Source organism: Oncorhynchus clarkii, chromosome 14 (assembly GCF_045791955.1).
Source record: "Oncorhynchus clarkii lewisi isolate Uvic-CL-2024 chromosome 14, UVic_Ocla_1.0, whole genome shotgun sequence".
NCBI lineage: Eukaryota > Metazoa > Chordata > Actinopteri > Salmoniformes > Salmonidae > Oncorhynchus > Oncorhynchus clarkii.
This window is the reverse complement of record NC_092160.1, coordinates 25257205-25401383: the sequence shown is the minus strand read 5'-3', so window position 1 is coordinate 25401383 and position 144179 is coordinate 25257205. Positions and strand designations below refer to the sequence as shown.

Sequence of the window (144179 nt, the reverse complement as noted above, 5' to 3'; positions counted from 1 at the left end):
TTGTTTCTCTTTCTCTGCTAGTTGTTTCCCTTCCTGTGCTAATTGTTTCTCTTTCTCTGCTAGTTGTTTCCCTTCCTGTGCTAATTGTTTCTCTTTCTCTGCTAGTTGTTTCCCTTCCTGTGCTAGTTGTTTCCCTTCCTGTGCTAATTGTTTCTCTTTCTCTGCTAGTTGTTTCCCTTCCTGTGCTAATTGTTTCTCTTTCTCTGCTAGTTGTTTCCCTTCCTGTGCTAGTTGTTTCCCTTCCTGTGCTAGTTGTTTCCCTTCCTGTGCTAATAGTTTCTCTTTCTCTGCTAGTTGTTTCCCTTTCTCTGCTAGTTGTTTCCCTTCCTGTGCTAGTTGTTTCCCTTCCTGTGCTAATTGTTTCTCTTTCTCTGCTAGTTGTTTCCCTTCCTGTGCTAGTTGTTTCCCTTTCTCTGCTAGTTGTTTCCCTTCCTGTGCTAGTTGTTTCTCTTGCTAATAGTTTCTCTGCTAGTTGTTTCCCTTCCTGTGCTAGTTGTTTCCCTTCCTGTGCTAGTTGTGTCCCTTCCTGTGCTAATTGTTTCTCTTTCTCTGCTAGTTGTTTCCCTTCCTGTGCTAATAGTTTCTCTTTCTCTGCTAGTTGTTTCCCTTGCTCCATTTTGTGGAGTGATTGATATGGCTGCTTCGAGAGGGCAAAGTGTTGTTGGGAACAGAAGGTTGATGGTTCATGCACAGTTAGCAACAGGGACAGATACTAATATGCTATATGAATACTTATTTCCCATTATTTTTTACATTGATTTATCAAGCATATATTGGTGTGATATTGCCTATGATAGCAGCACTAATGTAGCCATATACTTATTGCATAATTACACAAAATGATTGCATGGCACTTGTGTGCTTAAGTGCATTGAGACAAAATGGTGGTATAGGGAACCTTGCTTGGTGTTGAATGTTGAATCTGAGTGTTTTTTATTTCCTTCACTACAAAGTGTGGGCGGATGTTATTGGGTACCATTAGGGAACCACATCCACTCTCAATGGCTCTGTTTGGGAGGAGTTGTTTGGGTAGAATCAGGTTTCTTGTTGCTGTAATGTTTTTATCTTAGTTTGTAGATATAATTGAAACATGGCTTCTGAACTCATTATGAGCTGTAATAACGTGTGATGACAATAACGCCGCTCTTTGATCTATTGGAAGCCTTTTAATGTGGAGCGGGAGTACAAGGGGTTGGCTGGCGTTTATTGAGTTTAGATAATAGATTAACTGAACTGGAGTCGGGGTCAGGGTGTGAGTTAGGGTTATGTCCTGGTCATAAGACATTACATCATGTACAGTACCAGTCAAAAGTCTGGATACACTTACTCATTCAAGGGTTTTTCTTTATTTTTACTATTTTCTACTTTGTAGACATCAAACTATGAAATAAGACATAGTAGTAACCAAAAAAGTGTTAAACAAATCAAAATATAATTTATATTTGAGATTCTTCAAAGTAGCCACCCTTTGCCTTGATGACAGCTTTGCACACGTTTGGCATTCTCTCAACCAGCTTCATGAGGTAGTCACCTGGAATGCATTTCAATTAACAGTAATACCCTAACAGGGGATATGTTAACAGTAATACAGTAACAGGAGCTCTGTTAACAGTAATACACTACAGTAACAGGGGATCTCTTAACAGTAATACAGTAACAGGGGATATGTTAACAGTAATTTAGCAACAAGGAATATGTTAACAGTAATACAGTAACAGGGATCTGTTAACAGGTGTGCCTTGTTAAAAGTTATTTTGTGGAACTTCTATCCTTCATAATGTGTTGTGACAAGGTAGTGGTGGTATACAGAAGATAACCCTATTTGGTAAAAGTCCATATTATGGCAAGAACAGCTCAATTAAGCAAAGGGAAACGATAGTCCATCGTTAATTTAAGGCCTAAAGGTAAGTCAATGTGGAACATTTAAATAATTTTAAAAGTTTCTTTAATAACTTCTTGATTCTACTTGAGACGCATATGTCTCAAGTAGGCACCTGGAAATGCAAATGCGCTACGCTAAATGCTAAATGTACTCGTTAAAACTCAAACCTTGATCAAAATTCACAAGCAGGGTATTGAATTAAAGCTACACTCGTTGTGAACCTAGCCAACAAGTCAGATTTTTAAAATGCTTTTCGGCGAAAGCATGAGAAGGTATTATCTGATAGCATGCACCACCTGAAAATGCCTGAATGCGACGTAAACAAAGACTCTGCAGCACAAAACGCAGAAATAAAATATAAAACATTCATTACCTTTGACGAGCTTCTTTCTTGGCACTCCTATATGCCCCATAAACATCACTATTGGGTCTTTTTTTCGTTTAAATCGGTCCATATATACCCAAAATAGCTTTCTATGGAAGCTGTGTCATTCAGAAAAAAACATTGTTTTTTAACGCTGCATCATTTTTTAAAATTAAAAAAGTCGACGATAAACTTTCACAAAACACTTCGAAATCCTTTTGTAATCCAACTTTAGGTATTAGTAAACGTTTATAATCTATCAAAATGATTACAGGGCGATGTATATTCAATAGCTCCTCGTCTGCAAATCAATGGCTGCCATTGTCCACATTTACAGCGTCCTGGTGGAGACTGGAAGAAACGGATTGGATTTTCCAACAAAAAATTCAATTGAAAATGACGACAATGGCGACATCGTGTGGAATTTGTATGAATTGCATGCAGGTCGATATTAAATTTTGTCCTCTTTTAACAACCCATGAAAGTGACTTATGGAAATTATTTTTAGCTTTCAGAGAGCAGTTTTTCTTGCGTTTTTCAATGAAACACACGATCTGTTATAGTCACAGCCGTGATTTAACCAGTTTTAGAAACTTCAGAGTGTTTTCTATCCACACATACTAATCATATGCATATACTATATTCCTGGCATGAGTAGCAGGACGCTGAAAAGTTGCACGATTTTTAACAGAATGTTCGAAAAAGGAGGGGGTAGAAGTAAGAGGTTGCAGTCGCAAAAACCATCAAGCACTATGATGAAACTGGCTCTCATGACAACGGCCACAGGAAAGGAAGATGCAGAGTTATCTGTGCTGCAGATTATATGTTTATTAGGGTTAACTACACCTCAGATTGAAGCCCAATAAAATTCTTCACAGAGACACATCTCAACTTCAACTGTTCAGAGGAGACAGGCCTTCATGTTTGAAATGTTGCAAAGAAACCATTACTAAAGGACACCAATAAGAAGAAGAGACTTGCTTGGGCCAATAAACACGAGCAATGGACATTAGACTGGTGGAAATCTGTCCTGGTGAGTCTGTTGATTCCAAATTTGAGATTTTTGGTTCCAACCGCTGTGAATTTCTGAGACGCAGAGTAGGTAAATGGGATAATCTCCACATGTGTGGTTCTCACCGTGAAGCATGGAGGAGGAGGTGTGATGGTGTGGGGGTGCTTTGCTGGTGACACTGTCATTGATTTTTTTTAGAATTCAAGGCACACTTAACCAGCATGGCTACCACAGCATTGATTTGCCATCCCATCTGCTTTGCATGTAGTGGGGCTATCATTTATTTTTCAACATGACTATGTGTCCCAAAACACACCTCCAGGCTGTGTAAGGGCTATTTGACCAAGAAGGAGAGTGATGGAGTGCTGAATTAGATGACCTGGCCTCCACAATCACCTGTCCTCAACCCATTTGAGATGGTTTGGGATGAGTTGGACCGCAGAGTGAAGAAAAAGCAGCCAACAAGTGCTCAGCATATGTGGGAATTCCTTCAGGACTGTTGGAAAATCATTCCTCATGAACCTGGTTGAAAGAATGCCAAGATTGTGCAAAGCTGTCATCAAGGCAAAGGGTGGTTATTTTGAAGAATCTCAAATGTAAAATATATTTTTATTTCTTTAACACTTTTTTGGTTACTACATGATTCCATATGTCTTATTTCATAGTTTTTATGTCTTCACTATTATTCTACAATGTAGAAAATAGTAAAAAATAAAGAAAAGTCCTTGAATGAGTAGGTGTGTCCAAACTTTTAAAACTGGTAATGTATTTGTCAGCAGTTTTAATTGCTGAACAACCGCAATGACATATTTGCGATTTTGTTAAACTGATTGAGGCCTTGTGTTGTCTAATGTTTTTTCCATGTTATCTTTTGATGTATGTTGAATTATTATCAGGTGATATCCATTTTAAACACCACAACGACTTGGCAAGGCCTTGCACATCACAACAGCACCAATTGGGGGAAAATAGCCTGACACCGTATGTCATGCCCTCTTAGATAAAAGAAGTCTGTAGCCCCAAAAGTGGAGGGCTTAGAAAGACTCAGAGTAACATCCCTCGCTGCCGTTACATCTTCTCCCTTCTAGCAATATCAGCTGGAGAGTCCTCATTGGGCGTGTAGCCATCAACCAACAGTCCAGTGTTATCGATTTCCGCAAAGCAAATTCCACCATGCTGAAAATCCTTCATGCACAATTGCGGGTCTGTGAGAGTGGCAGCTATGTCCTCATAGCCTGTGGCAATCGGCTGGAGAGGACAATGACACAGAACTGACCCGAATTCGCTCAAAGAAACAGCAGATGTCAAACTGAACTAGTGCTTGACCGATTGTCGCAACGGTTGTTTTTCAGTCCCTCAAACTTTGGCAGACGAAAGGTCTCGACTGGTCTTCTGAATGGCTGATATATATAAAGATTTCTCCCCACAATTGTTTCTGGGATCATGGCCAAGTTCAAGTAACGGTTCTCACAGTGTATCTATTGTAGACAAGGGTATTTTTGTTCTGAACAGGAGGTCTATTTAGAAATAGGGAGATATGATAAGTATGTCCATCATCGCTTAAGCATGAGAGCAGAGTCAGTACACTACAGTGCACGGTACAAGTCAGTTTTATTGCTGAGGCCTATCACCATACTTCCTCACCAGCACATAATTCAGCTTTTCAATGGAAGCCTTTCTTTTTTACGAACACAACAAATTGGCGTAATCTCACTCTACCACATTCATGCCGCAAAACTTGTTCCATTAACACAAAAGTTAACCACCACATCACAAGCCTAGACCACATTATTTCATGCCCCAACATGCTAATCTTGAACCCACTTTAAACAAACTACAACTAATAAAGGCTTTATAGCTTTATAGAGCATGGATAAACCCTCTATAAGGCATATGTAAATGTCATGCTATAATAACCATGGCAAAACGGTTTTGCCACATTTCGGAGCACACCAGTTGTAATTATTACCTTGTATGTACTATAATGCCTGCGTAGACATGATGTAGTGTTTATGAAAACTTTACGAATTGCCTTATGAAGCATTTTTTTGTGTGATATTAATCTCAATATGAGCTTTACACCACCACAAAAAGAAACCTCTACCTCTTCATCATCACTGTCTTCCTCTTCAGTGTGTTTACGTCCTTGTTCATCATGTTCCCTCTCTCTCAGGCCAAGCTCCTCTTCCCTCTAATGCAAAGGGAATGAAATATTAATGATGAAACTTAATTGCTTTCTTTTGTTGAGATGTCGCACTAACCTCAACGCCGGCCAGTAATTGACACCTGTGGGATCTGGGAGATCAGAAATACTCCTTGTTACGTCACTTATATTTTAAATTCTTTAACCCTCGGTACACAGTGTGTGTGCGTGTGTGTGTGTTAAGGTAAATTTGAACTCAAAAGCTGAGTCATGTAGACGTTGTTTACAATTCCCCATAAATATAAAACTTGAAACAGTCCAAATGAATGAAAATGCACACAATGTACACACAAACACATAATTGTATTGTTTTTCATGTGTTATACAGTGCCTTCTGAAAGTATTCATACCCTTGACTTCGTCCACATGTTGTTGTGTTACAGCCTGAATTCAAAATGGATTCTATTGATTTTTTTTATCTTCCCAATCTACACACAATACCCCATGCTGACAAAGTATAAACATGTTTTTAGAAATGTTTGCACATTTATTAAGAATGAAATACAGAAATATCTCATTTCCATAAGTATTTGCAGCCTTGAGTCAATACTTTGTAGAAACACATTTGGCAGTGATTACAGCTGAGACTTTGTGTAACTTTGTGTAACATTTGCCCATTATTCTTCTTGAAATTCTTCAAGCTCTGTCAAGTTGGTTGTTGATTATTACTAGACAACCGTTTTCAGGTCTTGCCATGGATTTTTAAGTAGATTTAAGTGAAAACTGTAATTCAGCCACTCAGGAACGTTCATTGTCTTCTTGGTAAGTAACTCCAGTGCAGACTTGGCCTTGTGTTTTAGGTTATTGTCCTTCTGAAAGGTGAATTAATCTCCCAGTGTCTGATGGAAAGCAGACTGAACCAGGTTTTCCTCTAAGATTTTGCCTGTGCTTAGTGCCATTCCTTTACTTTTTCTCTTGAAAACTCCTTAATGATTATAAGCATACCCATAACATAATGCAGCCACCACTATGCTTGAAAATATGGAGAGTGGTATTCAGTGATGTGTTGTTTTGGATTTGCCCCAAACATAACACTTTCTGTACAGGATAAAAAGCTATTTGTTTGGCCAATTTGTTTTGCAGTATTACTTTAGTGCCTTGCTGCAAACCGGATGTATTTTTGGGAATATTTTTTATTCTGTACAGACTTCTTTCTTCCCTCTGTCATTTAGGTTAGTATTGTGGAGTAACTACAATGTTGTTGATCCATCCACAGATCCATAGCTCAGTTTTCTCCTATCACAGCCATTAAACTCTGTAAATGTTTTATAGTCACGATAGGCCTCGTCGTGAAATCCCTTAGTGGTTTTCTTTCTCCCCGGCATCTGAGTTAGGAAAGACATCTGTATCTTTGTAGTGACTGGGTGTATTGATACACCATCCAAAGTGTAATTAATAACTGCACCATGCTCAAAGGGATATTAATCGTCTGCTTTTTTTTTTTTACCCATCTACCAATAAGTGCCCTTCTTTGCAAGGCATTAGAAAACGTCCCTGGTCTTTGTGGTTGAATCTGTGTTTGAAATTCAGTGCTCGACTGAGGGACCTTACAGGAAATTGTATGTGTGGGGTACAGAGATGAGGTAGTCATTCAGAAATCATGTTAAACACTATTATTGCACTAATAGTGAGTCCATACAACTTATTATGTGAATTGTTAAACATATGTTTACTCCTGAACATATTTAGGCTTGCCATAACAGTGGTTGAATAATTATTGACTCATGACATTTCAGCTTTACATTTTTTTATGAATTTGTTTTTTAAAATCCACTTTGACATTATTTGGTATTGTGTGTAGGCCAGTGACAAAAAAAATCTATCTCAATTTAATCCATTTGAATTCAGGCTGTAAAACAACAAAACTTGTAAAAAGTGAAGGGAAAAAATGAAGTGCACTGTATATTTTACTTAGGGACCCAAGACATGACATCATGATTTTCTGGCTGATCAACTAATAGTACTTGACCTTTTTGTCAGCATAAGTCTGATGACATCATTTTTAAGCGCCAATGCAAGAATGATTGACCTAAGTCTGACATGGAGGCAGAGAGTAGACTGTTAATCAAAGTTCTGTGCCTTTGGAAAGTTAAGATGTATGAGAGTGTGGCTCAAGGAGAAAACGGGTCTGGAAGGATACACTTAAAGTGAGGCAACCCAAGTAGCTATTAGTATGAAGCTGATACATGTTAGTGATTCTAGTGCCATACAGTCATACACAAGTGTCAATTCGAAGGAAACCCATCTTTGGATTCATCCAAAGTGATTGCAGTCTAACCAAGGTTATTTTATTATTTATTACTTTTTTCCATCTCACTCTGCTGTCAGACAGTTTCCTTCCATTACATTGTTCGTAGAGGCTCTGAATAATTTATTCTATCTGGGTTATTTCTGCATTTGCTTATTTATGAAGGTAGTGTATGTGTAGAGTAACAGCAAGATTGGATGCTTGCGAGGTAAATGACACCATCCAACGAGGACATGGCAGCGCAGGCGTTTTAGATTGTAATAGTGTAATGGAATTGGATTCTGTATGAGTCGTCATTTCCTTCGCTTACAAAGAGGCCGTGACCAATCAGTCTTGCATGGAAGGCCGGGCAAACAGGGGGATGATTGTTCCCCCTGTCCCCCTCGACTCTCACTCCGATTGTTCCTATCTCTCCACTTCACTCGTTCGCATAACTCCTAGAAGCCACGGACAGAGCCCGCAGGGGAAAGCTTTCCTCACCAACCCGGCTGATCTCATTTCAGATCATCTGGGCGCGCCTGGGCTCTGGATATCCATGGGATCTGTGTGTTCCTGGGATCTGTGTGTTTTTGGGATATATATGTTCAAGGGATCTATGTTGTCCTGTGATCTGTGTGTTCCTGGGATCAGTGTGTTCTTTGGATCAGTGTGTTCTTTGGATCCAGTTTGTTCTTTGGATCTGTGTGTTCCTGGGATCTGTGTGTTCATGCTCAAATCCCTCTAAATCCAAGAGTAGATACAGTCAGTATGGGCCAATATGAGGGGAGAAGAGGAGGAGTGGTGGGTTCGTCAGGCTTTCACACTTCTTATCGCAAGTCGGCCCAAGGCAGCCTAATCTCTTGTGTGAATGCTTCTGAAACAAGGAAGCAGCCCACGGCCGACCTAAATCTTTGATGCCCCCCGAGGCATTAAAAGCACAGCCAATAATGTGGAGATATAGGACTGCCACTGAAAAATATTTACCAAATAAGCATTTAGGCTACTCGTCCATATTTATGAACGTGTTCATATCACAGTTAAATGATTTATTTGTTTGTATTTTAGAATGGGAGAGATAATCCAGATGAAATACTGTAGCTGCTGGCGACTTGAATGGTCGTGTTGGTTTAAATTCCCCCAGAATAAAATTGGATGGTGTTTTGGTTTTATGCAGTCCTCATGAAACAAGGCTCTTTGACTCGACTGAGAGAAAGAGAGAGAGAGAGAGAGCGGTAGAGAGAAATAATGCTACCATTCTATGTCATCCCTGCATATACAGTATTCAATGTATCCAAAATATACTATAATGCTCTCAGAAGACTCTGGTCTATTGAAGAGAGAGGGGCTAAACAGCAGATACCACCACTAAGAGTTCATTGGCACTTGTGCAGTCACCTGCCATAGGAGGTCCCATTGACTTGACACATTGGCAGTCAGTCAAAGGGATTACTGTTGTGATCCTACCCAGACTGTCCCTGGGGGCTGGGGGAGGTAACACTGACCTGCCAAAAGGAGACACAGTCAGGTTAATAATTATTCGCACCCTTGACAAAGATGATCAATAAAGACTGTATAAAATAAATAATACTAATAATGATCTATATTGTGTACAAAAAGAGGAACATTTTTATTGTTTTATACTAATACAATTGCTAAGAGAAAGAGAGTAACAAGTAATCATAGTTTTTCTCAAAAAGATAGTGGTCAAAATGATTAGCACCCCTGTTTTCAATACATTTCAATCAAATCAAATTGTATTTGTCACATATGCCGAAAACAACAGGTGTAGACTACAGTGAAATGCTTACTTACAAGCCCTTAACCAACAATGCAGTTTTAAGATAAAAATAAGTGTGAGGAAGGTATGTATTAAATTAACTGAAGTAAACAATAAATAAATTAAATGGAAAAATTAAAAAAATAGAAAAATAACAATTAATTAAAGAGCAACAACAAAATAACAGTAACGAGGCTTTATACAGGGGGTACCGGTACAGAGTGAATGTGTGGGTCCACAGGTTAGTCGAGGTAACTGAGGGAATATGTACATGTAGGTAGAGGTAAAGTGATAGATAATAAACAGAGAGTTGCAGCAGCATAAAAATGGGGGGGGGGTCAGTGCAAATAGTCCGGTTAGCCATTTGGTTAGCTGTCCAGGAGTCTTATGGATTGGGGGATAGAAGCTGTGTAGAAGCCTTTTGGACATTTGGACCAATCCCTCGCCTTGCCAATCTCTCACCTCCCCTTCACCTGTTTTATGAGATTGGAGACCACATTGGGAGGGATCTTAGACAATTACTGAATGCAGAATCTTTCCAGATCCTTGAAATCCTTGAAATCCTTTGTCTGCGCATATGGACTGCCCTCTTCAATTCAAACCACAGGCTTTCACCGGGGTTCAAGTCCGGAGACTAAGATGGCCATTGCAAAATGTTGATTTTGTGGTCAGTTTCTATGTCCATTTCTATGTGGATTTTGATGTGTGCTTGTCTTGCTGGAAGATCCATAACATTTCTAAAAAAGAATGCTGTTGACCTTAACAAGGGCCCCAGGAAGCAAAATAGCTCCATGAAATCAAAGAGACAGCAACATATTTTACCATAGGTATGAAGTCATTTGACATAGCCCTTGTTAAACAGAATCTCTTTCTCTGATCAATTGTAATAGTATAAAGTAATATCATTTCCCAATTTTTTGAGCATACAACATAGATCAATATTTGTATGATTTATTTGATACAGTCCTTTTTGCTCATCTAATGGACCTGACTGTATGCTTACCCCCCCACCCAAATAGTTCCTCTATCTATATGTCCTATCTCTCTCTCCCACTCTCTCCCTTCCTTTTTCTCCCCCCTCTCTTTCTCCCTTCCTCTCGCTCTCCCTCTCCCCCTTCCTCTCTCTCCCCCTCTCTCCCCCTCTCACCATATCCACCATGCATTCAGGCTGACTCAACATTCCATCTGCCTGACTCACCACCGTAGGTTTGTCCACATGCTCAAACCCATGATCAATATCAATCATCCATCATAAGTGTGAAGCATGACTCATCAAGGCCACCATGTTCTGTGAATACGGATCTGAAAATAACATCTTCAACCCGTAGTTTAGACTTCTCAAGGTTTAATCGTCTTTTTTTCTGGATTGTATATTTCTGTTACTTTGGTGGGTGGGAGTTAAGTGCTGTATGTCCATGTAGTGGGTGGGTCTCACATCAAGTACATGCAGTTTTTTATACATGTTTGATTTCCCCTTTGTTTAACCAGGTAGGCCAGTTGATAACAAGTTCTCATTTACAACTGCGACCTGGCCAAGATAAAGCAAAGCAGTGCGACACAAACAACACATGGAAAAAACAAACTTACAGTCAATAACAAAATAGAAAAAGTCCATATACAGTGTATGCAAATGGAGTAAGGAGGTAAGGCAATAAATAGGCCAATAGTAATGAAGTAATTACAATTTAGCAAATTAACACTGGAGTGAGAGATGTGCAGATGATGATGTGCAAGTAGAAATACTGGTGTGCAAAAGAGCAAAAAGTAAATAAAACAATATGAGGATGAGGTCGGTAGTTGGATGGGCTATTTACAGACACACAGAGAGTGAGAGAGATAGTGATTTACTGTGAACAAATTGATGGCCAAACACAAGAACATCAACTATCCAATGCTCTAAATGATGTTGACTCTGAAACACCCCACCCCTTTTCCTCCAAAAGGTCACTGAAGGCTCACAATCAGTCAAGGCCTTTCAATCATCTTGCTACAATAGGACACAGTGAGTTTATGTTCCATCAGCGTTAGGGCCGGCCCAAGCCTTTTGGGGGCCCTGAGTGACATTTTGGTGGGAGGCCTCCCCATCTCGCGGGCAAAACACTTTAGTGGCCCCACTTTTGATGCAATTTTATCACAAATTTGTTGCAATTTTATCACAAATTTGTTGCAATGACTTATACCATGTTATTATGATATCTGAATGAGAATGACTAACATAATCAATGGGTGACCCCTGGAGGTCAGAAAACCTGGGCACGTCACCTTCTTGCTCAGTTGATAATTCAACCATGATTACTACAAGTTTAGATAGCTGGCTAGACTAACTTACCAATCTAAAACATTTTAACTGACCTGGGCTAATTGAGTGAGTTTTAGGGACGACATAGCAAGAGAAAAACTTGATGCGCCACCTTATTTTTTGGGCCCGTCACGTTTGTTGTATGGAGGAGACCAAGGGTGATATGAATACATCTTCTTTAATAAGACGAAGAATACTTAAACAAACTATACAAAATGACCGTGAAGCTATACTACAAATGTGCATACACAGGCAACCAGACATAGACAATAACCCACGAATTACCCAAAGAGGATGGCTGCCTAAATATGGTTCCCAATCAGAGACAACGATAAACAGCTGCCTCTAATTGAGAACCAATCTAGGCAACCATAGACATACATAAACACCTAAATAGTAAACGACCCCATAAACCTACAAAACCCCTAGACAGTACAAAAACACATACATCACCCATGTCACACCCTGACCTAACCAAAACAATAAAGAAAACAAAGAATACTAATACCTCTAATGGCCAGGGGCCCTAAGCGACCACTTATATCGCTTATGCCTAGAGCCATCCCTGATCAGAGTATATGTAAAGAAAAGGTATGCAGATTAAATCATGATCTGCATAATCATGACAATATACTTCAGTCTTGTGTTCATTGCAAAGACCTACAGGGAAGTTCTTTAGAAATACTGGTGGATGAAAATGGTAAAACAGTTGCATGGTATTTGCATATCTCAAGTGCAGTACAGTATATCCTGAACATATTTTGCAAAAAACAATGCGCTTGTTTTGAAAAAAACAAAGTTCCCATAGTTCGTTGGAGTACTCCATTTAGGCTCTGTTAACGTTGCTCATAAAGTGTCGACTTGAGTAGCTTTACCTCGCCCCCATACAATAGACACAGTATGTTTTGAGCACAACTGGAGGCCTTACATTAACCGGACGAAGATAGCTGACAAGTATGGTTCAATTATCTACTTGCTAAATGTGTGCTCAATACCTCCAGAGATTTATTTACGGAATTACCGAAGGGTAAAATAAGTACATTTTTATGGTGTATTTTTATTATAACTTAAAAAAAATAATTGAACAAAGACCCAGTGTAACGGTTTTCTTCCTGCGAAGGAGAGGAGGACCAAAATGTAGCATGGTTATTTATAAACACTTTAATGAAAGATGAAAACGTGAACACTATACAAAATAAGAAACCGTGGAAATAACCAAAACAGTCCTAACTGGTGCAAAACACAGAGACAGGAACAATCACCCACAAGATGCCTAAAGAATATGGCTGCCTAAATATGGTTCCCAATCAGAGACAACGATAAACACCTGCCTCTGATTGAGAACCACTCCAGGCAACCATAGACTTACCTAGAACACTCAACTGAACACAACCCCATATACAAAAACCCTAGATAAGACAAAACACATAAATCACCCATGTCACACCCTGGCCTAACTAAAATAATAAAGAAAACACAGAATACTAAGGCCAGGGCGTGACACCCAGAGGATACTTTAAGCAGACTTTTGGATAAAACAAAGATATTATGCCAAATGTCCGCCAAAAGTTTTTCATATAAAATGGTAAGAAAATAAAATGGTAAGAAAATAGACTCTTGGTGTATTCATTTTTCCTTGTGTCTTTTGCATCAGGAATAATACAAATCTATAAAGGAGTTTGATCCATGCATGTGAAGGCTTCTCTAATCAAAATCATTTCTTGTCAGGATTCAAATCTTTGAAATACAGTAAGTATTTTACAAGATACAGTATATTGGCTTAGTCTACAATTGGATCATGACAACAGATTTGTTTAAAACCTCTACAAACTCCCCATCCCGCATGCGGGAGCGTAATCATCGCCTGAAACTAATTAGCATAATGCAACGGACATAAATATCCCTAGAAAATATTCCTATTCATGAAAATAACAAATGAAATATATTGAGACACAGCTTAGCCTTTTGTTAATCACCCTGTCATCTCAGATTTTCAAAATATGCTTTACAGCCAAAGCTAGACAAGTATTTGTGTAAGTTTATCGATAGCCTAGCATAGCATTTTGTCCAGCTAGCAGCAGGTAACTTGGTCACGGAAATCAGAAAAGCAATCAAATTAAATTGTTTACCTTCGATGAGCTTCGGATGTTTTCACTCACGAGACTCCCAGGTAGATAGCCAAAGTTCATTTTTTCCCAAAAGATTATTTTTGTAGGCGAAATAGCTCCGTTTGTTCTTCACGTTTGGCTGAGAAATCGCCCGGAAATTGCAGTCACGAAAATGGCGAAAAATATTCCAAATTACGTCCATAATATCGACAGAAACATGGCAAACGTTGTTCATAATCAATCCTCAAGGTGTTTTTCTAATATCTATTCGATAATATATCCGTCGGGACAATTAGTTTTTCAGTAGGACCGATTGGAGTAATGGCTACCTCTGTATTTTACGCAAGAGTCACCCTGGGAGTCATCAGGTGACCACTTACGCAATGTAGCCGCCTACGGCTAACATTAATGCGTAAAACTACGTCACAATGCTGTGGGGAATACGTAGAAAGCGTAAGCTGGTTGATAGCACATCCACAGCTCAATAGGGACTCATTGGAACGCAGAGCTTTCAAAATATGGGGCACTTCCGGATTGGATTTTTCTCAGGCTTTCGCATGCAACATCTGTTCTGTTACACTCACAGACAATATCTTTACAGTTTTGGAAACGTTAGAGTGTTTTCTATTCAAAGCTGTCAATTATATGCATATTCTAGCATCTTATCCTGACAAAATATCCCGTTTAAAACGGGAACGTTTTTTTTTCAAAAATGAAAATACTGCCCCTAGAGTCGTAACAGGTTTTAAGGAAATGTTACTGCTGCACAAAAATACTTTGACACCTGGAAGTTATTAATCACCTTTCATATGTTAGTTATTAATCACCTTTCATATTCCAGTTATTAATCACCTTTCACATGTTAGCTATTAATAACCTTTCACATGTTAGTTATTAATCACCTTTCATACGTTAGTTATTAATCACCTTTCACATGTTAGTTACTAATCACCTTTCATATGTTAGTTATTAATCACCTTTCACATGTTAGTTATTAATCACCTTTCATATGTTAGTTATTAATCACCTTTCACATGTTAGTTATTAATCACCTTTCACACGTTAGCTATTAATCACCTTTCACATGTTAGTTATTAATCACATTTCACATGGCAGCTATTAATCACCTTTCACATGTCAGTTATTAATCACCTTTCACATGTTAGCTATTGATCACCTTTCACATGTTAGCTATTAATCACCTTTCACATGTTAGTTATTAATGACCTTTCACATGTTAGTTATTAATCACCTTTCACATGTTAATTATTAATCACATTTCACATGTTAGCTATTAATCACCTTTCACATGTTAATTATTCATCACATTTCACATGTTAGTTATTAATCACCTTTCACATGTTAGTTATTAATCACCTTTCATATGTTAGTTATTAATCACCTTTCATATGTTAGTTATTAATCACCTTTCATATGTTAGTTGTTAATCACACAAACTTTAAACTGTGCAAACTGTAGATGCATATCTCAACGTTGTGATAAGGCACAACCTTTGTGGCAAATTCATTGTACATCCATTGTTGAACGTGAGTGTAGACTAAGCCATTGTCTTCTTGACATATTGTTTAGATTGGCTGACAGATTATGACAGTTATTAAAGCTATGATGTTATACGTTTATGTATAAACACATCGTACCACAGTGTTTTGATGAGTGAATAAGTGTCAGAAACTACTCCTGACTAATCACACGTGTATGTCTGTATCTGTGTTTGCACAAATGTGTGTGCGCGTGTGTTTGTTTGTGACTTATCTATTGAGTGAAAGATTGATTGTGGGATGGTCACCTGTTAACTGACAGATAGTTACTGGCTAAGTCATACACACACACACACACACACACACACACACACACACACACACACACACACACACACACACACACACACACACACACACACACACACACACACACACACACACACACACACACACACACACACACACACACACACGCACACACACACACACACACACACACACAGACACACACACACACACACACACACAGACTTAGATCCCTTCAGGTCAGCAACAAATCCTTTCAACCCTGGGACCATAGTTGTGTGAGACAGGGACCCTGTTCAGCTCAATAGTAAGTAGCCTTGTACTAGCCTTGGCTTGTGCGACCTGGAACGGCTCATAGGGCAGGGAGCCTATCGACTGTTTCTATATCGTGAGGCAGCTTGATGTACAAGTACACCCCCTGGACCGGATGCTAGTCTATCACAGGGCCTTATCCCCAATCTATCTCCAGCTCAATAGAATCATCAACTATTGATTAGAGTGAGGCAGAGCCAAGGTGTTTCTGTCCTGACCACTTCAGTCCACCCTGGGTTCCAACAATGAACAGTTCATTTGACACACCAGACTTGAGATGTGGGTTTTTATGCAAGGATTGAATCCTTGCCTTTGTGAGTGATAAGTAGGGTAAGGCAGAATCGTTCTACACTGAATTTGTTTCGAAAATTACAACACAGGTTCGTTGATTGAATAGATTATTTTAAAACAACCGTTTTGAAAAGAAAACTTCCACTCAGGTTCTTTTGATAAAAGATAGGCAGAGAGAACAGCTGTCTGTAGAATATTAACAATTCCCCTCCATTTTGGCTTGCCTAGTTAAATAAAGGTTAAATAAAACGTTTAAAAATGCAATAATTATTTGAAAAAGGAGCATGTCTATTTCTAAGATATGGTATGAAAGTGCTTTAGCCTGCACTGCACTATCTGAATAGGAGCCTCTGCCAGATGAACAGATATGAAGATGATATGTTGATAGATTTTTTGAGAAGTGGATCTTTAGTTTCTCCTTGAATGGCTCCGGCTGGGAAGAAGCAGCTTTTCACTTCAACTTGATAAATGTTTTCCCCCAATGCAGAAATGTAACGATAAAGGAGAAAATGACCTCAATGATTTCTTTCATTGAAATTGAAAAAGGGAATTGGCTCCGTTTGTCGCAGAGTGAAATAAAGACGCCAAATGAATAGCTCCGCTGTTGCTGTGCACATTTGGAAAATGAGATGAATACAGACCCCAAAAATATCATTTGGAGCATGTATTCAAATAATCTCACATCCTTGGTCTGAAAGAACAGTATACAGCGGTGTGTTCAAGGATCACTTCAACATGAAAAACAGGCTTTTGTCATAAATGTCATTTTCAGAAACGGCACACTCTTTTCCTTTTAGTGGCATCTCTTTGAGTATTAGCAAACACACACATACACACAAATACACAAGCATGCACGCACATACACATGTGGATGGTTGGGAGTGCGACCCTTGTAAAGGACAAGTCTGGCATCAAGGACCTTTTGCCAAGGCTCTCGTGTCTCAGAGAGAGAAGAACACATCCTCAGAACAGTATGGACTCTTTCCATATCTCAGTGAGAGAAGAACACATCCTCAGAACAGTATGGACTCTTTCCATATCTCAGTGAGAGAAGAACACATCCTCAGAACAGTATGGACTCTTTCCATATCTCAGAGAGAGAAGAACACATCCTCAGAACAGTATGGACTCTTTCCATATCTCAGAGAGAAAAGAACACATCCTCAGAACAGTATAGACTCTTTCCATATCTCAGAGAGAGAAGAACACATCCTCAGAACAGTATGGACTCTTTCCATATCTCAGAGAGAGAAGAACACATCCTCAGAACAGTATGGACTCTTTCCATATCTCAGAGAGAGAAGAACACATCCTCAGAACAGTACGGACTCTTTCCATGTCTCAGTGAGAGAAGAACACATCCTCAGAACAGCATGGACTCTTTCCATGTCTCAGTGAGAGAAGAACACATCCTCAGAACAGTATGGACTCTTTCCATATCTCAGAGAGAGAAGAACACATCCTCAGAACAGTATGGACTCTTTCCATGTCTCAGTGAGAGGGAAAGAGTCTCGCTCCCAGGGTAAATACAGCTGTGCCGGAGAAAGGTCCAGGGCATGAATTACACACACACACACACACACACACACACACACACACACACACACACACACACACACACACACACACACACACACACACACACACACACACACACACACACACACACACACACACACACAGACAGAGACATAAACACTAACAAACATACTCACAAACACGCAAATGGGTAATACTACTTGAAGGGTAGAAATAATATCACGACTCCTACCGAAGGTGGCTCCTCTTCCTGTTCGGGCGGTGCTCGGCGGTCGTCGTCACCAGTCTACTAGCTGCCACCGATCCCTTTTCCCTTTTCTGTTGCTTTTGTCTTAATTTGTTACACCTGTTTCTTGTTTACGTTTAGTTGGGCTATTTAAGCTGGTCGGCCCGCCTGCTATTTGTGCGGGCTTATTTTTCCCACTGTGTTTGTGTGTGGTAGTGTATTGGTAGCGTATTTAGTTTGGAGGTTTTCCCTCTGAACTTGTTAGGTCCTGGTTTTGGGTATCGTGTTTGTTGCGCCCGTGAGTTTTGGAGCGCACGATTTTCAGCGTGCTTAAATACAGCACTACTCAGTACTTTCTGCCTCCTGCGCCTGACTCCACACCCACTACGCTTAAGAGCATCACACATAATGCATTCACTAGATCTTTTTGAAACATGTCATGACACAGTTTGGCAGACAACCATTCATGAGAGGTGTTCGAAATCAAATATGTTTGGTACTGCGAGAGTAGAAAAAAAAATATTACAAAAGTTTTCTTTACACAATGGTTGAATGATGATGTCGAATAAATATGTTTACTGAGGACATAATTAGAAATATAAGATGAAGTCAATGGAAATATCCACCAGTGACACCATTATTTAGAGCTCTTCATAAAGTAGCTGTGTCTGAAACCCAAATACACATTATATAGAGAAGCTCTTCATAAAGTAGCTGTGTCTAAACACAAACACAAACACACATTATATTCAAAGTAGGCCAAAACAACAGCAACATCAAATGTGTTAGGGAAAGCTATTTTTTTGTAAACGTTTGAAGAAGACCACATAGGCTTCCCCTCGGGGGGAATGGACCAATGGATGTCAGGGGGATTGTGTCCCACACAAAGATGACACCAAACAGAGAGGGGGGGGGGGGGGGGGGGGGGTACAGAGGATGGTGCACAAGTTCAGAGGGTGGATGTAGATTGTAGTCTAAATCAGTTTATCCCCAGGGCAGGAAGATGACCTTTCCATCCACCATGCAGCAAGATCAATACAGGCCTTTCAGGCCCCAGAGTGGCTGGCATCCATCAGGCTTGGATTGGGCTTGAAGTGGCTGGGGGCTAGAGGATGGGAGGGCACACACCAGGCTCCAGAGCCCCAGGGCCTGCATCTGCTAGGGGGTCACCCTCCCAGGGAGAGAGGCCCACCACAAAGCCTCCATGAAACCAGAGAGGGTGTGTGTGTGTGTGTGTGTGTGTGTGTGTGTGTGTGTGTGTGTGTGTGTGTGTGTGTGTGTGTGTGTGTGTGTGTGTGTGTGTGTGTGTGTGTGTGACTGGCAGGATGGACGATTGAAGGTGGCATAAATAGTTGCTAATTAGAGAGCCATATCTGTTAGGAGTTGTTCTTGAAAGGTAGTTCAAATTGTACGCTACTAGTTCACCCAGTTATTTACTTCACTAGAGGGTCAGGAGTCAGGACCCATGTACTGTTAGTTTGCAGGTGAACAATGTCTCGAAACATGTCCTTCTCTATGGTACGAATGTTTAAAAGGCTTTAGCCGGTCAAGCAGCATTTGAGTTTGTGAACCAGTGATGTAGATGATATGTTTTTAATGAGCACCACCACTGACAAGGGGAAGTCTCCTTCGGTGAACCCATTTCCCTCACCAACCTCGATGACGTAGCAGTAATGCTGAGGTGCTAACCCTGATATTACTGGCAGGTAGATTTTTCAGCTCCCCAATGCAATGCACTTCTCCTTCATATTATATTTGACAGAACTTAATGAGGCAGAAGCAAAAATTGAACATACTGGTGTAAAAGCTGTGAAAAGATGTGGTGTTTCATGTTCCTTTGAAAGAAATATAATTATTAGCATGATGGAGTAGCCGTTTAAACCTTTTCAAGATAATTCAGTAAGTCTTAGGCAGACCACAAACAGTAGCTTGTAATCGAAGTCGGTAACAGTTGAACCCCAGCCACAGAAATAATGCATTGTTTACTCTGTAAAAAAGGAAGAAAATGGTTGTTTCATCATCATATTATTTATTTGGGAGAACGGGCCATTAAATGTGTTCCTCTGAAGAAAAAAAGACCCCATCAGCATCTTTCCTGGGTAGAGAGTAAAAGAGTTTATTACCTGTAAGGAAAGTTATGGTCCTATTAAATGTAGATTCAAATTGGTCTCTTGTTGGCGAGGAGGCTGTATCTGCCAAGTTGATGAAAGGCGCAGGGTGGAAGATACTAAGAAAGGTCAAACATCTTGCCTCAAAAATTAAAGGGGATTTTTTTCTCATTCCTCCTCTTTAAGATGGCAGGGTCCTCACAATAATGTTCAGTATCCTCTGTGTGTGTGTGTGTGTGTGCGTGTGTGTGTGTGTGTGTGTGTGTGTGTGTGTGTGTGTGTGTGTGTGTGTGTGTGTGTGTGTGTGTGTGTGTGCGTGTGTGTGCGCGCGCGCGTGTGTGTGTGTGTTTGCGCATCTTTGTGTTGTACCCAAGGGTGATGTGTAAAGGTGTAGTGACGTTTTGTGGATTTACAGTGCCTTGCGAAAGTATTCGGCCCCCTTGAACTTTGCGACCTTTTGCCACATTTCAGGCTTCAAACATAAAGATATAAAACTGTATTTTTTTTTGAAGAATCAACAACAAGTGGGACACAATCATGAAGTGGAACGACACTTATTGGATATTTCAAACTTTTTTAACAAATCAAAAACTGAAAAATTACTTTCAGTGCAGCAAACTCTCTCCAGAAGTTCAGTGAGGATCTCTGAATGATCCAATGTTGACCTAAATGACAAATGATGATAAATACAATCCACCTGTGTGTAATCAAGTCTCCGTATAAATGCACCTGCACTGTGATAGTCTCAGAGGTCCGTTAAAAGCGCAGAGAGCATCATGAAGAACAAGGAACACACCAGGCAGGTCCGAGATACTGTTGTGAAGAAGTTTAAAGCCGGATTTGGATACAAAATGATTTCCCAAGCTTTAAACATCCCAAGGAGCACTGTGCAAGCGATAATATTGAAATGGAAGGAGTATCAGACCACTGCAAATCTACCAAGACCTGGCCGTCCCTCTAAACTTTCAGCTCATACAAGGAGAAGACTGATCAGAGATGCAGCCAAGAGGCCCATGATCACTCTGGATGAACTGCAGAGATCTACAGCTGAGGTGGGAGACTCTGTCCATAGGACAACAATCAGTTGTATATTGCACAAATCTGGCAAGAAGTGGCAAGAAGAAAGCCATTTCTTAAAGATATCCATAAAAAGTGTCATCTAAAGTTTGCCACAAGCCACCTGGGAGACACACCAAACATGTGGAACGAAGGTGCTCTGGTCAGATGAAACCAAAATTGAACTTTTTGGCAACAATGCAAAACGTTATGTTTGGCGTAAAAGCAACACAACTGAACACACCATCCCCACTGTCAAACATGGTGGTGGCAGCATCATGGTTTGGGCCTGCATTTCTTCAGCAGGGACAGGGAAGATGGTTAAAATTGATGGGAAGATGGATGGAGCCAAATACAGGACCATTCTGGAAGAAAACCTGATGGAGTCTGCAAAAGAGCTGAGACTGGGACGGAGATTTGTCTTCCAACAAGACAATGATCCAAAACATAAAGCAAAATCTACAATGGAATGGTTCAAAAATAAACATATCCAGGTGTTAGAATGGCCAAGTCAAAGTCCAGACCTGAATCCAATCGAGAATCTGTGGAAAGAACTGAAAACTGCTGTTCACAAATGCTCTCCATCCAACCTCACTGAGCTCGAGCTGTTTTGCAAGGAGGAATGGGAAAAAATGTCAGTCTCTCGATGTGCAAAACTGATAGAGACATACCCCAAGCGACTTACAGCTGTAATCGCAGCAAAAGGTGGCGCTACAAAGTATTAACTTAAGGGTGCTGAATAATTTTGCACGCCCAATTTTTCAGTTTTTGATTTGTTAAAAAATTTTGAAATATGCAATAAATGTCGTTCCACTTCATGATTGTGTCCCACTTGTTGTTGATTCTTCACAAAAAAATACAGTTTTATATCTTTATGTTTGAAGCCTGAAATGTGGCAATAGGTCGCAAAGTTCAAGGGGGCCGAATACTTTCGCAAGGCACTGTAGATATATCTATCTATTATTTGAAATGCTAGACAGTAAACAAAACAATGTAGTATATTGTATAGATCAGTAAAAACAAATAAAGCTTTTAAAACACCTTGTCATGCCCTGACCTTAGAGATCCTTTTTATGTCTCTATTTTGGTTTGGTCAGGGCGTGAGTTGGGTTGGCATTCTGTTTTGTTCTATGTTTTCTGTTTTTGTGTCTGCACCAGACAGAACTGTTTCGTTTTTTCATTTCGTTCTCTTTGTTGTTTTTGTCATTCAGTGTTCTGTTCTATTAAATAATCATGAACACGTACCACGCCGCACCTTGGTCCACACCTTCTTCCAACAACCGTTACAAAACTACCCACCACCAAAGGACCAAGCAGCGTGGTGTAATGGCCTCCTGGACATGGGAGAAGATCCTGGATGGGAAGGGACCCTGGAGGCAGGCTGGGGAGTATCGCCATCCAGAGGAGGAACTGGAGGCAGCTAAAGCTGAGCGGCAACACTACGAGGGAACATGGCTGGCAAGGAAGCCCAAGAGGCAGCCCCACAAAAAATGTTTTGGAGGCACACGGGGAGTGTGGCAGAGTCAGGATGGAGACCTGAGCCCACTCCCCGTGCTTACACTGGCAAGCATGTGACTGGTCAGGCCCCGTGCTATGGGGTGATGCGCACTGTGTCTCGGCCGAGCATTCATAGGCCGGTGTGCTCGGTGCCAGCGTCCCGCGTTTGCCGGCGCTCAAGACCGCCAGTGCGCCTCCACGGCCCAGTGTGTCCGGTGCCTCTGCCATGGAGGAGGCCGCCTGTATGTCTCCCCAGCCTGGTGAGTCCTGTGCCTGTCTCCTGTCCGGAGCTTCCAGAGTCACCCTCCTGTCCGGAGCTGCCAGAGTCGCCCTCCTGTCCGGAGCTGCCAGAGTCGCCCTCCTGTCCGGAGCTGCCAGAGTTGCCCTCCTGTCCGGAGCTGCCAGAGACGACCTCCTGTCCGGAGCTGCCAGTGTCGCCCTCCTATCCGGAGCTGCCAGAGTCACCCTCCTGTCCGGAGCTGCCAGTGTCGCCCTCCTGTCCGGAGCTGCCAGAGTCGCCTTCCTGTCCGGAGCTGCCAGAGTCGCCCACCTGTCCGGAGCTGCCAGAGTCGCCCTCCCATCCGGGGCCCACTGCGAGGGTCCCCGCTCCAGGGGTCCACGTCCCGCACCAGAGTCGCCACCGCGGATAGATGCCCACCCAGACCCTTCCCTATAGGTCTAGGTTTTGCGGCCGGAGTCCGCACCTTTGAGGGGGGGGGGGTTGTTTTTGTCATTCAGTGTTCTGTTCTATTAAATAATCATGAACACGTACCACTCTGCAACTTGGTCCACACCTTCTTCCAACAACCGTTACACACCTACATGTTTTACTAGCGTAACATCTGTCAGTAGCACTTTATTTGGATAGTCCATCTGTAGATGCTCTAAAGACTATCAGTAACATTTCTATCTACTAACCCTAGCCCAAGCCCTAGCCATAGCTCAAGACGTAATCCCTTTTCCTAACCCTAAACTTAACCCTTAGCCTTAACCCTTACACTTACCCTAACCCTTATTCTAAACCTTACCGTGAAGCTAACTCTAACCTTAGCAACCAGTTGCTTATCATCAGATAGTTTGTTGATAGTATGGCCAAGTAGAGCATCTACAGATGGACAATGCAGACTATCCAAATAAAGTGTGACCTGTGTGTCCTTCAGTTTTATATCATTGGTGTTACCACCTTGAAAATCACTGATCACAAAGATATACAAGGATCTTAAGAATTCTATTCAGTGGCAAACAATTTATTTAAATTGTTTAAATTATTGATGACCTTAGATTTGAGCATCTATTTAAAATATATCCTTAAAATTATCTAAAATGTCTAATTGGTGTTACCACTCCCTGGTGGCACAACGTTATAATAATGGTACAAATTATTGATTTAGAATAGGAAGATGTACCCACAGATATTTAAAGAAATACTAAATTATCTCTCTCACTCTCTCTTTCACTCTTTCTCAACCTCGATGTTTGTCAGTTCTGCTGCCAGTGTTAGCAGCAGGAGTTGTGAGGGAAGCTTGGCTAATTTCAGTCATTTTCTCGCTGCGGCATGAATCATTTGGATCACACTGAGCTCAGAAACCTACCATTCCTCCTTTTCTCTACATGTCAATTACAGTTGCTAGACTTGAAAGCCAAAGGCCCACACTCTTAACAAAAACCAACATGAATCGGAAAGACTGCCTGATTAAAATCATATTATATCATAATTGCAGGACGTCTGAAAACACATAAAAAGGGTTAAAAGATGGTTGTGACATAATGCACAGAATGGTGCTGGAATGTATGGCAGCCATTTTTCGGGCTCCTGACCAATACTACTATTTTGTGTGGTAGTCTGTGCTGATCTTAACTTTTTTTGTACATCATATTTCTGCCATTGTTTCCTATGACTGAAAATAATTTCTGGACATTAGAGCAGCCATCACTAACCTTGAGATGGGTGAACATTTCTACTTGTGGTTTGGAAAGAAGAATGTCCCTCTCCCCACAGGTGTTATTACAACATCTGAGGGTTTAGAGCTTGAGGTAGTCACCTCATACAAGTACTGGAAGTATGGCTAGACGGTACACTGTCCTTCTCCCAGCACATATCAAATCTGCAGGCTAAGGTTAAATCTAGACATGGTTTCCTCTATCGTAATCGCTCCTCTTTCACCCCAGCTGCCAAACTAACCCTGATTCAGATGAACATCCTACCCATGTGTAACCGATGTGAAATGGCTAGCTAGTTAGTGGTGGTGCGCGCTAATAGCGTTTCAATCGGTGATGTCACTCGCTCTGAGACCTTGAAAGTAGTTGTTCCCCTTGCTCTGCAAGGGCCGTGGCTTTTGTGGAGAGATGGGTAACGATGCTTCGTGGGTGTCAGTTGTTGATATGTGCATAGAGTCCATGGTTCGTGCAGAGGGTCCCTGGTTCGAGCCCAGGTAGGGGCTAGGAGAGGGACGGAAGCTATACTGTTACACATGCTAGATTAAGGAGACATAATTTATAGATTGGCAGGTAAGGGTGCTCTCGAGCGGCTAGATGTTCTTTACCATTCAGCCATCAGAAATGCCACCAATGCTCCGTATAGGACACATCACTGCACTCTATACTCCTCTGTAAACTGGTCACCTCTTTAAACCCGTCGCAAGACCCACTGGTTTATGCTCATTTATAAAACCCTCTTAGGCCTCTCTCCCCCTATCTGAGATATCTACTGCTGCTCTCATCCTCCACATACAACACCCATTCTGCCAGTCACATTCTGTTAAAGGTCCCCAAAGCACACACATTCCTGGGTCACTTGTCTTTTTAGTTTGCTGCAGCTAGTGACTGGAAAGAGCTGCGCAAACACTCAAACTAGACAGTTTTATCTCAACCTCTTCATTCAAAGACTCAATCATGGACACTCTTACTGACAGTTGTGACTGCTTTGCGTGATGCATTGTTGTCTCTACCTTCTTGTCCTTTGTCCAGTATAAAATCGAGCACAAAGCCATGCAATCTCCATAAAGAACATTGGCAATAGAATGGCTTTACTGAAGAGGTCAGTGACTTTCAATGTGGCAATGTCATAGGATGCCACCTTTCCAACAAATCTGTTCATGAAAATTCTAACATGCTAGAGCAGCCCCGGTCAACTGTAAACGCTGTTATTGTGAAGTGAATTTGTCTAGGAGCAACAACGGCTCAGCTGTGAAGTGGTAGGCCACACAAGCTCACAGAACAGGAATACCGAATAGCGTAAAAAACTAGCGTAAAAATCTGTCCTCGGTTGCAATACTCACTACCACATTCCAACTGCCTCTTGAAGCAATGTCAGCACAAGAACTGTTTGTCGGGAGTTTCATGAAATGGGTTTCCATGGCCAACTAGCCACACACAAGACTAAGATCGCCATGTGCAATGCCAAGCATTGGCTGGAGAGGTGTAAAGCTCAACGCCATTGGAAACACATTCTCTGGAGTGATGAATCACGCTTAACCATCTGTCAGTCCGATGGACGAATATGGGTTTGGCGGATGCCAGGAGAACGCTACCTGCACCTATGCATAGTGCCAACAGTAAAGTTTGGTGGAGGAGCAATAATGATCTAGGGCTGTTTTTCATGTTTTGGGCTATGCCCCTTAGTACCAGTGAAGGGAATTTTTTTTGTGATATCCAATTGCTAGTTACGATCTTGTGTCATCGCTGCACTCCCATCCTAGTCTCCATAGCAACATGATCTGGTACAGGATATGAGCACTACTCCAACACCAGCATTAAGTTTGCCTACGACATAACGGTGGTAGATCTGATCACCGATGAGGATGAGACAGCCTATAGGGAAGAGGTCAGAGAACTGGCAGTGTGGTGCCAGGACAACAACTTCGCCCTCAACGTCAACAAGACAAAGGAGCTGATCTTGGACTACAGGGAACAGAGGGCCGAGCACGCCCCCATTCACATCAACGGGGCTGTAGTGGAGAGGGACGAGAGATTCAAGTTCCTCTGTGTCCGTATCACTAAGGATTTATCATGGTCCAAACACACCAACACAGTCGTGAAAAGGGCACGGCAACGCCTCTGCAAACCTCCGAATGCTGAAAAGATTTGGCATGGGCCCTCAGATCCTCAAAAAGTTCTACAACTCCACCATTGAGAGCATCTTGGCTGGCTGTATCACCGCTTGGTATTGCAACTGCTTGGCATACGACCGCAAGGCGCTACAGAGGGTAATGCGTATGGACCAGTACATCACTGGGGACGAGCTCCCTGAAATCAAGGACATCTATACCAGGCGGTGTCAGAGGAAGGCCCTTAAAATTGTCAAAGACTCCAGCTCTCTCTGCTACCGCACGGCAAGTGGTAACAATGCACCAAGTCTGGAACCAATCACAACCCTGAACAGCTTCCACCCCCAAGCTATAAGACTGCTAAGGGCCTGTAAGTAAGCATTTCCACATCTGTTGTTTACGAAGCATGTGACAAGTACAATTAGATTTTTGTTTGGTTTGATTTGATATTGATAGTCTCGAGGAAGGAATATCACTTGCTCTGCTTGTGAAGTCAGTGTCAAGTTAATTCCCCAGGCTGTGAACAGACAAAATGTTATTGAAAAAGGAAACCCAGGGTACATGCTTAGTTGGCTGCATCTGCCTTGGACCACCTGGTAACCCCTGTAATGGTGCGTGATAAAGCATGTGGCGTCCAACCGAACATCTCCCTGTGGTTTTCATCTGGGGAAGTCTGGGATTAAGGCTGCCCTTTCGCTTGACATTTGAAAAGGATAGGATGTATGTGGAAGGATATGAGCATGGGTCCAGTCAAGTGCAAGCCCTCTGATGGAGGATGAGGGCAGGAATGGAGTGGCTCCCACTGATAATAATATAAGGACTACAAAAGAGAAGAGAAGATACATCGGGGAATATAAAATAGGAATTGCCGGCAGCAGCAGAACCAAGATTAAAAGATGAAAATCAGAGGAAAGTGATTCAACAATAAACAACAACAAAAGACTCTATGACTTGTAGTGACCGTGCACTCCACAGGGGGTAAAGAGCATCACTCCTTTGTGTGAATAAGTAATGTGAAATGTTTGACCACCAAATCACTGAAGTGTGCACCCCATGCTGTTCTGCTACACCTGAAAGTTGACCTTTAACTATCGATTACCTTTTATTGATTTTAAAGTGGGCAGCAACCACTCCAATATCCCAGCATCCACTCTGGTATCCCAATGCTATCTATTCATATTTCTTTTTCTGGGCTGTTTTCCACCTAGGTTCAGGTCACTCCCTATGTTTGCTACCTAGGTTCAGGTCACTCCCTATGTTTGCTACCTAGGTTCAGGTCACCCCCTCTGTGTTCTACCTAGGTTCAGGTCACCCCCTCTGTGTTCTACCTAGGTTCAGGTCACCCCCTCTGTGTTCTACCTAGGTTCAGGTCACCCCCTCTGTGTTCTACCTAGGTTCAGGTCACCCCCTCTGTGTTCTACCTAGGTTCAGGTCACCCCCTCTGTGTTCTACCTAGGTTCAGGTCACCCCCTCTGTGTTCTACCTAGGTTCAGGTCACCCCCTCTGTGTGTTACCTAGGTTCTGGTCACCCACTCTCACTGCAGGCAATGCAGTGCTTTAATTACACAGACTTAGGAACAGACCGGAGCCTAACTTGGCCCGTGTAACAGAAAAGACAGCTTGTGCTCGCTCAACCACAGGAGACAGCAAGCAGATGTTGGGACTATAAAGCAAAGGCATGCTTTCTCGTGGGCTGGGTCCTTAAGAGAAGTATGGATAGAGGAGGGCCAGCTGTAAGCACGCTGGGGGAGATAAGAGAGAAGGGGAGGGTGGAACGGGGAGGGTGGGGTAATATCTTCCAGGCCCAGACAGGGATGAGCTGGCAGGGGTGGTGGAGAGTATCCCTGTGGTGCATGGCCCAATGCATCAGCTTCCTGGGAATGAGGGGAAATGAGGAGAGAGGAATGGATTGAGAAAGGGAGACGGGAGGGAAGTAAGGAAGGAGAAGGGAGTTATCTGCACCAGCACAGAGGGTGGTCAGTATCGTGTCTGCATGGATCTAGAGGCAACCTGCGCTCTTACTTCGGATGTTTCTGTGTGTTTGTGTCTGTGTGTTTGTTTGTGGATTTGCTTGCAAGCTTCCTGTACACACGCATTGTATATCTTATCACACATGTGCGTGTTTTCAATACTGCATCGTGCATTGTAACATACCAGATTGTTGGAGTTCGTGAGGCGAAGGAGGCAAAAGTCAAGAAATTGAAAAGACTTGCAGATAGTTGAGAGGATCAGAGGAAGAAGGTCAATAAATGTATAAGCTACCATTACCAACAGGATAAGTTGCTTCTACAGACCCAGAGGGGCTTCAGATGAGAGTGACCTCAGGGTTGAGCAGCAGGGCTAAGTGTGGGTGGACTCCCGCCTCATTCGTTTACAGTGACCCTACCACAAAGCTGGAGTTCTCACTTCATTCTGACCCTTTCAAGCCCTTCATTCAAATTCCAGACCCAACCCATCACACTTACCTGGAGCAATTGCATTGAAATTATTTATCTTAATGTCTCCTGTTTTTACAATGCAATGCATTGATGCGTTGATTTCAGGTGTACATAAAGGCTATGTTTTTCATGTTAGGTTCAGGGCATTCGTGCTTTGTTCCTAAGGTTACCTGAGTGGCGCAGTGGTCTAAGGCACTGCATCTCAGTGCAAGGAGGTGTCACTACAGTCCTTGGTTTACATCCAGCTGTGATTGGGACTCTCATAGGGTGGTGCACAATTTGCCCAGTGTTATCTGGGGTAGGCTGTCATTGTAAATAAGATTTTGTTCTTAACTGACTTGCATAGTTAGATAACGGTTAAATTAAAAAAATCCCAAAATAATGTAGTGTTACCTAAAAACAAATAGAAGAGATGGACGGTTGTAATTCATCAAAGTAATTCAGAGCATGTAAGACCCTATCTGTTTGAAATGATTTTGTGCTGAAGCGGAAACTGTGACTTCGTTTTTCGCTGGGGGCAGGAAAATGGGTCTTGACAGACAGACGCCGAGGGAATGCGTGGAATGGGATGGGTGAGGGGGTGCAAATTAGAAAAACGACTCCCTCCAGCCTTTTTGTGCGCTTCACATGACTGAATCGATACATCAACAGGCATGCAAATAAGCACTTGCATCCGATTAATAATAGATCAGCTTGCATTTTAGCTACAGCAACCCCCCTGGGGGAAGGTTTTGGGCACTAAGTGTCAGTTGGTAGCAGGGGTTGGTACGCTGATGCCCAAGACTCTGCAGGGAGAATGGGTGGAGAATAAACTCAGGGAAAATAAAGATGTGAAATGTGGGGTTGGTAATGGCCTCATTCACAAGGTATATGTGGAGATGAGGCACAATGAGGACATCCTCTCATTAAGAAAATATAAACTTCATCCTCCTTACCTCACTTGCTCCGCAAAGTATACTCCAAACCACCTCCAAATACCATCACTGACCTTAACACGGTGCTCAACCGATCCACAACCCTGCCAGGCAGCCCACCTCCCAGAATTCCCTGCTTCCTCTTCTGCTTGCCACATTATTGAGAAGGTCACAGAATCACCTTTATTCGCCAAGCACATTTACATATACCCAGAATTAGATTTGGTGTAATTGTGATGTCACAGTAAACAGAATCAACAGACAGAATATATAGAATACTTTATACAGTATAGTTCAGGGATATTCAACTATTTCCCAACAAGGTCCAGAGCCTGCTGGTTTTCTGTTCCACCTGATTATCAATTGAACCCACCTGGTGACCCATGTCAAAATCAGTCCCTGATTAGAGGGCAACAATGGAAAAAATGCAGTGGAACTGTCTTCGTGATCCAGAGTTGAGTTTGAAGGGTTTAGATGATAAACACAGGGTTTTGTTTTCACAATGAGAAACGCTATTCATCGCCAAAGTCTCATAGAACTGTTGTGTACATTTGAATAAAAGTGTCTAATTGGGGCATTTCCATTCGCACTGCCTCTGGGCTTCATTATAGAAAACATGATGACCTATGCTGTGGGATCTGGACAAGGCAGCGTGGAGAACAACACCATCCTCAACCCTAAGATGAGCACTCACTTTCTTTCTGCCTTACTCTCTCTCTGATCACCACTCTCCTCCCCAATCATCATCACCTCGGAGAGGACAGTAGAAGAAACATTAGGACGATGTGTCACGTTGGGAGGCGCAGAGGTCCACGCCAAGCACTTGCCTGGACTGCGTAGGTTGGACAATCAGTTAGTTTTATGAGGCCCAGAGTTCATGTCGAGAACTTTATTTCTCATCAATGTGCGTTCAACAAATAGAGGGACGGATGAGGCATATTACGGGAGCTGATTTGTGGGTGGCTGCATAACCCTGTCTTAATGGGAGACAAGTGTAACAATGGCTAGTCATTAGCGAGCTACTTGCTAGTTCTCACCCCCTCAGCTCACTTCCCTGTCAAATACAAACCTTGTAGCTGAGCTAGAGAACTGTGGCACCTTTATTTAACTTTCCTTTGTTGCATTGCAGTGATTTCTGCATTCCACTCCATAGCCATTATATGTAACTTAATAACTCTATTTCACTATTGCGTCAACTTGTAAACAGAACGCTGCTTGCCACATTGGAAAGGGTGGTAAATACTTGTCAACAGAGAATGATTTACAAATTATTTTGTGGGCCATCTCCAGTAAAACTATGACAAACTAGAAAACATGCATTTGATATTATTGTATGCATTTTACAACCAGAGCAACTAAAGGGAACCAAACAGTTCAGTGTTGACATAATATTATACTGTCTTTCTCTCTGCTAGCACTTGTGTTTACCTCCCTCAAACAACTCTTTATTTAGAATGTGACATCATAGTGAGATAGGGCTGTTGATAAAGGGAACCGTGATAAGGAATGACTGTTCTTATCTAATTAATCAAAAGGAGGGTAGGTTATATTTTAGGTTAATAAAGAAATATGTGGCTCTAACCATACTCTTAAAAAACATCTAAGCAGACCTGTATCATTACCCTATTCCAAAAAAAATTATGTTATGAAAACTGAGATGGGGTGGCATTGGAAGCAGTCATGAATCTGTGTCAAAATAGGGACAGAGAAAGAGTTGGTCTGTTAGTCTAACCGCAGATCGTTTACTATTTCACACTGCGGACGGCTTTCTTCTTGTGATTTTGAGCAACATGTTTTTCTAGCTGTGAGACTACTTCTTTACATGTCAGTGGACAATTTACTGTCAAAGCTATCAGTGGATGTGGGATTATGTTTACTGTCAAAACTATCAGTGGATGTGGGATTATGTTTACTGTCAAAGCTATCAGTGGATGTGGGATTATGTTTACTGTCAAAGCTATCAGTGGATGTGGGATTATGTTTACTGTCAAAGTTATCAGTGGATGTGGGATTATGTTTACTGTCAAAGCTATCAGTGGATGTGGGATTATGTTTACTGTCAAAGCTATCAGTGGATGTGGGATTATGTTTACTGTCAAAGCTATCAGTGGATGTGGGATTATGTTTACTGTCAAAGTTATCAGTGGATGTGGGATTATGTTTACTGTCAAAGCTATCAGTGGATGTGGGATTATGTTTACTGTGAAAGCTATCAGTGGATGTGGGATTATGTTTACTGTCAAAGCTATCAGTGGATGTGGAATTATGTTTACTGTCAAAGTTATCAGTGGATGTGGGATTATGTTTACTGTCAAAGCTATCAGTAGATGTGGGATTATGTTTACTGTCAAAGCTATCAGTGGATGTGGGATTATGTTTACTGTCAAAGCTATCAGTGGATGTGGGATTATGTTTACTGTCAAAGCTATCAGTGGATGTGGGATTATGTTTACTGTCAAAGCTATCAGTGGATGTGGGATTATGTTTACTGTCAAAGCTGTCAGTGGATGTGGGATTATGTTTACTGTCAAAGCTATCAGTGGATGTGGGATTATGTTTACTGTCAAAGCTATCGGTGGATGTGGGATTGTGTTTACTGTCAAAGCTATCAGTGGATGTGGGATTATGTTTACTGTCAAAGTTATCAGTTGATGTGGGATTATGTTTACTGTCAAAGCTATCAGAGCCTGTGGGATTATGTTTACTGTCAAATCTATCAATTGCTGTAGGATTATGTTTACTGTCAAAACTATCAATTTCTGTGGGATTATGTTTACTGTCAAAACTATCAATTGCTGTGGGATTATGTTTACTGTCAAAGATATCAGTGGCTGTGCCATTATGTTTACTGTCAAAGATATCAGTTTCTGTGGGATTATGTTTACTGTCAAAAATATCAGTTTCTGTGGGATTATGTTTACTGTCAAAGATATCAGTGGCTGTGCCATTATGTTTACTGTCAAAGCTATCAGTGGCTGTGGGACTATGTTTACAACAAAACCTCCTGGTTTTTCTGTTTGCTATTTTGCACAGTGCATGTTTGCATGATTGTCATGCGTTTTGCTACTTGCTATTCTTTATAGCAGTAGGTGTGTAAGCAGTTCCACCACATAGTACCTACTTCAAGGGCTCATTTCATAAAAAATGCTAGGATTAGGGTTAGGGCTATGTACGAGAGGCATTTTTTGATGAGCCATAGTTTTTGGACCCTGTGTTTTGAGTGTTTCACAAAGAAATCGTTAAACTTGTGCCACAAATGTCCATTGCAATGCTCGAGTATGGGAATTATTTTGGAAAAACAGACACCCTGCAATCCCTTTTATTTAAATGCAAGATGCATATGATTCCATGAACCTTGAAGTTAGTTTTACAAAAAAAACGACATTCAGAGCCCATGCATGTACACGTCTGTGTGTGTACTAAACACCAGAGAGGGACAGATACTCCTTAGGGTGCCTACTGTTTCCTGTGTGTGTTTCAACTCTATTCAACTCTACAGTGGTCTGACCATCACAAACACGCACACCACCACCACCTCCAAAAATCAAACGTCTTTGTATTCCCCAGCTCGTCCACATGACAGTCTTTACTTAGAAAGGCACAGTGAAAATGAGCAATTATGAGCCTGAACGTGGGTAAGTAGAGCATTTTCTGCTTATTACAGGCATTTCTATTGGTGTGTAAAGGTAATTAAGCTTGCTGCTTCAGTGGTGGTGAGTTGACTCTCTCTGGGTCCCCCCCCCCCTGTGTTCACTTTGAAACGGTCGAGCAGTGTCGTTGTGGCCTTGAGGCAGGAGCAGTACACGTTCTCCTGCAGATGGGGAATCTCGAACTGTTCCCTTTTTGATGTGCAACATGAAAGTTGCAAGGATCTCCTTCATGTGTAGAAGCGTCTGCCCGAGTGAGAAGAAAATAGGATTAGGTTTCCAAAGGCAGAGGGGTTATTGCGCGCCACTTGCAAAGATTATCAAGATCAATATTTTAAAAGAGCGCCCTGGCTAAATAGATGAGGGTTATTCTCAAAGCTATTTCATCATTACAAGACCACAGTTAGTCTTGTCTCATTTAAAATGGTGAATCAGACTATTCAGTACCATTTCTTTACAAAGTCAGCTTGCTCAGTGTTGAGTCACCAGTGTGAGGATATTGTGTAATCAGTCCTTTCTCCTAAATGCTGTCTTTACACTCAGGGTAACCTGAGACATGAAGGTCAGATCAGGTGGAGTTTCAAACTCAATGCCCTATTTTCTACCAAAACTGAACTCTCTACATTGTAAGCTAAGAACATGCCCAGTCCATTTGATGATACAGAGAGGTGTATGGGCACAATGGTGCATAACATACAGAGTATGTTTTCAAAAGGGTCAAAGCTAGTTGTTGAGACTTCCTTGAGATTCATGGCAGAGGAACACAGACAAGGCATTAATATGGATGTCCACCAGGTGCTTTGCGCCCTATCCTCTCCACCTCTCTTTGTGTATCGGCTCAGGCTCAGTTTGCGGCGCATAACTTTAGCCACGTGGCAGCTACCTCTAAACATGCCAGGGTCATTAATAAACATCATCAGATGGCACATCATTCCTTTATACAGCAGGGAATTCAAAAGGAATTGCCACATGCTTTTAGTCATTGGGACAATATTGCAAAGCATCCCCATCCTCATCTGCTCGGCAGCCAGATCCTATCATATTGAGATCATGTGATAGAAGAGATACATATTTTAATGTTGTGAATATATAATCAATATTTCAAAATCATGGAACTGATTATAAACCACAATTTTGTCATACATAACACATTTTTACACTACTTTAATAACATTAGTACTGCTAACTCTACATTAATAACCTTAGTATTGGTAACATTACGTCAATAACCTTTGTATTGGCAACACTACGTTAATAACCTTGGTATTGGCAACACTACGTTAATAACTTTAGTATTGGTAACACTATGTTAATAGCCTTAGTATTGGTAACACTATATTAATAGCCTTAGTAGTGGATGAAATACGTTAATAACCATAGTATTGCTAGAACTACGTTATTAACCCTAGCATTCACAACACTATGTTAATAACCTTAGTATTGTCAACACTATGTTAATAACCTTAGTATTGGCAACACTACGTTATTATCCTTAATTTTGGTAACACTACATTATTATCCTTAATTTTGTCAACACTATGTTAATAACCTTAGTATTGGCAACACTACATTATTATCCTTAATTTTGGTAACACTACATTAATAACCTTAGTATTGACAACACTACGTAATTAACCTTGATTTTGGAAACACTACGGTAATAACCTTGGTATTGTAACACAACGTTAATAACCTTGGTATTGTAACACAACGTTAATAACCTTGGTATTGTAACACAACGTTAATAACCTTGGTATTGGTAACACTATGTTAATAACCTTGGTATTGGTAGCACTATGTTAATAACCTTGGTATTGTAACACAACGTTAATAACCATGGTATTGTAAAACTACGGTAATAACCTTGGTATTGTAACACTACGGTAATAACCTTAGTATTGGCAACACTACGTTAATAACCTTGGTATTGTAACACTACAGTAATAACCTTGGTATTGGTAACACTACGTTATTATCCTTAATTTTGGTAACACTACATTATTATCCTTAATTTTGGCAACACTACATTATTATCCTTAATTTTGGTAACACTACATTAATAACCTTAGTATTGGCAACACTACATAATTAACCTTGATTTTGGTAACACTACGGTAATAACCTTGGTATTGGTAACACTATGTTAATAACCTTGGTATTGGTAACACTATGTTAATAACCTTAGTATTGGCAACACTACGTTATTATCCTTAATTTTGGTAACACTACATTAATATCCTTAATTTTGGCAACACTACGTTAATAACCTTAGTATTGGTAACACTACGGTAATAACCTTGGTATTGGTAACACTACGTTAATAACCTTAGTATTGGCAACACTACGTTAATAACCTTGGTATTGGCAACACTACGTTAATAACTTTAGTATTGGTAACACTATGTTAATAGCCTTAGTATTGGTAACACTATATTAATAGCCTTAGTATTGGATGAAATACGTTAATAACCATAGTATTGCTAGCACTACGTTATTAACCCTAGCATTCGCAACACTATGTTAATAACCTTAGTATTGTCAACACTATGTTAATAACCTTAGTATTGGCAACACTACGTTATTATCCTTAATTTTGGTAACACTACATTATTATCCTTAATTTTGTCAACACTATGTTAATAACCTTAGTATTGGCAACACTACATTATTATCCTTAATTTTGGTAACACTACATTAATAACCTTAGTATTGACAACACTACGTAATTAACCTTGATTTTGGAAACACTACGGTAATAACCTTGGTATTGTAACACAACGTTAATAACCTTGGTATTGTAACACAACGTTAATAACCTTGGTATTGGTAACACTATGTTAATAACCTTGGTATTGGTAGCACTATGTTAATAACCTTGGTATTGTAACACAACGTTAATAACCATGGTATTGTAAAACTACGGTAATAACCTTGGTATTGTAACGGTAATAACCTTACTACGGTAATAACCTTAGTATTGGCAACACTACGGTAATAACCTTAGTATTGTAACACTACAGTAATAACCTTGGTATTGGTAACACTACGTTATTATCCTTAATTTTGGTAACACTACATTATTATCCTTAATTTTGGTAACACTACATTAATAACCTTAGTATTGGCAACACTACATAATTAACCTTGATTTTGGTAACACTACGGTAATAACCTTGGTATTGGTAACACTATGTTAATAACCTTGGTATTGGTAACACTATGTTAATAACCTTAGTATTGGCAACACTACGTTATTATCCTTAATTTTGGTAACACTACATTATTATCCTTAATTTTGGCAACACTACGTTAATAACCTTGGTATTGTAACACTACGTTAATAACCTTGGTATTGGTAACACTACGTTAATAACCTTGGTATTGTAACACTACGTTAATAACCTTGGTATTGGTAACACTGTGTTAATAACCTTACTATTGGTCTCCCTTCCCCTTGTACTTCCAAGTGTGCTCCCTTCATTCAAGCACTACATACTGTATACTGGATAGCACAATGATGAGACAACACACACAATGATGAGACGACAGACACAATGATGAGACGACAGACACAATGATGAGACGACAGACACAATGATGAGACAACAGACACAATGATGAGACGGCAGAAACAATGATGAGACAACAGACACAATGATGAGATGGCAGACACAATGATGAGACGACAGACACAATGATGAGACAATAGACACAATGATGAGACGACAGACACAATGATGAGATGGCAGACACAATGATGAGACGACAGACACAATGATGAGACGACAGACACAATGATGAGACGACAGACACAATGATGAGATGGCAGACACAATGATGAGACGGCAGACACAATGATGAGACGACAGACACAATGATGAGACAATAGACACAATGATGAGACGACAGACACAATGATGAGACGACAGACACAATGATGAGATGGCAGACACAATGATGAGACGGCAGACACAATGATGAGACGACAGACACAATGATGAGACAATAGACACAATGATGAGATGGCAGATGCAATCATGAGATGGCAGACACAATGATGAGACGGCAGAAACAATTAAGAGACGGCAGAAACAATGAAGAGACGGCATACACAATGATTGATCTCTCCCCTATGTCTTTGCCCCTGGCTTTTCTAATCACCAAACAATAAACAACTCACGGGTAAATGTCAAATCCACCGAAGGAGTGGGAAAATCTATCAGATTGATCTGGAGATGAGTGTTTGATGCACCTGTCAATCACTGTGATTGATGGACCTGTCCGGCCTGTCACATTAAAGGTTAACGTGGGAGGTGCTAGTCGAAGGGGACTCCAGTCCAGTATCCCTTTATTGTCACATCGAGCTGTGAAGATTGTGAGACTCTCCATTGATCCTCTTCCATTGTAATTGTTCGGAGAAAACAGGTTATGGCCTTAAAAGACAAGGGTAGAAATTAAACAAACAGTGACCCTACACTCCTGTGAACTCTGAGCATGATCGATAGGCACAGCTAGATTCAAAAAGCATATGGATCTCAGTTGAAGACCCCCTCGCACCTTTCAAAAGGTGTTGTGGCACAGCACAGCATGAAGGTGATGAGTTTGTGTGTTTGTGTGTGTGTGTGTGTGTGTGTGTGTGTGTGTGTGTGTGTGTGTGTGTGTGTGTGTGTGTGTGTGTGTGCATGTGTGTGTGTGTGTGTGTGTGTGTGTGCACAAGAGTCTGTGGGTGTATGCGAGGGATCTATACCCTTTTGTGCTGGAGGAAAAAGGAATACATAATAGATGTAACCTATGTGAATGAGAGGACTGAGAATCTCAGGGGCATGGAGGTGTACAGTGTATGGTGGTGTACAGGGTATAGAGGTGTACAGGGTATGGTGATGTACAGGGTATGGTGATGTACAGGGTATGGTGGTGTACAGGGTATGGTGGTGTACAGGGCATGGTGGTGTACTGGGTATGGAGGTATACAGGGTATGGAGGTGTACAGGGTATGGTGATGTACAGGGTATGGTGGTGTAAATGGTATGGTGGTGTAAGAGGTATGTGGTATACAAGGTGTGGTGGTGTACAGGGCATGGAGGTGTACAGGGTATGGTGGTGTAAGAGGTATGTGGTATACAAGGTGTGGTGGTGTACAGGGTATGGTGGTGTAAGAGGTATGTGGTAGACAAGGTGTGGTGGTGTACAGGGCATGGAGGTGTACAGGGTATGGTGGTGTATAGGGTATGGTGGTGTACAGGGTATGGTGGTGTACAGGTTATGGTGGTGTACAGGGCATGGTGGTGTACAGTGTATGGTGGTGTACAGGGCATGGAGGTGTACAGGGTACGGAGGTGTACAGGGTATGGTGGTGTACAGGGTATGAAGGTACACAGGGTATGGTGGGGTACAGGTTATGGTGGTGTACAGGGCATGGTGGTGTACAGTGTATGGTGGTGTACAGGGCATGGAGGTGTACAGGGTACGGAGGTGTACAGGGTATGGAGGTGTACAGGGTATGGAGGTGTACAGGGTATGGTGGTGTACAGGGTATGGGGGTGTGCAGGGTATGATGGTGTAAAGGGTATGGAGGTGTACAGGGTATGGAGGTGTACAGGGTATGGTGGTGTACAGGGTATGGAGGTGTATAGGGTATGAATGTGCACAGTGTATGGAAGTGTACAGTGTATAGAGGTGTACAGGGAATGTTGGTGTACAGTGTATGGTGGTTTACAGGGTATGGAGGTGTACAGGATATGAAGGTGCACACGGTATGGAGGTGTACAGGGTATGGAGGTGTACAGGGTATGTTGGTGTACAGGGTATAGAGGTGTACAGGGTATGTTGGTGTACAGTGTATGGTGGTGTACAGGGTATGGAGGTGTACAGGGTATGAAGGTGCACATGGTATGGAGGTGTACAGGTTATGGAGGTGTACAGGGTATGTTGGTGTACAGTGTATGGTGGTGTACAGGGTATGGAGGTGTACAGGGTATGGAGGTGTACAGGGTATGGTGATGTACAGGGTATGGTGGTGTACTGGGTATGGTGGTGTACAGGGCATGGTGGTGTACAGGGTATGGAGGTATACAGGGTATGGAGGTGTACAGGGTATGGTGATGTACAGGGTATGGTGGTGTAAATGGTATGGTGGTGTAAGAGGTATGTGGTATACAAGGTGTGGTGGTGTACAGGGCATGGAGGTGTACAGGGTATGGTGGTGTAAGAGGTATGTGGTATACAAGGTGTGGTGGTATACAGGGTATGGTGGTGTAAATGGTATGGTGGTGTAAGAGGTATGTGGTATACAAGGTGTGGTGGTGTACAGGGCATGGTGGTGTACAGGGCATGGAGGTGTACAGGGTATGGTGGTGTAAGAGGTATGTGGTAGACAAGGTATGGTGGTGTACAGGTTATGGTGGTGTACAGGGCATGGTGGTGTACAGTGTATGGTGGTGTACAGGGCATGGAGGTGTACAGGGTACGGACACCCCCGTAACAAAATTTCAGAATTACATAATGGGTACCTGATCTGTACTACTCAGAAATCTCATCCTTTATCTCATCCTTTATCACCTCAGATAGTCCGTGAAGGAAGGTATTGAAAAGGCACTCCAGATTCCAGGCACTCTCGGGCGGCCAACGTGCAAAAATCTACAGCTTAGTCTGCCACACTATGGGAATCTTGCTGTAATTCAAGAAGCTTATGGGCAGCCTCTCTCCCGGATACCGGAGAATCGAACACCTTCCTCACCTCTGCCATAAAATCCTGCAGATGATGACAAATGACTGATTGTTGCTCCCAAACAACCTTCACCCAGGAGAGCGCCCTTCCCGACATTAGCGTAATAATATATGATATCTTAGATCGGTCCGAAGGGAACGAAGATGGCTGTAGCTCAACAATAAGGGAGCATTGAGAAAGAAAACCCTGGCAGGTACCAGGATCCCCAGAGTATCGCTCCGGAGGAGGTAAGCGAGGTTCCTGAGGAGCCGGGGTAGGCTGTACCAACTCAACACTCATAGTTGAGGGTTGAGGGTAGTTGAAGGTTCTCACCGGTGGTAGGCTGCCTATGAGCTAACTCCCTGATTTGCTCCATAAATCACCTTAAACCCCTGGTTGTGGCGTTCTGTCAGGGAACAAAGCCCTTCCAGAAGGTCCTGTAGTAGCTCCTCATGCATCCCAATGGTGGCTCCCTGCAGGGAGACGGTGTGGTGGAGCTGGTCCAAGCCTGCTGCGTCTGTCATGGCCTGTTTGTACTATAAGGGCTCAGGACCAGACCCAGATGCAGACACGGGAGACAGATGCTTTGAGTGTTTGATAGTTATTATATCCAAAAGGGGTAGGTAAGAGAATAGTCATGGACAGGCAAGAGGTCAAAACAAGATCAGAGTCCAGGGGGTAAAGAGTGGCAGGCAGGCTCGAGGTCAGGGCAGGCAGACTGGTCAGGCAGGCGGGTACAGAGTCTAGAAAACAGGCAAGGGTCAAAATAGAGAATGGCAAAAGCAGGAGCACGGAAAAAACACGCTGGTTGACTTGAAACAGACAAGACGAACTGGCACAGAGAGACATGAAACACAGGGATAAATACACTGGGGAAAATAAGTGACACCTGGAGGAGGTGGAGACAATCACAAGGACAGGTGAAACAGATCAGGGCGTGACACCAGCAGCATTGCAGTTCTTGACACAAATTGGTGTGCCTGGCACCTACTACCATAACCCGTTCAAAGACACTTAAATCTTGTGTGTTGCCCATTCACACTCGGAATGGCACATATACACAATCCATGTCTCAGTTGTTTCAAGGTTAAATAATCCTTCTTTAACCTGTCTCCTTCCCTTCATCTCCACTGGTTGAAGTGGATTTTACAAGTGACATCAAATAAGGGATCATAGCTTTTACCTGGATTCACCTGGTCATTCTATGTCATGGTAAGCATTTCACTGTAAGGTGTTATATTCGGCGCACGTGACAAATACATTTTGATTTGATTTGTTCTTAATGTTTTGTGGACTCCGTGTTTGTTGGTCCTCAATAAATGCCCTAAAACAATATTTGCTGTAAGTCTTTCACTGTCTTGATGCAACCCTGGTAATGTTACATACAGTATCTTCTGCCTATAACCAACTACTCATAATACAACACAACAGAAGAAACACAACAGAAATCATAGACCCATTAGATATCATAACCTGGATGTTTCATAACACCGCCCAGGAGCGGTAAAACACATTTAGTGTGCACCATAAAGAAAACACACTCCCACTAATAGATATCTATTTGTTCATGGGCAAGGGGAGACAGCTTAATAACAGAGCCACTGGCAACAACTTTAAAGAGGGAGGGGGAGATGAGGGAGGAGAGGTGCCCAGGGGACCAAGAGGCTAAAGCGTCTCAAATGAAAACATTTAAAAGGTACAGAAAAGGGACCGAATCAATTTCATCTCCAGTGCTGCATGGCGACCATGTTGGTGTTGTATTGGACAGCAGGGGATGAGGCTTGACCAGATTTCAGATAAAAATGCACCATTGTAACCACTCAGGGGTTTTAGGAAAAGCAACAGTTGGCCACTGTTCACTCAATACTTAACAGATATCATAGTTATGGGCAGCATGTTGCCATCCTTTTCATTAGTTTGAAGATTATGCCAATGTGTTTATGTTTACTTTGGATGTTGCTTTTGTACCCCTATCCTTTCTTTCTTATACCGGCATTTTAACACATAGTTAAACTGAGTCTTGAACATAGCGTGGTAGGCCGTTTCCATGTTGCCACAGCAAGGATTTCTACAGCAGGGATCCCAGATGGTGGAAATAGCTTGTGATGAGGAATTGGGAGTGAAAGTGTTGGAACAACTGTTTTATATTTGAAGACCATCTTTGTTTTTGAGGTAACATACACATTAGTTGTACTGACAAAGCCAGTGCATAGATCCAATCATTACTTTGCATCATCTGTCCATTTGCCACTGTCCTACTGTATCCTGATTCACAAGCACTATAGATCAATGCATGTTGATATGCTAAGTAGGCCTGGCTGTAATAACAATGGGAATTAGCTTGTAAAAAGTGATTATTCACGGCTAATGAACAATGCTAATGGGAATGGCTAATTGCAGTTGCCCAGTCATGGTGATGAAGAGTGTCTTCAGAAGTAAAATTAACTTTATTCTTAAATTACAGGCCCTCTGTTGCAGATTCGCCTGTCCTATTATGTGCTAATTAGCTGACGCTGGGGACAGTTTAGTTAACGAGCCCTGGATGATTTTAACCTTCCACATGGTGGAAGATCGACTCACTTCTGCGCACATGCACACGCAAACACGCTGAGGCTACCTGCATGCACATGCTAAGACACTGCTGTGCTAATTGGCTTGAAGTCATTCTTTATATAGTGTCGGTATGGAGCCACGCTTTTACAAAATACCATGCCCTTTCACTCAGACTCACACAGCTGTCAACACGTATAGTCTCAAAGAGTTTGTAGTAAAAGTTTGTGAGGATCTTTTCATGCAACGTAAGTAAATTCAAGTTGTGATGTCCTTGTCAACCTAGATGGTTTCTAACATTAGATGACTCTGTGTTGTTGTTAGATGTAAATGCTAGCATAATGCATATATCATTACATCACCAAGTCAAGCCAAGCACAACCTAATAAGAGGTAGCAAACAATTCCGAAAAATTGCCCTGCCTTGCACTTATATCTTGCTAGCACATTCGTCTTTGATCAACTTACCCTTCAAAGTACAGTATTCTCCGGGACACTGGTATGTGTTGGGCCCTCTGAAACAAACTCCTGTAGCAACCTGATGCTCCAAAGTGCAGTATCCCCCAGGACACTGGTATGAGGCGGGCCCTCTGAAACAACCTCCTGTAGCAACCTGATGCTCCAAAGTGCAGTATCCCCCAGGACACTGGTATGAGGCGGGCCCTCTGAAACAACCTCCTGTAGCAACCTGATGCTCCAAAGTGCAGTATCCCCCAGGACAATGGTATGAGGCGGGCCCTCTGAAACAACCTCCTGTAGCAACCTGATGCTCCAAAGTGCAGTATCCCCCAGGACACTGGTATGAGGCGGGCCCTCTGAAACAACCTCCTGTAGCAAAGGCAGTCTCACTGTTTTAACGGGATAGACACGGATAGCAGGGGCGGCAGATGAGTGAGATAGACAGAGTAAGGACTCAACCCTGCTTAGCTTCAGATGAAAGCCAGCAGATTGAATGCAGCTTTGTAGCATTGCTGAAAGCTGTTTGTTGGGGTTATGAGTGTTTTTTTTTTATTTCACCTTTATTTAACCAGGTAGGCTAGTTGAGAACAAGTTCTCATTTGCAACTGCGACCTGGCCAAGATAAGGCATAGCAGTGTGAACAGACAACACAGAGTTACACATGGAGTAAACAATTAACAAGTCAATAACACAGTAGAAAAAAGGGGAGTCTATATATACATTGTGTGCAAAAGGCATGAGAAGGTAGGCAAATAATTACAATTATGCAGATTAACACTGGAGTGATAAATGATCAGATGGTTATGTACAGGTAGAGATATTGGTGTGCAAAAGAGCAGAAAAATAAATAAATAAAAACAGTATGGGGATGAGGTAGGTGAAAATGGGTGGGCTATTTACCAATAGACTATGTACAGCTGCAGCGATCGGTTAGCTGCTCAGATAGCAGATGTTTGAAGTTGGTGAGGGAGATAAAAGTCTCCAACTTCAGCGATTTTTGCAATTCGTTCCAGTCACAGGCAGCAGAGAACTGGAACGAAAGGCGGCCAAATGAGGTGTTGGCTTTAGGGATGATCAGTGAGATACACCTGCTGGAGCGCGTGCTACGGATGGGTGTTGCCATCGTAACCAGTGAACTGAGATAAGGCGGAGCTTTACCTAGCATGGACTTGTAGATGACCTGGAGCCAGTGGGTCTGGCGACGAATATGTAGCGAGGGCCAGCCGACTAGAGCATACAAGTCGCAGTGGTGGGTGGTATAAGGTGCTTTAGTGACAAAACGGATGGCACTGTGATAAACTGCATCCAGTTTGCTGAGTAGAGTGTTGGAAGCAATTTTGTAGATGACATCGCCGAAGTCGAGGATCGGTAGGATAGTCAGTTTTACTAGGGTAAGTTTGGCGGCGTGAGTGAAGGAGGCTTTGTTGCGGAATAGAGAGCCGACTCTTGATTTGATTTTCGATTGGAGATGTTTGATATGGGTCTGGAAGGAGAGTTTAGAGTCTAGCCAGACACCTAGGTACTTATAGATGTCCACATATTCAAGGTCGGAACCATCCAGGGTGGTGATGCTGGTCAGGCGTGCGGGTGCAGGCAGCGAACGGTTGAAAAGCATGCATTTGGTTTTACTAGCGTTTAAGAGCAGTTGGAGGCCACGGAAGGAGTGCTGTATGGCATTGAAGCTCGTTTGGAGGTTAGATAGCACAGTGTCCAAGGACGGGCCGGAAGTATATAGAATGGTAGAGGTGGATCAGGGAATGGTCTGCGTAGAGGTGGATCAGGGAATCGCCCGCAGCATGAGAAACATCATTGATATATACAGAGAAAAGAGTCGGCCCGAGAATTGAACCCTGTGGCACCCCCATAGAGACTGCCAGAGGACCGGACAGCATGCCCTCCGATTTGACACACTGAACTCTGTCTGCAAAGTAATTGGTGAACCAGGCAAGGCAGTCATCCGAAAAACCGAGGCTACTGAGTCTGCCGATAAGAATACGGTGATTGACAGAGTCGAAAGCCTTGGCAAGGTCTATGAAGACGGCTGCACAGTACTGTCTTTTATCGATGGCGGTTATGATATCGTTTAGTACCTTGAGCGTGGCTGAGGTACACCCGTGACCGGCTCGGAAACCAGATTGCACAGCGGAGAAGGTACGGTGGGATTCAAGATGGTCAGTGACCTGTTTGTTGACTTGGCTTTCGAAGACCTTAGATAGGCAGGGCAGGATGGATATAGGTCTGTAACAGTTTGGGTCCAGGGTGTCGCCCCCTTTGAAGAGGGGGATGACTGCGGCAGCTTTCCAATCCTTGGTGATCTCAGACGATATGAAAGAGAGGTTGAACAGGCTGGTAATAGGGGTTGCGACAATGGCGGCGGATAGTTTCAGGAATAGAGGGTCCAGATTGTCAAGCCCAGCTGATTTGTACGGGTCCAGGTTTTGAAGCTCTTTCAGAACATCTGCTATCTGGATTTGGGTAAAGGAGAACCTGGAGAGGCTTGGGCGAGTAGCTGCGGGGGGGGGGGGAGCTGTTGGCCGAGGTTGGAGTAGCCAGGCGGAAGGCATGGCCAGCCGTTGAGAAATGCTTGTTGAAGTTTTCGATAATCATGGATTTATCGGTGGTGACCGTGTTACCTAGCCTCAGTGCAGTGGGCAGCTGGGAGGAGGTGCTCTTGTTCTCCATGGACTTCACAGTGTCCCAGAACTTTTTGGAGTTGGAGCTACAGGATGCAAACTTCTGCCTGAAGAAGTTGGCTTTAGCTTTCCTGACTGACTGTGTGTATTGGTTCCTGACTTCCCTGAACAGTTGCATATCGCGGGGACTATTCGATGTTAGTGCAGTCCGCCACAGGATGTTTTTGTGCTGGTCGAGGGCAGTCAGGTCTGGAGTGAACCAGGGGCTATATCTGTTCTTAGTTCTGCATTTTTTGAACGGAGCATGCTTATCTAAAATGGTGAGGAAGTTACTTTTAAAGAAAGACCAGGCATCCTCAACTGACGGGATGAGGTCAATGTCCTTCCAGGATACCCGGGCCAGGTCGATTAGAAAGGCCTGCTCACAGAAGTGTTTTAGGGAGCGTTTGACAGTGATGAGGGGTGGTCGTTTGACTGCGGCTCCGTAGCGGATACAGGCAATGAGGCAGTGATCGCTGAGATCCTGGTTGAAGACAGCAGAGGTGTATTTGGAGGGCCAGTTGGTCAGGATGACGTCAATGAGGGTGCCCTTGTTTACAGAGTTAGGGTTGTACCTGGTGGGTTCCTTGATGATTTGAGTGAGATTGAGGGCATCTAGCTTAGATTGTAGGACTGCCGGGGTGTTAAGCATATCCCAGTTTAGGTCACCTAACAGAACAAACTCTGAAGCTAGATGGGGGGCGATCAATTCACAAATGGTGTCCAGGGCACAGCTGGGAGCTGAGGGGGGTCGGTAGCAGGCGGCAACAGTGAGAGACTTATTTCTGGAGAGAGTAATTTTCAAAATTAGTAGTTCGAACTGTTTGGGTATGGACCTGGAAAGTATGACATTACTTTGCAGGCTATCTCTGCAGTAGACTGCAACTCCTCCCCCTTTGGCAGTTCTATCTTGACGGAAGATGTTATAGTTGGGTATGGAAATCTCAGAATTTTTGGTGGCCTTCCTGAGCCAGGATTCAGACACGGCAAGGACATCAGGGTTAGCAGAATGTGCTAGAGCAGTGAGTAAGACAAACTTAGGGAGGAGGCTTCTGATGTTGACATGCATGAAACCAAGCCTTTTTCGATCACAGAAGTCAACAAATGAGGGTGCCTGGGGACATGCAGGGCCTGGGTTTACCTCCACATCACCCGCGGAACAGAGAAGGAGTAGTATGAGGGTGCGGCTGAAGGCTATCAAAACTGGTCGCCTAGGGCGTTGGGGACAGAGAATAAGAGGAGCAGGTTTCTGGGCATGGTAGAATATATTCAGGGCATAATGCGCAAACAGGGGTATGGTGGGGTGCGGGTACAGCGGAGGTAAGCCCAGGCACTGGGTGATGATGAGAGAGGTTGTATCTCTGGACATGCTGGTTGTAATGGGTGAGGTCACCGCATGTGTGGGGGGTGGGACAAAGGAGGTATCAGGGGTATAAAGAGTGGAACTAGGGGCTTCATTGTAAACTAAAACAATGATAACTAACCTGCACAACAGTATGCAAGGCATATTGACATTTGAGAGAGACATACAGCGAGGCATACAGTAATCACAGGTGTTGAATTGGGAGAGCTAGCTAAAACAGTAGGTGAGACAACAACAGCTAATCAGCTAGCACAACAACAGCAGGTAGAATGGCGATTGATTAGGCAGAGAGGGTCGGATTAACTACACACAGAGCCTAAGTGCGGCTGGGGCCGACAGATAAAACATAAACAAGCAGAATGGATTACCGTGATTAATGGACAGTCCAGCATGCATCAGCTATGTAGCCAAGTGATCAGTGTCCAAGGGGCAGCGGTGGATGGGGCAGGGAAGCTGGACTGGCGAGTGTTATCCAGGTTAGAAAACTAACAATGACTAAATAGCTTGTAGCCAGTTAGCTGGTTAGCTTCTGGAGGTTCTTGAGTGTGTTCTAAAAATGTAAAGATAATAGCGGTTCCGTATCACATTGGGTGAGGCAGGTTACCGGAAGGTATAAACAAATTAAAAATCGAAAAGGGATAGAAAGTAAATATGGGTTCAGTGAGTGTTTGGGACGCGGCGATTCAGATGGTTAGCAGGCCTGTGCTAACAAGCTAACAGTTAGTAGACGGTGCTAAACACGGTAGCAGTTAGCGGACCGGGCTAAACAAGCTAGCAGTTAGCAGGCCGAATTTGCAAGCAAGGAGATAGCAAGGGCTAGAGAGTTAGCCTTTGGGGACGTCGCGATGGGGGGAGTCTGTTTATTCCTCTTCATGCGGTGACATCGATGGACCGGTCGTGGGTCTGGATATTGTAGCCCAGGAGCTCAAAATGTTCTGTTTGCGATGGGAATCCGGGGATGAAAAATAAAAATAAAATAATAAATAGGTCCGTTATGCTCTGGTTAGAGTCGCGTTGTTCGAACTGGCGAGAGCTTTCCGAGCTAAAGGTTAGCTGATGACCGGTTAGCTGAAGACCGCTAGCAATGTTTTGCTGAAGCTGGTAGTTAGTTGGCTAGCTTCAGTTGAGGGGTTCCAGATCCGAAGTAAATATAAATACTTTAGGAAAAATAGCTACGTTGGGTGAGGCGGGTTGCAGGAGAGTATTTAGAAGAAGTTGAGGTTCAGCAAAAAGTTTTAAAGATATGTGAAGAAAAAAAACGAAAACAAACGATATATACAAGGGACACGACACGACAATACGTCCTACTGCTACGCCATCTTGGATCTTCGTGTAGAGGGAAGGTGTTTGTTGGGGTAATGAGTGTGTAGAGGGAAGCTGTTTGTTGGGGTAATGAGTGTGTAGAGGGAAGCTGTTTCTTGGGGTTATGAGTGTGTAGAGGGAAGCTGTTTGTTGTGGTTATGAGCGTGTAGAAGGAAGCTGTTTGTTAGGGTTATGAGGGTCGTACTCATATACCCAACAAACAGTTTCCTTCATAACCCCAACCAACAGCTTCCCCCTACACGCTCATAACCCCAACCTAAAATGACAATATATATAGAAACAATATCAAGCATGATTTCCCTCAGGATAGATCCGCTGTACATGTAGGCATGTACTGTATGAAGTAAATTGTACTGTGCTAAGTTTGTTCACCTCAATCAAAATTAACAATGAATCCAGACAGGCAATGCTCTACATGTGGGAGCAGTATCTGATCTATCTAACGAGTGAAACGCTTCATGTTCATCACAAACTACCACCTGTTAACACAAATGCCAAACGTGACAATGCCCCAGTGAGGCTTGAGTGTCATAGCCAACATGTGTTCAGAAACAAATTTAAATTCCAAAGAAAAAAGGTGTTGTTTACATATACCACTGAACCATCTGTTGGGTGTTAATTCTTCTACACCAGGGGTAGACAAATACATTCAGCCACGGGCCGAGGTTTGACGGAGCGGATGGTGGGATGGTTTATATCTTGATTATATTGAAACACAATCACGTCTCTTTCTAATATTGTGTGAAAAGATATCCTAAATTCTTGGTGATTTTACAGCATTTCCCCCCCTAAAACCTAAAAACATTAGGGGTCCAAACAAAATCACTTGTGGCCCAAAGCCACATGTTGCAATACCCTGAACAACACACTGATAACTCCAAAAAACAGCTTCCCTCTACACACTTATAACCCCAATAAAAAGCTTTCTCTACACACTCAAAACCCCAACAAACAGTTTCCCTCTACACACTCAGAACCCCAACAAACAGTTTCCCTCTACACACTCAGAACCCCAACAAACAGTTTCCCTCTACACACTCAGAACCCCAACAAACAGTTTCCCTCTACACACTCATAACCCCCCCAAAAAAAGCTTCCCTCTACACACTCATAACTCTAAGAAACATCTTCCTTCTACACGCTCATAACCGCAACAAAAAGCTTCCCTCTACACACTCATAACCCCAACAAACAGTTTCCTTCTACACTCTGAGTAGGAAGCTGTTGGTTGGGGTTATGATTGTGTAGTGGGAAGTAGGAAGCTGTTGGTTGGGGTTATGGGTGTGTAGTGGGAAATGGGAAGCTGTTATTTGTGGTTATGAATGTGTAGTGGGAAGTAGGAAGCTGTTGGTTGGGGTTATGAGTGTGTAGCGGGAAGTAGGAAGCTGTTGGTTGGGGTTATGAGTGTGTAGTGGGAAGTAGGAAGCTGTTGGTTGGGGTTATGAGTGTGTAGTGGGAAGTAGGAAGCTGTTGGTTGGGGTTATGAGTGTGTAGCGGGAAGTAGGAAGCTGTTGGTTGGGGTTATGAGTTTTTAGTGGGAAGTAGGAAGCTGTTGGTTGGGGTTATGAGTGTGTAGTGGGAAGTGGGAAGCTGTTTGTTGGGGTTATGAACGTGCAGTGGGAAGCTGTTTGTTGGGGTTAAGAGCGCATAGAGGGAAGATGTTTGTTGAGGTTATGAGCGTGTAGAGGGAAGGATTAACACCCAACAGGTCACAGATGGCTCAGTGGCTCAGTAAACAATACCTTATTTAGTGTTGAATACGGATTTGGCTCTGAACAGATGTTGGCAATGACACTCAAGTCTCTCTTGGGCATCGTCACATGTTTGGCGTTTGTGTTTACAGGTGGCAGTTTGCGATGAACATGAAGAGTTTCACTCGTTAGATACATCAGATACTGCACCCACATGTATAGCAATGTCTGTGTGGTTGTATGTTGCACATTTGTATGAATATTACAGATTGAAAATTTCAATTTGCATCACTCTTCAAATTACAATGATTCTTCTTGAGACCCGATATGACCCCTTGTATCCATAGATAGATATTCAAACAGAAAAAATACATTATCAAATATTCTTGACTGACTTGTATTATATCTATGAAGTACCTTAGTCCACCTTCGCTAAGGGCAAGCCTGTACGTCAATGCCACAAGGTAAAGGTAAATATGGACGGAAACAAATTGTCACAAAGTGGGATTGTGAAGCTTGTACATACTATACAGATGCAGGGTCCGTGACAACCTTAATTCCAACCAGACATTTTTGTATATGTTGATACATTTTTCGTAAGGGAAAATCAGGTCGGAAATTTAAAAGTGGAAATTACAAAGTTCAGAAGCCTTTTTAAACCTCAAGTACACTACAGGTTTTAAAGAACATTTATCCTGCAACAGGGTGATCAAATTAAGATCCTACATCGGTAAACAGACAAACCCCTGTGTGTCTCTGTGCAGTTTTCTTTCCTGAAAAGGTTAATAGCACCAAGTCTCTCAAAAGCTATTGTGGTACTACACCTTGGAAAGATATTGGCGATGTGGGAGGGCAATTGTCCATGGGAGATAAGCAACCATATTCTACTCAAGTAGTTATAGGGGTTTTGAGGGGTGAAGACATTTCCATGATGAATACTAGATAATATACTTACCACACAAGCATAATAATGGGGGTCAGAGGTTAAGGATGCCAACTGTAAAGAAATGTGTACTAACCCAATCACAAGGACAAAATAAATTAAGTAACGGCATCTTCCTCTACTCTCTCTCTCTCTCTCTCTCTCTCTCTCTCTCTCTCTCTCTCTCTCTCTCTCTCTCTCTCTCTCTCTCTCTCTCTCTCACTCTCTCTATATGCCTGGCAGTGATTAAGTTTTTCCTCTCCTTTTTTGTGTTTGATTCCTCAGAAACAATAGATTAAAGGGAATGGGCGACTTAATTCAAAATGAAAGCTCAACTCCATTTTCTTACTATTCTCTTTGAAGTTGTTTTTTACCCACCACTACTATACTTCCTCATGTATATTTTCATCACCATTTCGTTATTTCAAAATGTTCTGTGCTCTCATTACTTTGACAATTTATTTTAGTTGCTGTCAAAAAAATAAGGAATAATCACAATCCAAAAGGGGGAAATGTTATTGTTTGATCTGATTTCCTTCACACCCCACCCCAACACTCAGTTGTACATATCTTGCAGTGCTTTCAAAAGAGAAGTGGAAGAAGTGATTTCTCTTCCTGACTTTTTCAAAGGTCCTTTCATCTGAGAATTTTGACGTAATTTACTAGTCAGACTGACTAGTCGCATGGTGCAATGTCAGGAAAGGTACAGTACATTACAAGCAGAGAAAAGTTTATATCTCACATGTCGGTTCTGCTAGATTGTCCAATTGAATGATGTGAAGTGCCTTTGATATTAATGGATGTGTACATAATAACATATATGGCATGCCACCTAAAATACTGTAGACAAACATATGAAACATTTTCTTAAGATCTGACCCGATGGCTGCAACAAGATGATTTTAGTTATTTGACTTCAGATTCTGACGTTTATCTATGTTTCTTCAAAGGTCAAAAGTTAATGGTTAAGTTTTTTTGGGATAGGGTTCAAACATACATTTTAGGCATTGATTGCATATGGTTAAGTTTAGGGTTAGGGTTTGGGACAGGGTTAAAACATTAAGTTTAGCCATTCATTCTGAATGGTTAAGTTAATGATTAAGGTTTAGGATAGAGTTAAAACATTACGTTTAGGCATTCATTCCTCAACCCTAGACCCACTCCTATATGCATACTGCCCAAACAGATCCACAGATGATGCAATCTCTATTGCACTCCATACTGCCCTTTCCCACCTGGACAAAAGGAACACTGATGTGAGAATGCTATTCATTGACTCCTGCTCAGCGTTCAACACCATAGTACCCTCAAAGCTCATCACTAAACTAAGGATCCTGGGACTAAACACCTCCCTCTGCAACTGGATCCTGGACTTCCTGACGGGCCGCCCCCAGGTGGTGAGGGTGGGCAGCAACACATCTGCCACACTAATCCTCAATACTGGAGCTCCCCAGGGGTGCATACTCAGTCCCCTCCTGTACTCCCTGTTCACCCACGACTGCATGGCCAGGCATAACTGCAACCCCATCATTAAGTTTGCAGACAACACAACAGTGGTAGGCCTGATCACCGACAACAACGAGACAGCCTATAGGGAGGAGGTCAGAGACCTGGCCTGGTGGTGCCAGAATAACAACGTATCCCTCAACGTAACCAAGACTAAGGAAATGATTGTGGAGTACAGGAAAAGGAGGACCGAGCATGCCCTCATTTTCATCAATGGGGCTGTAGTGGAGCAGGTTGAGAGCTTCAAGTTCCTTGGTGTCCACATCAACAACAAACTAGAATGGTCCAAACACACCAAGACAGACGTGAAGAGGGCATGACAAAGCCTATTCCCCCTCAGGAAACTAAAAAGATTTGGCATGGGACCTGAGATCCTCAAAACGTTCTACAGCTGCAATATTGAGAGCATTGTTGGCTGGGGTCATTCTGAATGGTTAGGTTAACGGTTAAGATTTGGGATAGGGTTAAAACATTAAGTTTAGACATTCATTCTGAATGGTTAAGTTAATGGTTAAGGTTTGGTATAGGGTTGAAACAAAAACAAAAAAACAAATGTCTACCACTGGGATTGAACACCCAACCTTCTGATCCAGAGTCATGATGGCAATAGTGCTCACTGTTTCCCCTAGTGGCCGGTTATGAATGCATATTCCGACGTCCTCAGGACATGGATACGCGTCCAATTTCGAAGTCGATTGTGAGCGATCTGACAGATTCACACCAGTGTTTAATATGATGGATTTATTTTATGCACATATGGAAATGACTCAATGTCTCAGTGTGCCATGCATAGGCAGCCATGAAATTACTTTCACGTTGAATAATGTAGCAGATGATATGCAAGATCACCTATGGTTTGGTCCATATGCAGATGATGGTATATGCACTTTGAAGAACCCGGATGTGGAGGTCCTGGGCTAGCGTGGTTACCAGTGGAGGCTCCTCAGAGGAGGAAGGGGAGGACCATCCTCCTCAGTGAATTTCATGTTTTTTTTGTAAAAAGTTATTATTTTTATATAAAACTATACTAAATATATTCACATATCCAAATAATTTATTAAAAACAAAAACTGTTTTGCAATGGTCTACAGCAGCGTCAACAGCACTCTGTAGGGTGCATGGTGTAGCAGGAGGACAGCTATCTTCCGTCCTCCTCATAGGAGGCTCATAGTTTAGTCTACTCAAAACACCCTGCTCAAACAGAGGGATACTATGCTAGCTGGCTATGACTTTCCAACACAACATTGAAACTCTTCCAAGTCAGGGTAAGCTTTTGGTTCTTCAGATTTTCTGCCACCAGGGCCCGCGGTGTAACTGCTAAACTGCTAACTCACTATACACTAAAGTTACTGCATGATTGTAGAGGGTTTTCTAACGCGTTAGTTCTATTAACTATGTTGACTATGACGTTACTTTAGCTAATATGGTGAGAATGATGTAGGTTGTGTGTAGCGTTTAACGGTTATGATATGAAGCTTTGGCCTGGAAAGATTTTTTTGCCTGGTCACATACAGCTGGTGTGTTGTGCATTGAAGTCCACAAATTAAGGAAAAGGAGGATGCAAGAAGGAATACAATGTGGCTGCCATGAACCGTGTTTACTCGTGACCAGGGGTGTATTCATTCTGCCGATTCTTAAACAGAAGCAAGCAGAATGAAACGGGAATACATTTACCAGAATTTTTCCAATAGAAACTCTTGTTTGCAACTGTTGGACTAATGATTACACCCTACATAAGCTAGAAGCATGCAATAGTTTGCAAGGCGGTGTTGAATGATTTCCGCGTGCACAACTTGTGTGCACCAAAGTTGTAAATCTTTCATTCATAGGCTAGTTTGTATCAATCTCCTGATGGGTATAGGGAACATTTTTGTAACATGTAGTAGCCTAAACCTAAACCCGGTTGGCTTGGAAGGCGCCCATCCTACGTCAGGCCTCTGCCGGATCGTCAAGCTTTTACGCCCAGCCAGCTCGTCAGGCTGCTACGCCTCAGCCGGATCATTGGGCTCCCATGCCTCAGCGGGATCGGCAGGCTTTCACGCCTCAGCCGGATCGTTGGGCTCCTATGCCTCAGCCGACTCGCCAGGCTCCCATGCCTCTGCCGGTTCGTCTGGATTTTACGCCCAGGCGGCTTGTCCAGCGCTCGTGCCTCGGCCGGCCTGTCAGGCTCGCCCAGGTGGGAAGCTGGGTGGCGCCCCTAAGGGGGGGGAATACTGTCACGCTGCCCCCGCTCCCCCTCCCTGGCGTTCCAAGGCACCAGACGTCCCAGCATTATGCACTCCTGCCATCATCATTACACACACCTGCCTTGTCCCCGTCACGCGCATCAGTAATTATTGGACTCACCTGGACTCAATCACCTGTGTCATTACCTCCCCTATATATGTATTTTCCCAAACTCTGTTCCCCGCTTCAGGATTAATGTTCGTTTGCCAATCAGTCATATCTTTACTAGAATCTAAGGCAAAGTAATAAATGTGTATGTTAGACAAGAAGCCAATACTAGTTATAGTTCTGTGCAAAACACTAGACAGTCACAAAGCGTAAGCATTGGGGATAAAAGTGTGCACTTTTAATTGCAGAAGCTGTAGTATGACTGTCTCACTGATGGAATATCAGCCTCCCAGCCTTGTAATGAAATTATAATTTCTCTTCAGTTGGATTTTTCTGTTTGGAGGTGGACATGGGTGAGAGAGTGGGGACCGAGGAAGAGAAGAGAGAGAGGGGAGGCGGGACGTGGTATCCAGTTGCAATAATTAGAGATGTTATGAAGGTGACAGAATGTGCGGTGGACCCGTGTCTCGGTATATTTACACACTGCACTAACGGCACCGGTATGTCTCGGTATATTTACACACTGCACTAACGGCACCGCTAATTACCGTCATGGCTGGAAGATCAATGGCCATCATCTCGCTTTCCCGGAGGAAGTTTCTCCGGGACTCTTAGTAATGAACATGTCGACGTGTTCTTCCACTCCTCCTTCTTCCTGATGATCAATGGTGTTCCGGATGGGTTCTAATGACCTTCCAGCTCTGGCAACCTTCCTATTTGATCAACAGAGAAGCTGCTTCCCCACTCTGGAAAACAACAAATGAAGACAAAGGGGGTTTTGGAGGATCTTTTTGACTTTGTTGGTGGGTTCCTTTTACCCTTTTTTTGGTAAACTTAGCACAGTACAACTTACTTCATACAGTCCAAGTACAGTACATGTACAGCAGATCTGCCCTGTGGCAAATCATGCTTGATATTGTTTCCATATATTTTCATTGATCATTGAGTCGGTGTATTAATTGAGCTACAGTGTGCAACCAGTATGTGCATTCAGTCCAGGAGGCAAAATGATGTCTTACTGTTTATTACCCTATTATTCATAGACCCAACCATCAATCTCTACAGGCATTGATCACTGGTGTGTTTAGTGGGGAGTCACTGACAATACAGGAGATAAACCTTTGGCCATCAGCTTAACTGTGAGGCATTTGGGAACCCAAGTGTGCTCCCCCTGATACCACAGCGATAGATAACACCCCTCATCCCCTCAAACGCTCCATCCCAGGAAACACATTGCAGAGCAGATGGTAAACTCTGCCACTCTCCTTCATGCCAAGCCACCAGTATTAACTCATCACTCTGTTCACCATTTATCTTACCAGGAGCCTTAAGGGGCCACATTGGAACAGCAGCGGCTTAGGCTAGTGGCCCTTTCTCTGCTACCCAGTCCACTCCCTCCTTACCTTGGTTGTAAGATGTCCATCATTTCACTATTATATCCTGTTAGCTGGATGTGTTGTATGACTGTACTTGCTGATGTGAGATGAGAGCTCCACTGTGAACCAGTTATGTTCTGCGTGTGTGTCTGTTTGTGTGTGTGCATGTGTGTGTGCATGTGCAGGTGCATGTGCGTGTGTGTGTGTGAGTGAGTGAGTGAGTGAGTGAGTGAGTGAGTGAGTGAGTGAGTGTATGATCTTACTTTTCCACTCAGAGAGGAAGTATAGGATCATATTTGCTGGCCTTGAACTATGAGGACTGTATTTACTGTAATTTTAGAAAAGAGATGAAAAGAAAACAGGCAACACAGGTAGAAAAGTATCTTCATCACATTTTCAGTTAAACTGCCAATCTCATTCACAGTGCTCAATTCATTCATTTGGAATCTTACTGTACAAAGCTTCTATTTGAATCTCATTATCTTTTTGGCAGCCGCCTTTCAAGAATAAAAACCAATTAAGGTCAGGGTTGCCTTTCAACAGAGCCTATATTTGTCACAAGGACAGATTTAATAGTTGTTTTATAAACCACGCAGATGGAATGAGAATGGTCCAGATACCTTCACAAAGTCAGTGTGTGGGGTTTGTAGCCCATAACACATTTAACATCTCACCTTTTTTGAACTAGGCAAGTCAGTTAAGAACAAATTCTTATTTACAATGATGGCCTACCAGGGAACAGTGGGTTAACTGCCTTGTTTAGGGGCAGAACAATAGATTTATACCTTGTCAGCTCAGGGATTTGATCCAGCAACTTTTCAGTTACTAGTCCAATGCGCTAACCGCTAGGCTACCTGCCACCCCAGGTAACCTAGTGCAACACATGCATTCTTTAAAGGGCAACCATCCCTGCTAGCTGGAACACTTCAAATGTTCTTCCAAACACTTCACACCAAATGACCAAATCAACCATTGGTAGCACAGGATGACTTGTAAATGCACTGTCTCCATATGGTCAAATTAACTTTGGAAAAAACTAAATCATAATCAAAACATAAAGTAAAGTACTACAACTAACATTTCTCAATCCTTTTTGTATTTGAATGTTTATTAGACACAGACGAAAGATAGGAAAGTAAGGAGGAGAGAGTGTGTTAGAATGCTGTGGGACACAGGAGGTTGGTGGCACCTTAATTGGGGAGGATGGGCTTGTGGTAATGGCTGGAGCGGAGTAGGTGGAATGGTATCAAATATATCAAACACATGGTTTCAAACACATTGTTTTGATGCCATTCAACTCACTCCGTTCCAGCCATGATTATGAGCTGTCCTCCCCTCAGCATTGGTTTGAAACCCACATCAGCATACTGTACATGTTCTCTGAAGGCAGTAGCAGTAACCGCATGTCCACCCCAGGGCACATATTAAACACTTTTATTCAAAGTGATGTACAGTTCCCATATGCATTCACATAGTGTAAATGTGACCCATGGAGCATTGCTAACCCAGTTTTCGATAGAAGCAAAGAGAACTAATGCTGGCCTGAGATGATGCTGTATATTAAGCACGTACTCCGTTGACTGGAGTGATTTCTCATGACAGGCTTTTACTGGGAGGCAGAGCAATGGTGACACGGCTGAGGAGTGGAGGAAAATACTGAGAACCCCACAGCCATTTCATGTGAGGGAATCTAGACAGCCCAGTGCTAAGACTGAGGGGGAGGGATAAACGCAAACATGGACTCGGGAGGTTTCTGGCCAATTCCAGTGGCAGCCCTGGCAAACATTAAGAGATGTAAAGTGGATGTTAATTATGTAGCGCCACAGGGGGGCAAATGTTCATTATTTCCAAAGTAATTACAGCAATTTTTTGATATTTGTGACCCTAATGGACACCTTACTATGGGGTTTGAAATGGCTTGTGATGTAATTGATTTGAAATGTTGAGGAGAATGTTGATGGTGCATTCAAGGGCAAAATTAAATCTTGAATAGGCTTCCTATTTCGCAACAAAGCATCCTTCACTCACGCTACCAAACATGCTCTCGTAAAACTGACGATCCTACCGATCCTCGGCTTCGGCGATGTCATTTACAAAATAGCCTCCAACACTCAACTAAACAAATGTGATGCAGTCTATCACAGTGTCATCCATTTTGTCACCAAAGCCCCATATACTACGCACCACTGCGACCTGTACGCTCTCGTTGGCTGGCATTCACTTCATACTCGCCGCCAAACCCACTAGCTCCAGGTCATCTACAAGTCTCTGATAGGTAAAGCCCCGCCTTATCTCAGCTCACTGGTCACCATAGCAGCACCCACCCGTAGCAGGCGCTCCAGCAGGTATATCTCACTGGTATATATCACCCCCAAAGCCAATTCTTCCTTGGCCGCCTTCCAGTTCTCTGCTGCCAATGACTGGAAAAAACTGCAAAAATCACTGAAGCTGGAGACTCATATCTCCCTCACTAGCTTTAAGCACCAGCTGTCAGAGCAGCTCACAGATCACTGCACCTGTACATAGCCCATCTGTAAATAGCCAATCCAACTACCTCATCTCCATACTGTATTTATTTATTTATCTTGCTCCTTTGCACCCCATCTTTGCACCCCACTCATCTTCTGCACATCTACCATTCCAGTGTTTAATTGCTATATTGTAATTATTTCGCCACCATAGCTTATCTATTGCCTTACCTCCCTTATCCTACCTCATTTGCCACACTGTATATATACTTTTTCTATGGTATTATTGACTGTATGTTTGTTTATTCCATGTGTAACTCTGTGTTGTTGCATTTGTCGAACTGCTTTGCTTTATCTTGGTCAGGTCGCAGTTGTAAATGAGAACTTGTTCTCAACTAGTCTACCTGGTTAAATAAAGGTGAAATAATTCATTTTTTTTAATTATTATTTTTTAAATTAAAATAAATATGTTAGAGTTTAAGGATACTGTGGGGGTCATCCACGTACATGCACAGTTATGCACAAACCTACTACCCCAGACATCTCTCTCTAGTCTTACACATACACACTTGCATGCACACACCCACAACGTTGTCCCTCAACCCCAAATGTTGACTCTACCCCTCTCTTAACCTGCTGGTACTCAAACAACTTTACATCACCTGAGCTAACCCCGGCGTTTGATCTGATGGGTATTCAAAGGGAAAACTTCTCCTTAAGTGCTTTGGAGAATAATCCTTTTAGTCAAGGCCTCTGATGCTTTTTTTCATCCGAAGTGGATTTTTTCAGCCAGAGCGACTGATCAAATAGGCTCTAGAAATATTCCGCTGTGAGACTCTGACACAAGGGAGATGGGTGTGCCCCCCCCCATTCAAACTCCCATGAATCACTCACAATGACCTTTCCTCCAGGATCCACAAACGGTCGCCATTGTCTTTGCAACTCAAAAAGCCTTTTGAATGATAGATGTGACACCCAGTGGTAATTCTGTGGCCCTTTATCTACTGTGATGTTTTGGATGGCACAATATGGGACTGTGTGGGTATGAGAACAGCGGAGGCTCCTACTCTGAAAAGGAGATAGCCCGGTCGCAGACGAAGGAAGCGAGTTGTGGGCGTATTCTGCCCAGGGGAGCTGTTCTGACCAAGACGCAGGGTTGCGAAAAGAAAGACTGCGTAAGATGCGACCAATAGTCTGATTGGCCCGTTCTGCTTGACCGTTAGACTGGGGGTGAAAGCCGGAAGAGAGACTGACGGAAGCCCCAATCAAACGGCAAAACTCCCTCCAAAATTGAGACGTGAATTGCGGACCTCTGTCCGAAACGACGTCTGACGGAAGGCCATGAATTCTGAAAACATTCTCGATGATGATTTGTGCCGTCTCTTTAGCAGAAGGAAGCTTAGCAAGGGGAATAAAATGAGCCGCCTTAGAGAACCTGTCGACAACCGTAAGAATAACAGTCTTCCCCGCTGACGAAGGCAGTCCGGTGACAAAATCTAAGGCGATGTGAGACCACGGTCGAGAGGGAATGGGAAGCGGCCTGAGACGGCCGGCAGGAGGGGAGTTACCGGACTTAGTCTGCGCGCAGACCGAACAAGCAGCCACGAAGCGACGCGTGTCATGCTCCCGGGTGGGCCACCAAAAACGCTGGCGAATGGAAGCAAGCGTACCCCGAACGCCAGGGTGGCCGGCTAACTTGGCAGAGTGAGCCCACTGAAGAACGGCCAGACGAGTAGGAACGGGAACGAAAAGAAGGTTCCTGGGACAAGCGCGCGGCGACGGAGTTTGAGTGAGTGCTTGCTTTACCTGCCTCTCAATTCCCCAGACAGTCAACCCGACAACACGCCCCTCAGGGAGAATCCCCTCGGGGTCAGTGGAGGCTACTGAAGAACTGAAGAGACGAGATAAAGCATCAGGCTTGGTGTTCTTAGAGCCCGGACGATAAGAAATCACGAACTCGAAACGAGCGAAAAACAGCGCCCAGCGCGCCTGACGCGCATTAAGTCCTTTCTGAATTACCACAGTGATCAGCCCTCCGCCCCACAAACACTGAGTGGGCATGCGAAACTCAATAGAGTAGTCTGTTATGGATCGATTACCTTGACATAGGGAAGACAGGGCCCTGGAAGCCTCCTCCCCAAAAACAGATCGATCAAAAACCCGTATCATCTCCTCCTTAAAGTCCTGATACTGGTTAGTACTTTTAGATCACAAAGCAGACAATACATGTAGATCTTTTAGATCACAAAGCAGGTAGAAGTATTTAACTTTCCCCTTGAGGATGTAAACAGACCGACTTTCTCCACAGCTGGGCGAACTGATAACGTGTTTATGAAAAAGGGATTTGCATCTGAGGACAATTTAACAAAAAGGTCTCCGTTCCGCGAATATCTTAAAGAGACGGAATGTAATGTGCAATGAGCCCGCCGTTTTTCTGGTGAAAGCAACAGCAATGCATCTAAAATGACGACTGACTTTCTCAATTATGTACAGCTAATTCCTACTAGGTTATATACAAAGGTGAAAAAGGCCTTTATAGCATGTTCATTTTTGATACATTTTGCATACTGCTAAACTTTACATTATTGCGAACACAAAACACCAACTAAATAGGACGTAGTGTGACAAATTGGTAATCTAAGGCTAACCTTACATACAGAACACACAGAACCATCCCACTGCAGACAAAAGGGAAATTCAGCCCCCTGGTTCTCCAGGATTGATGGAGAGCCAGGACAGGTTGAGAGTGCTGGAGAAAAGAGGCCTGGAGCATACAGGAACACAGAGATGAGATGAGCTCACAAGAGATGAAAGGCTGGCAGGACGGTAGCTAGCTCTGAGAAACACGCTGTTAGGTAAGATTAAACATCAGCGCACTAGATCGAAGGGTCTGAGATGGAAGGCCTGAGGATTTATTCCTCGTTCCCTGGTTTGGAGTGATCAGAGTAGTGAGATGACTGGTGTCAAAGAGAGAGAGAGAGAGAGAGAGAGAGAGAGAGTGAGTGACTGAGTGAGAAAGAGAGAGAGAGAGATGGATGACATACACCAGCTGTTAGGTGTCACTCTGGCTTGCCCAAGGTGGCTGTTTGATGAGGTGCCAGAGGTGGACACAAGGCTGATTAGACAGCTTTTTCTCTAATCCTGCCAGTCCACCTCGGTTTGACTGACCAGCTGTGTGTGTGTGTGTGTGTGTGTGTGTGTGTGTGTGTGTGTGTGTGTGTGTGTGTGTGTGTGTGTGTGTGTGTGTGTGTGTGTGTGTGTGTGTGTGTGTGTGTGTGTGTGTGTGCGTGTGGGCATGTGTGTGTGTGTGTTGCATAAGTGTCTGTGGACGTATGCGAGCCATCTATACCCGTTTGTACTGGAAGAAAATAGAATACATAATAGATGTAACCTTTGTGAATGAGAAGGACTGAGAGTCTCAGGGGCACGGAGGTGTACAGGGTATAGTGGTGTACAGGGTATGGAGGTGTACAGGGTATAGTGGTGTACAGGGTATGGTGGTGTACAGGGTATGGTGGTGTACAGAGAATGGTGGTGTACAGGGTATGCTGGTGTACATGGTATGGAGGTGTACAGGGTATGGTGGTGTACAAGGCATGGTGGTGAACATTGTATGGTGGTGTACAGGGTATGGAGGTGTACAGGGTATGGTGGTGTACAGGGTATGGAAGTGTACAGGGTATAGTGGTGTACAGGGTATGTTGGTGTACAGGGTATGGTGGTGTACAGAGAATGGTGGTGTACAGGGTATGCTGGTGTATAGGGTATGGAGGTGTACAGGGTATGGTATTGTACAGGGCATGGTGGTGTACAGGGTATGTTGGTGTACAGGGTATGGTGGTGTACAGGGTATGGAGGTGTACAGGGTATGATGGTGTACAGGGTATGGTGGTGTACAGGGTATGGTGGTGTACAGGGTATGGTGGTGTACAGGGTATGGTGGTGTACAGGGTAGTATGGTGTACAGGATATGGTGGTGTACAGGGTGTTGAGGTGTACAGGGTATGATGGTGTACAGGGCATGGTGGTGTACAGGGTATGGTGGTGTACAGGGTATGGTGGTGTACAGGATATGGTGGTTTACAGGGTATGATGGTGTACAGTGTATGGTGGTGTACAGGGTATGGTGGTGTACAGGGTATGTGGTGTACAGGGTATGGTGGTGTACAGGGTATGGAGGTGTACAGGGTATGTTTATGTACAGGGTATGTTGGTTTACAGGGAATGGTGGTGTACAGGGAATGGTGGTGTACAGGGTTTGGTGGTGTACAGGGCACTGTGGTGTACAGGGTATGGTGGTGTACAGGGAACGGTGATGTACAGGGCACAGTGGTGTACAGGGTATGGTGGTGTACAGGGTATGATGGTGTACAGGGCATGGTGGTGTACAGGGTATGGTGGTGTACAGGGTATGGAGGTGTGCAGGGTATGGTGGTGTACAGGGCATGTTGGTGTACAGGTTATGGTGGTGTACAGGGTATGGAGGTGTACAGGGTATGTTGATGTACATGGTATGATGGTTTACAGGCAATGGTGGTGTACATGGAATGGTGGTGTACAGTGTATGGTGGTGTACAGGGTTTGGTGGTGTAGGGGGTATGGTGGTGTACAGGGCATGGTGGTGTACAGGGCATGGTGGTGTACAGGGTTTGGTGGTGTACGGGGTTTGGTGGTGTACGGGGCATGGTGGTGTATAGGGAATGGTGGTGTACAGGGTATGGTGATGTACAGGCACTGTGGTGTACAGGGTATGGTGGTGTACAGGGAACGGTGATGTACAGGGCACAGTGGTGTACAGGGTATGGTGGTGTACAGGGTATGGTGGTGTACAGGGAACGGTGATGTACAGGGCACATTGGTGTACAGGGTTTGGTGGTGTACAGGGTATGATGGTGTACAGGGCACGTTGGTGTACAGTGTATGGTGGTGTACAGGGTATGGTGGTGTACAGGGCACGGTGGTGTACAGGGCATGTTGGTGTACAGGGCACGGTGGTGTACAGGGCATGTTGGTGTACAGGGTACGGTGGGGTACAGGTTATGATGGTGTACAGGCATGGACCTCCAGTACGCTTTGGTTGAATCTCAATATTAAATTCAATATGACACCAATGTCCATTAAATTGTATCTTGATTGGAGGTACGAAACACACTCCCTTGGAGGTACACAACACACTCCCTTGGAGTTACAGCACACACTCTAGACGTCGGATTATAAAAAGGCTACAGCGTAAGCCTCATAAGGTGACTATTAGACTGATCCATTTGGACTGAATTTTTAATTTTACGTTTTTGTTTCCCCTTTTTTAACCAGGTAGGCCAGTTGAGAACAAGTTCTCATTTACAACTGCGACCTGGCCAACATAAAGCAAAGCAGCGCGACAAAAACAACACAGAGTTACAAATGGGATAAACAAATGTACAGTCAATAACACAATATTAACATCTGTATACAGTGTGTGCAAATGAAGTAAGGAGGTAAGGCAATAAATAGGCCATAGTGGCGAAGTAATTACAATGAATCAATTTACACTGCAGTGATATATGTGCAGATGAGGATGTGCAAGTAGAAATACTGGTGCAAAAGAGCAGAAAAACAAAAACAAATATAGGGATGAGGTAGGTTGGATGGGCTATTTACAGATGGGCTGTGTACACGTGCAGCGATCGGTAAGCTGCTATGACAGTTGAAGCATAAAGTTAATGAGGGAGAAATAAGTCTCCAACTTCAGTGATTTTTTGCAATTCGTTCCAGTCATTGGCAGCAGAGAACTGGAAGGAAAAGCGGCCAAAGGGGGTGTTGGTTTTTGGGATGATCAGTGAGATATAACTGCTGGAGAGCGTGCTACGGGTGGGTGTTGCTATGGTGACCAGTGAGCTGAGATAAGGTGGAGCTTTACCTAGCAAAGACTTATAGATGACATGGAGCCAGTGAGTTTGGCGACGAATATGTAGCGGGGACCAGCCAACGAGAGCATACAGGTCGCAATGGTGGGTAGTATATGGGGCTTTGATGACAAAATGGATGGCACTGTGATAGACTGCGTCCAATTTGCTGAGTAGAGTGTTGGAGGCTATTTTGTAAATGACATCACCAAAGTCAAGGATCAGTAGGATAGTCACGAGCATGAATGAAGGAGGCTTTGTTGTGCTGTGATTTTTTATTTTTTTTATTTTTTAAAACAAGTCATTTATTTCATTTCACTTCACCAATTTGGACTATTTTGTGTATGTCCGTTACATGAAATCATGGCAAAAAAATGTAAGTTATTGGTTGTAATGCAACAAAATAGGAAAAACACCAAGGGGGATGAATACTTTTGCAAGGAACTGTAAATGACAGAGTGAATAAAAGGAACCTTGTACAGAATAAAAAATATTCCAAAACATACACCCTGTTTGCAATAAGGCGCTAAAGTAATACTGCAAAAAGTGGTGTAAAGTACTTAAGTAAAATACTTGAAAGTACTACTTAAGTACTTTACTTTAGTATTTATATTTTTGACAACTTTTACTCCACTACATTCCTTAAGAAAATAATGTACTTTTTATTCCTTACATTTTCCCTGACACCCACAAGTACTCGTTTCATTTTGAATGCTTAGCAGGCCAGGAAAATTGTGTAATTCACACATTTATCAAGAGAACATCCCTGGTCATCTCTATTGCCTCTGATCTGACAGACTCAATAAACACAAATGCTTTGTTTGTAAATTATGTTGAAATGTGCCCCTGGCTATCCATAAATATAAAGAAAACTAGAAAATGATGTTGTCTGGTTTGCTTAATTACAAATGATTTATATTTAAGTATATTTAAAACCAAATACTTTTAGACTTTTACTCAAGTAGTATTTTACTGGTTGACTTTCACTTTTTACTTGAGTCATTTTCTTTTAAGGTATCTTTACTTTTACTCAATTATGAAAATGTGGTACTTTTTCCACCAATGAAAATGTTTTGTCAAAGAAATTAACTTTTTGCCATGAATACAAAGCGTTATGTTTGGGGCAAATCCAACAAAACACATCACTGAACACCACTCTTCGTATTTTCATGCATGGTGGTGGCTGCATCGTGTTAGGGGTACGCTTGTCATTGGCAAGGAGTAGGGAGTTCTCTAATAAAGTAGGGAGTTCTCTAACAAATAAAATAAATAGAGCTAAGCACAAGCAAAGTCCTAGAGGAAAATCTGGTTCAGTCTGCTATCCAACAGACACTGGAAGACAAATCCACCATTCAGCAGGACAATAACCTAAAATGCAATGCCAAATAATCACTAGAGTTACCTATGAAGATGACATTTAATGTTCCATGGAGTTGCTTAGTTACAGTTTTGACTTAAACCTCTTTGGGCTGAGATCCAACTAACGGGATCGATATGACAACAGCCAGTGAAAGTGCAGGGCGCCAAATTCAAAACAACAGAAATCCCACAATTAAAATTCCTCAAACATAGAAGTATTTTACACCATTTTAAAGATACACTTCTTGTTAATCCCACCACAGTGTCCGATTTCAAAAGGGCTTTACAGCGAAAGCAAACCAAACGATTATGTTAGGTCAGAGCCAAGTCACAGCCATTTTTCCAGCCAAAGAGAGGAGTCAAAAAAAGCAGAAATATGGATAAAATAAATCACTAACCTTTGATAATCTTCATCTGATGACACTCATAGGACATCATGTTACACAATACATGTATGTTTTGTTCGATAAAGTGCATATCTATATCAAGAAATCGCAGTTTACATTGACGTGTTACTTTCAGATGTTCCAAAACATCCAGTGATTTTGCAGAGAGCAACATCAATTTACAGAAATACTCATAATAAACATTGATAAAAGATACAACTATTATGCATGGAATTATAGAAACACTTCTCCTTAATGCAACCCCTGTGAAAGATTTTTAAAAAAAACAGATATCCGCCATGTTGCAGTCAATAGAAGTCAGAAATAGCTAAACTCCACTCGCTGTGTTTGAAGGAAGAAGAAGGATGAGTTCAACCCCAAGAACACCATCACAACCGTGAAGCATGAAGGTGGAAACATCATTCTTTGGGGATGCTTTTCTGCAAAGGAGACAGGATGACTGCATCGTATTGAGGGGAGGATGGATGGGGCCATGTATCGCAAGATCTTGGCCAACAACCTCCTTCCCTCAGTAAGAGCATTGAAGATGGGTCGTGGCTGGGCCTTCCAGCATGACAACGACCCGAAAAACACAGCCAGGGAAACTAAGGAGTGGCTCCGTAAGAAGCATCTAAAGGTCCTGGAGTGGCCAAGCCAGTCTCCAGACCTGAACCCAATAGAAAATCTTTGGAGGGAGCTGAATTGCCCAGCGACAGCCCCGAAACCTGAAGGATCTGGAGGATCTGTATGGAGGAGTGGGCCAAAATCCCTGCTGCAGTGTGTGCAAACCTGGTCAAGAACTACAGGAAACGTGTGATCTCTGTAATTGCAAACAAAGGTTTCTGTACCAAATATTAAGTTTTGCTGTTCTGATGTATCAAAACTTATGTCAAATACTTACTTATGCAAATGAATTACTTAATATTCATGCAATGTGATTTTCTGGATTTGTTTTTTGATTCCGTCTCTCTCAGTTGAAGTGTACTTATGATACAAATTACAGACCTCAACATTCTTTGTAAGTAGGAAAACCTGCAAAATCGGGAGTGTATCAAAAACTTGTTCTCCCCACTGTATATCATTTTACATTAATTAAAAAGAAGTTTGCATTTTTCTTACACTTTGAAATTAGAGAGTATTTTGTGTAGTTTGTTGACAAGAAATTACAATTAAAACCATTTTAATATCACAAAATATGGAAAAAGTCAAAGACACTGTACATGGACCAAGTGTTTAGACACACTCATATACGTTTCAAGTGTTACTGTTAAATAGTATCAACAACAGTGAAAAGGAGAAAGCACAAATGAAAGTGTTTAAGACACAAGTTCCATTTAGTTTGAATGTGCAGCATGCAGTTGCTGGGAAATGTGTTTTGCCGGTCGACCTCTTGCAGCTCAGGGCAGAATGTGTCATCTTTGCTTAGCCTGAGGAAGTGAGGAGGTTTGAAGGGGGGGGGGGGGGGGGGGGGGGCGGTTGTAAATCTGCACTGAGGAGTAAGGCCTTGCCTCATACTCAATCCCCATCCTTGATTTCCATCCCCCAGGCAAGTATGTCGGATCTGGTAAAGAAGCCTTTTCTTTAATAGAAGGCTTGAAGGAGAAAATATCTGCATGACTGGGGTTATCTGTTGGTACTGCATCCAAACCCTTGGCTTATGGCAGATCAGATCTGGACAAGCTAGACTATTTCTAAGGGCTTGTTGGAAAGATATCGCTTTAAGCAGCATTGATTGGGCCCCAGTAAGCATCCAGTTACAGGGACACTCTCTCTCTCCCAAATAAAGAGCTGAAAATAATGCAATTGATCAAATTAGTGTCACAATGCTGATTGGCATTTCCTGGCTATGGCCAAGGTCCCATTTTCTCCTATTTTTCCCAGACTGCACTTGACTTTACGTTACATTTATAGGATTATATTCCTTGCTACAATAGATGGGCTAGTGGTTTGGACTACCACCCCAACACAATTTCAATGTGATTACATCTTCCTGAACGGTGAACAATGAGGTCCTATTAAATAGGCCTGTATTTTCATTGTCATAAACATATTGTTTGAAATGTTTTAGTGAATGACAGGACCCCTGGGGTTGATTAGGGAGCTGTTAGATGTTATTGGCTTTCTTTGAGAGAGGAAAAATATGTTTGGCTGCTACTGTATTTATCACTGGGAATGAATCTACTAAGAATTGCAATAAAAAAATGTGTAGTTTGTGCTTTTTTTTATGTACATCATGTTTCAGAGGATGTTTTTCTAACTATGATGTGTAGTAAACACTTCCTAACATACACATGAATGAATATAAGATGTTGATATAACTGATAATACTGTCTTATTGTAAGCATTAACATACAGTACAGTACACATACACATACGAATTCATAATTACTACCTAACCTTTTCTTGTGTATAAGAGATAACAAAATTAATTTGCGCAATATCATAGGGTACTAACGAATGGTAAAGGATAGGATAATGACCATAAGTGGTCATGGTAAACAAACACCACTCACAGTCTGACTTCAGTGTATTGTGAAAATGGAAACTTATTTTGAGACACCCACATTTTGAGACACCCACATAAATACTTACAGACCTTCAAATGAGCCAAGAGGAAATCTTTGTCCTCAGGCCTGGAGGAAGCCAAAGTCATTCCGCTACACAAGAGTGGTAAAACAGCTTTTACTGGATCTAACAGCAGACCTATCTGCCAGCTCTTAGCAAACTGTTGGAAAAAATAGTGTTTGACCGAATCCAATGCTATTTCTCTGTAAATAGGATAAACCTTTTTGGGATAGGGGGCAGCATTTTCACTTTTGGATGAATAGCGTGCCCAGAGTGAACTGCCTCCTACTCTGTCTCTGTTGCACTTCCTACGGCAACCACAAGATGTCAACCGTTTTTAGAAACTTGAATGAGGATTCTACTATAAAGGAGGGGCTCATGAAACCTCTTTGAGTCAGTGGTCTGGCAGAGTGCCTTGGTCTCATGACGCACGCTCCCGACAGAGTTACCTCTCGTTCCAGTGCATTTCTTCAGACAAAGGAATTCTCCGGTTGGAACATTATTGATGTTTTATGTTAAAAACATCCTAAAGATTGATTCCATACATCGTTTGACATGTTTCTAAAGGACTGTAATGGAACTTTTTTAGTTTTTGTCTGGACAAAGGGCCTGCACCTCATGAAGATGGATAACTGGGCTGAACACGCTAACAACAAGTGGCTATTTGGACATAAATGATGGACTTTATGGAACTTTATGGAACAAATCAGTCATTTATTGTCAAACTGGGATTCCTGTGAGTGCCTTCTGATGAAGATCATCAAAGTTAAGGGAATATTTATGGTGTTATTTCTAACTTTGTTGACTTCAAAATGGCGGATATTCCTCTGGCTGTTTTGGGATCTGAGCGCCGTTCTCAGATTATAATTTTCAGTAAAGTTTTTTGGAAATCTGACACAGTGGTGCATTAACTTCTTGACACTACCCATCCCTTAAGTGGGATAATTGTCATCAGCAACCGCTGAATAGCATAGAGCCACAGTCAAAAAATGTTACTAAAAAATATTAATATTCATGAAATCACAAGTGCAAAATTGCAAAACACAGATTAGCCTTTTTATAATCCAGCTGTCTTCTCAGATTTTGAAATGATGCTTTACAGCGAAAGCAATCCAAGCGTTTGTGTAAGTTTATCGATAGCACAGCAACACATTATGTACTCTAAGCATTAAGTAGCTAGGTCACGAAAATCAGAAAAGCAATCAAATTAATTATTTACCTTTGATGACCTTCGGATGTTTTCACTCACGAGACTCCCAGTTACACAACAAATGTTCCTTTTGTTCCAAAAATATTATTTTTATATCCAAATACCTCAGTTTGTTTGTCGCGTTATGTTCAGAAATCCACAGGAAAGAGACAATGCAGACGAAAATTCCAAATAATATCCCATAATGTCCACAGAAACATGTCAAACGTTTTTTATAATCAATCCTCAGGTTGTTTTTCAAATATATTATCGATAATGTATCAACCGCAAATGTCTTTCACAGTAGGAGAGGGAAAAACAATAGCTGTCCAAATTCTGTTGCGCGAGCAAAACTCATGTGACCACTTGACGCGATGTTATCGTTCTGGCTCATTTTTCAAAATAAAAGCCTGAAACTATGTCTGAAGACTGTTGACACCTCAATGAAGCGATAGGAAAAGGAATCTGGTTGATATCCCTTTAAATGGAGCAATGGGAGGCTATGGAACATGGAGTTTTCAAAATAGAAGCCACTTCCTGGTTTAATTTTTCTCAGGGTTTCGCCTGCAATATCAGTTCTGTTATACTCACAGACAATATTTTGACAGTTTTGGAAACTTTAGAGTGTTTTCTATCCTAATCTGTCAATTATATGCATATTCTAGCATCTGGTCCTGAGAAATAGGCCGTTTACTTTGGGAACGTTTTCCATACATAAAAATAGACTTCTCCTTAAAACTCATTTTTCCACCACTCCACAAATTTCTTGTTAACAAACTATAGTCTTCGCAAGTTGGTTAGGACATCTACTTTGTTCATGACACTAGTAATTTTTCCAACAATTGTTTACAGACAGATTAGCGGAACCCCTGCCCTAGAAAGGTTAACAACAAACTTTCAGCATGCTTATAGAGAACGGCACTCAACATGTACTGTACAGACAAAAATGACTGATGATTGGTTGAAAGAAATTGAGAATAAGAAGATTGTGGGATATTATTGACCATACCCTGATGTTGAGAAAACGTATGTGTTGTGGCTTTTCAACCTCTGTCATATCATGGATTCAGAGCTATCTAGCCAATAGAACTCAGAAGGTTTTCATTAAAGGAAGCTTCTCTAATGTCAAACATGTAAAGTGTGGTGTACCTCAGGGCAGCTCTCTCGGCCCTCTACTATTTTATATATTTACAAAGGAACTGCCACTGGCATTAAACAAAGCATGTGCGTCCATGTATGCTGATGATTCAAACATATACCCATTAGCAACCACAGCTCATGAAGACTGAAACCATTAACAAAGATTTGCAGTCTGTTTTGGAATGGGTGGTCAGTAATAAACTGGAACATCTCTAAAAATAAGAGAATTGTGTTTGGTACAAATCATTCACTAAGTTCTAGATCTCAGATGAATGTGGTAATAAATGGTGTGGCTGAGGAGAGGTTTGTCTGTAATAAAGAGATGACCACACTCCACAAAGCAAGTCCTATAGGCTCTAGTTTTACCTTATCTTGTTTATTGGGCTGTAAAGAAAGACCTAATTAAGCTGCAGCTGGCCCAGAACAGAGTGACACATCTTGCTCTTCATTGTAATCAGAGGGCTAATATTAATACTATGTATGTCAGTCTTTCTTGGCTGAGAGTTAAGGAAAGACTGACTCCGTGACTTCTTGTTTTTACAGTGCCTTTGTAAAGTATTAACTTTTTCCACATATTGTTACGTTACAGCCTTATTCTAAAATAGATTCAATATTTATTTTTTCTCAACAATCTACACATACCCCATAATGACAAAGCAAAAAAGCTTTTTAGACATTTGTGCAAATATATAAAGAATTCAAAACAGAAATACCTTATTTACACAAGTATTCAGACCCTTTGCTATGAGACTTTAAACTGAGCTGATGTGCATCATGTTCCCATGGATAATCTTTGAGATGTTTTGACATCTTCATTGGAGTCCACCTGTAGTAAATTATATTGATTGGGCATGATTTGGAAAGGCACACGCCTAATTATAAGTCTATATAATACATCTATATAAAGTCCCATAGTTGACAGTGCATGTCAGAGAAATATCAAGCCGTGAGGTCATAGGAATTGTCCATAGAGCTCCGAGACAAGTTTGTCTGGGGATCTGGGGAAGGGTACCAAAACATTTCTGTAGCATTGAAGGTCCCCAAGAACAGAGTGGCTTCCATCATTCTTAAATGGAAGAAGTTTGGAACAACCAAGACTCTTCCCAGAGCTGGCCACCCAGCCATACTGAGAAATCGAGGGAGAAGGGCCTTGGTCAGGGAGGTGACCAAGAACCCGATGGTCACTCTGACCATGCCACTTTATATAATGTTATCATACCCTACATTACTCATCTCATACCGCTCTGTAGCACTCACTTCCATCATCATGAGGTGCTTTGTGAGACTAATATGTTTTCATACCCTACATTACTCATCTCATATGTATATACTGTACTCTATACCATCTACTGCATCTTGCCTATACCGTTCAGCCATCACTCATTTATATATTTTTCTATACATATTCGTATTCATTCCTTTACACTTGTGTGTATAAGGTAGATGTTGGGAAAATGTTAGGTTATATTATTTGTTAGATATTACTGCATGGTCAGAACTAGAAGCACAAGCATTTCGCTTCACTTGAATTAACACCTACTAACCATGTGTATGTGACAAATATATTTGATTTGATTTGAGCTCTAGAGTTCCTTTGTGGAGGTGGGAGAACCTGAATGCCCTTGAGTGACCCAGCCAGAGCCGATCTTGAACCCGATTGAACATCTCTGGAGAGACCTGAAAATAGGTGTGCAGCGAAGCTCCCCATACAACCTGACAGAGCTTGAGACGAACAGCAGAGAAGAATGGGAGAAACTCCCCAAATACTGGTGTTCCAAGCTTGTAGCGTATTCATTATCAATGCTGTAATTGCTGCAAAAGGTGCTTCAACAAAGTACTGAGTAAAGGGTCTGAATACTTATGTAAAAGTGATATTTCAGTTGTAATGTTTTATATATTAGCAAACATTTAAAAAAAAAAACTGTTTCTGCTTTGTCATTATGGGGTATAGTGTGCAGATCGTTAAGGGGAAAAAAATGATTGAGTCAATATTAGAATAAGGCTGTAATGTAACAAAATGTGGAAAAAGTCAAGGGGTCTGAATACTTTCCGAAGGTACGTTATAAGAACGATTAATGAGTTGGAAATTCCAAACTGTTTGCATAGTCAACTTACACACAGCACTGACACACAAACTTACCCCACCAGACATGGCACCAGGGGTCTTTTCACAGCCCCCAGATCCAAAAAAAAATCAAGGAAACGTACAGTATTATACAGAGCAACAAGTGCATGGAACTCCCTTCCATCTTATATAGCTCAAGTGAACAGCAAACCCGGTTTCAAACAACAAATAAAGCATCACCTCCCGTCACAAGTCATCTCCCCCATATGATCTAATTGTGTGTATGTATTGACATGTATGTGTAACTAAGAGACGCACACACACACAAACTTCATGTTAATGTTTTTAAATGTATGTAATTGTAAAGTATTTTCTTGGTCTGTAGTGTCCCTTTCATTATGTGTCGGATCCCAGTAAGACTAGCTGTCACCATTGGTGTCGGCTAATGGGGATCCTAAGAAATCAAATCAAATGATCCCAGTAAGACTAGCTGTCACCATTGGTGTCGGCTAATGGGGATCCTAAGAAATCAAATCAAATGATCCCAGTAAGACTAGCTGTCACCATTGGTGTCGGCTAATGGGGATCCTAAGAAATCAAATCAAATGATCCCAGTAAGACTAGCTGTCACCATTGATGTCGGCTAATGGGGATCCTAAGAAATCAAATCAAATGATCCCAGTAAGACTAGCTGTCACCATTGATGTCGGCTAATGGGGATCCTAAGAAATCAAATCAAATGATCCCAGTAAGACTAGCTGTCACCATTGGTGTCGGCTAATGGGGATCCTAAGAAATAAAATTAAATGCGTGTGTAAAACATCAGAAGTATGAACATCAAAAACAACTTTATATCCAGTTCCATTGGCATGCATTGAAACGTAGCTTTCTCGTGGCTTTCTTCTACAGAATAACTATGCATTAACTGACTTATTTTCAAATAAATGTCAACATAAAACATCAGAGTAATGAAGATGAGGACTCACTGTAGACATATTCTGTCTGTTCATATTCTGTCTGAACACCTGAAAACAGAAGGAGTTGGCCACTACTATCCGAGAGATTGTTTGTGAGGAAATTACCTCTGCCCTTGACTTGCAATTAAAACCAATAAATGAGTCTCTTGCACTGCTCACTAAAGTGGATACCTACTCAATTAAAGTGGAAAGTTTAGAGACAACAGACAGAGGGTCGACTGACTCCATGTACTGGAAATGGCGTGAACTAATCTAGAAGTGAAAATCCATCTACTAAAAATAAAAAATAAAATCATTTGAAAAAACTATATTTTTAAGGGGTAGATCAACTTAAATTTGCAGATTGATTGTGGTTTCCATCAATGTAATTGTCTGAACCATTTCCAATCACCCATATTTTTTGTTTCTCTCTCTCTCTCTCTCTCTCTCTCTCTCTCTATATATATATATATATATATATATATATATATATATATATATATATATATATATATATATATATATATATATATATATATATACAGTTGGCGTCAGAAGTGGGAAAATCAAAAGAAATCAGCCAAGAACTCAGAAAAAAATGTTGACCTCCACAAGTCTGATTTATCCTTGGGAGCAATTTCCAAATGCTTGAAAGTAACACGTTCATCTGTACAAACAATAATGCGCAAGTATAAACACCATGGGACCACGCATACGTCATCCCGCTCAGGAAGGAGACTCGTTCTATCTCCTAGAGATGAACATACTTTGTAGCGAAAAGTGCAAATCAATCCCAGAACTACAAAAAATGATATTGTGAAGATGCAGGTACAAAAGTATCTATATTCACAGTAAAAAATAAACCTATATCGACATAACCTGCTCCAAAACAGACAAAAAAAAGTCAGACTACGGTTTGCAACTGCACATGGGGACAAAAATCGTACTTTAGGAGAAATGTCCTCTGGTCTGATGCAACAAAAATATAACTGTTTGGCCATAATGACCATCGTTATGTTTGGAGGAAAAGGGGGAGGCTTGCAAGCCGAAGGACACCATCCCAACTGTGAGGCATAGGGGTGGCAGCATCATGTTGTGGGGAGCTTTGCTGCAGGTGGGACTGGTGCACTTCACAAAATAGATGGCATCATGACATGTGAAATTATGTGGATATATTGAAGCAACATCTCAAGACCTCAGTCAGGAAGTTAAAGCTTGGTTGCAAATGGATCTTCCAAATGGACAATGACCCCAAGCATACTTCCAAAGTTGTGCAAAATGGCTTCAGGACAACAAAGTCAAGGTATTGGAGTGGCCATCACAAAGCCCTGACCTCAACCCTATAGAAAATTTGTGGGCAGAACTGAAAAAACGTGTGCGAGCAAGGAGGCCTACAAACCTGACTCAGTTACACCAGCTCTGTCAGGAGGAATGGGCCAAAATTCACCCAACCTATTGTGGGAAGCTTGTGGAAGGCTACCCGAAACGTTTGACCCAAGTTAAACAATTTAAAGGCAATGCTAACAAATACTAATTGAGTGTATGTCAACTTCTGACTCACTGGGAATGTGATGAAAGAAATAATAGCTGAAATAAATCATTCTCTCTACCATTATTCTGACCTTTCACATTCTTAAAATAAAGTGGTGATCCTAACTGACCTAAGACGAGGGAATGTTTACTAGGTTAAAATGTCAGGAATTGTGAAAAACTGAGTTTAAATGTTTTTGGCTAAGGTGTATGTAAACTTCCGACTTCAACTGTATATATATTAATTTTTAAATTAATTTAAAACATTCCTTTATTACTTTCCCCAAACCTTACCACCCCTCCCCTAATTGGAGTAAACTAATGGACAACAACACTTAGGCTTCTACTTCCAGCGTGTACTTTGCATTTTTCCTATTTTGTTGCATTACAACCTCTAATTTAAGTGGATTTTTATTTGGATTTCATGTAATAGACATACACAAAATAGTCCAAATTGGTGAAGTGAACATAAAAAAATCACTTGTTTAAAAAAATTCTAACAAATAGAAAACTGTGGTGCGTGCATGTATTCAACCCATTTGTTATGAAGCCTCTAAATAAGATCTGGTGCAACCAATTACCTTCAGAAGTCACATAATTAGTTAAATAAAGTCCACCTGTGTGCAAAAGTGTCATATGATCTGTCACATGATCTGTCACATGATCTCAGTATATATACACCTGTTTTGAAAGGCCCCAGTCTGCAAGGGGCACCACCAAGCATGCGGCACCATGAAGACCAAGGACCTCTCCAAACAGGTCAAGGACAAAGTTGCAGAGAAGTACAGGTCAGGGTTGGGTTATAAAAAATATTTGAAACTTGAACATCCCACGGAGCACCATTAAATCCATTATTAAAAATGGAAAGAATATGGCAAGGAGGACATTAACCTGTCTCGGACAGATTTCCCACTTCCTGTTTGGATTTTTCTCAAGTTTTTGCCTGCCATATGAGTTTGTTATACTCACAGACATCATTCTAACAGTTTTAGAAACTTCAGAGTGTTTCCTATCCAATAATAATAATAATATGCATATATTAGCATCTGGGACTGAGTAGTAGGCAGTTTACTCTGGGCACGCTATTCATCCAAAAGTGAAAATGCTCCCCCCTATCCCAAAGAAGTTCATCAGAGAGGCCACATAGAGACGAAAGATAACCCTGAAGGAGCTGCAAAGATCCTCAGCGAGATTGGAGTTTCTGTCCTTAGGACCACTTTAAGCCGTACAATCCACAGAGCTGGGCTTTACGGTAGAGTGGCCAGAAAATAATCCATTGCTTAAAGAATGAAATAAGCAAACACAGTTGGTGTTCGCCAAAAGGCATATGGGAGACTCCCCAAACATATGGAAGAAGGTACTCTGGTCAGATGAGACTAAAATTGAGCTTTTTGGCCATCAAGGAAAACACCATGTCTGGCGCAAACCAGACTCTCATCACCCCTAGAACACAATCCCCACAGTGAAGCGTGGTGGTGGCAGCATCATGCTGTGGGGTTGTTTTTCATCGACAGGAAACTGGTTAGAATTGAAGGAATGATGGATTGCGCTAAGTACAGGGAAATTCTTGAGTCAAACCTGTTTCAGTCTTCTAGAGATTTGAGACTTGGACGGCGGTTCACCTTCCAGCAGGACAATGACCCTAGCCTGACAGCTAAAGCAACACTCGAGTGGATTAAGGGGAAACATTTAAATGCCTTGGAATGGCCTAGTCAAAGTCCAGACCTAAATCCAATTGAGAATCTGTGGTATGACTTAAAGATTGCTGTACACCAGCGGACGCCATCCAACTTGAAGGAGCTGAAGCAGTTTTGCCTTGACGAATGGCAAAAATGCCTGTGGCTAAATGTGCCAAGTTTATAGAGACATACCCCAAGAGACTTGATGCTGTAGTTGATGCAAAAGGTGGCACTACAAAGTATTGACTCTTGTCGGGGGTGAATTGTTACGCACGCTCAAGTTTTCTGTTTTTTTGTTTTATTTCTTGTTTGCTTCACAATTAAACAATATTTTGCATCTTCAAAGTGGTAGGCATCAAATGAAACAAACACCCCAAAAAATACATTTTAATTCCAGGTTGTAAGGCAACAAAATAGGAAAATTGCCCAAGGGGGTGAATAATTTCGCAAGCCACTGTACATAATTCCTCAATTTTATGGACACAGTATATTTTACACTAGTTATTTTTTGTTTGTTTTTAGTCACATTCTTCAACTCCACTCAGCCCCTCCCATCTATCTCTAAATACTATCCAGATTAGATTTCTATTTGCAATATATCTTTCAACTGTGCTTGATGTTTCACAAAAGTTCTGAACCTTTCCATTCTCATAGATTCTACATATTAGAAGTTAAAGATAGCTTTTTTTGCTTAGAGTATAATTATATTATTGATTTAGTACTTTTTAAATCACCCAGCAGTGCTATTTGCAGAGTTAGCTCCAGGTAAATGTTGCAATTGTTCTGCCATTCCTGAACCTGTGACCAAAAACAAGCTACGTATGGATTGTACCAAAACAAATGATCTAATGATTATGTCTCTTCGCAGTAAAATCTACAGAGATGGAGTGGTTGTATCCCCCATATATATACATTGGGGCAAAAAAGTATTTAGTCAGCCACCAATTGTGCAAGTTCTCCCACTTAAAAAGATGAGAGAGGCCTGTAATTTTCATTATAGGTACACTTCAACTATGACAGACAAAATGAGAAAAAAAAATCCAGAAAATCACATATTTTTAAGTGGGAGAACTTGCACAATTGGTGGCTGACTAAATACTTTTTTGCCCCACTGTATAACATTCTATTGGTTGCGAGAATTGTGTATAATAATTTACATTTAAAAACTCGTTTTGAATCCAGCATTGTTTTTTAGATTGAAAATCTCTTCCCAATTATTTTGCAATCTGTATGGCACAGCTGTCAATTGTTTGAATCTTAAATGAAACGGGTATACTTTTTTAAATTTATCATAGTTTTCTTTAGCCAATTTTGGTCTTTAATGCAGGTCCGACAGACAAGTTTACTTTACTTTTCCCCTTTCCACTTGCCTCTTGCATTTTTGCTGTAATGCTGCAATTTGTTGGTTTTAATTTTGAGTAGAGCAGACATTTCCTTATATTTTTGTTAACTGCATGTGTGACATAGCCCCACCAGTCTTATTTATGATATCATTTACAAAGATGTAGTATGTCGTTTTTGTCAGCGATTGGGTGCAGAGATGTAGCGGAGTCAGGCGCAGGACACAGGTTTTGAGCAAAACAACGGAGTTTACTCAAAAAGTCAAGCAAAAATTCCAAATAGGAACATACATACACACACACTAGCACATACAACAACCACTAAAGACACCAACAATCACAGACAGAACAGAACTGTATGCCAGAAGGTTAAATAAGGAACATGATATGGGAATTGAAACCAGGTGTGTGTAATACAGACAAAACAAAACGAAACTGAAACATGGATCGGTGGTGACTAGAAAGCCGGTGACGTCGACCGCCGAACACCACCCTAATTTCATCAATTAGTATATTTGAGTTTCACCACAATATTTGTTCTAAGATTTATTTTGTATTTTCTGGTGGATTAAACGAAATTGCCCTCAGAACAGCGTACATTTGTCATTGTATGAACTGCAAAGTGTCTAAGCTATGCTGGCCTGTGTCGTCCCCTGGGAAACCCAACTACCGAACCATCCAATGATGGGATTTATAAATAAATGATCTGGTCTCCCGAAGGTACTGATCTCTTTTGGAAAGCTCATATTCTGATTTTGCCATTAAAAAAGTATGGTCCACAGATCTAATTGAATCTGAAGAACCCTTTAACTGGAACAGAATATGGAAAAATAGGACCTTGGAATCCTGTAATCCAAACTATCAACATATACATTTGAAGATTGTTTACAGACAATTTAACACCAAGAAAATGTTATTTAGTTGTTGTGGGGGGAGGGCGGCGTGGATTGGGGGGGAATGTAAGGTGAGACTCATGGGTGGGAAGGGGACTGATAGCAACCTCGGTTGTTGGGTGGGATGGGAAGGGGACTGATAAGCAACCTCGGTTGTTGGGTGGGATGGGAAGGGGACTGATAAGCAACCTCAGTTGTTGGGTGGGATGGGAAGGGGACTGATAAGCAACCTTGGTTGTTGGGTGGGATGGGAAGGGGACTGATAAGCAACCTCGGTTGTTGTGAGGGATGGGGAAGGGGACTGATAAGCAACCTCGGTTGCTGGGTGAGATGGGGACTGATAAGCATCTTCGGTTGCTGGGTGGGGTGGGAAGGGGTTGGTGTCTTTTTTTAGATGGGGGGGCTAGGCTGGATGGGAAACAGCTATTGTTTGTGTACCTGAAAAAATGACAAAACAAAATAAAAAGAAGCATAGTATGGACATCATATATTACATAAGTCTGCAAATTGACATTTCTTAAGCTTCTACTAATTTCTCTGAAGAGCACCATTAATAACTGTGATACCCAGAAGGACTTCAGTCTATTTCTCCCTTGGAAACAATTAGGGCTGGCATCACATCTGAATGAAATTGTCCACTCCCATCGATTTATTTATTAATGTCTTCATGCTAATCATTTCAAAATGAGCACGGCAATGAAAGGTAACTAGGCAACAAACCATTATAAATCCAATCTACCAGAGGGAAATTAGATATTTTCATTTATTTTAATTGGAGTGACAATTTGTTTGTTCCATCCATCTGATATTGCATCCATTCATCCCCTGTCCATTCATTCATCCATCATCCATCCACCCTTGGTTCTCTCAGGTCGGCACGATGACACTGCAAGATCCTGCCATCACCTTTCTTCATATCACCTGTAAATATGTAATGGTGGTGAGTACATTTGACATCATGCTCAGTGTTTCCAGATCTGTAAACACATGCTCTATTCAGGAACAATTTCCAAGGTTGACAAGTGGGCCCAAGGTCCCCCTCTATAATGTTATTCACCCATCCACAATTCATTCATTTACCCAGGTCCTTCAAATGGCTTCAAATGTGGCCCTCACTTTTTTGTCTCTGCGCCGAGGTCCATACTGTAGGTCTTGACTAGAATCCCTTTTCATTGTCCACCTTTAATCTTTTCACGTTTGAATGATCGACTCCAACAGGATTTTAAAGGCCTAATTTAATCCCCCCCTAATTTCAAAGTGACTGTCACATCACCAGAGAAGAGGATGAGAGAAACCGCCGGCTTTGGCTTTCTGGCCAGAGAATTGGATGGGGGCAAGAGCTAAGCTTGTCAGAACAGAGGGAGGTCAATGATAGACTGACTTGGAGCCCTGCCTGGTTACATATTCAAATGCACAGGCTGTGTATTGCTCACACTATGTGACTAATCAATCCTCTATGATGATAATTTTTTTTCTGGTGCTAGACGTGAGCGAATCATAATGGTGTGCTCAATTCTAACAAAATGGCCCATCAGGCTTTGCAAACCTGCTTTCTTTATATTCATTGATTTTCAAAGCCATTTACCGTACATACTGCTTTCTCCTCAACTCTGGTGGTAAATGTTCCAAGCAATCTGCTGAAAATATGTTCTCTCTTTTTTTCTCGAGTGATAGTCCAGGCCTCCACGAAAAGTGATAGTCCAGGCCTCAGAATCTGCAAAGATATTGTCACGTGGGTGTTAGCAGCATTGTGACGTATTTGTAGGCATATCATTGGAAGATTGACCATAAGAGACTACATTTTCCAAGTGTCCGCCTGGTGTCCCTGCGTCGAAAGTTTGAAGGCATTAAACAAACGCTAATGCTAACGCTAACGCTAAGCTACTGTTACACAAAAGAGTCATGAATAAAAACCAAACAGACCAATGGAATGTGTCATTTCAACCAACCTATGCAAGTAATAAAAAAGCAAATTGCATGGAAATCATCCAAAATAAAATTGAGGTTTTTATGTTCTCCTCCCCTTAAAATCCCATGTGACTACAGAATATCTTGTTTTGCATTATTGCCAGCTGTTGACAGTACAGGCCAAACCAGTAGTCTGCACTGAGCTACTAGCAATATGTAAAATGTCAATCTGTATTTGTGTGTCTCTCTCTCTCTCTCTCTCTCACACACACACACACACACACACACACACACACACACACACACACACACACACACACACACACACACACACACACACACACGCCACAGAGGAGGAATGCAGATAGAATGAGGGAGAGAGTGAAGGAGTAAGAAAAAAAGACAGGTGTTCTTATAACACAATGCCAGTTTGACCATGACCAGGTTGTTTTTGTATACAATCTCTGATTTGGCAAGGCTAAGTGAAAAAGAAGCCTGAGATGCAAATATGTGTTATTGATTCAAATGACAGCTTTTGTGGATGTAAGTGCCAGCCGAGGAAAGAATTGGCTGAGTGCTGTCCATTCGCATTCGAGTGAAACACAATTTTCTGTAATAAAACAAAAGCATACAGGTAACTGCCAAAATAAAGGAAACATTTGAATAAATGAGGAATACAAAGTATATTGAAAGCAGGTGCTTCCACATAGGTGCAATTCCTGAGGATTTCCTAAGCAATTAACGTCCCATCATGCTTAGGGTCATATATAACAATGCTGAGCAAGCCCAGTTGCCTATTATTTTGGCTACCATGGCTATGCTCCTATAGGATGACAATGTCCCCATCCACAGGGCATGAGTGGTCACTGAATGGTTTGATGAGCATGAAAAGTATGTAAACCATATGCCATGGTCATCACAGTCACCAGATCTCAACCCAGTTAAACACTTGTGGGAGATTCTGGAGTGGCGACTGAGACCGTGTTTTGAAATTCCATCATTCCACCAAATTATGGAATTTCTCGTGGAAGAATGGTGTCACATTCCTCCAATAAAGTTCCAGACACTTGTAGATTCTATGCCAAGGAACATTGAAGTCTTTTCATATATTAAACATTGTCATTGTGTACCACCTAAAAAGAACAACAACAAAAATGACCTAATGATATTTCTAATCTTCACACTTTTATTTTCATATTAACTGTGTTATTTATATAGTTATTGTGGTCAATCATTTCTCAGATACATCCTTGAGAGTGTCACAAACGCCTGGAGTGGTGGGTGCAGAGTCAAATGCAGAGAACAGAGGATACGGGGGAAACCGACTTTATGAAGATTCCCAAAACCAACGCCCAAAACAACGGGCAAAAAATCAACAGAAAATAGTCCAACCCAACACAGGGCACAAACGGACAGGAACACAGCACGCACAACCTGACTAACAGAAAAACAATCCCATACAAAAAATAGGCGGCCTAACAGGCATAAATAGACATGAATCAAGAAACGAAATAAGAGACAGGTGCAACCAATAAGACCAAACAAACAGAAAAGGAAAAGGGGATCGGTGGCGGCTAGTAGACCGGCGACGACGAGCGCCGAGTGCTGCCCGAACAGGAAGAGGAGCCACCTTCGGTGGGAGTCGTGACAGAGAGAGTATTTAACGCTTACAAACATCTTAATCATTTTTAGTAGGACAAAGTGGTCTACTCAATATGCAGGGCTCAATGACCACATTCACCTTACTTTCCCATAGCCAGACTATACATGTTATCTTGGCCTAAAGGCTGCCTCATTATGAATCTCCTTACACACTTACTCAATGTCCTTTCATTGAGCTACACTATCAATTGTAGATACTTGAGGATGATTTGGATGTAAGCTGCAAAAAATGCTAATATTGGAAATATTGACTTGCATTAGATTTGAAGGACAGCCTTTGAAAACAGTGGTCAGGTAAACAAAACCAAAGCATCGATTACTGTCATGCCTTGTCCATATATAACTTGGATGTTAGGGGTGACAACCAATGAAAATCACCTTGAGAAATATATGAAACCTTGGCGAATAGCTGAACAAGTGGCCATCTAGACTGGTCGGGACCAACCGTTGAAGTGAGGCTGACCTACAGTATACTGTAGGTATACACTACATGTCCATGTGGAAAGCCAGAACTAAAATGGCAGCAGAATGTTGAATGGAATTTGTCAGGAGAAATTAATTCAACACATATGGGATTAACTGATAAATAACATCAGGTTTGTCACAAAATGTTGAATAGAACTTGTCAGGAGAAATGAATTCAACACATATGGGATTAACTGATGGTAACACAAGGTTTGTCATCGGAAGAGCAAATTGGGTTTTTGTCTCCCCTGGTATCTGTTTTTGTTATTGTGGACATCCTTCTGTTTTTAATTGCTAGGGACATATTGTTGGAACTGAATAACACTTACACGTAGGCTTCATTTATCACCCCTGCCGTGTCATTTTCCAGTTTAAATACTGTCTGTTTTTTGTTGTTTGAATGTATTAAATGTGGATTTGTTTTTTTCACCCCCTGGTTCTTAACTTGCTGTTGTTTCTCTGACAGGGGTTTACAGAGAGAAGTGCATTAATGCTTTCTCACTTAATCCCATGGTCCAGATTAAAAAAAGAAAATGGCCGGTCTCCAGCCTAGACGGCTGTAACTCGCAATGGTATCTAATGGGGGTGGATTTGACCTGGATTATCTGTACGTCTGCAGTGGGCATGATTAATCCCTATTGCTCATCCAGGGTCAGGTCTATGGAGAGTGGTGGGTGATGACAGTCAAAACCAAAGCACATGTTTGGTAGACAGTACACGTTTTTAAATTAGTACAACATGATTTTAAAGTGTACTTTCAATATGTTAATTATGGAAGTGCTGAGTAACTATAACTGAAGTGTACATTAAATAAATCTAGAAAAAAGGTACTAGACGTGACAAGTCATATTGATGCTAAATATTGATTATGTATATCAGAAACACTTAAAGGTGGAATCCTTAATGGTGAAACTCAAAATCAAATCAAATCAAATTTTATTTGTCACATACACATGGTTAGCAGATGTTAATGCGAGTGTAGCGAAATGCTTGTGCTTCTAGTTCCGACAATGCAGTAATAACCAACAAGTAATCTAACTAACAATTCCAAAACTACTGTCTTGTACACAGTGTGAGGGGATAAAGAATATGTACATAAGGATATATGAATGAGTGATGGTACAGAGCAGCATAGGCAGATACAGTAGATTGTATCGAGTACAGTATATACATATGAGATGAGTATGTAAACAAAGTGGAATAGTTAAAGTGGCTAGTGATACATGTATTACATAAGGATACAGTCGATGATATAGAGTACAGTATATACGTATGCCTATGAGATTAATAATGTAGGGTAAGTAACATTATATAAGGTAGCATTGTTTAAAGTGGCTAGTGATATATTTACATCATTTCCCATCAATTCCCATTATTAAAGTGGCTGGAGTTGAGTCAGTGTCAGTGTGTTGGCAGCAGCCACTCAATGTTAGTGGTGGCTGTTTAACAGTCTGATAGCCTTGAGATAGAAGCTGTTTTTCAGTCTCTCGGTCCCAGCTTTGATGCACCTGTACTGACCTCGCCTTCTGGATGATAGCGGGGTGAACAGGCAGTGGCTCGGGTGGTTGATGTCCTTGATGATCTTTATGGCCTTCCTGTGACATCGGGTGGTGTAGGTGTCCTGGAGGGCAGGTAGTTTGCCCCCGGTGATGCGTTGTGCAGACCTCACTACCCTCTGGAGAGCCTTACGGTTGAGGGCGGAGCAGTTGCCGTACCAGGCGGTGATACAGCCCGCCAGGATGCTCTCGATTGTGCATCTGTAGAAGTTTGTGAGTGCTTTTGGTGACAAGCCGAATTTCTTCAGCCTCCTGAGGTTGAAGAGGCGCTGCTGCGCCTTCTTCACAATGCTGTCTGTGTGAGTGGACCAATTCAGTTTGTCTGTGATGTGTATGCCGAGGAACTTAAAACTTGCTACCCTCTCCACTACTGTTCCATCGATGTGGATAGGGGGGTGTTCCCTCTGCTGTTTCCTGAAGTCCACAATCATCTCCTTAGTTTTGTTGACGTTGAGTGTGAGGTTATTTTCCTGACACCACACTCCGAGGGCCCTCACCTCCTCCCTGTAGGCCGTCTCGTCGTTGTTGGTAATCAAGCCTACCACTGTTGTGTCGTCCGCAAACTTGATGATTGAGTTGGAGGCGTGCGTGGCCACGCAGTCGTGGGTGAACAGGGAGTACAGGAGAGGGCTCAGAACGCACCCTTGTGGGGCCCCAGTGTTGAGGATCAGCGGGGAGGAGATGTTGTTGCCTACCCTCACCACCTGGGGGCGGCCCGTCAGGAAGTCCAGTACCCAGTTGCACAGGGCGGGGTCGAGACCCAGGGTCTCGAGCTTGATGACGAGCTTGGAGGGTACTATGGTGTTGAATGCCGAGCTGTAGTCAATGAACAGCATTCTCACATAGGTATTCCTCTTGTCCAGATGGGTTAGGGCAGTGTGCAGTGTGGTTGAGATTGCATCGTCTGTGGACCTATTTGGGCGGTAAGCAAATTGGAGTGGGTCTAGGGTGTCAGGTAGGGTGGAGGTGATATGGTCCTTGACTAGTCTCTCAAAGCACTTCATGATGACGGAAGTGAGTGCTACGGGGCGGTAGTCGTTTAGCTCAGTTACCTTAGCTTTCTTGGGAACAGGAACAATGGTGGCCCTCTTGAAGCATGTGGGAACAGCAGACTGGTATAGGGATTGATTGAATATGTCCGTAAACACACCGGCCAGCTGGTCTGCGCATGCTCTGAGGGCGCGGCTGGGGATGCCGTCTGGGCCTGCAGCCTTGCGAGGGTTAACACGTTTAAATGTCTTACTCACCTCGGCTGCAGTGAAGGAGAGACCGCAAGTTTTCGTTGCAGGCCGTGTCAGTGGCACTGTATTGTCCTCAAAGCGGGCAAAAAAGTTATTTAGTCTGCCTGGGAGCAGGACATCCTGGTCCGTGACTGGGCTGGATTTCTTCCTGTAGTCCGTGATTGACTGTAGACCCTGCCACATGCCTCTTGTGTCTGAGCCGTTGAATTGAGATTCTACTTTGTCTCTGTACTGACGCTTAGCTTGTTTGATAGCCTTGCGGAGGGAATAGCTGCACTGTTTGTATTCGGTCATGTTACCAGACACCTTGCCCTGATTAAAAGCAGTGGTTCGCGCTTTCAGTTTCACACGAATGCTGCCATCAATCCACGGTTTCTGGTTAGGGAATGTTTTAATCGTTGCTATGGGAACAACATCTTCAACGCACGTTCTAATGAACTCGCACACCGAATCAGCGTATTCGTCAATGTTGTTGTCTGACGCAATACGAAACATGTCCCAGTCCACGTGATGGAAGCAGTCTTGGAGTGTGGAGTCAGCTTGGTCGGACCAGCGTTGGACAGACCTCAGCGTGGGAGCCTCTTGTTTTAGTTTCTGTCTGTAGGCAGGGATCAACAAAATGGAGTCGTGGTCAGCTTTTCCGAAAGGGGGCGGGGCAGGGCCTTATATGCGTCGCGGAAGTTAGAGTAACAATGATCCAAGGTCTTTCCACCCCTGGTTGCGCAATCGATATGCTGATAAAATTTGGGGAGTCTTGTTTTCAGATTAGCCTTGTTAAAATCCCCAGCTACAATGAATGCAGCCTCCGGATAAATGGTTTCCAGTTTGCAAAGAGTCAAATAAAGTTCATTCAGAGCCAACGATGTGTCTGCTTGGGGGGGGATATATACGGCTGTGATTATAATCGAAGAGAATTCTCTTGGTAGATAATGCGGTCTACATTTGATTGTGAGGAATTCTAAATCAGGTGAACAGAAGGATTTGAGTTCCTGTATGTTTCTTTCATCACACCATGTCACGTTAGTCATAAGGCATACGCCCCCGCCCCTCTTTTTACCAGAAAGATGTTTTTTCCTGTCTGCGCGATGCGTGGAGAAACCTGTTGGCTGCACCGCTTCGGATAGCGTCTCTCCAGTAAGCCACGTTTCCGTGAAGCAAAGAACGTTACAGTCTCTGATGTCCCTCTGGAATGCTACCCTTGCTCGGATTTCATCAACCTTGTTGTCAAGAGACTGGACATTGGCAAGAAGAATGCTAGGGAATGGTGCACGATGTGCCCGTCTCCGGAGTCTGACCAGAAGACCGCCTCGTTTCCCTCTTTTTCGGAGTCGTTTTTTTGGGTCGCTGCATGGGATCCACTCCGTTGTCCTGTTTGTAAGGCAGAGCACAGGATCCGCGTCGCGAAAAGCGTATTCTTGGTCGTACTGATGGTGAGTTGACGCTGATCTTATATTCAGTAGTTCTTCTCGACTGTATGTGATGAAACCTAAGATGACCTGGGGTACTAATGTAAGAAATAACACGTAAAAAAACAAAAAACTGCATAGTTTCCTAGGAACGCGAAGCGAGGCGGCCATCTCTGTCGGCGCCGGAAGTCTGTCCCTATTACAAACAAAGAAGTCACTGAAAACAACAACACTGTTTTTTCCCTTCAGACATCATTGCATGTGCGATAAAACAGCAGAATATGTACTGTACTTCTCACCTCTGTTTCATCCACAAAACAATAACAAAAGCGCTGGGGCGGAGAGTGGCACTGTTTCCCCTAATACGGATTCCATCAACCATACTTGTTTTTCAGATGCAGTCATCACTGTTACATTTGATAATAGTCATAGGAGAGTGGACAGACACAAAATGTTTGTAAACATCGGTAGTTACAGAGCCTTCAGAAAGGATTCATACCCCTTGACTTATTTCACATGTTGTTGTCTTACAGCCTGAATGAAAAATACATTCTCACCCATCTACACACAATACCCCATAATGACAAAGTGAAAACATGTTTTTAGACATGTTTGCAAATTTATTAAGAATGAAATACAGAAGTATCTAATTTACATAAGTATTCACACCCCTGAGTAAATACATGTTAGAATAACCTTTGGTAGCGATTACCACTGTGAGTCTGGATTGAACAATATTTGCATATTATTATTTAAAAAATATTCAAGCTCTGTAAAGGTGGTTGTTGATCATTGCTAGACAGAAATGTTCAAGTCTTGCCATGCATTTTGAAGCCGATTTAAGTCAAAACTGCAACTAGGCCACTCAGGAACATTCCATGTTGTCTTGGTAAGCAACTATAGTGTCTCCCAGTCTATTTTGGAAATCAGACTGTCATTTAGGTTAGTGTTCTGGAATAACTACAATTTTGTTGATCCATCCTATCACAGCCATTCAAATCTTTAACTGTTTTAAAGTCGACATCGGCCTCTTGGTGAAGTTCCTGAGTTGTTTCCTTCCTCTCTGGCAACTGAGTTAGGAAGGATGCCTGTATCTTTGAACTGGGTGTATTGATTCACCATCCAAAGTGTAATTATTAACTTCACCATGCTCAAAAGGATATTCAGTGTTAGCTTTTTTATTGTGACCCATCTACCATCAGGTGCCCCTTTTTGCGACACATTGGTAAACCTCCCTGGTCTATGTGGTTAAATCTGTGTTTGAAATTCACTGCTCGACTGAGGGACCTTAGAGATAATTGTATGTGTGGGGTACAGAGATGAGGTGATCATTCAAAAGTCATGTTAAATGCTATTATTACACAGAGTCAGTCCGTGCAAGTTATTATGGGACTTGTTAAGCACATTTTTACTGCTGAACGTATTAAATTCAGGCTGCAACAAAAAAATTTGGGGAAAAGTCAAGGGGTGTGAATAATTTCTGAAGGAACTGTACAGTATACTGGGAACGGGGATACCTAGTCAGTTGCACTACTGAATGCCTTCCACATAAATGTGTCTTCCGCATTTAACCCAGCCCCTCTGAATAAGAGAGGTGCAGGGACATTACTCAATGGCAGAACAGCAGATTTCACCTTGCTGTCTCAGGGATTCAAACCAGAGACCTTAACAACTAGACTACCTGCCGCCTCGTGTGCAAAAGGGTTTTGGATCATCATAACAGAGACAATATCCATCCTCTACTCTTTTAAACTTACACCTATGAGAATATAAAATAATAATGGATTTGTGGTTGACTACCTTACTGTGTCAACATACTACAGTTATTCACATCAAATTTCAATTTGTTTGGCTCCTGAGGTTTTTGAAATCGGCCATTTCCAAATGTTTCTCCTCATTGCTTTTACAGCTGTTCTCTGGGCCTCTGAATGCTTACTGTTGTGAAGTGAAGAAAATTGTCCATCCAAAAATGGCCTTTTATGACTGTGAGGAAATTAACTCTGTGAGGGGTATATTTATTTTCTCCGAGGTCACTTTTATATTTCACTTGGCAAAATGTTTGAACTTCACCAGGTTTTTATGCCAGCAAAGTTTATGTCAGATAAAAGTTCATGACAGGCCTGAAACGATAAACTTTACAAATGTCTACTAATCAAAATACGCTAGACAAGGTGGAATATTTTTGTGTCAGTGAAATTAATTATTTGAGAAATGTGGGTGGAACAGCTTTTATGTGCAAATATTGACATAAAAACCATCATATCGAAGTAAACTTGGAGTCACGCAATGACATGTTTTGTGGTCCTTGCACTACGACTCGTTGGGAAAGCATGAAGTATACTATTGGCTCCAGATTAAATAAATGAACTTCACAGGGTGGCGAAAGTGAACAACGATGAGCTTGATGCTTCCTTCCAATAAATATTCAGGATCTTATTCTGGTGGCATAATGATTTATCCTTGGCTGTCGTTTGACAAAATAATTGTGTACTTTGTCCATAATAATCTCATCACGTAAACTATCACGTAAGCTATACATGTGCTCTAGCAAACAGTGTGCAGGTGTGTGATACCACTGTAAGCGCACTCCTTATTTAATGCAACAAAAATGTGGGAAAACCATCAATGGATTTGAAAATGCAATGTAAATCTATTTAACCTCATAAGGTATTTCCATATGCACTACATCATCACATACAGCTTTTTATCTGTTTCCACACTCATCTCAGGGGGGAGAGGCGCATATTGTTTTTATGCTGGTTTTTATATATTTGCATGAAAATATCTCATATATGTGCATATACAGTCTTTTTGTAAGCAGATTTTTACCTGTGTTTTTTCATATTTTGTACGTTATCACATTTTATGTTTCTGTATTATCTACCAAGACGTTCAAAATAAGCCTCAACCTATCCGGTGTGTCGTTTAGTCAAGCCACTCAGTCAGTGTTGACTGTTACCAGACTAAGACATGAGACATGACCTATATTACAATATGATGGCCTGGAGTCTTTAGAGAAAGACAATCTGTCTTAACTGTCCCTCCCTCCCGCTCTCCCTCCCTGCCTTTTTCCTTCCATCTATTTCTCTCTCCATCGAATCATCCAAATCAGATTAGTGATGACATATGCTGTAGCCATTAGGTTCACACACACAGAGCCAGGGGGGCTAATGCCACCAGTGGACGCGCCTGACAGAAACCAGCAGGAAGATGGAAAGTCCATCTCAGACAGGCCCCCAGACACACACACACACCACACACAGAGACACACACTCACATACATACGCACTCACACACACACGCGCACACACACACATACACATACACTCAGCGTTAGTATTGGTCCATCAGATGGACATTAGCATGCTTCATTCCTCCCTATGTGTAGTGGGAGTGTGGTAGATGAAAATAGTATGTTCTTCACACGTCTGTGTAGCTGTCCTGTGGATTTGGTATAACATGTGGCTATATGGCTGGATATGACTGCCGTGGTTAAAGAGATCTCGCTTGGTTTCATTTATGTTATTAAGGCACTTGTCTCACTGCTGCATGGAGGCTGATCTGCTATGTGGCTCTGAAAAGTGGGGCCTTGTATGGGCAGTGAGAATGTAAAAGTGGCCATATTAGCTCCATAAAACATTCAATTTTCATCATTTAGCAGACACTCTTATCCAGAGCAACTTGTAGTAAGTACATATATTCTTCAAATTGGTCCCTAAGTGGGAATTGAACCCACAACCCGCAAGCTCAATGCACTACCAACTGAGCAACATGGTTAACTTATTTTATGTCCAGTACAAGACGGAATGGGTCAATGGCCTTTTAAAACATAATGTTATAGGCCTATAGTTGAAATACATTTTGCAGGCTAGGCTGTGTTGCTCTGTTGATCAAAGCCAGTAATCAGATTTGTAAATCTCTATACATGACAATAGTACATATTGAAGTAGCCGATTTAACCCGGTGGAGGCTTTTGATAACACTACCCACAATGTGGTTCCCATGCTTCATTTTCCAATCATAAGGGAACGGAGTGTCAATAACATCAAAGGTTAATCCAACATGGTCCGTAGTCTGTGGCATGGCCAGCAATGGTTGGCCACTAATCCCTGGAGCCCAGAACTAAAATTTAGTGTAATTGCGTCATATAATCAATTAAGTTCTGTGGAGAGATGTATGAGAAAAGATGCTAGAACGAGGGGTGGAGGCAGGGCAGTAGCACCACCCCCCACGCTCTGCAAATTCTGGTCAAGTCTATGGTCGACATGTCCCATCCCCGTTCCGAATTTATAAACACGCCGCATCTGCTAAACCGTGATTTGTTCAAATTACCAGTGATGGAAAATATCTGTACACCGGAACAACTGTTGCTCGTTAGTCGTCACATCCCACGGTCTTTTGACAAACATTACGGTACCTCATATGTTACTTCATCTGTCCACAAGAGATTAGTTGGTCACAGACATGGTTGCAAGAAAATGGTAGGAGTTATTTCCTGGGTCATCAGTCTAATATAATGTGATAGTCAATTTACATTTTCTGACATTCATTGTCTGATGTATACATTTTAAAAAAGAAACCTCTTCTGCCCTAATCTTTGAGGTATTCCCTAGTAATGTGGAGTAAAGAAGTAAAACAAATGAGTTTTAGTATCTGAAACAGTCAGTTGAGAAGGAGGTCAGACAGGTGGATTGCACAAGGAGTGCATTTGTACTGAAGAAAGGAGCAGTGCTGATTATTATGGAATGAAAAAGTTGAATGGAATTTGGGTTGCTCAATGTTCAGAACAGGAAAATAATAGTAGAAATGACACCTAACATTGAACCCTAAATAGAGTAAGTGTCATTTTTGTAATCTCCTTGGATTTGTAATTTTTGTCTATGTCTGTGTTGCTCGTCTTTCACAGAAAAACGAGGGAACATATCAAAGGAGAAAAGGACAAGCTACACAGCATGGGAGTGAAGGTGTTTCCCTTTCTTCGGATGGATAATGTCACAGGAAAGCAAATGGATTGTGTTTCTTTTCCCCTTCTCTCTCCTCTCCTAATGCATTATTCCCCTCTTTCCTCTACGGGTTGCTCTTCTACCTATTACCTCAGGTGTATCGCAATGAAATGTTCCCGCCATAATGCGTGTGACAACACATAATGAGATCAAAGTGAATCCTGTGATGTAAACAGAGAAAATGTACATCAAAGTGCTGCTATCTATGCCTCTTTTACACACACACACACACACACACACACACACACACACACACACACACACACACACACACACACACACACACACACACACACACACACACACACACACACACACACACACACACACACACACACACACACACACTTTTCTGGTGTTGGTGCAGTTCAAAGTAAAACAAGTTGTGCTGTGGGTGCACACATAGTAAAACAGTGTTGTTAAGACTTTGATCCAAAATGGCCAACGTGGCTGAGCAGTTTCATTCTCCTCCTGTTAGATCCAAGGAGAGGAAGTGTCAGTCAGTGGCTCATCTCGATGGCAGAGAGGTATAATTACAGAACATCTCATAAACACACCCTCTTCTGTCACAAGGCTAATGGCGAGAAATGATAGGGAAGCTAGGAATTATGGTCATTAGTGTTTGTTTATGCATGCCGGTGACAAGCCAATCACGTCCATCATCAGGCCGGAACATTGGACACACGGTCTGGGAGCTGTCAGAGCAAATTATGCCCAGCGCTGGACAGAGCGTGACGGGCGCATGAACCTGGTGACAACACACACACACTCAGGCACGCCAGACACACACACACGCACACTGGCTATCTCACACATTCACAAGTGGACTCTTTCCCAGTCTCCAACTCATTCAAAACACACATCACACTCAAATACAACAATGTTATTGTTTATCATGTCAATCATCTCCATTGTTCGAACAAGAGATTAATTTATTCAATACTAAATTTAAAAAATGTATTAGTAGATTAGCCATAGCCCATAATATAGTTTTCTGTATTAGTAGTATAGCCATAATGTCACGACTTCCGCCGAAATTGGTCCCTCTCCTTGTTCGGGCGGTGTTCGGCGGTCGACGTCACCGACCTTCTAGCCATCGCTGATCCATTTTTCATTTTTCCATTGGTTTTGTCTTGTCTTCCATCACACCTGGTTTCAATCCCATCAATTACATGTTGTGTATTTAACCCTCTGTTTCCCCTCATGTCTTTGTCGGTGATTGTTTGTTTTATGTTTTGTCCACGTCATGTTCTGGTGTGAGACGGGTTTTGTAACCTTTGTATTTATTTTGTATATATTGACTTTCTGATTTTTTGGGGCATTTATTAAACTGCTCTGTTTATACCAAGTTCACTCTCCTGCACCTGACTTCCCTGCCACCAACACGCACCCATTACACATAGTGTCACGCCATGGCCTTAGTTATCTTTAGTTTCTTTATTAATTTGGTTAAGTCAGGGTGTGACATGGGGGATTTATGTGTTTTGTCTGGTCTATGGGTTTTGTATGTTTATGGGGTGTTTATGGGGTGTTTTCTAGTCTAGGTGTTTTTGAAAGTCTATGGTTAGAGGCAGGTGTTTATCGTTGTCTCTGATTGGGAACCATATTTAGGCAGCCATGTTCTTTGGGTATTTTGTGGGTGATTGTCTTCTGTCTTTGTGTCTATGCACCAGATAGGACTGTTTCGGTTTTCACATTTGTTGTTTTGTATTTTGTAGTGTTCTCGTTTATCGTCTATATTAAAGATGTTGAACACTAACCACGCTGCATTTTGGTCCTCCTCTCCTTCAGCGGAAGAAAACCGTTACACATAGCCCATAATGTAGTTTTCTGTATCAATAGTATAGCCATAGCCCATAATATAGTTTTCTGTATTAGTAGTATAGCCATAGCCCATAATACAGTTTTCTGTATTAGTAGTAAAGCCATAGCCCATAATACAGTTTTCTGTATTAGTAGTATAGCCATAGCCCATAATATAGTTTTCTGTATTAGTAGTATAGCCATATCACATAATATAGTTTTCTGTATTAGTAGTATAGCCATAGCACATAATATAGTTTTCTGTATTAGTAATATAGCCATAGCCCATAATATATGCTGTATAGCCTACAATTATTTCCATGTACTGTATATCCACACTTGAATGACAAATTCCTGGAATTTCAAAATGATCATTTACATAGCTAATATTATTTTAACGTTCTGTTACCAAACTAGATCCGCTGCAAGCTGTTGAGCATAAAGCTTTGGTAGACTGTAACAAAGGTTCTGGTTTGTGAAATGGCCTCCTTTTCTGGATGTGGAATTCTCTCTCTCTTAATTAACTGATAAATGGTGTCCCAGAAGTATGTTGTGTTTTTGCTTACAATGGTATGAAACCAAGACGACACGGCCAGGATCCAGTTTGGGATGAAATTCTGGCTTTCGAAGGTGTATGGCTCTGATTGTTTTGGAAGCGTTCGTTCTGAGGGCGTTTTGGAAGCGAAGTGATGCTCTGATTTAGTGAAACCTTTGGTGTTGATTGAAGTGTTTGTCCGTTGAGTGCTTGGGAGCTGACCAGAGCAAGTGGAGTTTGTGTTTGTTATGCTTCCTTTATCGGGATCATGTTTAATATTCAAAGTGTAAATAGGACGAGATGTGTGATCCATGTTCAACTTGAGGCAAATGAGCTAGGCTCCCTTGAGGCCTGAGCTGCATTGAATCCTTTCCAGCTACTACACAAACCACTTGAAACACCAAAATACACACTTAACCACACAGACACAAACACACACTGTATGAGATGAGACAATGCATGGTATTTAAAATATATATATATATTCACAGATCCATCAACGTAGGATGGATGTTCACCAACACTAATAATGAACAGCACATTAACACATTTGCACACACTATGTAACAAATATCCACACTCATTCAAATCATTATAAACACATAATAGTCATGCAAACGTACTGCCTAACACACTCAACAGAGCCTTTTGAGTGGCAGAAATCTTCTTATGACAGACAGAGATCATGTTAAAGCTGCTTTGACAGTGACATGATAAAAACACACACACACACACACACACACACACACACACACACACACACACACACACACACACACACACACACACACACACACACACACACACACACACTAACACACACACGCACACACACGCACACACACACACACACACACACACACACACTAACACACACACGCACACACACACACACACACACACACACACACACACACACACACACACACACACACACACACACACACACACACACACACACACACACACACACACACTAATACTGCAGTATTTTAGGGATTCCAGGTTCAACTCCATCCCTTTCTCCAGAAGTGCCGTATATATCCCTCTTCCTACCAACAATATCCCAAGGATAAGGATAAAAGGAAATGAAGTATAAACCCATCTTAGTTTTGAAGAATGTATCGTCATCACGAGCTTCAACATAATACTGTGGCTGTCAGACATCTGCTGAGGAGGGGGTTGAGAATGGATGTATCGTGCTGTTGTTAGAGAGAGGTCCTCTGGTGAGCAAAATAGTGGTCGTCCATCTGGAAAGAGCTTGGATGGATCAGGCTGTTGTTAGAGGGAATGTGCTTGGATGGATAAGGCTGTTGTTAGAGGGAATGGACTTGGATGGATCAGGCTGTTGTTAGAGGGAATGGACTTGGATGGATCAGGCTGTTGTTAGAGGGAATGGACTTGGATGGATCAGGCTGTTGTTAGAGGGAATGGACTTGGATGGATCAGGCTGTTGTTAGAGGGAATGTGCTTGTATGGATCGGGCTGTTGTTAGAGGGAATGGACTTGGATGGATCAGGCTGTTGTTAGAGGGAATAGACTTGGATGGATCAGGCTGTTGTTAGAGGGAATGGACTTGGATGGATCAGGCTGTTGTTAGAGGGAATAGACTTGGATGGATCAGGCTGTTGTTAGAGGGAATGGACTTGGATGGATCAGGCTGTTGTTAGAGGGAATAGACTTGGATGGATCAGGCTATTGTTAGAGGGAATGGACTTGAATGGATCAGGCTGTTGTTAGAGGGAATGGACTTGGATGGATCAGGCTGTTGTTAGAGGGAATGGACTTGGATAGATCAGGCTGTTGGTAGAGGGATTGGACTTGGATGGATCAGGCTGTTGTTAGAGGGAATGGACTTGGATGGACCAGGCTGTTGTTAGAGGGAATGGACTTGGATGGATCAGGCTGTTGTTAGAGGGAATGGACTTGGATAGATCAGGCTGTTGTTAAAGGGATTGGACTTGGATGGATCAGGCTGTTGTTAGAGGGAATGGACTTGGATGGATCAGGCTGTTGTTAGAGGGAATGGACTTGGATAGATTAGGCTGTTGTTAGAGGGTTGGTGCTTGGAGGCATCAGGCTGTTAGATGGGATGAGCTTGGATGGATCAGGCTGTTGTTAGAGGGAATCAGCTTGTGTTGTGTGTTTGTTTTGGTGTGCCTAATGTGTTGGTGCTTGTCCATAACTGCATGTGTAATTGTGTGTTTGCCTAACATCATGGGACTGTGTCTACATGTTTGTTTCATGTTATTGGCTCTGTGCGTATTGTGTGTGTGTGTGTGTGTGTGTGTGTGCGTGCGTGCGTGCGTGTGTGTGTGTGTGTGTGTGTGTGTGCGTGCGTGTGTGTGTGTGTGCGTGCGTGCGTCTAAAGGAGCCTGTACAGAGGAATGAGCAGGCCATGTCAGCAGTAACGATGGATATTGTTCAGTGCCATCTGTCACCTAATTAGAGTGACAAGGCCACAAGGGACATTGACAAGGCCACAGGGGACAGCAACAAGGTGGAACAAGCAAACACAACCACAACAACAATACCCCCACTACAAACACCATACAAACTATTAAAGATGTTCATTGTGAATTAAACCAGTTCTTGTTCTACAAAACCAGACGCTAACATGCTTTGTTGTAAGTATGGCCCCACCAAAATCAAACATTTACGTTGTTGACAATTCTACACAGGTATCATTAATAATCAGTTGATAAGTTTACCAATCCTAAACGACCCAAACAATGAAAGCATCTTACACTGCATGAGAAGCTACCCACGTCTTGCTGACAACTCGTTCTGGAAATCTCGTAGCTGAAATCACAGTGTCCCTCCGCCAATCTTTAGTAAATGATTTCAGATATCACCATTGATGTCTACTATTCTTACAGTTCTTTCGAGCCAATATAGTGTTACAAAAAGTTTAATTGAAAACAACACTTTGACCTAATCCAGAGATAAACTCACATCTACTGTGGTCCCCAGGATGTAGTGTATGTTGAATGTCTTGAGTAGCTTCCTGTATCGATCTGCTGGCATGGTTCCACACATTGTGAAAAGGAACTAAATTGAGTAGCTTCCTGTATCAATCTGTTGGTATATTACCTACATTGTGAAAAGGAAATAAATGCCTTCTGAGGAATAGATATTGAATGGAATAATGGAATAGTTATTGAATCTAATGATACAACAGTAACTTTTCCACCAGCATAGTCCTTGTCTTGTTGGTAAACCCATATGACTTACATGCAACGTATGTGCAGGAAGTGTTGGATAGCTTTAACACATTTTACATTTCAGCATTGGTAAAATAATCATTGGAGGCAGAGAGGCTGTTTATCATCATGATAGTAGGTTGTTTTATGCTTTCGTTGATGTATGAATATTGATTGACAAATTGATGTTGGACAAATTGAAAACCTCAACTGACGAGTGTGAAGAACTGCCAAAGTATTGTAACCAAGGGAATAATACAACATTAGAATGGAAGCAATGTTTTCTCAATTGTAGCCTGTAAGTGCAGTGTCCCATCTTATTCATTATACTATGGTAACCTTAACCCAATGCCTACCAACCTCATCAAGAGAGTTCGGATCTTCTGGCGTAACAGCTAAGGTGTTGGATTGAGAGTCTGTAGACTTTATGATCTGAGCTACCCCCAAAATATACTGCAATACATATCCACACAACAAAGAAGAGAGCGATAACACTATACAATAATAAAGTTTGCTTACTGTATGTATCATATGTATAAAAACAAACTAAACAGTAGCTTAGAACAGCAAATAAAGATTACTACATTTTCTCCATATGAAGACAGAATAAAAATGTAAATCGAAACCATCGTATTCTCAAGACTTTATTGATTCCGGTCACAGATGCATTTCATATGAACTTGGATCGCCGCCCCCCCTGGGAGATTCTACATCATCATCATTCGCTGATTAGAGAATCAATCAGTCAATATGATCAAGCGGAGTGCTGCACATAGCCCAGGCGCTCTATGTAAACGCTCCGTATAATGGCTTTTCTCCAGGAACACTGCAGATTTATTTAGTGCTAAAGCATGAGTGACAGTGCCATGGCGAGTGATGAAGTGAGGGGCTCTCTGGGTTGTAAACATAGGCATAGTAAATGGTTCTGCCTGATGGAGTGAAGGGCTCTCTGGGTTGTAAACATAGACATAGTAAATGGTTCTGCCTGATGGAGTTTTCCCTGCGGGATGGGGCCCCGGGTAAGATACATGCATTTAATCTCTAATGGTGTCCTCTCAGCCATCTTCTACAGGAGCTATGATGCTCTACTGATTCAGGGGAACGTCCATCATCATCTGACCCCAGCCAGTGCAGGGCAAGGGTGAACACACACTGGTGAATACTCACGCAACATAGGCATACATGAAAATGCACACTGATTCACACGTTTTCACATTTGGGAATCCAAATGCTTGAGCACTCAACAGATGGGTTGAAATAGTATTTGTTAAGCAATGGAGCCAACAGAATAGTCAAAAAAGTGCAAAACCTGCCCATCTGACACTCCGTGCAGGCTCAATCCAATGCTCAAAGTATTTGAAAGAAAATAAATACTCTTTGAACCCACTCACCAAGAACAGCATATATAGTAGAATCTGTTGGGGAAGAGAGTGCCCCTTTGTCTCCTCTCCCTCTCTTTCTCCCCCTTCTTCAGCATCGGGAGAAGGGAGAGAAAGCAGTTTCTCAGATGTCTCCAAGTCTGCTCAAGTGGCAATCAACTTGAATTACTAATAGGGGACTGACTGGCACAATGATATTCCCTCCCTCTCCCCCTCCATTTTCTCTCCCCCTCTCGCTCAGAAAAAAAACAGCCTTGTTACAGTAGGCCTCCTCGATCAGCTCACGTCGGAATGCACCAAACCTTGTCTTGCATGCCATGTTTCCCACTCGCTTTCTTCGATACATTTAAGTGGTCTGAAATCCAAATAATAATAATAAAATAGAGGCTGGCAGAGTGTCATAATAGGAGCCTCTTTTTTGAAATGGAAAAGATGTGACGTTAATTTAGAATTCCTTTGGCTGACCTGACAGGGCATTCCTCAAGAAGACAAATGGATAATGGCTTCTGCCTGCCACTTGAAAGATATTACACAAGCCAGGGAAAGCCTATTCACATCAATCTCTCGCCCCCGCACAGAGGCACTTCCAAAGGAGACTTTTCTTTGCATTCTGGGATTTTTATGGCCAAAGTTCTATTCATTGCCCACTGTTAGAATGTTTGTAACTATGGCACTCGATGTGTGTGTGGGAATGAGAGACAGAGAAGGGGTTGGGGGTGAGTGTGTGTGCTCATATGTGTAGGATAGATGGTTGTTTCAAATGTTTCATTAACTTCATTGGGATAGGGGGCAGTATTTTCACTTCCGGATGAAAAGCATGCCCAAAGTAAACTGCCGGTTTCTCAGGCCCAGAAGCTAGGATATGCATATAATTACAAGATTTGGATAGCAAACACTCTAAAGTTTCTAAAAACGGTTAAAAATTATGCCTTTGAGTATAACAGAACTTATTTGGCAGGCAAACCCCAAAGGACAAACCATCCAGGAAAAATATTTTTGGAGTTCACTGTGTTTTCAATTGGATTTCTATGGGAAACTATATTGTTGAGGAACCTGGTTGCAGTACATTTGATCGATTATTTACGTTTTAGGATATCTAAGGTTGGATTAGGAAAGTTGTTTGAAATGTTTGGACCAAGTTTACAGGTAACTTATTAGATACTTTGTAGTCATGTTGGGCGAGTTGGAACCGGTGTATTTCTAAATCAAATGCGCCAAATAAATGGACATTTTGGGGATATAAAGAAGGAATTTATCAAACAACAGGACCATTTGTGATGTTTCTGGGACATTTTGGAGTGCCAACAGAAGAAGATCTTCAAAGGTAAGGCATGAAATATATTGTTATTTATGACTTTTGTGTCGCACCTGCCTGGTTGAAATATGTTTTTCATGTGTTGGTATGCGGGGCGCTGTCCTTAGATAATCACATGGTTTGATTTCGCCGTAAAACCTTTTGAAATCTGACACGGCGGCTGTATTAACAACAAGTTAACTTCTCTAGGATAGGGGGCAGCATTCGGAATTTTGGATAAAAACATGCCCAACTTCAACTGCCTGCTACTCATCCCCAGAAGATAAGATATGCATAATATTAGTAGATTTGGATAGTTTCTAAAACTGTTTGAATCATGTCGGGGTAAAATTTAAAATAAATAAATAAATAAAAAAAATAATGCTTGCTATCTAGCCTTAGACAGTAGGCTAGAAAGAAAGGAAATTGTTACTGACTTTGCTGACAAAATTACAGACTCTCCATTATCTCCAATCCCTTGAAAATTATGTTTTTACATTTCCATCACCATTCCGATCTAAAGGACTCAGCTCAGAACTTCCCCACAAGTCACTGCCTGTTGATAACTTCAGGACTTATTCATATGGATATGTTCCTGTCAGACTCTTTTATCAACTGCTCTATGTGTATGTATTACCTTCATTTCTAGGTCTTATCCCACTCTGCATGTAATACTCCAGCTCTGTGTTTGTATTTATGGTAAGTGTCTGTCCACTCAGCTCAGAACCCATGGTGGTAATTGAGTTCTGCTGACTTGAAATGCAGTGCAGTGTTGGAATGACACTGTCAACAAGTTTAGACCCAAAATTGTAATTGGTATATTCATGTGGTGTCATTTTCCTTTTTACCCTATTGAGTGGCTCTGAAAGCGTATTCGTCATAAGCATTCCACTTGCACATTCTTCAAAGCTCACTGATGCTTTCTCTCTCTCTAATGATCTCTCTCATATTCCCTCCATTTATCTGCCTGTCTGTCATCTGTCGGTCGGTCTGTCGTTCTGTTCTTCTCCTTCTATTTCAACTATCTCTATTTGTGTCTGTCTGAGTGACTCTCTCTCTCTCTATTCACTCACTCCTCTTCCTGACCCTTGTGTATTTACCCTAATGACTCTCCCGGTGTTGTTTTAGTGCGTTCCATGACAGGTCAGCCGTGTGGTTGGTGGGGACTCTATGAATAATGAACTGTAATCCGGGGGTGGTCATTGTGTGTGGCAGGACAGAGTTATGACAGTGACCGAGCTCACAATTCCATCCCTAAAGACTCAACGACCACTGTCTGCCGGCCATACAGATCTCATAAGGCAAAGTCCACAAGGCCCTCTCCTGATACGATCCCGGATCTGTTATCTTCCTGACAAAAGTGTAAATGAAGAATTTAAGAAAAAGGTGGAAGAAGGAAACAAAAGTAAACATGAGAAAAAAAAGTCTGTGTTGGTGGAATTTGGTAAATTAGCTTGTACTGTCGGATGGAACCTACTTTATATTTCAGCTGTGGGGCTTGATTCCCCCGGTCCCTTTTTCTCTGGCGGAAGCACATTGGAAATCTCCTTGCAACCAATTACAGCAAGCTGGCCTTGGCTGAAAATAGCGTCACCAGGCGCAAAATGGTAGAGCTAAGCTTATTTCAGTAAACGACCCCCCTCTATATCTCTTGAGGCGGGACCACAATATTTATCAGTATGGACAGGGGTGTTACTCAGCATGATAAAAATGACCAAAGCCCTCCTATAGCCTTGGCCCTCCTATAGCCTTGGCCCTCCTATAGCCTTGGCCCTCCTATAGCCTTGCCCCTCCTATAGCCTTAGCCCTCCTATAGCCTTGGCCCTCCTATAGCTTTAGCCCCCCTGATTTTTTGGGTTGAAATTCATGTTATTGGATGCTCGAGTGGTTAGCAGGGGTTATTAGGGAAGATTATGTTGGAGTTCAGATCAGCTCATGACACAAGGAGTGGGGGTGGGGAACAAAGCAAGGTAGTAGTGTGTGTGTGTGTGTGTGTGTGTGTGTGTGTGTGTGTGTGTGTGTGTGTGTGTGTGTGTGTGTGTGTGTGTGTGTGCGTGCGTGCGTGCGTGCGTGCGTGCGTGCGTGCGTGCGTGCGTGTGTGTGTGTGTGTGTATGAAAGAGAGAGAGAGAGAGAGAGAGAGAGAGAGAGAGAGAGAGAGAGAGAGAAGAGAGATGACTGAGACATCAAGTGTTCATCTATTGCCCTGTTCTTACCGTTTAACACTGACCCCTTGATGGAACCTGGAGAATACACACTGTCTGCCAGGACAATTAAGGGAGAATAGATCAGAGAGGAAGACATGAAAGAATAGAATAAATAAAATACATTAAAAAGGGAAAGGAAGGAAAAGAACAAGAAAGACAAGAAATATAGGAAGGTTAGAGAGGAAGAAGAAAGAAGACTAAAGGACAAAACAACTTGATAAAGGAGACAAAAGAAAGAAAGAAAGAAAGAAAGAAAGAAAGAAAAGAAAAGAAAGAAAGAAATTAAGAATGGAAAGAAAAGAAAGACAGAATAGAAAGAAAGAACCTGTCAAATCACTTTGTCAACAGCTGGAAAAACAAACTGTGCCCACATAAATGTTTCCATTCAACACCATTCCAAGCATTTGCAATACACAACATTCACAACTGTCCAATTATATCACTCGGCTATGACAGTTCTATCAAAATGGAGCCTCTCACAGTTTAACGCTGCGCCAAAGTGTTTTGTTTATTTGTTTGTGAGTTAGTTGGTTTGTTTTTCTCTTATGAGAGGTAGGGAGTGTGGAGCTTGTGTCTCTGACTCTAGCAGCTGTGACATATCGCTACAGATAAATCACTCGCCTGTTTTCCACTCGCTGAGATGTTGCGTTGCGCCACATCTACATCACACGGCATAGCAGATAGCCCCTGTGCGTTATTCAGGATATAGTCTGTCAGCTGCACAGAGACAGATGTCGAGCTAGAGAGGCAAAGCAAACAGCACATCAGAAAACATAAGGTGCTGACTTCTCATTCAGGGCAAACAGTGAAGTCGGCAACTGTTGTTGGGCTTGAATTATGCAGAAACACCTCCCTCCTCTACTCTACTCAGGTTTCCCCTGTACAGCACAATCTGGTCTTCCCACTCTGCCATAAGTAATCGGAGTGAGCGAGACAAGAACTAAGTATCAATGGCTAAATCTAAGTGGAAACCTCTGGCTCTAATTTCATGCACTGCATGTGTCTGCTGAGAATGCAATAACAATAGATGTTACCTTCCTTAGGGCACCTCTCAATCAAAGTGAATGAACGTCTGACGCAGTGGTGTGGTGGACTGGGGAGAAATGATTTGGTCGTAACGCTGTTCTACCTTTTTATTTGGTTGGTGGATATGTCTTTACAACTTTTCTGATGGACAGTGCAACACCACACTATGCCATCCCCCAATGCACTGCTCCCATTGAAAACCATAGAGTTGCTACATTTTTTTACACATTCCTTTGTCTGGTTATAAAGCGACCTTAGGGTGGCATGGATGACATGGCATGGGTGTTGCGGAGAAGCCAGCTGGGGAGAGGTGGGTGATGGGGATGATGGAGAGCTCTCAATATGATACAGTGAGGGAGAGGAAGTGCTAACAGATACCTCTGATCGAAGGAGTTCTGTCTAGCTGCCTGACTGAGGGGAGACACGTTGACAAGGGTGATGTGTGTGTGCCTGTGTGCGTATGTGTGTGAGAGAAATATAGAGAAATAAAGTGTGAGTGAATGAGTGAGTGAGTGAGTGAGTGAGTGAGTGAGTGAGCAAGCGAGTGGTATGAGTGCTTGAGTGAGTGCCTATCTATTCTCTACCCTTCTCCAGAAAAGCGTTTAGCCCTTTCCACTCCAACCCATATAATGGTTGAACTTGAAGATTTGGTAACTAATAAGTGCATACATTGGAACGCAATGGCTGTAATAACTTGCTATACATGACATCAGAGCTCATTGTCTCAGCTTTAAATGGGATTCAACTGACAAACAACAAGAAGATGCCCCCATCCTTTCTGCCAATGGGGTTAAGTGCTTTGTGAAAGCTAGGAGAGCTCAAAAAAATACCACATAGTCTCCCGGGTGGCACAGTGGTCTAGGGCAATGCATCGCAGTGCTAGCTGTGCCACCAGAGACTCTGGGTTCTCGTCCAGGCTCTGTCGCAGCCGGTCGCGACAGGGAGGTCCGAGGGGCAACGCACAATTGGCCGGTAGGGATATTTTTGTGTCATTGTGCACTAGTACTCCTGTGGCGGGCTGGGCGCAGTGCATGCTAACCAGGTCACCTGTTGCACAATGTTTCTTCCCACACATTGGTGCGGCTGGCTTCCGGGTTGGATGCACGCTGTGTTAAGAAGCAGTGCGGCTTGGTTGGGTTGTGTTTCAGAGGACGCGTGGCTTTCGACCTTGGTCTCTGCCAAACCCGTAAGGAAGTTGTAGCGATGAGACAAGATAGTAACTACTAACAATTGGATACCACGAAATTGGGGAGAAAAGGGGGTAAAATTTCAAAACAATTATGATATACAGTGGGGCAAAAAAGTATTTTTTAGTCAGCCACCAATTGTGCAATTTCTCCCACTTAAAAAGATGAGAGAGGCCTGTAATTGTCATCATAGGTACACTTCAACTATGACAGACAAAATGAGGAAAACAAATCCAGAAAATCACATTTTTTCAATTCAAAGATTTTCAATGAATTTATTTGCAAATTATGGTGGAAAATAAGTATTTGGTCAATAACAAAAGTTTATCTCAGTACTTTGTTATATTTCCTTTGTTGGCAATGACAGAGGTCAAACGTTTTCTGTAAGTCTTCACAAGGTTTTCACACACTGTTGCTGGTATTTTGGCCCATTCCTCCGTGCAGATCTCCTCTAGAGCAGTGATGTTTTGGGGCTGTTGCTGGGAAACACGGACTTTCAACTCCCTCCAAAGATTTTCTATGGGGTTGAGATCTGGAGACTGGCTAGGCCACTCCAGGACCTTGAAATGCTTCTTAAGAAGCCACTCCTTCGTTGCCCGGGTGGTGTGTTCGGGATCATTGTCATGCTGAAAGACCCAGCCACGTTTCATCTTCAATGCCCTTGCTGATGGAAGGAGGTTTTCACTCAAAATCTCACGATACATGGCCCCATTCATTCTTTCCTTTACACAGATCAGTCGTCCTGGTCCCTTTGCAGAAAAACAGCCCCAAAGCATGATGTTTCCACCCCCATGCTTCACAGTAGATATGGTGTTCTTTGGTTGCAACTTAGCATTCTTTGTCCTCCAAACACGACGAGTTGAGTTTGTACCAAAAAGTTATATTTTGGTTTCATCTCACCATATGACATTCTCCCAATCTTCTTCTGGATCATCCAAATGCTCTCTAGCAAACCTCAGATGGGCCTGGACATGTACTGGCTTAAGCAGGGGGACACGTCTGGCACTGCAGGATTTCAGTCCCTGGCGGCGTAGTGTGTTACTGATGGTAGGCTTTGTTACTCTGGTCCCAGCTCTCTGCAGGTCATTCACTAGGTCCCCCCCGTGTGGTTCTGGGATTTTTTCTCACCGTTCTTGTGATCATTTTGATCTTGCGTGGAGCCCCAGATCGAGGGAGATTATCAGTTGTTTTGTATGTCTTCCATTTCCTAATAATTGCTCCCACAGTTGATTTCTTCAAACCAAGCTGCTTACCTATTGCAGATTCAGTCTTCCCAGCCTGGTGCAGGCCTACAATTTTGTTTCTGGTGTCCTTTGACAGCTCTTTGGTCTTGGCCATAGTGGAGTTTGGAGTGTGAATGTTTGAGGTTGTGGACAGGTGTCTTTTAAAATGATAACAAGTTCAAACAGGTGCCATTAATACAGGTAACGAGTGGAGGACAGAGGAGCCTCTTAAAGAAGAAGTTACAGGTCTGTGAGAGCCAGAACTCTTGCTTTTTTGTAGGTGACCAAATACTAATTTTCCACCATAATTTGCAAATAAATTCATAAAAAATCCTACAATGTAATTTTCTTGATTTTTTTTTTTCATTTTGCCATTTTGCCACTGTCATAGTTGAAGTGTACCTATGATGAAAATTACAGGCCTCTCTCATCTTTTTAAGTGGAAGAACTTGCACAATTGGTGGCTGACTAAATACTTTTTTACCCCGCTGAGGCTCTTTCCTTGCATCATAAAAGTGCATTAAAATGTCTTATGAAATGTCACACTTTGAAGCCGTGTGGCCACTTGGAGAGACAAGTTAGTCCTCTCACTCAAACCCTTGTCATTGTTTTCTTCTTATGTTGCACCTAAAACACATTTTGCTTGAACGTTCCTGAATGAACCCAGAGTATTTGTAGACTTTGTTATCAACAACTGTTGTGCAAGGTACAGTAAATGTAAATTGCAGATAAAATCAACAGTGTAATGTTTGAATTCGGCCATATGTCAGGTGAACTGCTGTGTCTTCACCTTTGGTCTGATAATTTTCCCATAATCTCCAAACTGTTTCCCTTTCAAATGCAACCATGGTTATGCATATACTTCTCATATTTCTTCTGTTAGAAACATTTAAATGTGTCCTTATCCATATAGGCCAATTCCCCTGAGTGCAAAGGGTTAAAAGCATTGGTTTGGTGCAAGCATGGCTGGGGGGACGTTCCACCATGTGAGTGAGTGAGTGAGTGAGTGTGTGTGTGTGTGTGTGTGTGTGTGTGTGTGTGTGTGTGTGTGTGTGTGTGTGTGCAGTAGAGGTGTTCCAAATTTGGGACACATCTGACACAGGCATCTGACACAGGCATCTCACTCTGATTGAAAGATCCTCATCGTTTCTCCTTCTCCCTTTTATCCATCCCTCTGCTCTGCACTCTCCCGTTCTTTCTGTTTTCCTCACTAACTCTGCCTCGTCTGCTGCGTTTGGTAGCAGCTGTCGCTAGCAATGAGTAGGACAGGATCAAGGCTGTGGTGCAGGAAAATCGCTGTGGCAAGAGAAGGAGGAAACATGGTGGTAGCAGGGTTTTAACAGAGTGATAACAGGGTGGTACAGAGTGGAAACAGGGTGGTAACAGAGTGGTAGCAGGGTGGTAACACAGTGGTAGCAGGGTGGTAACAGCGTGGTAACAAGGTGGTAACAGAGTGGTAGCAGAGTGGTAACACAGTGGTAACAAAGTGGTAACAGAGTGCTAAGAGGGTGGAAACAGAGTATTAGCAGGGTGGTAACAGAGAGATAACAGGGTGGTATCAGAGTGGTAGTAGGACAGTAACACAGTGGTAGCAGGGTGAAAACACAGTGGTAACATGGTGGGAACCCCATATAGCATATAAACTCATATTATTTATTTGTTTTTACAGGAAATTAGCTTCATGGCAATATGTGTAGAATAGCAGGAAAAAAGCAGGGATTCTTGAAAGTCAGGAAAATACTTGTCCTGCAGGGAAACTACATTTCTATAGCTGAACATTTTTAATTTTGTTGCATTTTTTGAGCTTAAAAATGTATTTTACAAGGGAAAGGATTTGTTTGGGGACTTTTCAGAAAACTATGGCTGAAAATGTCCTTGTCCAGGCCAAAATGTCTCAATATAAAACTCCCAAAATATTTTTTTATAGATATTAAAACTTCTTAGGGCTGAGATCCTGTTTACGGGATCGATATGACAACAGCCGGTGAAAGTGCAGCGCGCCAAATTCAAAACAACAAAAATCTCATAATTAAAATTCCTCAAGCATACAAGTATTTTACACCATTTTAAAAATACAATTCTCATTAATCCAGCCACAGTGTCTGATTTCAAAAAGACTTTACAACGAAAGCATCACAAACGATTATGTTAGGTCACCACCAAGCCACAGAAACACAACCATTTTTCCAGCCAAAGAGAAGAAAAAAAAGCACAAATAGAGATAAAATGAATCACTAACCTTTGATGATCTTCATCAGATGACACTCATAGGACTTCATGTTACACAATACATGTATGTTTTGTTTGATAAAGTTCATATTAATATAAAAAAATCTGAGTATACATTGGCGCTTTATGTTCAGTAGTTCCAAAAACATCCAGTGATTTTGCATAGCCACATCAATTTACAGAAATACTCATTATAAATGTTGATGAAAATACAAGTGTTATACATGGAATTATAGATATACTTCTCCTTAATACAACCGTTGTGTCAGATTTCAAAAAAGCTTTACGGAAAAAGCAAACCATGCTATAATCTGAGAACGGCGCTCAGAAAACATTTACATATATCCGCCATGTTGGAGTCAACAGAAGTCAGAAATAACATTATAAATATTCACTTACCATTGATGATCTTCATCAGAATGCACTCCCAGGAATCGTAGTTCCACAATAAATGTTTGATTTGTTCGATAATGTCCATCATTTATGTCCAAATAGTTACTTTTGTTAGCGCGTTTGGTAAACAAATCAAAATTCACGAAGCGCGTTCACTAGTTGCAGACGAAATGTCAAAAAGTTCTGTTACAGTCCTTTAGAAACAAGTCAAACGATGTATGGAATCAATCTTTAGGGTGTTTTTAACATAAATCATCAATAAGGTTCCAACCAAAGAATTCCTTTGTCTTCAGAAAAGCAAAGGAACACAGCTACCTCTCATGTGAAATGCGCATGACCAGCCTGTGTCACTCTGCCAGACACCTGACTCATTCAGGTCTCATTCGGCTCCACTTCACAGTAGAAGCCTCAAACAAGTTTCTAAAGATGGTTGACATCTAGTGGAAGCCTTCCGAAGTGCAACTTGACCAATATCCCACTGTGTATTCGATAGGGGCTGAGTTGAAAATCGACCAACCTCAGATTTACCACTTCCTGTTTGTATTTTTTTCAGGTTTTTGCCTTCCATATCAGTTCTGTTATACTCACAGACCTCATTCAAACAGTTCTAGAAACTTCAGAGTGTTTTCTATCCAAATGTACTAATACTATGCATATATTAGCAACTGGGACTGAGGATCAGGCAGTTTACTCTGGGCACCTTATTCATCCAAGCTACTCAATACTGCCCCCAGCCATAAGAAGTTAACTGAAAAATTATTGCATGTAGTTTCTTGCAACAGCCCTCTGTGACTTTAAGGAATATTTATCTAAAAAACTTTGATTCATAAAAGATGTGTCCAGCGATTTGGTGAACTCGGTCAGATTTGTCTAAAATCCTAAATTATCAATAATTGAGCAGGGTCAGCTATACTATAAGGACCCCTTATTCCTCTCCTTATTACATGTAGTGCAACAAGACCATTCATGGTCTGGAAAGTTCTCTACTTTCGATAGATTTAAACAAACAATATTGGAATCACCATGGTCACAACCATAAACCATAAACTAAAATAGAAAGTACATTTTGGTTCAAATATTTGACATTTAATTAGATTTTAGCTTCATAATGTATCAGAGGAAAAATGTAAATAAAACATGTTGTCAACTCTGTAAAAAATGTATTCTGTCAGAGTGCTGAACGATCTGATAGAATGTTTATGCTTTTATAGGGATTTTTCAAATCACACGTTTTACATATTTTACAAATGCTTGTATTTAACTTTTATTTTTAAAGTGAAAATATGTCTGTTTTGATTATCTGTTGTCAACTCTGTCAGTGGCTTGTCGACTCAGTCAAAGATAGCTAACCCCCTCTATTTTATTGTCAATATTCTGAAGAAAATATTGCAATCACTGTTCTACAACATATGCTCAAACAATTGAAGTATTTTCTGTGCTAGACCAAAGTGATGTGTGCTTTATGAATATAGTTTTCTGTTTTAAATCTAGAAAAACATGCCAAAATGCTAACAAAATCAACCATGGAGCATGTAATAGTGCTATAAAACAAAAACAAAAGTAATTTGGAGATTTGTGTTACACATTTGAATAATCTAATGTTATAATTAAAAATCAAGACATTTAAAAACTTATTGGACAATAATTGTAAAAATGAAATGCCTTTTATGATGTCTGACAGAGTTTACATAAATCCATTTAGTTGCATTTTATGAAAAAAATAAAACGAATTATGTGGTTGTTCCTTTACATGATGTGATAGCTGATACTTTGGTCTATCAAAATATATATTTCAATAGTGTTAATATTAAGATAAATATTTGTGGGAAAATAGTCCCATCTTTCAAGAACAGCAACATTTTCTGTCAGCCTCATGGCACAATTTGTAAAAAAGCATGACACTAACTATAAAACTATAAAACTTGCCCCATGGCAAAACAATATATATTAAATATATATATATATATATATATATATAGTGGGGAGAACAAGTATTTGATACACTGCCGATTTTGCAGGTTTTCCTACTTACAAAGCATGTAAAGGTCTGTAATTTTTATCATAGGTACTCTTCAACTGTGAGAGACGGAATCTAAAACAAAAATCCAGAAAATCACATTGTATGATTTTTAAGTAATTCATTTGCATTTTATTGCATGACATAAGTATTTGATACATCAGAAAATCAGAACTTAATATCATACAAAAAAATCATACAATGTAATTTTCTGGATTTTTGTTTTAGATTCCGCCTCTCACAGTTGAAGTGTACCTATGATAAAAATTACAGACCTCTACATGCTTTGTAAGTAGGAAAACCTGCAAAATAGTATAAATAGAAAACCTGCATTGTATCAAATACTTGTTCTCCCCACTGTATATATATATATATATATATTGATTAGATAAGTATTCAACACCCTGAGTCAATACCTTTGGCAGCAATTACAGCTGTGGGTTTTTCTGGGTGAGTCTATAAGACCTTCCACAGCTGGATTGTACAATATTTGCACATTATTCTTATTTTTAACATTGTTCTCCCCACTGTATATATATATATATATATATACAGTGCCTGCAGAAAGTATTCACACCCCTTGACTTATTCTACATTTTGCTGTGTTACAGACTGAATTACAAATTGATTAAAACATTTTTTCCCCCTCAACCATCTACACATAATACCCCATAATGAAAATTAAACACAAAAATATCTCATTTACATACGTATTCACATGCCTGAGTGAATGCTTTGAAGAAGCAGCTTTGGCAGTGATTACAGCTGTGAGTATTTCTCTAAGAGCTTTCTACACCTGGATTGTGCAACATTTTCCCGTTATTCAAGCTCTGTCAAATTGGTTGTTGATTATTGCTAGACAACCATTTTCTAGGCTTGCCATAGATTTCGAAGTAGATTTAAGTCAAAACTGTAACTCGGCCACTCAGGAACATTCATTGTCTTCTTGGTAAACAACTCCATTGTAGATTTAACCTTGTGGGTTTAGGTTATTGTCCTGCTGAAAGGTGAATCCATCTCCCAGTGTCTGGTGGGAAAAAAATCTGAGCCAGGTTTTCCTCTAGGATTTTCCCAGTCTTTAATGATTACAAGCATAACATGACGCAGCAACCACCGTGCTTGGAAATATGGATGGTGGCGCTCAGTAATGTGTTGCATTGCCCCGAACATAACACTTTGTATTCAGAACATAAAGTTCATTTCGTTGCCACATTTTTAGCAATATTACTTTATTGCCTTGTTGCAAGCAGTACCTTGTTGTTTTGGAATATTTTTTATTCTGTACAGGCTTCCTTCTTTTCACTCTGACAATTAGGTTAGTATTGTGGAGTAACTACAATATTGTTGATCCAGCCTCAGTTTTCTCTTATTGGAGCCATTAACATCTGAGGCTGTTTTAAAGTCGCCATTGGCCTCATGGTGAAATTCCTGAGTGGTTTCCTTCCACTACGGCAACTGAGTTAGTAAGGAAGCCTGTATCTTTGTAGTGACTGGGTATATTGATGCACCACCCAAAGTGTAATTAATAATTTCATCATGCTCTTACAGCCTTACAACCTGGATTTTAAATAGATTTGGGGGGGGGGGGGGGGTTGTAGTATTTGATTTACACAACATGCCTACCACTTTGAGGATGCTAAATCTTTTTTGATTGTGAAACAAACGGGAAATTAGACAAAAAACAGAGAACTTGAGCGTGCATAGCTAGTGGTCCTAAAACGGAACCTTGAGGAACACCAAAATTTACAGTTGATTTGTCAGAGGACAAACCATTCACAGAGACAAATTGATATCTTTCCGACAGATAAGATCTAAACCAGGCCAGAACTTGTCCGTGTAGACCAATTTGGGTTTCCAATCTCTCCAAAAGAATGTGGTGAACGATGGAATCAAATCCAGCACTAAGGTCTAGGAGCACGAGGACAGATGCAAAGCCTCGGTCTGATGCCATTAAAAGGTCATTTACCACCTTCACAATTGCAGTCTCAGTGCTATGATGGGGTCTAAAACCAGACTGAAGCATTTTGTATACATTGTTTGTCTTCAGGAAGGCAGTGATTTGCTGCACAACAGCCTTTTCTAAAATGTTTGAGAGGAATGAAAGATTCGATATAGGCCGATTTTTTTATATTTTCTGGGTCAAGGTTTGGCTTTTTCAAGAGAGGCTTTATTACTGCCACTTTTAGTGAGTTTGGTACACATCCGGTCGATAGAGAGCGGTTTATTATGTTCAACATAGGAGGGCCAAGCACAGGAAGCAGCTCTTTCAGTAGTTTAGTTGGAATAGGGTTCAGTATGCAGCTTGAAGGTTTAGAAGCCATGATTATTTTCATCATTGTGTCAAGAGATATAGTACTAAAACACTTGTGTCTCTCTTGATCCTAGGTCCTGGCAGAGTTGTGCAGACTCAGGACAACTGAGCTTTGAAGAAATACGCAGATTTAAAGAGGAGTCTGTAATTTGCTTTCTAATAATCATGATATTTTCCTCAAAGTTCATGAATTTATTACTGCTGAAGTGAAAGCCATCCTCTCTGGGGAATGCTGCTTTTTAGTTAGCTTTGCGACAGTATCAAGAAGAAATTTCGGATTGTTCTTATTTTCCTCAATTAAATTGGAAAAATAGGATGATCGAGCAGCAGTAAGGGCTCTTTGATACTGCACGGTACTGTCTTTCCAAGCTAGTCAGAAGACTTCCAGTTTGGTGTGACGCCATTTCCGTTCCAATTTTCTGGAAGCTTGCTTCAGAGCTCTGGTATTTTCTGTATACCAGGGAGCTAGTTTCTTATAAGAAATGTTTTTAGTTTTTAGGGGTGCAACTGCATCTAGGGTATTGAGCAAGGATAAATTGAGTTCCTCAGTTAGGTGGTTAACTGATTTTTGTAGACATCGGGAGTCTGGAAGGACATCAAGGAATCTTTGTGTTGTCTGTGAATTTATAGCACGACTTTTGATGTTCCTTGGTTGGGGTCTGAGCAGATTATTTGTTGCAATTGCAAACGTAATACAATGGTGGTCCGATAGTCCAGGATTATGAGGAAAGACATTAAGATTCACAACATTTATTCCATGGGACAAAACTAGGTCCAGTGTATGACTGTGATAGTGAGTAGGTCCAGAGACATGTTGGAAAAAACCCACTGAGTCGATGATGGCTCCGAAAGCCTTTTGGAGTGGGTCTGTGGACTTTTCCATGTGAATATTAAAGTCACCAAAAATGTGAATATTATCTGCTATGACTACAAGGTCCGATAGGAATTCAGGGAACTCAATGAGGAACGCTGTGGTGATAACCAAAGCACTCTTTTTTTTATTAAACTAAAGTGTCAGAGCAATGCACTGAGAGCCTGTGGAAGTGACACAGACGTTTGTAATTAGTTACTTTTGGGCCATATTTCAGCAGAAGCGGTTGAGAAGTCAGTTATTAAATATGCATGGCACCATAATGAAGAAACATCCTTAATTAAATGAGAGTAATTCTGTGTTATTCCACTGGAATAGGAGCATGAATTCTTAATGGTTGGCATGGTAGCAATCAATATGGCATCTTTGCGTCTATTCAAATCACACCTCCTTTGCACGCTGCTTTTATCAAATGTTTAGTCTCGTAGCCCACCACATCTCAAAATGGAATTAAGAGCAGAAAGTAGATAGTAGTTTAGGTTGCCATTTCTGTAAACAATCCCTGCAATCCCTGCTGTTTGGTTTTTACATTTGCTCAACAGGGATGTGTTGTAAATCTATATAAAAAAAATCTATATAAAAAAAACTGATACATAAGACTGTCTACTAACTGACTAACTGACTATACCAGTGTTACAGTGTTGTATTTATTTTATTTAGGAATAGCATCATCATCCTCATGGGAAACATCCATCATTATCAACATCATCATTCTCATGGGAAACATCCATCATCATCATCATCACCATCATCATGGGAAACATCCATCATCATCATCATCATTCTCATGGGAAACATCCATCATCATCATCATCCTCATCATCATCATCATCATCATTCTCATGGGAAACATCCATCATCATCATCATCACCATCATCATGGGAAACATCCATCATCATCATCATCATTCTCATGGGAAACATCCATCATCATCATCATCATCATCATCATCATCATCATCATCATCATCATCATTCTCATGGGAAACATCCATCATCATCATCATCACCATCATCATGGGAAACATCCATCATCATCATCATCATCGTTCTCATGGGAAACATCCATCATCATCATCATCACCATCATCATGGGAAACATCCATCATCATCATCATCATTCTCATGGGAAACATCCATCATCATCATCATCGTCATCATTCTCATGGGAAACATACATCATCATCATCATTCTCATTGGAAACATCCAGCATCATTCTCATGGGAAACATCCATCATCATCATTCTCATTGGAAACATCCACCATCATCATCATCAATCTCATGGGAAACATCCATCATCATCATCATCATCATTCTCATTAGAAACATCCACCATCATCATCATCCTCATCATTCTCATGGGAAACTTCCATCATCATCATCATTCACATGGGAAATATCCATCATCATAATTCTCATGGGAAACATAATCATCATCATTCTCTTGGGAAAAATTATCATCATCATTATCATCATCATTCTCATGGGAAATATAATCATCATCATAATCATCATCATCATCATTCTCATGGGAAACATAATCATCATCATCATCATCATTCTCATGGGAAATATAATAATCATCATCATCATTCTTATGGGAAATATAATCATCATCATCATCATTCTCATGGGAATATAATCATCATCATCATCATTCTCATGAGAAACTACCATCATCATCATTATCATTCTCATGGGAAATATCCATCACCATCATTCTCATGGGATACATCATCATCCTCATCATCATCATCATCATTCACATGGGAAATATCCATCATCATTATTCTCCTGGGAAAAATTATCATCATCATCATCATTCTCATGGGAAACTACCATCATCATCATCATCATCCTCATAATTATCATGGGAATCTTCAATCATCATCATCGTTCACATGGGAAATATCCATCATCATCATTCTCATGGGAAATATTATCATCGTGATCATAATCGTTTACATGGGAAATATCCATCATCATCATTCTCATGGGATTCATTATCATTATCATCGTCATTATCATCATCATCATCATTCTCATGAAAAATATCATCACCCTTACCAGACACATATATATGCACGTAAACTCAGCAAAAAAAGAAACATCCTCTCAACTGTGTTTATTTTCAGCAAACTTAACATGTGTAAATATTTGTATGAACACAACAGGATTCAACAACTGAGACATAAACTGAACAAGTTCCACAAACATGTGACTAACAGAAATTGAATAATGTGTCCCTGAACAAAGGGGGGGTCAAAATCAAAAGTAACAGTCAGTATCTGGTGTGGCCACCAGCTGCATTAAGTACTGCAGTGCATCTCCTCATGGACTGCACCAGATTTACCAGTTCTTGCTGTGAGATGTTACCCCACTCTTCCACCAAGGCACCTGCAAGTTCCTAAACATTTCTGGGGGGAATGGCCCTAGCCCTCACCCTCCGATCCAACAGGTCCCAGACGTGCTCAATGGGATTGAGATCCGGGCTATGCACTGGCCATGGCAGAACACTGACATTCCTGTCTTGCAGGAAATCACGCACAAAACAAGCAGTATGGCTGGTGCCATTGTCATGCTGGAGGGTCATGTCAGGATGAGCCTGCAGGAAGGGTACCACATGAGGGAGGAGGATGTCTTCCCTGTAACGCACAGCGTTGAGATTGCCTGCAATGACAACAAGCTCAGTCCGATGATGCTGTGACACACCGCCCCAGACCTTGACGGACACTCCACATTCAAATCGATCCCGCTCCAGAGTACAGGCCTCGGTGTAACGCTCATTCCTTTGACGCGAGTCCAACCATCCCCCCTGTTTGAGACAAAACCGCGACTCGTCAGTGAAGAGCACTTTTTACCAGTCCTGTCTGGTCCAGCGATGGTGGGTTTGTCCCCATAGGCGACGTTGTTGGTGGTTAGGTCCTGCCTTACAACAGGCCCACAAGCCCTCAGTCCAGCCTCTATCAGCCTATTGCGGACAGAGGGATTGTGTCAGATGACAGATGACACTCATATGACTTCATGTTACACAATACATGCATGTTTTGTTTGATAAAGTTCATATTTATATAAAATAAATCTGAGTTTACATTGGCGCGTTAGATTCACTAGTTCCAAAAACATCAAGTGATTTTGCATAGCCACATCATTCAACAGAAATACTCATCATAAATGTACATGATAATATAGTTATACACATGGAATTATAGATATACCTCTCCTTAATGCAACTAGAAATATAATTTGACCTTGTGGGGACCATCAAAATGTCCACAGTTGGTCAAAACATTTTTGGTTTACTTTTCTTGTGGGGACACTAACCCTTACCCTAACCTTAGCCCAAACTCTAACCTTAACCCTTACCCTAACCTTAGCCCAAACTCTAACCTTAACCCTTACCCTAACCTTAATTCTAAGCCTTACCATAGCCCTAACGGTAACCTTAGGAAGCAGTTGCTTATAAACAGATAATAGATAGAATGAACATCTGTAGAGCATCTATAGATGGACTACCCAAATAAGGTTTGACCCAGCATCCACAGCCCTCCAGCCCCCTCCCTACATCTCGCTCCCTCCCTTCACCCATTCCTCGCTCTCCTCTCTGCCTCTCACTACGTCAATGGGGCAGTAAAGTCTATAGGAAAATCGATGAGAAGTTGACAGCCATGTATAAATAATAAACACTGGCGCTGACCCGATGGAGTGAGACTGCTCCCTCGACCATTTACTCTGAGGGTCCCCAACAATCGACCCAATGACAGACACCACACACACGCACACACACACATATGCACACAGCAGCTACACCATATTCAATGGAATGCCCAAAAATGTGGCTTTATATTTTTTTTTTATCATATAAACAAAATAAAACACTGCTCAGTTAATTAGTTCCTGATTTGTTGACAGACATTCAGCATTAAAATCTCCTATCCTTTGCTTTACTGTGAAGCCAACCAGCTAGCTGTTATGGTGGACCAGATGTTTATGAAGCGGACCAGGAGCCGGAAGTTTGGGAAATTGGGGATATTATTTGTAACTGAAAGTTTGCTATTGTCAGATACAAGGTCGGCATTTCTGCCCTTGGGCAAGGCACTTAAGGCCTACAGCTCCAGGGTTAATACAAGTATATTATACTATTCATTTCTATGTGTCACTGTAACAACTTAGACTTTGTCATATCTTTTTCAGTGTGACGTTCTGGAGCTCCACAAATGTACCGATTGCGTCATGAAGTATTTTGAGTGATGCTTTATTGTCTACTGTGCTTGTCTGGGGAAAGGTAGTTTAATTTTCTCCCTCATTTAGCTGTCTATCAAAACGCAAAAAAAATGAACAACCTAAATAGCAAATGGGTAGGAAGGATCCCATGCTCTTATTAGCATGCTGTGCTAATTAGTGTTAGCAAGATGAGAGAAACACAGATTTCCTGTGCGCCATGCTTCCCTTTTTCATGACAGTGTTTTGGGAAAACAGAAATGTCTCTGGAGCGGATGACCTAAAGTTCTTATTTCATGGCTCCAAAGAAATCAATTATTAACAGGATAAACGGATGGATATGGAGATTTGAATGAATTATTTTTGACATCCCGTCATAATTAACTAGCGGGGACTGGTGTGATACTTGTATTGAGCAGCTCCTGAGCACAGAGTCCTTCAAAGCCTTCGAATAGCACCTCTGGCAAAAGGCTGTCATGGGAAAATCAGACAAATAGCATTGGATGATCTCTGATGCTTGTTTAAGAGTGAAGGGTGAAAGGTTGCTCCGCTCAAAAGAGGGCTAGAAGGCAAAGTGATAAAGACTTTTTAGCTGTTCATACAATACATCATACAGCTGTTCATACAGTACTTCATACAGCTGTTGATACAGTACTTCATACAGCTGATCATACAATACTTCATACAGTACTTCATACAGCTGTTCATACAATACTTCATACAGTACTTCATACAGTACTTCATACAGCTGTTCATACAGCACTTCATACAGCTGTTGATACAGTACTTCATACAGCTGATCATACAATACTTCATACAGTACTTCATACAGCTGTTCATACAATACTTCATACAGTACTTCATACAGTACTTCATACAGCTGTTCATACAGTACTTCATACAGCTGTTGATACAGTACTTCATACAATGCGTCATACAGTACTTCATACAGCTGTTGATACAATACTTCATACAGCTGTTCATACAGTACTTCATACAGCTGTTGATACAGTACTTCATACAATGCGTCATACAGTACTTCATACAGTACTCCATACAGTACTTCATGCAGTTCTTCATACAGTACATCATACAGTACTTCATACAGTACTTCATACAGTACTTCTAACACTGACAGGGAGACACAGAGAATCAAAGGTTTGGTTAGGCCTCTGCATCCAGGTCGTTCCACTAATTTGGTGCCCCTTTTGAGTAGTGGAATTTCTGGATTTGAACAATGTGTCATAAAGAGTTCATGCTGAACTTCATAAAAAAAAACAAGTTTTCACATCTTAATAGGTTAAATACAATGACTATAGTAAGTGCATATGTGGAAAACACCAGAACCACCACAAAACACCACAACATTGACAAAAAGAGAAGAACTAGCTCATCTGCTTTCGCTCTATGTTTTTACTATTCACTTTTCTATGTTCCTTTAAAAAAAATGTTTTAAAAGGAAAAGTTTCACTATATTAAAACGAGAGTTCAGTTTACATAACAGGGCTGACCTTTAAACAAGGAACACACGTAAATGAATCACTAATCACATTAAATAATAATCTTCAGAAATGACTTTGTCAAAGCAACAAAATAACTATGGCTTTACAATGATGGTAGAACTTGTAGAGATTTTGGTATTAAGTGGGTTGAAATCGTCCTAGAAGTGAAACAGGGTTGACGGAGGGACATATCAAAATGCTGAATTTTGGCACATTAACAAGCCTGTAATCATAAAAAAAATGATTTATTGAATTCTCCATGTAGTCCATATTAAAGGGCACTTCATTTAATATAACATACTTATAAAATTCAATATTGGTGGACAATTTCTACAATATCAAAGGGATGCAAAACCTAGAAGGCCAGCATCCCAGAGTCGTCTCTTCACTGTTGACGTTGAGGCTGGTATTTTGCGGGTACTATTTAATGAAGCTGCCAGTTGAGGACTTGTGAGGCGTCTGTTTCTCAAACTAGACACTCTAATGTACTTGTCCACTTGCTCAATTGTGCACCGGGGCCTCCCACTCCTCTTTCTAGTCTGGTTAGAGCCAGTTTGTGCTGTTCTGTGAAGGGAGTAGTACACAGCGTTGTACGAGATCTTCAGTTTCTTGACAATTTGAAAGTTGCTTATTTCTGGCCATTTTGAACCTGTAATTGAACTCACAAATGCTGATGCTTCAGATACTCAACTCGTCTAAAAAAAAAGCAAGTTTTATTGCTAACATAATTGCAAAAGGGTTTTCAAATGATCAATTAGCCTTTTAAAATTATAAACTTGGATAAGCTAACTCAACGTGCCATTAGAACACAGGAGTGATGTTTGCAGACAATGGGCCTCTGTACGCCGATATAGATATTCCATAAAACATCTTCTGTTTCCAGCTACAATCATCATTTTCAGCATTGTCCATGTCTAAACTGTATTTCTGATCAATTTGATGTAATTTTAATGGACAAAAAATGTGTTTTTCTTTCAAAAACAAGGATATTTCTAAGTGACCCTAAACGTTTGAATGGTAGTGTACACACTGAACAAAAATATAAATGCAACATGCAACAATTTCTAAGATTTTGCTGAGTTACTGTACAGTTCATATAAGGAAATCAGTCAATTGAAATAAATGCATTAGGCCCTAATCTATGGCTTTCACATGACTGGGAATATAGTTATGCATCTGTTGATCACAGATACCTTTGAAAAAAAGCTAGGGGAATGGATCACAAAACCAGTCAGTATCTGGTGTGACCACCATTTTCTTCATGCAGTTCGACACATCTCTTTCTGATAGAGTTGATCAAGTTGTGGATTGTGGCCTTTGGAATTTTGTCACAGCCCTCTTCAATGGCTGTGTAAAGTTGCTGGATATTGGCGGGAACTGGAACACACTGTCGTACACGTAGATCCAGAGCATCCCAAACATGCTCAATGGGTGACATGTCTTGTGAGTATGCAGGCCATGTATGCAGGAAATGTTCAGCTTCCAGGAATTGTGTACAGATCCTTGTGACATAGGGGCCGTGCATGATTATGCTGAAACATGAGGTGATGGCCCTGGATGAATGGCATGAAAACAGTCCTCAGGATCTCGTCACGGTATCTTTGCATTCTGTAACTGTAACTCAGCAAAATCTTTGAAATTGTTGCATGTCGCATTTATATTTTTTGGGGGTGTATACTGTATATGTAGTTACATTTGGAAGTTTACATTCACTTAGGTTGGAGTCATTAAAACTAGTTTTTCAAACACTCCACAAATGTTTTGTTAACAAACTGTAGTTTAGGCAAGTTGGTTAGGACATCTACTATGTGCATGACACAAGAATTGTTTACAGACAGATTACAATTCACTGTATCACAATTCCAGTGGGTCAGAAGTTTACATACACTAAGTTGACTTTGCCTTGAAACAGCTTGGAGAATTCCAGAAAAGGATGTCATGGCTTTAGAAGCTTCTGATAGGATAGTTGAAATTTTGAGTCAATTGGAGGTGTACCTGTGGATGTATTTCAAGGCCTACCTTCAAACTCAGTGCCTCTTTGCTTGACATCAAAAGATATCAGCCAAGACCTCATAAAAATATTTGTAGACCCATACAAGTCTGGTTCATCCTTGGGAGCAATTTCCAAACATCTGAAGGTACGCAAGTATAAACATCATGGGACTGACCCATTGGGAATGTGATGAAGGAAATAAAACCTGAAATAAATCATTCTCTCTACTATTATTCTGACATTTCACACTCTTAAAATAATGTGGTGATCATAACTGATCTAAGACAGGGACTTTTTTTATTAGGATTAAATGTCAGGAATTGAGAAAAAGCCATGTAAAGTTTAAATGTGTTTGGCTAAGGTATATGTAAACTTCCGAATTCAACTGTACATGTTTTTTGGTTTGAAGCTCATTGATGTTCCTACTGAAGTCGGTTACAACACCGAACTGCAGTCAGGTCAAGATCCTTGTGAAGACAACGAGCATGCAGGTGAGCTTCCATGAGAAGGTTTCTGACAGTTTGTGCAGAAATTCTTCAGTTGTGCAAACTCACAGTTTCATCAGCTGTCCGGGCGGCTGGTCTCAGATGATCCCACAGGTGAAGAAACCTGATGTGGAGGTCCTGGGCTAGTTAAACGTTGTCTGCGGTTGTGAGGTTGGTTGGATGTACTGCCAAATTATTTAAAATGACATTGGAGACGTGTTATGGTAGAGACGTTAACATTCAATTTTCTGGCAATAGCCCTGGTGGACATTCCTGCAGCCAACATGTCAATTGCACACTCCCTCAAAACTTTTGTCACACAACTGCACATTTTAGAGTGGCCTTTTATTGTCACACCTGTGTAATGATCATGTTGTTTAATCAGCTTCTTGATATGCCACACCTCTCAGGTGGATGGATTATGTTGGGAAAGGAGAAACACTCACCAACAGGGACTTACACAAATTTGTGCACAACATTTGAGAGAAATACATTTTTTCGTGAGTATGGAACATTTCTGGAATATTTTATTTCAGCTCATGAAACATTGGACCAATACTTTGCATGTTGCGTTTATATTTTTGTTTAGTGTAGATAGATGTATTTTACAATTTAAATCAAAATTCCACCACACATGTGGATAATGCATTTACAATCAAAATTTACAATCACAGAGGAAAAGTTTGAAAAAGTATTTCCAATGTGGTCCTCTGAAATAAATGATATATATATATTTTTTTAAATACCATAGTAGACCTGGGCTTCACAGTAGTCCCTGCCTCCTAGGCTCCACAGTAGACCCTGCCTCCTAGGCTCCACAGTAGTCCCTGCCTCCTAGGCTCCACAGTAGTCCCTTCCATCCTAGGCTCCACAATAGACCCCGCCTCCTAAGCTCCACAGTAAACCCTGCCTTTTAGGCTCCACAGTAGTCCCTGCCTCCTAGGCTCCACAGTAGACCTTGCCTCCTAGGCTCCACAGTAAACCCTGCCTTTTAGGCTCCACAGTAGTCCCTGCCTCCTAGGCTTCACAGTAGACCCTGCCTCCTAGGCTCCACAGTAGTCCCTGCCTCCTAGGCTCCACAGTAGTCCCTGCCCACAGTAGTCCCTGCCTCCTAGGCTCCACAGTAGTCCCTGCCTCCTAGGCTCCACATTAGACCCTGCATCCTAGGTTCCACAGTAGACCCCGCCTCCTAGGCTCCACAGTAGACCCTGCATCCTAGGTTTCCACAGTAGACCTCACCTCCTAGGCTTCACAGTAGACCCTGCCTCATAGGCTCCTCAGAGTCTGGGTCTACTGTGGAGCATTTATGAAATTGCTTATTCCAGTTACTAATAAGCATGCACCCATTAACAGAATGACAGTAAATCTGTTAAATCCCTGTGGATTTATGATTAATTGAAACATTTTATGGTTGAGAGGAATGAGGCAAAAGGAATGGCAAATAAGTCTGACTGCACATACAATTTGGCAAATGTATTGCAAATAGAGAAATGAAGCTGAATAAAAAGAAGAAGAAACTACTCCATGAAACAAAGATAATTACATGAAGAGGGATAGTAAAAGGCTTTGGAGCACCTTCAATGACATTTTGGGCAAAAAGGCAAACTCTGCTCCATCATTCATTGAATAAGATGGCTCATTCATCACAAAACTCACTAATATCGTGAATTATTTTAATGATTTTTTCATTGGCAAGATTAGCAAATCTAGGCATGGCATGCCAGCAGCAAATTCTGAGACTACAGATCCAAGTATATCTGACCAAATTATGAAAGCCAAGCATTGTAATTTTGAATTCCGTAAAGTGAGCGTGGAAGAAGTAAAAAAACGATTGTTGTCTATCAACAATGACAAGCCACTAGGGTCTGACATCTTGGTTGGAAAATTACTGAGGATAATAGCGAACGATATTGCCACTCCTATTTTCCATATCTTTAATCTAAGCCTACTAGAGAGCGTGTGACCTCAAGCCTGGAGGGAAGCAAAAGTAATTCCGCTACCCAAGAATAGTAAAGCCCCCTCAATCAGTCTGTTACCAACCCTTAGTAAAAAAATTTTTAAATTGTGTTTGACCAGATATAATGCTATTTCACTGTAAACAAAATAACAACAAACTTTCAGCATGCTTAAGTTAGTCCTAAATATTTCTAAAACAAAAAACATTGTATTTGGGACAAATCATTCACTAAACCCTAAACCTCAACTAAATATTGTAATAAATAAATGTGTAAATTGAACAAGTTAAGGTGACTAAACTGCTTGGAGTAACCCTCGATTGTAAACTGTCATGGTGAAAACACATTGATACAATGGTGGCTAAGATGGGGAGAAGTCTGTCTATAATAAAGTACTGCTCTACCTTCCTAACAGCACTATCAACAAGGCAGGCCCTAGTTTTGTCACACCTGGTCTACTGTTGAGTCTTGAGGTCAGGTGCCACAAAAAGGGAAAATTACTACTGACTCAGAACCGGGCAGCACGGCTGGCCTTTGGATGTACACAGAGAGCTAATATTAATGATATGCATGTCAATCTCTCCTGGATCTGGAAGCAGCTAATGGGGATCCATAATCAAATCAAATACAAATACTCTCTGTAAAGAAAAGTTATGAGAACTTAGTAGTTTATCTTTAGCTCCTGCTGAGGTAGGCTCTCTTTAACGTTAGCATCTTACTTCATCCTTCTAACTGACTAAGTAATACTAGCCAGAGGCCCTCAACATTACTGCAAAAGAAGTCTCTGCCGACACCTGACTGATTGACATATCTAGAAGCCACTATTTACCAGTTGTGCACTCATACTTAGAGAGTCGTGTTTCGTTTGTTTGGGGGATGTTTGTAGACATCACAAGAGTCACGGGACGGTTTTAAAATGTGCCTTTTGTCCGGCATCTCGCAAACACACTGTCAGCTGCATTGCTGACTCTAGTTGCCTACTTGAGCTGACTTCAAGGGGTAGTTCGTTTCACGTCTCAGGCCCTCCTTGTGAGGGCAGAGTTAGCCATTTCAGAGCATGGTGAATGTGCTTCAAAAAAGGCAAATCTGGAGGATGCAGGCAAACATAAGCAACAAACCAGTGTTCATGATTCCACTCGTTCCCAAAGAGGCAGGTACAAATATAACTTAGTCAGATAGAGTGTAAGCATTCTGAGCTTTGATCAACGCTGGGTGCAATATTTAGATGTTGACCCGTAACAGATTGTATTTATTGTGTACAAAATATATATTTGTACAACATTTGTATTTATTTTTATTCAAAAAAATTACAGAGGTCCTGACCTCGGTGTCGTCATATGTAGTTACGGCCATGGTGGGGATGTATCTCTGGCGACAAGACTTATATCTATATCTTTGTACAGCTCGTTTTCCCAAGTGGACTTGAAATGCACGTTGAATATTTCCAAAAACAGACCTCTCTCAACCAGTGATGTGCCTGGTTTTACATTGTAGATAAATCATTCTAAAGAGGTCTTTCCTCTCACAGTTATACAGATGTAGGAACTTAATTTGATCTCTCTTTTGTTGCTGGGAATTTTCCTGCACAACAGGAAATGCAAACTTGTAGTGTATTCGGGGTTTGAAAAAGGCTTCTAAAGTTTGAAATGTCCACTTTAAAATGACTAACTTGATTTGCCTTTATGAAAAATGTGTCAACACCTACAAAAAATAATCCACATAGTAATTCACATTTTCTTTTGCTGCATTACTTCGCTGCTGTAGAAAACGGGCTCAAATTAAGATCCTACATCTGTAGTTGGTACACTCAGACCACACATTTATTCTTCTGTTGATTCAAAAGCTTACACACATACTATACATGCCTGAGCTCATCCATCATGTCATTGTGAAAGTGTCCCATTACCCTATGTAATGACATCCAATTATTTACTGCTTTTGCCTCCCTGATTCCTTACAAATCTGGTGGCTTCTGTGAACCACCATTAGTGTTTTATTAAATATAAACTTTTTAAAAGTCACTGCCAACCAACCCCTCCCAGATTAAATATTGACAGGTAACATAATGCTTTAGCAGCATGTTAAAAGTATTGATGTGTCTTTCAGAGTTGTATCAAATCCCAGTATGGAAGACATATGAGAATAGATACAGGCCTTGACCTGAAGAGAGCCATTCACGTCCCTTTCCCCCAAATGGCAGGAAGTGGGATGCAGTGGCACCGAAGTCACACAAAATACATATGTCTCTGACATGCAGGCACATTTCTCTGACAATGTATTGCTAAACCTGCCTCTACACTTCCAGGGCGTGCATTGTTTCAAGTGGACCCTGCCACAGCCTAACCTATAGTAAAGCCCTTCTACCAGCACGGCCCTAGTCCCAGATACAGCCACAGCCAGCCTCAGCCCTGCCCTTCTCCCAGCCACAGCCCCAGCCAGCCTCAGTCCTAGTCCCAGCCACAACCCAAGTCAGTCCTAGTCCCAGCCACAGCCCCAGTCATATTAGCCCTAGTCCCAGCCACAGCCCCAGTCAGCCCCAGCCCAGCCACAGCCACAGCCCCAGTCAGCCCCAGCCCAGCCACAGTCCCAGTCAGTCCCAGCCCAGCCACAGCCTCAGTCAGCCACAGCCCAGCCACAGCCCCAGTCAGCCACAGCCCAGCCACATCCCCAGTCAGCCACAGCCCAGCCAAAGCCCCAGTCAGCCACAGCCCAGCAACAGCCCCAGTCAGCCCCAGCCCAGCCACAGCCCCAGTCAGCCACAGCCCAGCCACAGCCCCAGTCAGCCACAGCCCAGCCACAGCCCCAGTCAGCCCCAGCCCAGCCACAGCCCCAGTCAGCCACAGCCCAGCCACAGCCCCAGTCAGCCACAGCCCAGCCACATCCCCAGTCAGCCACAGCCCAGCCATAGCCCCAGCCCAGCCACAGCCCCAGCCACAGCCCCAGTCAGCCCCAGCCCAGCCACAGCCACAGCCACAGCCCCAGACAGCCACAGCCCCAGTCAGCCCCAGCCCAGCCACAGCCACAGCCCCAGTCAGCCCCAGCCCAGCCACAGCCACAGCCCCAGACAGCCACAGCCCCAGTCAGTCCCAGCCCAGCCACAGCCACAGCCCCAGTCAGGCCCAGCTACAGCCACAGACCCGGTCAGCCCCAGTCCTTGTCCTCATCCCAGCCAGCCATGTATGTGTCTCATAGTGGTAATTTAATTCTGGCCACATCGGCAACCTTCTCCAGTCAAGGAAGCCTTGTTGCTAATGTGACTCAATGTGATTACAGTGAATTAGAGAGAAGAGGATCTTTCTCTGGACAAAACCTACTGACTGAGACCTAGCAGCCAGGAAATGAGGGGAATATCCATTTAACTTCACTTTAGTTCATGTATTGTAGTCATGAAGTCTCTGAATAACGTAGACGCAAAATGTGATGATTGCCATAAATGGCCATTCAGTCTATGTACGCTGTCATGTATTGTAAGGTGACAAGATCAATTGAGCAGAAGTCTATAAATATCAATGATGTTGTCAGTAATGGTTGACTTAAACATGTTCATATGGAAAGAATAGGAATGAGCCAACAGAACATAAACCATGTTGTGGCCACAGGAGTTTCATGGAAGCTACTGTGATATAAAACCATTTGTTTAGGACTGTATCCATGCAGCCTTATTCAAGGACCAGAGCCAATGTTTGCAGGAATAGTTGCTCACGGGAAAGGGTCAAAGTTCAATTGCTGTAAATGTGAGCGCGATGGCCCACCACCCCATTACCCAGACTGTCGTCTTTTTTTCTGCCCACACACGGCCAACGAGACCCCGGCCCAGCTCCAATCCCAGTGGTCACAAGAGCGAGACTCTTGCTCGCCTCATCACTGACATCAGTGCCTCGCATTACAAAAGGCATGGAAGCCGCCAGAAATGCCTGGCAAACACGATTTGCACAACACGAGCAGTGGATGCACAGAACATTTAGCATTCATCCGCTGCCATCCCACGAAAGGTTACAAAACACTGAATAACCCCTCCTGCTTATCTGTTTATTATTTCAGTTCATGGAGCCTGGGGCCAAGTTTATTTCTCCTCTACTTTTTCTATGAGCTGTCTGTCTTCAACAACATAAGCAACATCTTTAAATACACATACACACCTGAAGTAACATTTTATATTGCAAGTGCAGGGGAGAAGCAAAAAACGTGAAGTGGTATTAAAAGGGAAGTGAACTGTTACACATGTATCGATCAATGCGACGTCTCTGTCACATTTTCTCAAGGCCAAGTGTTCATCTTGTTGATCATCTGAGTATAGAAAGTAACCTTTATTTAACTAGGCAAGTCAGTGAAGAACAAATTCTTATTTACAATGACGGCATACTAGGAAACAGTGGCTTAACTGCCTTGTTCAGGGGCAGAATGACAGATTTATACCTTGTCAGCTCGGGGATTTGATCCAGAAACCTTTCGTTTACTGGCCCAATGCTCTAACTACTAGGGTACCTTCCCACCCCAAAATGAGTTATGTTAATACTGCACAGGGTGATGGATATGTGGATGAGGAGGATACTGTATACTGGAAATTAGTTATGTTAATACTGCACAGGGTGATGCATATGTAGATGAGGAGGATACTGTATACTGGAAATGAGTTATGTTAATACGCACAGGGTGATGCATATGTGGATGGAGAGGATACTCTATACTGGAAATGAGTTATATTAATACTGTACATGGTGATGCATATGTAGATGAGGAGGATACTGTATACTGGAAATGAGTTCTATTAATACTGTACATGGTGATGCATATGTGGATGAGGAGGATACTGTATACTGGAAATGAGTTCTATTAATACTGTACATGGTGATGCATATGTGGATGAGGAGGATACTGTATACTGGAAATTAGTTATATTAATACTATACATGGTGATGCATATGTAAATGAGGAGGATACTGTATACTGGAAATTAGTTATGTTAATACTGCACAGGGTGGATATGTGGATGAGGAGGATACTGTATATCTGCTTCTATGTTATCTGTTGGTCTTTTCATGGTCATTCCATGTAGTTGTCCATTTCTAATTGCCGCTCAGATACACATGCAGGATTTAAATTTGAACCAGTTTGCTACAGCAGGAACATAATCCTGCAGTGACAATAATTGTCCATTTTTATGTCAATTTTAATTAATGGACATATTTGTAGTGGTTGATACATTTTTCCTTAGGGCAAAGTCTGAAATGTTTTAGTGGAAATTACAGATCTTATTAACCTTTTTAAAACTCAAATACACTACAATTTTGCATTTCCTGCTTTACAGAAAATTCTCTGCAACAAAAAGTGATCAAATTAAGATCCTACATCTGTATGAATGAAGTCATGTTGAATTGAAATATTGAACTGAGTTCTGTTCTTATTCACCTGAACTATGGTTAGGAACACATTATAATGTAAATGGTTTGCTCTGCTGTCCGCTATTCACAGTTATATACAGCAGACTGTCGTCCTATTAACACAGGCCTGCACACCACATGTAGTCACACAGTAAAGCCCCTCTCATCGATATCGACACGGAGACCCTCTATCATTCATTTGCTCAAACATTCATATGTCCCTGACATTAATTCACTCACGTTTGGCAGGGGGTCAAAACAAGTTCTGCCTGCCTTTGTTCCAATTCATAATATCGCCTTTCATGCTGGCTTGATTGCCACTTCTGAGCAGCTAGGGCAGGATCACATTTTTCTATGAAAATGTCTCTCAGTACCTGTAGTTTTCAATTATGCTAAGGATCTCTGTGCTATTCTAATCTGTAATTGGAACACGTTGGGTGGTGCATGTTGGAACTTATACCAGATCCCTGTGGTGCTCAAATTCAAAGCCAGCGAAGGCTAACAAGCATCTAGACAGATTGTTTTTTATATGTTAAGATTTCTACCAAATTGAAACTTTTTTTGTTTTGTTTGCCATTTACCTTCAGTTAATAATAGTTCAAAACTCAGACAATGCGTTTTTACAATTTAATTTAAGACATGACAGAGTCATCATATTTTCAAAGTCATGTTTAGTTGTTCTATTCCCAACGCACCTCATCCAGATTGTCCTTTGTCGCCTGACTGGCTGTTTTTCTCCCAATTTAATAAAAAAAAAACGTTTGTCTTAATGAGAGCACATTCTGTGGATCCACCACTGCTTCTATGAGATCATCGCTGTAATGCCATTCAGATCTTTACTCAGTCATTTGACCACCCATCCATTCGATGATTAATTCATCCAGTACGGTGAACGCACTTATGAAGAGTAGGTTAACCTATGCCTGCACCAGTATATGTTGCTTTTATCCCTATTTTATGAGACTGCAGGCCAATGTGAAATCCGGAAAGCCAATTTGAAATATTAAAGTCTTTCTTTAGAAATTACACTGAAGTAATCCCCTCACAGATCCATTCATGGAAAGAGTGGTCTTAAAAATAAATGTTGAAAATGTGGTATTTTACAAAGCAGGGACACCATAGATATGATGGTAATATAGATGATGTTAACACAGAGGGTTTGTATTGCTCAAAGTGTATTTTTATAGAAGCACTCGCGACTCAAGGCTATATTAAGTAGCAGTCATGGACTGGAGAGTTCAACCACATTCTGTGCTTAACGTGGGTAATCTTATTCCATAGAAGTTTGTACTGTAAAGACTAACTAGAAAGTTTGTAATCATCTCAAAATAAGGTTTATTTGGGTGCCTTTGTGTACACTTTACCTCTGGACTGAGGTTGTCATGGCAGTACACTTTACCTCTGGACTGAGGTTGTCATGGCAGTACACTTTACCTCTGGACTGAGGTTGTCATGGTAGTACACTTTACCTCTTACTGAGGTTGTCATGGTAGTACACTTTACCTCTGCACTGAGGGTGTCATGGCAGTACACTTTACCTCTGGACTGAGGTTGTCATGGTAGTACACTTTACCTCTGGACTGAGGTTGTCATGGCAGTACACTTTACCTCTGGACTGAGGGTGTCATGGCAGTACACTTTACCTCTGGACTGAGGTTGTCATGGTAGTACACTTTACCTCTGCACTGAGGGTGTCATGGCAGTACACTTTACCTCTGGACTGAGGTTGTCATGGCAGTACACTTTACCTCTGGACTGAGGTTGTCATGGCAGTACACTTTACCTCTGGACTGAGGGTGTCATGGCAGTACACTTTACCTCTGGACTGAGGTTGTCATGGCAGTACACTTTACCTCTGGACTGAGGGTGTCATGGCAGACTCAGATACAGATACTTCTCTGGTGCTTTGGACTTTGGCTTGATTACAGGAAGATGAGCTTCCCAGCTCTAAGGTTTCAGTCATAGCTGCGGTTTGTGTTACTTTTGTTCTGGTATTTTGCTTGTATGGGCAGTTTTCCATTATGGTGTCCTTCAGTTTTGGAGAAACAAAGAGCTGTCCTGACGCTGTTTATCCATCTGCGCTTCCTCCTTTTGAATAATTGCATTTCTTGTTTTTTTAATGTCAAACAAAATCTCCAACATGTTTAGTCAACAAATCTGCCACTCTCTCCCAAGAAAGGACATGTTTTGAAGAGATTTAGCCATTACTTCTTGTTTCACAGAGCAGTACGTGATCTGCTAATTTCTTCTGTCTATTGAAAGTGAAGATAGAGACACAGAAGCCCACATTGTGGTGGGTGTTAATGTGCTTGTAATTAGCTGACAAACAAATGGTTCCAAACTTTCCTTTGGTGCCTGTCTGGCCTTTCAAAATGCAAGCCAGCTTTGAATGTTTTGTCTTAATTTTTCTTGCTCTATTCTCGCAATCACGAAGCTGTCATAGAAAATTATGCAAAGATAAAAGAAGGTCAAAAGTTTTTAAAGTGAACCTTGTTATAATTATGTCCTCAACTAGGATTTTCAAACTGACGTACTAAGTCAGGGGTGTTGTTACACTGATAGTCACGTGGAGTGTTCACAAGTAGGAAATGTGTGCAGTGAATAACCCTATCCTGTCTCATTCTACGCATCTCTACGCAATACAAATCAGATGTTAGCCAGCCCAAGCTAATCTACAAGTATTATATGTAAAATAATCACTTAAGATTAACAGCAGTCAAATCTTGTTCCAGCGAAAGGTTTATTGTAAAATGCAGGGAAGTTGTTTGTTTGTCATCTCAATCTTACCCAGAGGACTTGAGAAAACAACAACAGATTTCCCCGTCACTTCACGTAACAATGTATTGATATACACAATTGTTGAATACAGAAACTAAATATACAGTTGAAGTCGGAAGTTTACATACACTTAGGTTGGAGTTATTAAAACTCGTTTTTCAACCACTCCACAAATTTCTTGTCAACAAACTATAGTTTTGGCAAGTCGGTTAGGACATCTACTTTGTGCATGACACAATACATTTTTTTCCAACAATTGTTTACAGACAGCTTATTTCACTTATAATTCACTGTATCACAATTCCAGTTGGTCAGAAGTTTACATACACTAAGTCAACTGAGCCTTTAAATAGCTTGGAAAATTCCCGAAAATTATGTCATGGCTTTTCTGATAGGCTAATTGACATCATTTGAGTCAATTGGAGGTGTACCTGTGGATGTATTTCAAGGCCTACCTACAAACTCAGTGCCTGAGTTACGGCAAATGCACATGGGGACAAAGAACGTACTTTTTGTAGCAATGTCCTCTGGTCTGATGAAACAAAAATAGATATGTTTGGCCATAATGACCAACATTATGTTTGGGGGTAAAAGGGGGATGCTTGCAAGCCGAAGAACACCATCCCAACTGTGAAGCACGGGGGTGGCAGCATCAGGTTGTGGGGGTGATTTTCTCCGGAACTTTCATTGCGCACACCTGTCCCCTATTCCCGCTGATTAGTACTTGTATAAGTGTGCCCTTTGGTTTCCATTGGTCTTAGTCCCCGTGCCCTTACATGGCACGCCGTAATTTGGGGTATAATAAAAAACCCTATTACGCATTCCTGTGCCTGTCTCCCGAATCATTGTTACCAGCGTGACATAAACACATTGATCAAAATAGAATATGATGAAACCGAGTGAGCATGCCAAACAGAAGAACATGAGTGTGGAGAAATTAGAGACTTTGGTGAGTATTTTTTCAGTCACCTCTGTGGAGCACGAAAATGATCACACTGTAAATGAGTCAGTGTGGTCCAACGCTTGGAGCTGTGTCGTTTAGGGATTCGTTCCTTTATTTTTTTAACAGTCATTAGAGCCAGCTCCGGGGCGGCGAAAGGCACGTTTATTTCCTCATATGGTGTAATGTGTCACCCTTTCCCCCCTCTTTTTTTCAATTTCTCTCAAATGTAGATTTCCACATCAAGGGAGCCATCACACTGATGGAATCAAAGAGCTGCTGGGGTCTTTGAACTGTCCTGATGAAGAGATGAAAAGGATGAGGTAGCTCTGGCTTCTGCCGTTCATAACATCTCCTGTCTTTCCAAGTTTGCCTGGATGAAAGCCACGTCTGTCTGTCTGTCTGTCTGTCTGTCTGTCTGTCTGTCTGTCTGTCTGTCTGTCTGTCTGTCTGTGTCTTGTCTGTCTGAAATGGGACCCTATTCCCTATGTAGTGCACAATGTTTGACCAGGCCCGTATCTCTCTCTACTTTCTTTCTGTTTCCCTCTTGCTCCTTTACCCATACGGCCAAGGCCTCTCTCTCCTATTTCTTCTTTCTCTTGGTCCCTCAATTGCACCGAAGTTGGTCCAAGATGTCCTTCCACATGGGTGCTATCTTTGAAAATCACCCTGGCCATTTCTCTGGTGATGGGAAAGCATTATAGTACAGTCAGTAAATGACATGGTCTACAAAGTAGTCAATATGAAGCACCTCTCCAGTGAGCTGAATGATTTATATTGATTTGAAGCAAAACTGATGAATCTATTAGAGTTGATGTAGAGTAATATATGATATTACATCTATAAGCAACATAGCATATTTAGATATGCAGAAATGTGTATGTCCAGGTACAGTAAACATGGTTGTCAGCATACATGTAGTAAAAGGCTTGTATTAATACTTTATTTGTGCATTACCATTGAATTTGTCAGGGGTTTTGTCAGTCTCCTCTCCCACAGTCTCTCTGCTTTCCTCACAAATTGTTCATAAATTGCCTGATGGTGTTGAACAAAACCAGATTAGAAACAGGAATCGAGCGGAGGCTAACACTAAGCGATAGGTCTCAGCTGAGCTGGGGCCGGGTCAAGACCGTCTGTAGGCGGTACCTTAAGGGTGCGTGTGTGTGTGTGAGGCGACTCAAGGTCTGCAGTTCGGAGAGAAAAGGGTGAGTGTGTATGTGTGGGTGTGACCTCTGTGGGCGAGCAATTGGCTGCCGGCAGGTGTGAGCTCTGAGTGGCATCTCTCTAACAAGAGCCCGGGAGGTTGAGATGTACAGTACATGGCTTGTTCAGTTTGCCTGGCTGAGAACACTGAGCCGTTTGGAGAAAACTCCTGCTGTTCTGGCACTACAAGGCTCATCTTCTAATAAACATGCATTGAACCAGGGTCCTCACAAGGAAATGGTGTGCTAACTCTGTTGTTTGTGGTTTCCCCACTCTCTGCTGATGGCCTTTTAGACCACTACATTTGTTTTTCATGTTGATGTGGTTAGGAATCTCTCTAGGGCTGCGTGGCTGGGTCTTCGTGGGTAGTGGTTTATATAATACAAAATACACAGTATCTATTATTTTATTCTCAGTTGGATGATATAATTGTTGCAGAATATCAGACCATAAAGGTAATGTTTGATGAGGAGACGACTGTATCTTCATATTTTGCTCAAATGTGTTGTCCTAATGCAGATCTTGGCCCTTCTTTGGACACTGTGTTAACAAACCTCCAAACGAGCTTCAATGCCATACAACACTCCTTCCGTGGCCTCCAATTGCTAGTAAAACTAAATGCATGCTCTTCAACCGATTGTTGTCCGCACCCTCCTGCCCAACTAGCATCACTACTCTGGACGGTTCTGACTTAGAATATGTGGACAACTACAAATACCTAGGTGCCTGGTTAAACTGTAAATTCTCCTTCCAGACTCACATGAAGTATCTCCAATCCAAAATTAAATCTAGAATCGGCTTCCTATTTCGCAACAAAGCCTCCACTCATGCTGCCAAACATACCCTTGTAAAACTGACTATCCTACTGATCTTTGAATTGCAAAAATCACTGAAGCTGGAGTCTTATGTCTCCCTCTCTAACTTTAAGCATCAGCTGTCAGAACAGCTTACCGATCACTGTCCCTGTACACAGCCAATCTGTAAATAGCACACCCAACTACCTCATCCCCATATTGTTATTTATCCTCTTGCTCTTTTGCACCCCAGTATCTTTACTTGCACATCATCTCCAGTGTTAATGCTAAATTGTAATTATTTTGCCTCTAAGGCCTATTTATTGCCTTACCTCCCTACTCTTCTACATTTGCACACACTGTACATAGATTTTGTGTTATTGACTGTACGTTTGTTTGTGTAACTCTGCGCTGTTTTTGTCACACTGCTTTGCTATATCTTGGTCAGGTCACAGTTGTAAATGAGAACTTGCTCTCAACTGGCCTACCTGGTTAAAATAATCTTCTGTCAGATCTGGGGACTCGTGCTGGGTGTACTGTTTTGAGGATCTGTCAGATGTGCACATCAATTTGTAATGCTGTCATTGGCTCATGCAGTCAAGACACGTACAGCCTCAATTGTAGGATAGCTATCTGTCAATCACTCTGTTACGACCATATTGTTGGCTGTTCGGCCCTGAACTAGCTGGTGCTGAGCAAAAAATGGAACCTTGAGACACCGGTGGATGTTTTGTGGGAAGTACACCTTCACTCTCTGCTGCAAATCAAATATGGCAAAGCAGCTTTGTTTTGCAGCATATGACTACTCCAAATGACAGCCTGGAAGACTTGTCAGGAAGCCTCTCCCTACTAAAGTGAGTTCACCCTCCAAGCGCACACTCCTTTCCGCTCAAGACATGTGAAGGAGACGACGAAGAGGATGATGAGGAGGAGAGGGGAGCGTCAGCAGTTCGTTCTCCTTAGGGAAAATGCAACTCATCTGAGCTTTAGCCCCTTTTTTCTCTTGCTCTCTGTTGCTCTCAACCCACCTCTCAAGCAATTCACCCATATCAAGTCTCAGCATAAACTGGTGTCTATCATTTAGAAGGATTTGTGATTCCATTTTAGGGAGAAAGAGCGAATTGAGACCGAAGTGACACAGTGACTGTGATACCTATGGCTGTTTTGGCCATTTCAATACATTTTCAATTTTCAAAGAATATAATTTAGAGAATGTGAATGGTAGCAGACTGTATTGCCACCCCTAATTGTGACCTGTCTTTAACCAAAGCCTAAAGGAGTGTATGTGTACACAGGCATAGAAGGAAGCTTAAGTAATTCCACTACCTAAAAATAGTAAATCCCCCTTTGTTGGCTCTAACAGCTACCTAATCAGTTTGCTCCTTGGTCTTAGTAAACTGATGTAGAATATTGTGTAGCGAAGGGCTGTCACGTTCTGACCTTAATTCCTTTGTTATGTTTTGTTTATGTTTGGTCAGGGCGTGAGTTGGGGTGGGTAGTCTATGTCCTTTTTTCTATGTTGTGTTTATGTGTTTGGCCTGGTATGGTTCTCAATCAGAGGCAGGTGTCGTTCGTTGTCTCTGATTGGGAATCATACATAGGTAGCCTTTTCCCACCTGTGTTTTGTGGGTGATTGTTTTCTGTTTTGTGTCTTCACCAGACAGGACTTTTTAGTTGTCGTTTCGTTCTTTCACTTTGTTGTTTTGTTATTCTGTGTTCAGTTGATTTCTTAAATATTAATATGAACAAATTTCACGCTGCGCTTTGATCTCAGTCCAACGACAATCGTTACAGAATCACCCACCAACCAAGGACCAAGCAGCATGGTAAGGAGCAGCGCTATCTGGTCGGTCGACCCAGGGAGAGTGCCGGAGCCCGCCTGGGATTCTCTGGAGCAGTGTGAGGAGGGTTACAGGAGAATGGAGTTGGCGACACGAACACGGCAGCGCAACAGGGACGAGAGGCAGCCCTAAAAAAATATTGGAGGGGGGGAACACGGGGAGTGTGGCTAAGTCAGGTAGGAGACCTGAGCCAACTCCCCGTGCTTACCGTGGAGGGAGGTGGACCGGGCAGGCACCGTGTTATGCCGTGAGGCGCACAGTGTCCCCAGTGCACAGGCATAGCCCGGTGCTAAATCGCAGCACCTCATATCGGCCGGGCTAGAGTGGGCATCGAGCCAGGTGCTATGAAGCCGGCTCAGCGCATCTGGTCTCCAGTGCGTCTTCTCGGCCCGGGGTATATGGCACCAGCCCTACGCACGGTGTCCCCGGTTCGCCAGCACAGCCCAGTGCGGTCTGTTCCACCCCGCCTCACTGGCCGGGCTAAGGGGAGTATCCAGTTGGTTGTGCAGGCTCGGTGCTCGAGACCTCCTGTGCGCCTCCACGGTCCAGTCCATCCGGTGCCTCCTCGACACACCAGGCCTCCGGTGGCAGCCCCCGCACCAGGCTGTCTCTCCGTCTCCTCCCTCCAGGTGCTCCAGCCTGTCCAGCGCTGCCAGAGTCTCCCTCCTGTCCAGCGCTGCCAGAGTCTCCCTCCTGTCCAGCGCTGCCAGAGTCTCCCTCCTGTACAGCGCTGCCGGAGTCTCCCTCCTGTCCACCACTGCCGGAGTCTCCCTCCTGTTCTGAGCGGCCGGAGTCGCCCGTCTGTCCTGAGCGGCCGGAGCCGCCCGTCAGTCAGGAGCGGCCGGAGCCGCCCGTCAGTCAGGAGCTGCCGGAGCCGCCCGTCAGTCAGGAGCTGCCGGAGCCGCCCGTCAGTCAGGAGCCGCCCGTCACTCCAGTCCTGCCGTAATCGCCCTTCACTCCGGAGCTGCCGGATTCGCCCTTCACTTCGGCGCTGCTAGAATCGCCATTCACTCCGGTGCTGCCGGAGTCTCCCGCCTGTCCGGTGCTGCCGGAGTCTCCCGCCTGTCCGGTGCTGCCGGAATCTCTCGTCCATTCGGGACCCGCGGCAAGGGTCCCCAGTCCGAGGTCGCCGCTCCCAAGGCGCCACTTAAGTGGGCCGAGACTATGGTGGAGTGGGGTCCACGTCCTGTGCCAGAGCCGCCTACTTCGGACAGACGCCCACCCAGACCCTCCCCTATAGGTTCAGGTTTTGCGGCCGGAGTTCCTTTGTTATGTTTTGTTTTAGTTTGGTCAGGGCGTGAGTTGGGGTGGGTAGTCTATGTTATTTTTTCTATGTTGTGTTTATGGGGTGGCAGGGTAGCCTAGTGGTTAGACTGTTGGACTAGTAACCGAAAGGTTTCATGTTCAAATCCCCGAGCTGACAAGGTACAAATTCTTCTTCCCCTGAACAGGCAGTTAACCCACTGTTCCTAGGCCATCATTGAACATAAGAATTTGTTCTTAACTGACTTGCCTAGGTAAAGGTAAAAATAAAAATAAAATAAAAAAATGTCTTTGGCCTAGTATGGTTCTCAATCAGAGGCAGGTGTCGTTCGTTGTCTCTGATTTAGTATATTACTTAGGTAGCCATTTCCCACCTGTGTTTTGTGGGTGATTATTTTCTGTTTAGTTTTTTTCGTCACCTTACAGAACTGTTTCGTTTCATTCTGTGTTATTTTCTTTAGTGCTCTGGGTTTAAATAAATATGATCATGAACACATACGACGCTGCACCTTGGTCCTCACCTTCTTCCACCTACGAAACCAGTTACAAGGGCACTCAACTTTTACTGCACTGACTCAGATGACAGATGATTGCCTAAACTAAATTGATAAAAATATGATAGTTGGATTTCAGTTGCAACCTTTGATGTTGTTGATCATTATCTGTTATTGAAAAAACTCACTTGTTATGGCTTTACATCACCTGCCATCACATGGTTGGAGAATTGTTTATCCAATAGAACTCAGAGTATTCTTTAATGGAAAGGATTCTTTAACATCAGATATGTAGAATGCGGTATCCCTCAGGGCAGTTGCCTAAGGACGTTACTCTTCATTTTTTACAAATGATTTGGCACTTTCACAAGAAACTAAAATGACCATGTATGCTGATGATTGCACACTTTACACATCAGCACCCACAGACAGTGAGCTTACTGAGACTCTTAGCAAGGAGTTACAGTCAGTGTCGAAACGGGTAATTAACAATGAACTGGTCTTAAATACACCTTAAACCAAAAGCATTGTATTTCGTTCAAAGCATTCTGTTACACCTAAACCTCAGCTGGAGTTGTGGATAAAGGGTGTGACCATTGAACAAGTTGAAGACGTTGAACTCCTCCTAGGAGTAACATCAGATGGTCAGTTATCATCGTCAAGTCATATTGACAAAGTTGTTGTGAAGATGGGAAGACGTATGTCTGTTATAAACAGATGTTCTGTGTTTCTGACGCAAATATCAACTGTACTAGTTATTCAGGTTCTGATCTTGTCCCATCTTGATTTCTTTCTGGTAATATGGTCAGGTGCAACAACGAAAGAACTAGAAAAGCTGCAGCTGGCTCAAAACAAAGCAGCACGCCTTGCTCTTACCTGCACACACAGAATTAACATCAACATGCATGATAATGGGGAATCCATAGAATCCCTGTGGGATGTAGAAACTGGCAGAGAACTTTTCCGTGCAGCAACGTTTCTGGAAAACATATTATTTCCACGATTATCCGCTTCCGCTTCGATAACCGAGACACCAGAGACAAATCAAATCCAATCTAATCCAAGCTAGCTGCAGTCAGGTCAGTGTGGGACAAGTGGGTGGACCGCCTTCCCCTGTTCTACAACCCTGGGCCCAACGTTACTGTTTATGAGCAGCTTATGCCATTTAGGGGCCGCTGCCCCTTCAGGCAGTACATACAATCTAAACCTGCAAAATATGGAATTAAGATCTGGGCTGCCTGTGATGCTGCTTCATCATATGTTGTTGTTGCATGTGTATGTGTCAGACTCTTGTGGCTCGGACTGCTGTAACGATATATGTGAGTGAGTGAGATGTTAGTAAAATGTGTGTGTTTTCATCATTCTAGATTGCAGCCGGTAGCAACAAGAAAAAGTGCTGCGATGAGTGTGGACCCAAGAAGGACAGGAAGACACAGTACACATTCATCAAGTGCAAGAAATACAATTTCAACACAGACACAGCAAAACGCTGTCCCTCATGTGGTGTAGACCGGCCTTAAAACTTCTTAGGGATAGGGGGCAGCATTTTCACTTTTGGATGAATAGCGTGCCCAGAGTGATGCTAATATATGCATTTTAATATTAGTATTGGATAGAAAACACTCTGAAGTTTCTAAAACTGTTTGAATGATGTCTGTGAGTATAACAGAACTCATATGGCAGGCAGAAATCTGAGAAGAAATCCAGGAAGAGGGAAATCTGAGGAGCTGTTTGACTAAGGGGTCTGCCAGCAGCCTCATTCTCAGTCCCGCACATTTCACATGAGAGGTATCTCTCGTTCCATAGCTTTTCTACAGACAATGGAATTCTCCGGTTGGAACATTATTGAACACTTATGATAAAAACATCCTAAAGATTGATTCTATACTTAGTTTGACAAGTTTCTTCGACCTGTAATATAACTTTTGGAACTTTTCGTCCGACTGGACCTGAACTTGTTTTTGGACTTGTTTACCAAACGCCCTAACAAAAGAAGCTATTTGGACAGAAATGAACATAAATGATGGACATTATCGAACGAAACAAGCATTTATTGTGGAACTAGGATTCCTGGGAGTGCATTATAATGAAGATCATCAAAGGTAAGTGAATATTTATAATGCTATTTATGACTAATGTTGACTGCGCAACATGGCGGATATTTCTTTTGGCTGATTTGGGCTCTGAGCGCCGTTCTCAGATTATGCTTTTTCCGTAAAGTTTTTTTAAATCTAACACAGCGGTTGCATTAAGGAGAAGTGTATTTAAAGTTCCATGCATAACACACATTTTCATCAACATTTATAATGAGTATTTCTGTGAATTCATGTGTCTCTCTGCAATATCACTGCATGTTTTGGAACTACTGAACATAACACGGCAATGTAAAATAAGATTTTTGGATATAAATATGCACTTTACCGAACAAAACATACATGTATTGTGTAACATGAAGTCCTATGAGTGTCATCTGATGAAGATCATCAAAGGTTAGTGATTCATTTTATCTCTATTTGTGCTTTTTGTGTCTCCTCTCTTTGGCTGGAAAAAGTGGCTAGGTTTTTCAGTGAGTTGGTGGTGACCTAACATAATCATTTGAGGAGCTTCGCTGTAAAGCATTTTTTAAATCAGACACTGTGGCTGGATTAACGAGAATTTTATCTTTAAAATGGTGCCTAATACTTGTATGTTTGAGAAATTTGATTTATGAAATTTCTGTTGATTTTTATTTGGAGTCCTGCTAGCGAAACCCCAGTCCAAGACAGGTTTTCATTTGTGTTCAATGGGGCTCATTTATCATTTCCATAAAATACTGTATGAAAAATGTGTCTTTCCAATTTGTTCAGTTCAAAGCAATAAACATAAATAGTGATGAACCTCTTGTTTCTTTTATATTTGTGCGAGATAAACATGATTTATTCCACCCATGCCGTGATTATAATAATTGTATTTAAAGAATAGCGATTTTATTGATACGTGATTTAGCAGAGGAAAATGACAAATATTAACCATGTATGCTGTCTATATTGCTTGTAATTGATATAGGCCAACATCTAAGTATTAAGTATTTTTATGTAAATTGCTATGGCTTTACTGTGGGTGTTGGTCCACCTTTACTGTGGGTTGTGGGTTCATCAGACCCATGAACATGGGGTGAATAACAAAAACATGAACACCACACAAGGGTTAAAAAAATAAATATTGTATCACACCGCCTCTCCTCTTTCTAAATATCTAATTTAACTCTATTGTGTTTAAGAATATGAATATCTATATATGAATTGTGTGTAAATAGTGTTTTTGTTGTCTCTTGGTGTCTTCCAATATATAACTCTTATTTTATTTGAGTTATTTAATGTAATATCTTTTGTTTTTCTTGTCTATAACTGTTATGTACTTTGTCATCTATTTGTACGTTTTATGTTGAGGAAGAGTAGCTGCATGAGCAGTAGCTATTTATTAAGGAGTGGCCCTTTAAGGAATGATATGGGAGAGGCAGGTTCTGAAGAGAGCTCAGGAGGATTTGTACAGACTGGGCTTTTGGTATCAAGACAAGGCCGAGTCGTGATGTGGCGAGGGGCTTGGATGAGTAGCTGCAGCTTCAAACAGGTGGCTCACTTTGTGACCGGTATTCTTGCAGGAATTCCCTCTGTAGCCTCAGATCTCTCTTGCTCGGGGGTGAGCACACTTCTGAATGAGTGATGCTACATAGGCCTACACAGAAAAACAGCCTTCTCTTTCATGCTGTACATCTTGCTGTGCATCTGTAATGTACTGGAACGTTTGGGGGGGAATCCACAACCAAAGTTGACAGAATGTGTTGCAAAAGCAAGAAATGTGACACTACTATCACCCAAATGTTATAGTGATGTGATAATAATGAAAGAGAACTGTAAACCCATTGTTTGATATTGAAAAGGGTGTGTTTGGAGTTCAATGAGTAATGCTGATGTGTATGGTGGGCCTTACAGATGTAGGATCTTTTTTTAAATTTTTGCCTAAAATGACATACTCAAATCTAACTGCCTGTAGCTCAGGACCTGAAGCAAGGTAATGTATATTATTGATACCATTTGAAAGGAAACACTTTGAAGTTTGTGGAAATGTGAAATGAATGTAGGAGAATATAACACAATAGATCTGGTAAAAGATAATATAAAGAAAAAAAACGTTATTTTGTATTTTTTTGTTCCATCAAATTCAAATCAAATCAAATTTAGTTGTATAACCCTTCGTGCATCACTTGATATCTCAAAGTGGTGTACAGAAACCCATCCTAAAAGCCCAAACAGCAAGCAAT

General features: G+C 41.9%; 1 protein-coding gene across 1 annotated transcript; it reads left to right on the top strand.

Annotated features, from left to right (window-relative positions):
- Positions 1-26208: 26208 nt before the first annotated feature.
- LOC139365853 (uncharacterized) lies at positions 26209-138184 on the top strand. Its single transcript, XM_071102915.1, has 4 exons — positions 26209-26263; positions 26435-26580; positions 127609-128325; positions 138056-138184. Exons 1-4 carry the CDS (start codon positions 26209-26211, stop codon positions 138182-138184), a joined length of 1047 nt encoding a protein of 348 aa, XP_070959016.1.
- The last annotated feature ends 5995 nt before the right edge of the window (positions 138185-144179 follow it).

What these genes read in the sequence shown, in the direction of transcription:
- LOC139365853 (XM_071102915.1), top strand. Translation starts at nt 26,209, where the DNA reads ATGGGTTTGGCGGATGCCAGGAGAACGCTACCTGCACCTATGCATAGT. An exon ending in ACCTATGCATAGTGCCAACA is followed by an intron (nt 26,264 to 26,434) that starts GTAAAGTTTGGT and finishes GATCTGGTACAG; the next exon opens with GATATGAGCACTACTCCAAC. An exon ending in CAGCTACAGCCACAGACCCG is followed by an intron (nt 128,326 to 138,055) that starts GTCAGCCCCAGT and finishes CTTTGATCTCAG; the next exon opens with TCCAACGACAATCGTTACAG.